The sequence below is a fragment of the Bidens hawaiensis genome, unplaced genomic scaffold (assembly GCF_021521415.1).
Source record: "Bidens hawaiensis isolate Kalapana, Puna unplaced genomic scaffold, B.hawaiensis_p1.1 tig00010854_1, whole genome shotgun sequence".
In the NCBI taxonomy this organism is placed as follows: domain Eukaryota; kingdom Viridiplantae; phylum Streptophyta; class Magnoliopsida; order Asterales; family Asteraceae; genus Bidens; species Bidens hawaiensis.
This window is the reverse complement of record NW_027491837.1, coordinates 466,518-610,696: the sequence shown is the minus strand read 5'-3', so window position 1 is coordinate 610,696 and position 144,179 is coordinate 466,518. Positions and strand designations below refer to the sequence as shown.

Sequence of the window (144,179 nt, the reverse complement as noted above, 5' to 3'; positions counted from 1 at the left end):
CGTGCCATGATCCTTCGTATCTATGACCATTTGCAAAACTATAAACTCCAAAACCATGCATTTTATCGGCAAAATACTCTCCCGCATACGTATCACCATTCCTAAAACAAACATAACAATTAATTAATCTATTGTTCTATACCTGACAAATAAGTAACCGACTCGATGACTGCGCCACATGTCACAATTCTATAAGTCCAAGATTATTTTCCCAATTCTCATATTTCACCTCTTAATCATATCTTATATCAAATTATCGTATTCTAATTCCTAAATCTTTATTTCTAGCTATTTAATTATTTTTCTTTAGTCTACTGGTGTAATACACGGGGATTATAAAAGCCGATAATATCCAACATTAATGAAGCAAAAATTACCTAAAATGATAATGACCAAGACCATGTTTAACACAGCCGATAATATCCAACATTAATGAAGCAAAAATTACCTAAAATGATAATGACCAAGACCATGTTTAACACCCCATTTAAACTCGCCAACATAACGGCTACCATCTTCGCAAGTATGCACTCCACACCCGTGACTTTGACCGTTTGACCACTCACCCGCATAAACATCCCCCGTGTAAAACACATAAACCCCAAACCCATGCCTCAAACCATTCCGATACTGCCCACGGTACCGACTCCCCCGAGCCCACATCTCAATTCCGTACCCGTCATACTTCCCGTCAACCCAATCACCCTCGTACCTCCCACTCATGTAATAATAATACACCCCGCATCCCGAACACTTGCCCTTATGAAACTCGCCCTCGTAAACATCCCCGTTGTTATACGCCTGGACCCAACACCCCGACCCCGTTCGTTTATCGGGTTTAATTCGATTGCCGATCGACCAAAACACGGGCAAGTGTCTTAAACTCAATGAATTGGAAGACGGGTAGAGCTTAATTGGGAATGATCTTGAGAAAAACAATCTGATTGATGGTAATTTAGGTAAAGCAAGGTTTAGTGACAATAATAAAGTGGTCGAAAACGAGAAAGCCGATAAGAAATCGAGGAACAAGGAGCGGGTCGGGTTCGAAACCAGGAAGTAGAAAAAGGGTAGTGAGAGTAATAGGATCAGTCGGAGGTGGGTCCGGCAGCGGTTAAAGAGGGCGGATTTGGCGGCAAAAAGGCGATTGGAGTAATGGGAAATTGGGGGTTTTGTGATTTGAGAGATGAATTGGCGTTTGGGAGTAAATGGGTCGAATTGGATGTCGATTTGATGGTGAAGAGTGGTATTGGGGTTAGGGTTTGGTGATGGTGGGAGAAGTAGATTATTATTATTATGATGATGATGATGATGAGTTGGGTTAGGGTTGAAATCGGAAGAGATGCCGGTGCTATCAGTTCCGATCTGGAGGTCTGATTTCTTCTGATGCATTACAATTTACATTTACATAATAAGTAAAGACATCAGCATCTGTATCAATTGCTGTGAGTTATGAACAAGAAGAAGAAGAAAGATATTACTATTATTATTATTGTTATTATTGTTTGTGGAGTGAAGTGTGGGATTTTTGGTTATTAATGTTTGCAGACAGAAAAGAAAGAGAGGTCAATTTTGAAAGCAGAGACGACCGGCTATTGCTAGTAACCAATCCACTTCACATCCCTTTGCCTTCTATCATTTCGATAACTTTCCAACTCTGTGCATTATGCGTCACGTGGCGTCCATATGTCCACAAAACGCTGAAACAAATCTGAACACCCATAACAGGGGGGTGCCTTCGGCGTTATGAGCTATAACACCCGCCATAACTTGCCACCACGGGTGGTCTAAATGGTTTCATATATTGTTGCTAGAGTCACATTTTGGATATCTACAATTTTTGATACTTAATAAGGCTCGGTGGTATGAAAATATGGAATGGAGCCCCTAAGAGCTTCATTATATATCTATATATCACTTTAGCACCACGTAGACAAGGCTTCAATGCCTTTGTATGACAACAAGGTCCCCACCATATCTCTCTCGAACTCTCCGCTAGAGTATGTTATTACGTTGGCGAGCTTGCCAATGGCACCTAGTCAATGGGGTCGGAGGCGCTATTGGGTATTATTCGGATGTGGTGGAGAGGGGCGCGAGCATGTACCACACAACCTCACAAGATCTGAATTGATATTTGAAATTTTAAATGGTTAATATGATATCTGAATTAATAATAAAATTAAAATATTCTCCTTTAACAACTTTTTATATCAAAAAATGTATTGATTTGTCAAATTATATCTATATTTATTGTTCAACGAGCTAGTAGCTAGCTCCAACTATTGGTTTTGGGTTGACTAATTAGATCGAGGTCTACAACTGTTACCATCAACCATGTCGAAGATTCATAAATGAATTAGGTCAGTCATGACATCCTCTAGATTCAAAAGCACCAATTGAATCGACCTAGCTCTCGGTTCTACTCATTTGCACGGAATTGTATTGTACTCCTTCGTATGAACACATACATTGTTTTCTACAATAGCATATTTTCACTTTAGGAGCAAGGCCATACTAAAGAAATCAAGTGTAATCAAGAAAACATTGAAGAATTAGAAAATTAAACTGAAGTGTATGACATATCTTATGTTCTCTTAAGGAATGTGGAACTACGATGTAGAATTCAGTGCTCGACTATCTCCAAAAAAAAGAAGATAAGATTGTCATGTAAGCAATATCATGACTACTAGTTGTGACGATGATGAAGATAATCAGTCAACATTTATGAGGGTTTACTTTTATACATGAAGTCATTTCATACGATGGTAGATGCATAAGTATTTTGTGAACATATTTAACCAGAAAAATGGAATATGATTTATGTCATCAAATTTTGTTGGACATACCAATGTGGATAATCCCTAAAAAAATTAACCAAATGGACATTTAGATTTTTAAAGCTTTAACAAAAATGTTTAATTTTTAAAGCAAATATTGTGATACTTAATATACAAAATCTAGGTCTACCAAATAAACAATTGAAACAATTTAGATTTTTGTTATTCGTTTGTTTGTGATTTCAACACGAAAATGCTTATCTTATCCATTTGTGTCTTTTTATTGATATTGTTATTTTCGTGGTAAATAAAAACATATAAATAATTGAAGAAACACGGATCTACTCTCCATTAATGGGCCCTAGATCTGATAAGTTCACAGGGTAGGATATGGTTAACTGTCAATACGATATGAACACAACTCCTAAAGTCCAGTGACGTGAATCCTGCAAAACAGAACACCGTGAGCTCGTTACGGAAAGGATGAGGTGGGGGGTCTTCCCGTAACCACCCTCCGGCGTGAGAATAAGTACAGTTCTATTGTGAAGATAGAGTACTTAAGTAAATTGAGAGAGTACAGTGATTGTGAATGACTACCTCATGGTGATTGAGAGGGTATTTATAGCCGAAGGGTTTGGGAAGGATCATTGGGCCAGCTGTTCCTTTGGAAGATGCTCTTATAACCGTCTGGACACGTGTCCTCATATTACTGGTTTAACTCACACGTTGCATGTGCATATATAACAACCTGGACATGTGTCCTCTTGTGATAGGCCTATAAACAACCCTAGCCATGTGCACGGTTATAACAACCTAGACAGGTGTCCTTTAGTAATTGGCCGGTACATCACGTATTACTTGAGAGAGCATCTTGGTAAATCTTCTAGAGTGTTAATACACACTGACAGCTGTCCCGGGATATTACCTTGTAGCTATTTGTGCGAACGGTCTTTCTAACCTGCGGACTACTTCTGAGGGTGCCGGGATGCTTCCGCATGCCTTATGGGAGTGTTTCTTCCGCCCATGGTTATGCGGATGATTCGTATGTCCCGTGGGTGCCTTATGAGGAACTTCCGATTAACCCGCGGGTCTTAAGGGTATTTGGGTCTTTTTGGTACCCTACATCTATAAGTCCCCCAGTCCAGTGTTTCTTCCGTGTGAAGTATTTTATGCGGGTGAAATTCTGGACTTCATGTGGATTTGGGGATTTTTGATTTTGCAAGTTGGTGAGAAATATCTTTTGTTGTGGATAATCATGAAAAAAGGACAAGTTGACCACTCGCAGACGCGTGTGCAGGTGACAGGACATTTTTGACGGCTGTTACTGTACCCGACTGTACAACTTTTTCCCTTTTTCGAATTTCCCGCGTGACTTGGCGATCTGTTGTTGGACGGTTTTTTCTCTTTCTTCTGTCATCGCATTAATTGCGGTGGGTGTAAATAAAGAGAGTTAACTTCTTTTTGAAGTTTTATCGCCTTTGAATCTTGAATACGAACTTGTTTTCTTTTCTTCTATCTTTCAATCTTTCCTGAGACAACCTAATATTCTACCAATCCTTTGCAATGGCGACTGCCCAATCTAAAGTCGATGAAATAGAGGTCTGCTGGGACCAAGAGGAATATCAAAAGATGATTAAGACCTATGGCATTCCATCGGAGTGGGAACCGGAATTCCCGTCTGCCGGTTCGATTGCCAGTTTCCCACCTCCCGAAAAAATGGCTTTGTACGCCGATTATTTTGACCGTAGCAACTTTCGCCTTCCCGTAACAAAGTTTTTTCAACGCTTGGTCAAGGCGTTTGGGATTCATTTATCCCAACTTCATCCACGCTCCGTCATGCGAATTCGCCACTTTGAATTCGTATATATGGCACACGAAATCGTGTCGCGGCTGGACCGGTTCGTTGTGTTTTACAAGATAGCCAACCGAAACGGGTGGTTCACTTGCCACAGCTTGCCTGATAGAGTTATCAGCGGTGTTTCCGAAGAGACTTCCAAGGATTGGAAGAGAAAATTTTTCTGGATCTCTGAGGATCTGGTGCCGGAGACCATGATCCGTCGTGCTCCTAATGATGCTCTTACTGAGATCATCTCGGCTGCTTACGAGAAGCGTGATTGGTTTCACAAGTTGACTGCATCACCAACTCCTATGCGGGCACTTCCCGAGGAGGCCCTTGTATGGGCGGGAATGAGCCGTTTGTGGTCTTCGCCTTTCATGGAGCCTATTTTTATTGAGTTGAATGGCCGTAAGTCTTTATTGCTTTTGTCTTTTTTGTATTTTGAAATTTTATTGGTGACGTTATTGGTTTATCTTCAGATTTTGGATCGATGTTGAATGCCTTGGATGATGACAAGGGTTGTGTGGGTAAGACCATTCGCGATGCAAAGGATACGCCTATCCTTGAAAAAACTACCAGGTACTTCCTCTTTCCGGTCAAAGTGCGTGCCGAACTGGTTGTTACGGAAGCTATCCTTGAAACAGGTGCGTACATCCTGAATCCTCCGCCTCTTAATGCGCTAACTTCCGATGGGATAATCGTTATTTTAAGTGACGATTCTGTCGTCCTTGAGGAAGGAAGCTCAGATGATACTTCTGAAGTTTCACCTGTCTCTCATTTGTTGGCAGAGCTTTACCGGAAAAGATCTCTCCGTGCATCTCAAGCAAGTGACGCAGGTACCAGTGCTACGGATGCCAAGAAAGAACCAAAAACCAAGAAACGTCGGACGCATCGTCCGAGGAAACCACTACCAGCCAACCTTGCGGAGCGTTTGGGGACAGTGAAAGGTAAGTTTTTACTTGTTAACTTTTGTTGTTCACGACAGTGGGATCTGATTTATGACTTTGTTATGCAGATCCGTCCATTGCCGAATGCCCGGTGGCTGGTAAGTTATTGACGTCGGTACTGACTACTAAAAAACAACCGTCTCCTTCTTCGGAGAAGGAAGTGGATAAGTCAGTTACCCCTCATGTTGAGACGGTCGAGGAGGAATCTAATGTTCAATCAAATAACTTTCGGGTCCTTGGATCATTTGTTCCAAAATGTCGACACCACCGGTCCTCAACAAGAGAATCCTGAAGACACTGCGGAAGGCTTTAGGACTAATGAAGCTTTTATGCAACCTCCCCCCCCCCCCCCCAATTTTACACTTCTTCCTCATTCTTTTCGACGGGCGAGGGAGATGATTTTTTGTATGGATCTTCTGCCCATGAGGCTGGGGGAGGTTCATCTCAAGGTGGGCCACAACAGTCAACTTCCTCTCCTGTTCGCCTTGGACCCACAAGTTCTCAATTCTTTGGGAGCGTGCAGTTGGGAGGGGACTATGACTTGTTCGTCCCGCCCTGGGATATCATCAACGGGTCTCGGGTTTCTAATCCCAAGACCTGTATGAGTTTTGTTGAACACTGCATGCCACCAGCTGAGAAAGCACACCAGCTAACTCGTTCCCGCCAAGAACTCCATTCCGATTTAGCTGTTTCCTTGACTAACAGTTTAGCCTGTAGTCAGGAAATCTTACGGGAGTGGCGGACAATGGACGGTAAGCTTGGTGCTGCTTCCGATGAAGTAAAAGCTGCGAAGAAAAAAGCTGAGGAACACCGTAAAGCGGCGAGTGTAGCAAGGTGGAAACAATCTGACGCCGAGTCTGCACTCCAAAAAGAAAAGAAACGGAATGCTGATGCTGCTAAGCGGTGGAAGGAGGCCTGCGAGAGGTCGAATGCCACCCTTGAGGCTTCCCGAGCTGAGACTCAGAAGAAAAAGGACGAGTTAGCGAAGCCACAAGACGAAGTGTCCCAACAAAGCGTCCGGATTCAAGAGCTCGAGGAAGCTTTGAGATTGCAAGGGGAGCAATCCGAAATGAATGGTAAGACTGTCGTTGAAATGAAGTCTGCATACGACTCTCTCTTGCAATCCCACACTGAAGCAGGCGACCGCGCTTTCGCCGAGCTACAGGAACTTCGTAGCAGGGCGGAGCACGCTGAGCGGGAAAGGCAATACTTCCTTGATCATGGCCTTGACTCTGTAAGTTTTCTTGCACACCTTTTATTTCTTTGCATGTTTAATTCCACGGTGCTGACGAAATCTTGTTTACAGGTTATCGGTCATATCAAGAGGAGCACGGAGCTTACCGATTGCTTCGTGAACTTAAAAACTGCTTCGGAAGGCGTTGGCCGGGTGAAGGGATTTAATGAAGGGTTGGCATTTGCCCAATCCAGACAACCTATCGAGAGCCACCCGCTTCATGGCCTTGACGCGAAGCAGGAGTTCGATATGTGGGTTCAAGAGTACGATGGCCTTGTCTTTCCGCTGCAGAATATGCTTCCGGAATTCGCCTTGTCCGAGGATGGCGTGAAGCATCTGCGGGTATATATTGACGATGAATCTGATGACGAGTCTGATGATGACCAGTCTGGTGAAGACAAGGCGGATGATGCGGCCCAGAATGCTCCGGAAGACACGATGCCTTAGAACCCATAGGATAGGTGTAGTCATTAAAACTTGACCTTGTAATTTTCTTTTCATGTTTTTGTAATCACCATTTTGAATATTAATGAAAAGAACTCCCTGGGTTGATAATATCATTGTGAAATATCTTCTCTTTAAATCTTTAACTTGTGAAAGTTGAATGGATAGTACTAATGATGTGGCGGAGAGAAGATTCTAGGCGGGGGCTGACAAGACGTTTGTTTGACAGCCTGTAACCACTTTTTCGAATTTCCCGCCTGACGTGTCAATCATCCCATGGCCCCTATTTTCTCTTTCCTCTGTTAGTCAGACGATCGCATTGATTGCAATGAGTATAAATAGGCTTGATGTCTCCAACCATTCTTATTGCTTACATATTTTTCCCTTCAATCATACCAGAGGATTCTGCTTTCTCGTATCTGTCTTAAATATTTCGACTTCGATGGCTGCTCAGAAAAAGAATCCTCCTTCTATTAATGAGGTCGGATGTGACATTAAAGAGAAAGATTTCGAAGATGTTAAGAACGTGTATGGCTTTCCGTCGGACTGGGAAGCCGAACGTCCGGCAAAAGGAGACATCGCAACAGCACCGCCTCCGAAGAAGATGGAAGTATATCTTGACCACTTTACCACGGGTAACTTCCGGTTGCCCTTGACGAAATTCGTTAGGTACATTCTGAAAAAATACGTGCTTCATTTATCCCAAATTCACCCGTTTGGGATGCTGCGGATTCGGCATTTCGAATTCTGTTGCCAATCTCACAATTACGAGCCATCCGTCAATATGTTTGCCATTTTCTACAAGATGACATATCGTGACGGGTGGTATGGCTTCGCTACTACCGGGAAAGGTTCGATTGGCTTCGAATGGATCCGGAGTATTCATGGATGGAATTCCAAGTTCTTTTGGATTCGGGAAGATGTCATCCCATTTACAATGACTCGACGGAAGCTGGAAGATCCACTTCCTGAGATTCCTATTATTGAATACACGGGTCACAAGTGGTTCGACACTTTGACCCAGACGCCTTCACCTATGCGTCCTATTCATGAAGGTGCCATGGTACATGCGAAGATGAGCCGTTTGTGGCCTTTCCCTCAATTAGAACCGTATTACGAGGGAACAGGTGGACGTAAGTATGTTGGTAATTTGTTCTCAGTATCCTTCTTTGTTCTAATTATATATATATATATATATATATATGTTTTTTTGTGTAAGGGAAGGTTTTGTATTCAACATTCTCTTGGACCGTGAGGAGGGTATGATGGTGCGTCGTGAAATTGAACGAAGGGACGCACCGTTCTTGGGGCGCACTCGAGTTTATTTTCTATTCTATACTACCCTGAGCCCGGAGCCTATAGTTTCTGAGGCGATGTACGCTCAAGGTGAGGAATTGGTCAAAAAGTGTGAAGGTATTTCCCAACCTCGACCTATAACTGCCGCTACTTCAAGCGGAGTGATAGTACTACTTTCATCTAGCGCGGAGTCGTCACTCTGCGAAGGAGGGTTATCGAGTGGTGCTACTAACCCTTCGCATTCGTCTGTAGGTTTAACCCGTAAGCAAGATTTGAAGGCTATCACCAATCCGTCAGCAGGAGAGGAAGGTGATCCTCAATCCGTTGAGGGCGAACCTCAAGTTGCGGAAGCGGGTGCTGCCGGTAAACGGAAAGCACAAGCTTCCGATGCCGTGCCCAAGAAGAAGAAGAAAAAGAATAAGACCAAGGTTGAGGTCCCGGATCTTGGCGCTCGTCTTCGGGAGCTTTCTGCCCGCGACGTTTCGAAAGGTAAGACTTGGCCCCTTATGATTATTCCTCAATCTATCGCTTCTAGGTAACTTGAAGGTTTTTATTTCATGTTTGAAGAATTCTGCTACTACCGAACTCCCGACTCCACCCACTTCACCAATAAACACTGTTCAAAAGCCGATCGATTTATCGAACTCTTCTCCTATTAAGGACAAAGAGGTTGATGAAGCTGATCAGTTCCACACATCTCCACCCCGTCATGAGCATATCTTCGGAGATCAGGGTGGGGTCAGTGTGTTTAAACGCGGGGGGCATGCTTCCTCCTCTCAAGTGGGTGAGGATACTGCTCCGCATCATCCCCGATGGTCGTTACGGCAAAAATCAGTACTGAGCAATGCGGGTGTTTGCCAAGAATATCTCGACGAAAGTCTTCCTCCTGCAGAGAAGGAACGACAACGTCGCCGCATCCGTCAAGAGTTGTTCGACTCCAACTCTTATCATGTGGCGAACGCTGTGTCTACCAACCAGGAACTTCGCTGGGATTGGTTAGCTATGAATGATGAGTTGGAGGAAACCGAGCGGAGTTTGCTTGGTGCCAAGAAAGAAGCTCTTAAGGCATTAACTGATGCCCAAGATAGCCATCGGGCTATGGAAGTGGAGAAAGCCGCACAACTTGCTGCTGAGGAAGCTAAGACTGCTCTCCAGAAACAACTGGATGATCAAGCTGAGCTGATAAAGACCCTTCAAGCTGACTCAGCAGCTAAGGATCAACGCTTATCCGACCTGAACGCCAAGAATCGAGACCAAGCTCTGGAGTGTGCTGGTCGTAAGATGGATCTTATCCGGGCTCAGGCGGATAAAAAATGGCTTTTATCAACAGCGATTCCCAAGGTATCAAGTCTTTTGATCAATACGAGTGATTCGGGCTTATATGTGCTTACTTATGCCTGTGCGGTTTAACAGGTTATTACTGACGTTCGGAATAGTGATGACCTTGGGAATTGTGTCGCGGTGCTCCTTCGTTCCTCCGAGCAAGCTGGTCGCCAAATGGGCTTTGAGGAGGGATATGAGTTTGGCTCAGCATCTCGGCCTCCGGAGGAATATGTGTTAGCCGGTAAGGATACCGCCTCTATCCTTATTGAGAAGACCAAGGAGTTTGATACCCTGAAGTTTTCTCTTTCTGACCATATATCAGAGCTTGCGGACAAGGAAGACGCCATAGATCAATTAAAAGAATTATTGGATCTTGATGAGGATGAAGACGGTGAGGCCGATGACACCGCGGAAGGTGAAAACGTCGCTCTATAAGTATATGTGCCACTATTGTAAATATTTTTTTAGCTTGTAATCCCTTTTGACTGTTTAATAAGAAGTCTTGCTTTCTTCCGGTGCACTTTGTCTTATGTTCCATAATATAAGTGCTTATCCGGAACTTCGGTGTTGTCAATTAAAGATTACAACTTAACAAAATATTATGGGATTAACTGGACACCCTTCATAAGCCGTACTAAAAGAAATTGCATAACTTGCTAATCTATGTGGGCACGTAGACCGAAAAAGCAAATAAAACTGCTATACATAGCATTTCTTTAACTGTGCTGTGTTCCATGTTTGAGGAATTTCAGTCCCATCTAACTTTTCCAACTTGTAGGCGCCCTTTGATAGTACTTGTTTGATTTTATAAGGCCCTTCCCAAGTTGGGGCTAACATGCCCGGGGGTTCCTGTCCGGATGCCTCGTTATTGCGGAAGACAAAATCTCCCGCATCGAATTCGCATTTCTGGACCCGCGAGTTGTAATACTTCTGAAGCTGTCGCTTGTAATTGTGCTCGCGGATCAATGCTAATTCTCTTCTTTCTTCTAGAAAGTCTAGATTCATCCTGTGTTCATGATCGTTGTCATCAATTAACAGAACCCTCGCGGATGGAATCCCAATTTCTGCGGGGATCATGGCTTCAGTGCCGTAGGTCAGGCTAAAGGGTGTCTCCAACTTACTGGAGTTCTTTTGGGTGCGGAAAGCCCAGAGTACATGAGGCAATTCGTCTACCCAACCCGTTCGTTTTGTCCCTAGCCTTGACTTGATCCCTTCTTTGATAGTTCGGTTGGTCCTTTCGACCTGACCATTTGCTTGCAGATGAGCTACAGATGTGAAGGTTTGAATGACTTGAAGTTCTTTCAACCATTCCGGTAGTCCGCTATCAGCAAATTGGGTCCCATTGTCACTTACCAATTCTTGTGGGAGACCGAACCGGCAAATGATGAATTCCCAAAGGAATTTTTTCACGCTTGAAGCCATGATTGATGCAACCGGTTTGGCTTCCACCCACTTGTTGAAATAATCAATGGCCACTATCAAGAACTTGACTCGTCCTGGGGCTTCTGGGAAAGGTACCATGATATCAATAGCCCATTTTTGGAACGGCCAGACAGATGTTACTGGAATCAGTTCGTTTTTTGGACGAAGGGTGTTGGGGGCATGTCGCTGGCATGAATCACACTTTCTGATTTCCTGCACAGCGTCTAAGTGCATGCTGGGCCAATAATACCCTACGTTCATAATCTTCGCAACTGTCATTCTTGGTCTCGCGTGTAGTCCGCAAATGCCTTCGTGAATTTCTCTGATCAAGTAATTTGCATCTTTTGCGTCTACACAACGTAATAACGGACCAAGAAATGACCTCCGGTACAAGATTCCGTCAGTCAACTAGTAATTCAGAGCTTTGTGCTTAATCTTACGAGCCTCAGCCTTTCCTGCTGGAAGCGCTCCGGAAGATAAGTAAGCTATATTGGGTAACATCCAGACTCAACTCACCCAAGCACATATCTTGGCTTTGCCAAAAGGTACTGAGGATTTTGTGGTCTTTAGTGACGCGTCCCATTCGGGTTTGGGATGCGTACTAATGCAACGGAAGACGGTTATCGCTTACGCCTCGCGTCAATTGTAAGTACACGAAAAGAATTACACGACTCACGATCTAGAGTTAGGCGCCATAATCTTTGCACTTAAGATTTGGAGGCACTATCTCTATCGAGTACGATTTACCGTGTACACTGATCATAAGAGTTTGAAACACATCTTTGATCAAAAAGAGCTCAACAGCGCCAACGGCGATGGATGGAGACTCTTAACGACTATGATTGTGAGATTGTGTATCATGAAGGCAAGGCCAACGTCGTGGCTGATGCCTTAAGTCGTAAGGAACATGAAAAACCCAAAAGGGTTCGAGCTTTGCGCCTAGAACTTCAAATTGATCTCTTTGAGCAAATCAAATCCGCGCAAACGCAAGCAATCAATGAAAATCAAATCTCTGATGAAAAACGCAATGGCACCATTGACTCGCTAGTAAAGGATGACGATGGTATCCTAAGACTCGGTAATAGGATTTGGGTACCAGTCGTTGGAGGATTGCGTGAGAAAATCTTGAATGAAGCTCACAAATCGAAATACATGATGCATCCCGGAAGTGATAAGATGTACCACAACCTAAAGGCGAACTATTGGTGGAATGGGATGAAAAGAGATATCGCTTCGCATGTTGCGAAATGTTTGACTTGTTTAAAAGTCAAGGCTGAACACCAAAGGCCTTCGGGATTGCTGCAGCAAGCCGAACTTCCCGTATGGAAATGGGAGTGAATTACTATGGACTTTATTACAAAACTCCCGAAGACGACTCGACAACACAATGCAATATGGGTAATTGTAGATCGTTTGACCAAATCTGCACACTTCATTCCCATTAATGAGTCGTACTCTATGGATAGACTAGCACGTATTTATGTAAACAACATTGTTGCCTTGCATGGAGTACCGTTGTCTATAATATCTGATCGAGACAGTCGTTTTACGTCTCACTTTTGGAAAAGCTTCCAACAAGCTCTCGGTACAAGATTAAACCTTAGCACTGCGTATCATCCACAAACCGATGGGCAAAGTGAAAGGACGATTCAAACGTTGGAAGATATGCTCCGCGCTTGTGTGATCGATTTAGGTGGAAGTTGGGATGACCAGTTGCCCCTAATGGAATTTTCATATAATAATAGTTATCACGCAAGTATACAAACCGCACCGTTCGAGGCGTTGTATGGAAGAAAGTGTAGAACGCTCGTGTGTTGGTCTGAAACCGAAGACAATCAGTTATCTGAACCCGAGATAGTCCAAGAAACTACCGACAAAGTTATTCAAATTCGAGAACGACTTAAGATGGCACGTGATCGCCAAAAGAGTTACGCCGATATCTGTCATAAGCCGTTAGAGTTCAATGTCGGTTATAAAGTGTTATTGAAAGTCTCGCCTTGGAAAGGCGTTGTTCGCTTCGGTAAGAAAGGAAAATTAAGTCCTCGATTCGTTGGACATTTTGACGTACTCGAACGAATCGGCACTGTTGCATACCGATTGCGACTGCCTGAGGAAATGCAAGGGATACATGACGTAATCCATGTTTCGAATCTGCGCAAGTGTTTGACCGATGAATCATTGGCTATGCCATTAAAAGACGTTGAAATAAATAAGAACTTAAAATTTGTAGAACGTCCAATTCAAATTGAAGATTCGAAAACAAAGAAGTTAAAGAAAAGAACTTTGAAAATTGTGAAAGTTAAATGGGACTCGCGTAGAGGGCCCTAATATACTTGGGAACTCGAATCAGAAATGATAAAGAAATACCCCCACTTGTTCGAGTAAAGCAATCTCGAGGACGAGATTTGTTTCAAGGTGGGGAGGATGTAACAACGTGAAAATTTCGAGTTCAAAGTATGAACTTTCCAAAGTCTAGGGAATAAATTTGCCAAATTCCAAAGTTGAGGGTTTAAAAGGAAAATTCTGATTTCCTGACCCATCGCGCTACGCGATGAGTCAGAGGAGAGCCCCATCGTGTATCGCGATGGGGTACCTGACACATATTGACACATGTGCCACGTGGCACACGGTGGCACTGGTTATTGCCACGTGTCACCACGTGGCAACACTGCTGCCACGTGTTGCCACGTGTAGCGGTGCCTGCCACGTGTCAACACGTAGCAGGTCTACACCTCTGCGTCATCAGGCCTATATCGCGATACACGATAGGCCCGCCCAGGGACCTATCACGTAGCGCGATGGGGGTCCAGAAAATGTCTATAAATAGCGGCCATGGGATCTCATTCAATGCATCCCAAAATCAGCTCTCTAACCTCTCACTACTCTCTCTCTAACCCTACCTAGATAAACGTGCCATACCTCGATTAGCGTATCCGAACTCTTGTTGTGTATCGACGTTTCCTCAAAGTTTGTGCCACACTCCACCCTCAATCATCAAGAAGGCGTTGTTGTAATGGCAAAGAGTCCCGAAAGACGTGCCGACGAGTGTTGAAGTTGGTATATCAAAGTTGATCGAGAAAAGTAAAGTGGCGACGGAATGCTGCTCAATTCTCTAGGGTTTTCTATACGCCATTAAGGTTAGGCGTAACAATGAATTCAAATATAATTCCATATTATATTAAAGGCTTAAGCCTTAAGTCGAGGATATACTCGATACCTCGATAAAAGAAAAGAAACGAAAACATAACAAAGAAACGAATGAAGCTATGATTATGAATATTATTGAATACATATATATATATGTGTGTAAGTATATGTGTAAATATTCTTTGTTATGAAATATTATTTAATGAATAAGAGTATTCTTAAATAATAAAAGATTACGTTTCTTGGAGAAGAAGAAACGTCGGGTTTCTATATAAACTAAAAGTTTACAAACATACTTTTAAACTAAAGGTTTTCAAGTAAAATAAGAATTGAACTAAAGGTTCAATCGAGGATTGAGATATAAGACTAAAGGTCTTAATCCGGATCGTGTATCCGACTAATAAGAAGTTATACTCGTACTATAGGTGCGAGATAACAAAGAAGAGGGAAAGACCCTCGGACAGTGTATTGAAGCTGATCCAAAAGAGAAGGCTATACTCGTACTATAGGTGTGAGATAGCAAGGGAAAGACCCTTGGACGGTGAGTGAAGCCGATCCTAAAGAGACAAGGTGAATGCGCCCCCAAACTTTTACTTAATTTAAAATGAGTCAAACATGTTATTTGAAATTGTTTACAAGGAACTATGTGTTCCTAAAACCGTAATAAATAAAGGGTATAAACCTAGCCCTCAGGCTGTTGTATACGTATGTCTGGATCCTTACATAGGTGGTACTATGCGATGTATGGGCATGATCGCACCACCCTTGGTCGTAGGATGCTCTCCTGCAAGGAGTACGACCTTATGTGTATATTTACAGGCACTTAACTAAGTCGAACGCTGCGGTGTTTGCTGAGGTGACCTAGCGTAGAGGCTCATATTAATAATGTGTTATTTGATGTCACACCCTCAAAATCCACTAACGGAGTTTTACCGTCAGAGGGTGTGAACTAACAGGATCGGAATCATTAGTTATAATCAAACCATAAAAACATTTAAGTGAAAATAAGTGCGGAAGCGTAAAAACCATAAATACAAAAGTTGCGTCACGCAGGACGACTTAAAACTCAGTTGATAACAGTTTAAGACAAATTTGCATGATCAATAACGTTCAAAACAATGCATGATCCTATACCGCGCGCCCGCCTCGGCTACCTGAGAATAACATACTAAAAGTGTCAACACGAGGTTGGTGAGTTCACAAGTTTATATAAAATAAAGCGTTTAGCGTTTTGCGTTCAGCGTTTTGCATTTTGCGTTCAGCGTTTTGCGTTACCAGATAGTGTTAAATCAATTATATATCGATAGGTAGCTAGCCTATACAATAAGTATTACTAAATGTTCGACACCGAAGCTGACTGTTTATCATGTGCCTTGCCACCAGGTCTATCCCGACCATGGTAATGTGTTTAGCCAAGATTACACCCACTCGACCTCCAGTCGAGCTTAGCGTTGGGTGGGGTTTGTCAAACCCAGTAGTACTACTCAACAATGACTCGCTATTTTCCAATACTAAACGGTTCGATGTGTGAAGGACTTCAATTGTTTCGTTTGCCACTTAGCCTTTACAAGTGATATAATTTCATAACAAAATCTAAAAGCGTTTCGGAGTATGTTATCTCCCCCAAGTGAAAAGCGTTTAAAAAGTTTAAAAGGGGTAAGTGAAACTCACTGTTTGCGAAGAATTCCCAAAAACAAGTCACCCAAGTGATGCGCGTCGCAGAAAACTCTCACTAGCGTTCTATAACAACAAGGAGATTTTCTAAGAGTCGGAACTATTATCGAGTCTCTAGACTTGGCACATAATACCTATGCACAAAATACGTTTCGTGTTTCGTTTGTGACTCGTGTGTGACTTAACAAGCACATTTGTGATACGTTACGTGTGTGAACAACTATGTACGTGTCAAATGTTAATGGTGTACATATTTAGCAAATATTCCCCGCAAGGACAATTTGATCAAAACATAACAATCATCTAGTAATTATTCCCCGCAAGGGCAATTTGGTCAAAACATAACAATTATCTAGTAACAGCACGTTTCATGTATTTTCACAAAGTTCAGCAACTAGTTTCATCACGACAGAATTCTACTTGAAAGACTACCCTATTCAACAGATCATGGTATCTCAATTAATTCACTAAAAATCGTCACAAAAGCACACATGTGTTAGGTTTCCAGAACATATTTTATTATATTTTTATTCCACATAGATTTCTTACAATGATCAAAACATTACAGCAAACTCACAACAATCAAATTCATGCGTAACAGAATGTTATTTGAAATTCCCGTTAAATGAAAAAATCCAATTAATGCAAGACCAATTGGGTTAGGTTCTTAACTCAATAAGTTAACTTCCAGAAGTGGAACCAACCCATTTGGTCTTGTAGTTCATGAGATATGCTAATTGCAAAACAACTTAACAGCAGGTCTCACAACTCAGATTTGCACATCAGTTTTGTAAAATCATAAAGATTAACTTTTACTCGTCCAAAAATTAGAAACTTGGAATTTATAGAAACTAGACTCAACATAGCACCCTTTGGTATTAATAATCTCGACCAATTCTCATATTCACACCCCGTTACAGTCAATTGAACATCAACAACACAATCTGTCCAGCAACAGTTTGCATCCAAACTCAACATATTAACCATCTATAGACCACAATCCGTTCATATGACATTCTAGACACCATAATCACTATCCATGCACATCAATTACACACCACATACATGATTAGGGTTTTACTTGAACTCAAAATCAAAGAAACAAGCGATTAACATGCAATAACATCAATTCTAGTTATCAAATCAACAATCAATACATAATTAAACATCATCTAATCAGAACAAAGCATATGAGCACCATATATATAATTTTCGAAATCTAGGGTTTAGAATTAAACCTTCAAAAGCACAAAAACAAGCAAGAGGAAGGTGAGAGATGACTAGGAACGAGTGTGGGATGCTTCAATTGTGAAAACCAAGATCAAACAAGGGTGGTATGGTGGTAGTGAAGGGCTGCCGATCGCAAGGAGAGGGAGAGAGAGAGCCGTCGGGTTTAGGGAGAGGGGAAGAGAGGATTAAGGTTTTTGATTAATATTATTTAATAACAAGATGTTACACTTTAGTCCCTCAACTTCTAGTTTGCTAACTTTTTAGTATAATTAACTTAGTTCTTGTTTCTTGTTTAGCATCACACATAATATAATCAAGTAACACATATGTTAACATAAGGTTATCACGTATTTGTTGTTTTGATGTTCGTCATTTGTTCACCAATAGTTTGCGTCAATTCGTTTGCGTTTCGGTGCAATTCCCGAAAGACTACACATGTAGTAGCTGTCAAGCGTCATTTAAAACCTTAGTTTAAATGTAATGAGATGTGCGTTATAGATCCAGTGATCTTAAGTTTGAATTGACGGAGTTTGAGTTAACGGAGTTAACCTGAAATTGACGAGTGTCACATTTGACTTTGTTATTCCTAAGCCACGTTGGGCCGAGGTAGGCGTAGTCTCGAGGGGTAATAAAGTAAAAGAAATATTTTTGCGTCAGCGTGTTCACCAGCATTCGTTGCTGACGTATTTTCTTACATTTTGCAGGTGAACAAAGTTAGAGCTTGGAAATGACGAAGTACTATGATATCTGATGGCTCGGATTCTTTTTGTGAACTTAATATGTTAAATGGTGGTTTGTAATTATAAACAAATAATCTTTTGATAACTTAAACGGGTGTTTATAATCCCGTCTTTTGAATATATATAAATATTACACTTTGATCCTTAAAGATTTATAAGTCTTCCGCAAATTAAACGCAACTCTGATTTATTTACAAACACGATACCAAACTTATGGGTCGCACTCCTAGGCCCTAGAAGGGGGTGTGACACTTCCTCCGAACAATTCCTTCGTTTTCCTTTACCCGAATGTCCTCCTTGAATCACGTGGACATTCAGATCTTTGATTTGTTTTTTAGCCGGACCTTGGTTATCCCTTGCGGGAGGCTTGCTAATCCCTGCTCGTGTGCCATTAACCAAATGTTCGAGTTTACCATTCTTAACAGCTGCTTCAATTTCATTTCTGATGGCCACACACTCACTCGTGTTGTGTCCAACATCGTTATGGTATGAGCAGTGTTTCTTGTTATCAAGGAATGACTTCCTTGGTATTGGTTGAGGCTTCCAGAAAGTCAAATTCTCAGTGGTGAGAATTTCTGAGGGGGTTTTTGATAACTGGGTCCAACTGTTGGTGGAACGAGCTGAAAAATTACGTTTACCTTTGTTGCCGATCAAAGATCGTGCATCAAACGGCTTAGATGCTTCTGCACTTAGCTGGAGTCTTGACCATATTGGTCCCTTAGCCTGTCTGTTTGGCCTCGGAGTTTGAAACTCAATCTTCGGTGATTGTTTTTTACTGCCAGAACTTAAGGTTTTCTCAGTTCTTGCAACCAACTTTGATGCCTTCATGATTTCATTCAATGACTCGGGCATTCCATCTCTTCCCGTTAGAGTACAGATTAAGGCATCACTGTGTACGTTCTTACAAAATGCTCCTCGCAGCATATCTTCGCTCACCCCTCCGATGTTAAGGCTCTCGTTAGTAAAACGAGTAATGAAGTCCTCAATAGACTCATTATTTCGCCTTGTAACATCTAGTATTTCCGATGGGTCACGTGTATGTTTCTTTTGTTGACTAAAATGCTGAGAAAATTTTGCTACAAAGTCTTTCCAACTTGTAATCTTTCCACATGGCAATTTTTCAAACCACTCCCGTGCTGCCCCGGTAAACGTTAGTGCGAACATGTGACACCAATATGGAAGAGTCCAGCCGCTGACTCCTCCAACTGCTTCAAACCTTAACAGGTGATCACTAGGATCAGTCATTCCATTATATGTTCCAACAGATGTTGGAATCTTTGCATTAATCGGGAATGGAGCTGTCGCGATGCTCGGAATGAATTTTGATTTTTCTGCGAAGGACTCCGGGCGATACGGTTTGGAAAAATCGTATTCAGCATTGCTATGATATTCCGCTTGGCGGACAATTGGGCGCGGATAACTAGCCTCTCCGTACGAAGGAAGACGACTATCCCCGCTGTAAAAACAACCATCCGGTCGATAAGATGAGTCGTTACCGTCCAGTTCGTCCTCATAGGATGGTACCCGCATATCTATGCGGGGATGAGGACGCAGCCTTCGGGTTTTGCTCATGTTCCGCTCCGGTGGCAAACTGTATTGGATGTGGCTTCCCCTTATGGGAGGAGAAATAGATCTCCTGAGAGGTTCATCATACGTCAGGGTACGGCCATGGAAACGCTCATTCCGGACCCGACGTTCATACTCTGCTTTTAGACTATCTTGTTGAACATGAAGCCACTCGTCCGGAGACAAAGTTTCTTTGGTCCTGAGGCTTTGACGGTTAGCTCTTCTTGGGTTAGAGTCACCGGAATCTTCTTCCAAACCTAACTCCGACTGAGTTCGGTGGACTTCTCTTGGAACACGCTCTAAATTCCTTAGATTAGAACCCCCCCCCCCCCCGGAGCTGTGACATGCCCCAAGTCGATAATTGGAGTAACCACATTATCAGTGTTTACCGGAGTGACACTTTCTTGTTGAGCAAACAACCCCCGAGCCGTTGAACCGCCCAAGGTAAAACCTCCAGGGTTCATGGCATCGGTTCGTGTGACAGGAGGCGTAATTCGAGCAAACACAGATGTTACTCCTTCACGTGTTTCTAGGTTGAGATCACGTGGAGATTGTGTTTGATTCTCCGTCGGCCCTTTAGGTAACTGAGACATATCGTAAAAAGAACGGGAAAAAATTTCTGTTGTTCTAACAAAAGCACGGATGGCGCCAATGAAGAAACACGGATCTACTCCCCACTAATGGGCCCTAGATCATATGAGTCCACAGGGTAGGATATGTTTAACTGTCAATACGATATGAACACAACTCCTAAAGTCCAGTGACGTGAATCCTGCAAAACAGAACACCATGAGCTCGTTACGGGAAGGATGAGGTGGGGGTCTTCCCGTAACCACCCTCCGGCGTGAGAATAAGTACAGTTATAACGAGAAGATAGAGTACTTAAGTAAATTGAGAGAGTACAGTGATTGTGAATGACTACCTCATGGTGATTGAGAGGGTATTTATAGCCGAAGGGTTTGGGAAGGATCATTGGGCCAGCTGTCCCTTTGGAAGATGCTCTTATAACCGTCTGGAGACGTGTCCTCATATTACTGGTTTAACTCACACGTTGCATGTGCATATATAACAACCTGGACATGTGTCCTCTTGTGATAGGCCTATAAACAACCCTAGCCATGTGCACGGTTATAACAACCTGGACAGGTGTCCTTTAGTAATTGGCTGGTACATCACGTATTACTTGAGAGAGCATATTGGTAAATCTTCTAGAGTGTTATTACACACTGACAACTGTTCCGGGACATTACCTTGTAGCTATTTGTGCGGACGGTCTTTCTGTCATGCGGACAACTTCTAAGGGTGTCGGGATGCTTCCGCATGCCTTATGGGAGTGTTTCTTCCGCCCATGGTTATGCGGATGATTCGTATGTCCCGTGGGTGCCTTATGAGGAACTTTCGATTAACCCGCGGGTATTACTTAAAGGTATTTGGGTCTTTTTGGTACCCTGCCTCTATAATAATGAAAGTGTGGCCGCCGTAGTGTCACTTCAAGGAGTTGGTATGTGCGATCGATCCTCACGTCTCTCAACTCTAAAACTAATAAATATTTTTAGATGTTTTTATATAAACTAAAAATTCCAAAAACAAACTTCACTTTTTAAATCAAAAACCAAAACTAAAATGTTAAACTTCCTTCACGTAGGCCGGCTCCAAGAATCCTCGGAACGTTTTGGGCCTGAAAAAAGTAATAAGAATGCTGGCAAGTGATATGGATTTTTGTGTTTTTTAATGGTTTAAACAATTATTGGCTTTTATGGAACCATCTTTTAAAGAGAGAATAGACAAATAAGATACATAAAATGTATGTTGTGTTGTTTTTAATACTTAACTTGTGAGTTGTGACTTTTGCATGGTTTTTCCAACTAAATTAAGGAAACGTGTTGATGTGCACCAACTGAATGTATAATCTAACGCATATTACTTTAAACATATATAATTTTTTTTAAAACGAAAAAGTTTTGGGACATTCGGAAGGTCGGAGTTAAAGCCGTAACCCCCCCCCCCCCATATTGGGTCCATTTTTTTCACCAAACCCTTATTTAAAACCCCATGACTCACGACATGCTTATTTTCCCAAGCGACACCCTAAATTTCTTTTACCAAAACCTTATTTGGTCCATTATTTATTTTTTTTGCTTACTAATATATGTTTACGATTTAGGGTCGATATCTTCGATGGCAACTGAATTCGCATTAGTTCTTTGCCGTAACAAGCGAGTTTTTTTGTTCACGTATGTTTTTTTAATATGTTAGTTTATTCTATTTGGGCGTTAAGGAAATTATTTTTAGGTTTCGTTTCGGTGTTGACGTGTCGTAACCCAATGCCGACCAAATTTGCATCGGTTCGCCATCGCAACGCGTGAGTTTTGTTTTGTTTTTAAATATGTTATGTTGTATTTGGCCGTTGACGAATTCATTTTTGATTTAGTTCCGGTACCGCATGGATTGTTTACCAACCGACTACACATTATATGTTTTTCTATTATAACATATACGAGTGTCAATGTTCTTTTGTGTGTTTACTTTTTCCGCTTATTTTCGTTACCGTTACGAAGCTAACCGGCTTTAGATGAATCTTAACTAAATAACTAACTTTATTAGGCTACACACCTAAAATACACAAGGTGATGCATAGCTTGCTGTCACTATCTCGAGAAACCTACACACTTGTATGTCACAACACCCACATAGTTTGAGTTAGTATGTAAAGTCAGTTTCTAGTAATGAAATACCAAAAAGTTATATTATAAACTTTATTAGGCTACACACCTAATTAAGTTCATTTATTATCATGTTATTAAGATTTTATAATTCGTCCATCTAAATTTAGTCGATTTTGTAAGTTGTGCATAGTATTTACTTTAAGCATGCCCTAAATTTAATTTATTAGATTTTGGACTTCCGTGTGACATATATTGATTGAATTACATATTGTTGTAATATACGCGTATTGATCGTGTATAATAATTAATAAGTTAGCTATGTTATTAACTCTATCTTATGCGTTTAATTGTGTTTATGGTATATAACTTATTATATAACTTAGGTATTGCGTGTTGCATTTATGATGGTTTAACATTACACAATCATCCCTTCCAATATTTTATAAATGGCATGCATTAGCTAGAGGTGAATTCACAAAGATCGTCTTCAAATTTTACATTCATAAAGTAAAGTATGACATACTTTTAAAAAAAAAATTAACGCTGACACGCTATCAGTACACGTCAAGAATAATTCTAATTTTACGTTTAATATAAGATAAGAAACATGATACAAAGCTTTTTGAAAGAATTGCCAACATTTAAAGTATTTCTTAATCTACATTGGAAACAAAAACAACTTAAAACGCACTTTATGTCAACATCTTAATCCCATTTAACCACTACAAGTTTTATTAAAAGTGACTTTTGGAATACTTTGAAAACCCTCAAACCTAAAATGTAGAAATTCACTAAAACGTAATCTTGCATTCTAACCACTTGCACTTTATAGCTTTAGCAAAATTCCTGTAGTGAACATTCTATATTTAATATTTGTCAACCAACCACTCCACCATCATGGTCGCAATCAACACCTAGGTTTTTTTGTGAGTGATTGATATCATGATATGTTATTATCATTTATTGTAAAAAGTAACAAAGTAATGCCAACTTTCATTTGCTCATTAACTTGTACAAGCACTTTAATGAAGAAGATCCGAAACGAAATTGGCTTAGTGCTTCTTGTATTTCTTTAAATGTAAAAACATACTACTAGGAGTATCATATGGTCCTAGCGATTGATTATACTCATACGTCAAGCATTTGGCCTATAGTATTCCAGGTATGTTTAAGGTGTCCCTCCTTAGACGGTACATTGAAGGTTCAAGTCTCGTCTCGAACAAATTTATAAGGTACATGTGGGTGAGTTAGTCGTTAAAATAAGCTACCTATAATATGTAATAAGATTTAGGGTTTTCAAGTATCTAAAATATATTAAAAATATATAGCGTAGAAAATACGTTAATGAAGGAGACAATACTTCAATTTATAAATTTTGTTGTCTTGAAGATAATAAAAGCACATTCAATACGTATTACTTCGTTTGTGGCCAAGGGTGATTTTGCTAAGATTGAATGTGATCTTTTTTCGAACTGGTTTTTAACATATTCATTGTTTATTTCATTGACGAAATTTCTAGACCCGTCACCAATCATGATAATACAAAGAATGGCATTTATGTATTCTTGATCTGATATTTTAACCAATGATATTACTATACTTCTAATAAATATTGACAAAATCTTAAATAGACCCTGCAGAATATATATTAGTTGTTGTTATAGATTGTTCTATATGTATTTGATTTGGCTTTGGAGTATTTGGTATCTTCGTACACAGTTTCTTATCCTTATTGCAAATTAATCAACTTTCTTAAAGTATCCATTAAGCAATTTAAGTGAGTTATTTCATATCTCAAATGTAATCCAAACTCAATGACAAACAAATCCATGATTAGGAAGATAACATATACATCTTTGGTATCTTCGTACACAGTTTCTTATCCTTATTGCAAATTAATCAACTTTCTTAAAGTATCCATTAAGCAATTTAAGTGAGTTATTTCATATCTCAAATGTAATCCAAACTCAATGACAAACAAATCCATGATTAGGAAGATAAAATATACATGTTTGGGTATAAATTTCATACACTTCGAATAGTTTGGAATTAGTTTAAAAGGCTTTTAGAAAACAAGATGTTATTGAATTGTAATATTGTTAAATGTTGAATTTATCACGATTCATAAGAAGTCTGAAAGTTTGAAACAGCTAAAGACCTTAATGAAATTGCACCCTTAACATAGCATTATCAAATAAAATAAGGGACATGAAATGGACTTACTGGTTTAAAGATCGAATAATGGATATGTCATGATATTAGGTTCGATGAAGTCAACTACATGAACTCAAAATCTTAAATTTTCTAAAGGAACTCAATGTAGACTAGCTGATCTGTCTTTCTAATGTGTAAGCGAGTAAGTGGATAAAAGACTCCAAACTGAAGACTTGAAATCGACAAAATGACTTGCGACGATATAAGAATTTGATTAAATTGACTAACGAAATTCAAAATCTTGAATCGATTAAAGGAAGCCAAAATCTCTTTATTGTTCCCCTAGGTTTGCGAATTATCGACCAAGGTGGCTTGAGCTACTGAGTGAACTGTTTGAGTTAGATGTTATGGTTTTAGCTTGTTAGATGTTTACTTCTTGTTCAAGGTTTTCAATAAACTCTCACTCTTTACTTCTTATTTCTTAGAGTTATTAGGTATATGCAAACTAGTTACCATCATCTTTGATGTTTGTACTTAGAAACATGTATTTTAAATATGTAATTATGTATAGATTAAAGTAAAAAAAAACTACGTGAATAATTCGAATTATGTTGTATTGAATCAAAAATTACAAACTCAAACTGAAATTTGATATTCAAATCCAAATAATTTGTTCGAACATTCAAAACTCAAATTCAGTTTTTGTCACAGCCCCCGAACCCATACCCCGGGAGGGGAGCCGTGAACGCGAGTGGTGGTATCGGTGTTTATTATTTAGCAATGGAAAAATTCATCAGGACCGTAGTTAGGAAAAATTATCAGAGTGTAAAACACCATGATTTTCATTTCATCTGGTTGGGTAAAACCCATTTATATCCTTACAAATATTTTATAGGGATAAATCCTATTTTACAAAAAAATAACATGTTTCTTTATTCTGGTGATAAGCCACTTATTTAAGCTGGAAGGCCCGCGGGCATCATTCCTTTTATCTTTATCATCTCACCTGAAACATGTATTTTAAAAATATTTGATCAGCAGAAAGTACTGGTGAGTACATTCATTTATAATGACACATATACAATTACAGCATTAAGATGTTTTTACGTATGTCTGCTTACAAATTACCGAAATGTGTTGTAAAACACACCTATTTTCCATACCTTTTTATCATCTTTTTATTACTAATTTATATAATAAATCATGTTTTTTCTTTCGTTTTAACTTGATCTTACAATGTTATTATTTTGTGTAGGTGATGAATTTTAAAGAAGAAAAGGTTCGGGTTTTTGAAGACATTGGAGGCCTTTATGATCAAGTTAACAAGAACAAGCTCAAGGCCCGACCCAAGCTCGCTAGAGGAAAGCTTTACATGGTTATTATATATTAAAACACAAAAAATATTAAAACCCTAAGCTACACACCTTGGATCGGCAGTAGAGAGAGAAAAAAGAAAAAAAAATTAAAACTCCTCCAGCCCCTAGTTCCGATCGGCATTATTTGGAAAAGAAAGCAAATATTCTAACTTGTTGGTGTTTTTGGTCAAAGTATACGTAGAGAACAAAACATCAAGAATAAATTAATATACTTTTGTTCTTGGGGTTTAGGAAGAATCGCAACAGCAAGTGAGAAAGAAGAATATATTTTTTTTCAAGTGTTGTGACCAAGGGAAATAGAAGGCTATTCATCAAAGTTTATTGGTTTGATTTTCTATTTTCTTTAATTGTGAATTTAGTACGTTTTTTAACTTATTAACTTTGTGTTATCTATTATTATTATTATTATGAGTAGCTAAACTATTTGCACTACCTAGGTTGAGATGAATATTGATATTGTTTGACGGTTTATTTGGTTTTGATTAGTTACACGACATATTACTATTGAAAGCTTTATTTAATTTTATCTTTGATGTGTTAGTTATTGTTTTTATATAATTTTTGCATGTGATTCTCCTTATTGCCTTGATTGATTGATTTTGTATCGTTTGGTTAGGGTTATTCGGTTAGGTCATAGACTTGGTGTTTTTGATCTGTTTGTGGTTAGCGCTACCATAGGAATCTTGAGTGCGTTTAATTATTAAAATTCAATAGTTTCACCTTCCTTGCGACCGAGAGGTAATAGGGAGTCATTTTGTCTCGCGTCTTTATTCGGTTAGGTTAGAATTGCGCGAGAGCGAGTTTTGGTCTTTTATCCGGTTTAGATTTGCGTGCAAATATGTGTCTTAGATTGGGTTAGATATTGTTACCCCTTTATCCCTAGAATTGCTAGTACCAATTTTAAGCAGGTTTTGTGTCGTTGAGTCCGAGAGGAGATGCGTCATTAGGGTACCTTAGTAATCTTTATCCCGGTATATTTATTCAATCTTCTTAGATTTGTGAGGGTTAGTTGGTGAGACCGAGAGGTAATCTAGTGAACTTTAATGAGCCTTAGTTGATTATTTTAAGATCCTGGTGTCGTGTGATTAGTTAATTCTGTTAGCCGTTGAACCGTCAATAGGATTCTTGCCTAGGTAGTCGTTTCTCCATATTTGTTAAAACCTCGTTAAGTCCCGATAAGTTTTCTTATTAGTTTCGTTAAGTTAAGTTAGTTTAATTAATTAAAATAAAATAAAAAATAATAAAATCAATTACAAATATTATTAGGGTAGGACTTGGATTAGGCTCTATTTTTTGAGCCGTTCACACGTGTCTTCGAGTTCGATATCCGGACTTTCCTCTTCTTTGCTATACGCGACCGGTACACTTGCCGTTTGTGTGAACTAGGATAGGTTGTTTGGTTTTTAAAGCTTAGTTGCGATTCGTGTTTTATTTATATATATTTTTTCGCACATCAGTACTTATCACTCGACCGTATCTATGACTATGGTCATATTACTTATTGGCTAACACTTGTCCAATAAGTAACGTGTAATAGCCCAGTAGGCAAGCCTTGTATATAAACCCCACAATACTAGTAGTAACCATCCCGTAAGTCTACAAAGACTTAATCACTGTAATTTATTTGAAATACTTTTAAAAATTTAAAACAATTTAGACCATCTGCCATGAGTTTTATAGGTTTTAAAATCATCATGACAGTGTCGGAAAAATAGTTGTCTCACATGTAATATCCCAAAATTTCAAAAGTAATATTAATTATATTATTTAATATTGGTGGAAAAGGTTTACACGGGTTAGCGGGGAAATAATAAATAAAGTAGGAGTTAGTATGGGTCGGGCTAGTGTTGGGTAATGGATATGGGTTATGGACTTGGGTTAATAAGGAAGGAAGATGGACCATGGGCTCAAGCCCATGATCCATGATATTTAAGCCTTAAATCACCCTTTAATCCTTTCATTTCACATATTCCATACACCACCAAAACACACACTTAGCTCTCTCTCATATTTCTCTCTCTCTAAACCAAGAGGAAGAGCCGATCCTGACCCGAGGTATGATAGTATGATGTTGTTTGTACTCAAACCCGTTAGATTTATTCACGAAACGACGAGCCGACACCGTTAAACCGTTAAAGTCACGAGATCCGGGTGGAATCGGGTAACAGCGAACCTAAGATGAGCTTAGGGATCACTCTAGCTCAGATCTGGATCGAACGGGACGAAAAACGGTGGTAAACGAGCGAGATCTCGCTCTTCCAGCGAGATCCCGTTATTCCGGCAAAGGCGGCGCCGGAGATTCTGGTACGAGGTTAAGTGGTGTCAGGGAATGTTCTGACCTAACCCCAGTTCATTAGCTGGAGAGTAACGAACTAACTCTGATTCGTTAACGGAGACATAACGAATTAGCGAGTAATTCGTTATGCCCATTCGTTAAGACGAGATAACGAATTGGAAACATTTCGTTAAAGATGGGATAACGAACTAGAGGTAGTTCGTTAAGGGAATGAATGACGAACTAAGCCCAATTCGTTAAGCAATTCGTTAAGGGAGAACTGACGAATGAACCCTAGTTCGTTAAGGGTTCAGTTCGTTATGTTGTTCATTTCGTTAACCAAACCATATGAATGAGGTCCAATTCGTTATGATGACCAGTTCGTTATAAGGTCCACTTCGTTATGAGGACTGGTTTGTTATATAGTCCAATTCGTTAAGGACTGGATAACGAACTAGAAGTTTGGCAGAATGACAGAACAATCCTTGGACTTAGTAGATATGAGATGATTACATAATGGTCCTTGGACTTTGATAATTGATGAAAGATTTAAAGATTAACGAGTAACGATTAACTAACCGGGTAATGATTCAATGAAGTAAAACCGGCTTTGACGCGTAAGACTAATTAAGTAGCAATGAGAATGGCCAGAGTAGTATTTGATATTCAATTATTAAACAGTTAGACGCACACAACTCGAGAAGGAATAACCATTAGCGGAAGAAGTAACCGAGTTCAGGTGAGTTTGTAGCCCCATTTCCTTGTTATGTTTTCGGGGTTGTGTGCATACTCGATGTAGAGTGTGAATACACTTACCTTAAGTGGTAAGTGTATGCTATAATGTTTGATGCGATATATATATATAGATGTTATGAATGTAACACCGCATCCTTTACCCTCTTTAATCTAAGCCTAAATATACTAACTTAGGAAGTATAGGGACCAAAAGTGTAAATTCTGAAAATGTTGTCCCATCGCGGTACGCGATGGGGTAATACTCAACCCATCGCGTAGCGCGACGGGGTTGATGAGTCAACGGACACGTGTTTAACACCGTGTCGGCACGTGGCGCAATATGACAGGCCACGTGTCACAACCGCATAAGGCGGCGCAATATTGCGGCGCCGCGGTACGCGACAGGTCCCAAAGGACCGGGCGTGTACCGCGACGGGGTCCAGAATTGGCTATAAAAGGGGGGTGACGGGCATGAACCCCATTCATCCCAAACACACCTCTCTTTACACACACATATCATTGGAAAGCGTGCCCTGTTGCCGTAACAAGCCGACGTGCTGTTTTCTCGTAATTCGTGCAAGAAACGAAGTTATAATCAAGTAGCAATCACTTAAGCGAGTAGATCAAGATCCTGCCTTTTTCTTATTATCAATCTAAGCATCCGAAGTAAGGTATGAGTTATGTTTAAGTTATTTGAATTATAGCTTAGACTATCAATCGAGGCTATGACCTTTAACCTTGGTCGTATTTTACAAATCATTCACAATCATGTTTTCATAAACGTTACTTCATGATGAAGTAATGTTAAACAAAAGAGATATTTTGACGGGCATGTAGTAACTGGAAGGGGGATATCATTAGTAGTAATTTTCTTGTTTAAGGAAAAGTAATTCGCATAAATCCCAATCAACCGAGGGACCCGTTTACTTACCTGGAGAAACTTACCAACGTGATAGAACCTATTAGGCCAAAGCATGCTATATCAAACGTCCCATAAAACAAGTGTTTTCATTCACAATCAAAGATAAACGATTTCAAGGTTAAGCTTACAATCATAGCTTAACATTATTCAAAACATTCATACAAACCTATTTATGTATAGGTTAAGTATCATTCACAATCAATCAATCAATCAATCAGTCAAGGTTTCCAACACCGACGGTATAGGTGAATACGTTAACCTTTTTAATCAGTCAAAACATATTTATACTCAATGAGATGAACCGGTGTTTGTCTTAACGAGTCAATCAATGTCTACATGAGGTAATGAAATCTCTAAAACGTTATAATACAAAGTAGAGAATAATATCAACTCATACCGAATACGCATGTGCCTGGATCCAACCATAACTGTTAAAGCTCAATCAATCAATCAAAGGCAATGAAGCCGTGAGCTTAAACGGTCATGACCAGTTCTCAGTTTAGGGCCGTTTGGCTTGGGGGAATACCGTTGTGTGTGTAGGGCAGTGGTACATATACCGGAAGTAGAAATGCTTCCGCTGTTGTTGTCAAGAAAACTACATTTGTATTGTAATCGTCATTCAAAATGTTTTATTGAGTCATACGTGTTCACCAGCATATAGCTGATATATTTTTCCAACCCATTGCAGGTAATTAAGCATAAGTAGCGTTAACAAGGATTAAAGTCTTATTGAAGATAGAAGCGCGTACAATATTGCTCCGTTTTTGATATAAAATCCTTGTAATATGAAAATCTTTTGTAAACCAAAACTCGGGTATTTAATTCCCGAGTAAATTTTCAATGTAAATTAATATTATATTCAACCTAAAGTCTTCCGCTAAAATTAACCATAAACTCTGATATATTTACAAAACAGGTACCAACTTGTGGTCACACACCTAGGCCCTAAGCCAGGGTGTGACAATGAATGGATGTCTGTCGATGCGTGAACGATCTTCGGATATTGCACGTGCAGACAGGGAAGGTAACGTTAGTCGGTGCGCGAACGATCTTCGGAAATTGCGCGTACCGTCATTCGGGAATGATCCCCAAGTGGTTATTAGTGTGTGTAAATGTTGTGATGTAACTTGGTTATTATGTAAATGATGTAATGATATAAAGTGTGTTGTAGACAAGTAGCGGTCGAGTGTGTTAGAAGTGGTAAGGGTCTAGTAAGGGTGTTAGTAGCATGACGATAGTACGTGGTAGGGTAAGCCTATACGTGCCTTCGATATTAAAGTGGCAAAGTGGCATAACAGTATTCGTTATTAAAGTGGCATAACGTTATTCATTATTAAAGTGGCTAAGTTGTAGGGGTAAATAAGAGGTTAAGCGGTAAGGTGAACTGGTTAGACAGTGGACTATGTGTATTCGGACACATATATAATACATGTAGTGGTTGTATGATAAGTTGCTTGATTAACTAGAACTCACTCAGCGTAACTGACTTTTAGTATGCACGCAGTGAGCATATTATAGAGTTAGCATGAGGATGGCACATGACATGGATTGAACGACTGACATCTGAAGATGGAAGAAACGATGTTTTAAATATAATGTTTGTGTTATGGTATCAAAGTAAAGATTTTATGTTTTGTAACGAATGCTTTAAGTTGACGTTTCCACGAAAGTTTTAATTAACTCTGATTTGTAGAACTGCGTTTATGAGTAAATCCGACGTTAAAGTAAGGCTACCGGGTTCGGGGCCTTACATCACACAAATGTGAGTGGTACAAAAACTCGAATGTCTTGTGACATCTGCCCCGATCCGACCCGACCCAGGTACCCGTTTCTCTGACCCGATCTCTTTCTTTTATGATTTAATATTTATACTTATATTTTACTTTTAATAATAATAATATACTTTTCCTTCCCGCCTCTTTCTCTCTCTTTCTTTCCGCCGTCCCGCCCTTAAGCCTTGTTTCCCTCTTTTTCTTCTAACTCTTTGCTTGTCCTTTGTTCCTTCCCGCCTAAGGTTGTCTGCGCAGCTCCACGCGCCAGACCCCTTACAAGGAATCCTGCGTGAAGACCACCTGTTTCAGCGATACGCGAGACGAACTCTTCTCGCAGCGCGCTAAGGATTTGTAGTTCTTCTCGCAGCGCGCTAAGTATCGTAGTTCATCCCTCGACGCGCGAAGAATTATAGTTCTTCCCGCGGCGCGCTAGGAATTTTAGTTCCTCCCGCGGCGCGCTAAGAAATGTGATTCTTCCCGCGGCGCGCTTAGAAATGAAGTTCTTTCCGCGACGCGTTAAGGTTGTTTCTGCCTGCCTTCGCGCTCGCGCTCTCTTGACCTTCTGTGTCAGCCTTCGCGCTCGAGCTTTCTCGCGCTGAACCCTTTGAGTTTTCTTCTGTTTAATCTAGCCGTTGCTTTTGTGTTGTCTTATCTTTTGTGCTGTTGACCTAATCTGCTTTATGTCTGAAAAGTTACTTTCGGCGCAGCATGCGCACCAACCCCATTGGTTGGCAGATAAAGTGACTGACATTATCTTTGGAGATCTGCTTTTTCCATGCTTGACCAGTACCTTTATCTGATCCGCCCATGCTTTTTACTGTTAACCTGTCAGCTTTATCTTGCCCCCTGCAGCTGCCATATCTTTTGATATCTTTTGCTTTTGGAATCTTTTGCTTTTTGAGATCTTTTTCCCCTTTTCTAGGGATTGTGTTCCCTAGGGTTTCCCTATAAATAATAATGTTATTTTTCTTAACACTACACACACAAACACTTATTATCTTTCTCTTCCTTTGCTCTCTGCCGATTGTCCTTCTGCCGCCTCCTCTCTTGCCTCCGTTTTCTCTCCTCTGCCCTGATTTTCGGTAATATATTATATATAATAATTTACTTATTAATTATGCTAACTTATAATCAAGACTTAAATCAATTCATTAAAACAATAATCTTATTTATAGGTTAACTTGTGCTTGTTTAAAGTTGGTTCTTGCTTTATCTTGCACCGCATCGTTTATCAAGTGAGTAATCTCGTACCTAATCCCTTTTTGCTTTTAATGTTTTGGGATGTTCATGTGTTCATACAAACTTAGAGTCTTAAACTTGTTTATGAACTTTAGTCGCGCAGTATCCCATGTGTTGAGGACGTAGACTTGGCTGTTTATTTGTATGTGTGGATCATTAACCGTCTTGTCGGTCTATTCCGCAGTTCTCATGGTACCATTAGATGAACACGGGAGAACTATCGTTTATGATTTTCTCTTTTGTTTGCACATGCACAGTTTGTCTTGTTTGTGAGCTCAATTGTGAGCACTGGCAGTCTATGAATCTTAGAGTTGGTCCCGATCAGATTACACCCTTGTTGAAAACCAGACATACACATGTTGCGCGCAGATTTATGGTTATCTATGTATTGTATTAAACTTGATTTCTCACCAACACGCAAGTGTTTGACGTTTATTTTAACACATGTTCAGGTTTGCAGTAGCTATTTTGGAGTTCGAGGACACGTAGGGAGTTTTCTTTATTTTGGACCTAGATTAAAATGTATCAAGACAAGTTATTGTTGTTCGAATATTATGATATATTGATTTATGATGATTTATGTTATCTTGTTAACCTTGCGCGTGCGCGAATGAATGTATTTATTAAATATTGACACCCAATAGTGTCACGAGTAATGAAACAATATGTGGCGCCCCGATGTATAATCCGCCTTTGGTCGGGGTGTTACAGATTGGTATCAGAGCTCGTTGACTTTAGGATAGGTGGTTAGACGTAACGGCCTAGAATACCTAAGAGTCCCTTCTCGCGCATGAGAGAAATCTCATGTTTGCACGCTTATTGTTAATTACTCGTTATTTATGAATATGCTCGCGCTTGCACAGTGTATGATTTTATGTTTTATTCCGCGATATTTCGATTTTTGTTGAATTTCGATTTTTATTGATTTTACTTACATATTCGTTTGTTGGATTTGAAAATCCGAAAAGTCATGGTGATACATGAATAGTTGATTTTCAATTTCCATTTACGATTATGTTCTGAGGTTGGAGACTTGAAAAGTCATGGTGATACATGAATTGTCAACTTCCAATACTCATTTTCTTGTATATTTTATATTGAAGATTGAAAAGTCATGGTGATACATGAATCGTCAATCTCCAATACTCATTTGCTCGTATATTTTAAATTGGGAATTCGGAAAGTCATGGTGATACATGAATTGTCGATTCTTGATTCGAATTTGTTACCTTTATTAAGTCTGCATTTTGGGTCATTTATTTAACTTTAACTTTTGACAGTAACTGACTCCGCGAAACCAAGCTTTTCGAGGTTATACTTTGCGCTAAAACCAAGATATTAACTAAAATTAAAATTTTTATAGAATGCCTCCGCTATCTCGCCGATTTCAGAGAAGAGAAGCCTCGCGCATGCGTAGACAGCAACGTTCCCAGGAAATGGCCGCCGCAATAGCCCAAGCTTTGAGCCAAAACAATACCAACACCTCTGGTTACAACATTAAGTCCTTTAACGCGGGTAACCCTCCAAAGTTCACAGGTCTTGAAGGAGCCACCGTGATGCTCCAGTGGCTTGAGAAAATAGAAAACACTTTCCTCCACACCCAATGCCCCTCAGACAGACGAACCCTGTATGCTTCCAGTGTCCTGGAATCTAGAGCGCTTACATGGTGGAATGGAGTAGCTCATGCGCGTGGCGCAGAAGCTGCTTCTAGCATGACATGGGAGGAATTCAAGGAAATTCTGACGCGAGAATTCTGCCCTCCCAACGAAGTTAAGCGCCTGGAGGAGGAATTTTGGAATCTTAAGCAATACAGCGGTGAAGCGCGCGAGTACGCGACGCGCTTCCACGAGCTAAGCTTACTGGTCCCTCACCTTGTTACCCCTTCCCGCCGAGCCATAGAGAAATTCCTTGGGGGTCTCCCCATGGAAATTCAAGATTCTGTATGGGCCAGAAACCCAGTAACCCTCTCTGACGCCATCGAGTTGGCCGCTGTGCTCAGCGACAACCATGTCAGAGCAAGAACCCTGTTCCTGCGGGGATCTGAAAAGACCAAACTCACCAAAACTGCCCCTGAACCCGCAGAAACCAAACCAGAACCCTCAAACCATAACCAGAAACGTAGGCGCAGACAAGCTTACGCGCTTACCAACCCGCCCATAGTCCAGCAACCCGCCTACCAACCTCTAGTATACGCGCCTAACCCTCTGTCAGCCTACCCAACACCTCCTGTAGTCCACAACTATGCCTTAACCAATCCAGCACTCCCTGCCCCGCCAACTAAGAAACCTTACACAGGAAACCACCCCTTTTGCCCAACCTGTAGACTCCACCACCCACCTCAAGTCCCATGTCGACTTTGTACCCGATGTGGCCGCGCTGGTCACCTTGCAGAAAACTGTAGAGTCCTTCCCGCCAATCCAATTGCGCCAACACCACCAATCTACCCGCAGAACCCACAACCAACCTACCAAAACCCACGACCCAGATCGTGCTTTAACTGCGGTGATCCCAGTCATTTCCGGAACGCGTGCCCGAGACTACAAGTGCAAATCACGCAAGCGAATCCGGTGAACCAGATTTCGAACCAGGCGACGCGTGGACGAGCTTTTAACATAACCGCGCACCAAGCGCAAGCGACTAATGACGTAGTTAATGGTACATTTTTGCTTAACGGATTTTATGCTTCTGTACTTTTTGATACTGGCGCCGATCGAAGTTTTATCTCTCGCGCCCTCGAACAGAAGCTTGCGCGACCGCGCGATGACTTAAAAGAAGATTTTTCAGTTGAATTGGCTAATGGTGAAATTATTTTAATTAACTCAGTGATTAAAGATTGCACGCTTAACCTTAACGAAAACGATTTTCTGATTGACCTCATCCCTATGCCTCTTGGAAGCTTTGATGTTATCATTGGTATGGACTGGCTCTCGAAGAATCGCGCCGAAGTTATTTGCGCCAAGAAGTTGATTCGCATTCCTCGAGAAAATGGTGATCTTCATATCTACGGCGAAAAACCCTCCAGTGGTCTTAAACTTATGTCTTGCGCCGAAGCCCGAAGACTCCTGCGGAAGAAGTGTATTGCATTTCTAGCCCATGTGGTTAAACCTGCTGAAGAAAAGAAGCTTCGCGATATCCCTGTTGTGCGTGATTTCCCTGAAGTTTTTCCTGATGATCTTCCTGGTATCCCTCCCGCTCGTGAAGTCGAGTTTCGTATTGATCTTGTCCCTGGTGCTTCCCCCGTGGCTAAATCTCCTTACCGTCTTGCGCCCGCTGAGATGCAAGAATTGGCAAGCCAACTTCAAGAGTTGACTGCTAAAGGATTCATTCGCCCTAGCTCTTCGCCCTGGGGTGCTCCGGTGTTGTTCGTTAAAAAGAAAGATGGATCGTTTCGCATGTGTATAGATTACCGCGAGTTGAACAAACTCACCATTAAAAACCGGTATCCCTTACCGCGTATTGACGACCTCTTTGATCAACTCCAAGGTGCCTCTTGTTTCTCCAAGATTGATCTCCGCTCTGGCTATCACCAGTTGCGCATCCGCGATGAAGATGTTCCGAAGACTGCTTTTCGAACTCGTTATGGCCATTTTGAATTCTTGGTCATGTCCTTCGGTTTAACCAACGCACCCGCCGTTTTCATGGATCTAATGAATCGGGTGTGTAGGCCTTTCTTGGATAAATTCGTGATTGTGTTTATCGATGATGTTCTGGTGTATTCTAAGACCAAGGCCGAGCATGAGCAACATCTTCGGTTGGTGTTGCAAAAGCTTAGAGCTGAGCAACTCTATGCTAAGCTTTCCAAGTGTGAATTTTGGTCTGATGAAGTACAGTTTCTTGGCCATGTTGTGAACAAGATGGGTATTCATGTCGACCCATCCAAAATTGAAGCAATCAAGAACTGGATTACGCCATCCTCTCCTTCCGAGATCCGTTCCTTTCTGGGCTTAGCTGGTTACTACCGGCGATTCATTTTGAACTTCTCGAAGATCGCTTTGCCTTTAACAGCTCTAACGCACAAAGGTAAACCGTATATTTGTGGCTCGAAGCAAGAAGAAGCCTTTCTGACGCTCAAGCGTTTGTTGTGTGAAGCTCCTGTTCTTGCGCTACCTGAGGGTAATGAAGATTTTGTCGTGTATTGCGATGCATCCAACCAAGGTCTCGGTTGTGTTCTTATGCAACGAGGCAAGGTTATCGCTTACGCATCAAGGCAACTCAAGGTTCATGAAAAGAATTATACAACTCACGATCTCGAACTTGGCGCAGTTGTATTTGCCTTGAAGATCTGGAGACACTACCTTTATGGTACTAAGTGTATCCTTTACACTGACCATAAAAGCCTTCAGCATATCTTTGATCAGAAGGAACTTAACATGAGGCAACGCCGATGGAACGAACTCATCAGCGATTACGATTGTGAGATCCGGTATCATCCTGGTAAGGCTAATGTGGTAGCCGATGCGCTCAGCCGAAAACCCTGCCAGCTTAACTGTATCTTGCCGCGCACGCAGCTTCACTTCGCGCCGATCCAAAGCAACCTTGAATCGCGCATTCGTGACGCGCAGCGCGCATCCATCAGTAATGGTAACCTTCGCGCCGAGTTAGCGTGTGGCGCGGAAGCACATTTTGTGCCTAATCTGAGTGGAATTCTCTGCTATCTCAATCGCATCTGGATTCCCTTTGATGAGAATCTTCGCGCTGATATCCTGAGTGAAGCGCACAAATCTCGGTATTCTATTCATCCTGGCGCTGATAAGATGTACAAGGATTTGCGCATAACTTATTGGTGGCCCGGTATGAAAAAGGATATTGCTGTGTTCGTAGCTAGATGCCTGACTTGTTCTAAGGTAAAAGCTGAACATCAACGCCCATCTGGTTTGCTCGAACAACCAGAAATTCCTACGTGGAAATGGGAATGTGTAGCGATGGACTTTATTACCAAGTTACCTTTGACAGCAAGCAAACATGATAGCATTTGGGTAATAGTGGATCGTTTGACTAAGTCTGCTCACTTTCTGCCCATTCGTGAAAACTACCGTGTTGAGCAACTCGCGCAGCTTTATGTCAAGGAAATTGTCTGCCGCCATGGTACTCCTTTGAGTATCATATCCGATCGCGATGGCCGTTTTATATCTCACTTTTGGAAATCTCTCCAATCTGCGCTAGGAACTCGCTTGGACATGAGTACGGCATATCATCCCCAGACTGACGGTCAGTCTGAGCGAACTATTCAGACTCTTGAGGATATGCTCCGATCTAGTGTTCTTGATTTTGGAGGTAATTGGGATTCGCACCTGCCTTTGATCGAGTTCTCTTATAATAACAGCTATCATTCCAGTATCGGTATGGCCCCATTTGAAGCACTTTACGGTCGTAAGTGCCGCTTCCCGATTTGTTGGAGCGAAGTGGGTGAAACTCAAATCACAGGACCCGAACTTGTTCAAGAGACAACCGATAAAATCGCCAAGATCCGTGATCATCTGCTGACTGCCAGAAGCCGACAGAAGAGTTACGCAGATCGCAGGCGAAAGCCTCTCGAATTTCAAGTTGGTGATCTTGTTCTCCTCAAAGTGTCGCCCTGGAAGGGTGTTGTCCGCTTTGGGAAGAAAGGTAAGCTTGCTCCTCGATATGTTGGACCATTTAAGATTCTCGCGCGTGTAGGAAAAGTTGCCTACAGACTTGACCTGCCGCCCGCGCTCAGCAATGTGCATCCAACGTTCCATGTTTCCAATCTCAAGAAGTGTTTAGCTGACGAGAACCTTCACATTCCACTTGATGAAGTTCAAGTTGATAAAACTATGCATTTCGTGGAGAAGCCTGTTGAGATTATGGATCGCGAGGTTAAGCAAACCAAGCGCAGTCGTATCCCTATCGTGAAAGTTCGCTGGGAGTCCAAGCGCGGAGCCGAGTTTACATGGGAAAGGGAAGATCAAATGAAGATCAAGTACCCGCACCTGTTCTCTGCGCAACCTACTTCGAGATAAATTTCGGGACGAAATTTCTTAAAGTAGGGGAGACTGTGACATCTGCCCCGATCCGACCCGACCCAGGTACCCGTTTCTCTGACCCGATCTCTTTCTTTTATGATTTAATATTTATACTTATATTTTACTTTTAATAATAATAATATACTTTTCCTTCCCGCCTCTTTCTCTCTCTTTCTTTCCGCCGTCCCGCCCTTAAGCCTTGTTTCCCTCTTTTTCTTCTAACTCTTTGCTTGTCCTTTGTTCCTTCCCGCCTAAGGTTGTCTGCGCAGCTCCACGCGCCAGACCCCTTACAAGGAATCCTGCGTGTAGACCACCTGTTTCAGCGATACGCGAGACGAACTCTTCTCGCAGCGCGCTAAGGATTTGTAGTTCTTCTCGCAGCGCGCTAAGTATCGTAGTTCATCCCTCGACGCGCGAAGAATTATAGTTCTTCCCGCGGCGCGCTAGGAATTTTAGTTCCTCCCGCGGCGCGCTAAGAATTGTGATTCTTCCCGCGGCGCGCTTAGAAATGAAGTTCTTTCCGCGACGCGTTAAGGTTGTTTCTGCCTGCCTTCGCGCTCGCGCTCTCTTGACCTTCTGTGTCTGCCTTCGCGCTCGAGCTTTCTCGCGCTGAACCCTTTGAGTTTTCTTCTGTTTAATCTAGCCGTTGCTTTTGTGTTGTCTTATCTTTTGTGCTGTTGACCTAATCTGCTTTATGTCTGAAAAGTTACTTTCGGCGCAGCATGCGCACCAACCCCATTGGTTGGCAGATAAAGTGACTGACATTATCTTTGGAGATCTGCTTTTTCCATGCTTGACCAGTACCTTTATCTGATCCGCCCATGCTTTTTACTGTTAACCTGTCAGCTTTATCTTGCCCCCTGCAGCTGCCATATCTTTTGATATCTTTTGCTTTTGGAATCTTTTGCTTTTTGAGATCTTTTTCCCCTTTTCTAGGGATTGTGTTCCCTAGGGTTTCCCTATAAATAATAATGTTATTTTTCTTAACACTACACACACAAACACTTATTATCTTTCTCTTCCTTTGCTCTCTGCCGATTGTCCTTCTGCCGCCTCCTCTCTTGCCTCCGTTTTCTCTCCTCTGCCCTGATTTTCGGTAATATATTATATATAATAATTTACTTATTAATTATGCTAACTTATAATCAAGACTTAAATCAATTCATTAAAACAATAATCTTATTTATAGGTTAACTTGTGCTTGTTTAAAGTTGGTTCTTGCTTTATCTTGCACCGCATCGTTTATCAAGTGAGTAATCTCGTACCTAATCCCTTTTTGCTTTTAATGTTTTGGGATGTTCATGTGTTCATACAAACTTAGAGTCTTAAACTTGTTTATGAACTTTAGTCGCGCAGTATCCCATGTGTTGAGGACGTAGACTTGGCTGTTTATTTGTATGTGTGGATCATTAACCGTCTTGTCGGTCTATTCCGCAGTTCTCATGGTACCATTAGATGAACACGGGAGAACTATCGTTTATGATTTTCTCTTTTGTTTGCACATGCACAGTTTGTCTTGTTTGTGAGCTCAATTGTGAGCACTGGCAGTCTATGAATCTTAGAGTTGGTCCCGATCAGATTACACCCTTGTTGAAAACCAGACATACACATGTTGCGCGCAGATTTATGGTTATCTATGTATTGTATTAAACTTGATTTCTCACCAACACGCAAGTGTTTGACGTTTACTTTAACACATGTTCAGGTTTGCAGTAGCTGTTTTGGAGTTCGAGGACACGTAGGGAGTTTTCTTTATTTTGGACCTAGATTAAAATGTATCAAGACAAGTTATTGTTGTTCGAATATTATGATATATTGATTTATGATGATTTATGTTATCTTGTTAACCTTGCGCGTGCGCGAATGAATGTATTTATTAAATATTGACACCCAATAGTGTCACGAGTAATGAAACAATATGTGGCGCCCCGATGTATAATCCGCCTTTGGTCGGGGTGTTACATGTCTCACCTTGCAAGTTTACGGTTTATGAGCTTCCTGGTATTAAGCACCTAGGTTAAATACCATATAGTATATCTAAGTTAATATAAACCCATAATTATAACGATAATCACGAGATTAGAAACTTTACACGATGACACAATGTCTTACCTTATTCAGGTAGAGCTTTTGGATTCGTGTATAAAAAGCTTCTTTCGATCGGATAGGATATCGTTACGACCACTCGAGTATTATATCAACATCCTTAAGAAAATTTGAGAGAGAGAAAAATTTGAGCAAGGAATGAAGGCTGATTCTGCCCCCTTTTATAGCTGATTTTCTGACCCGTCACTTATCGCGATGGGTTCAATAAGCGGGCGTCGCGTATCGCGATGGGTTGATGAGTCATCCCCATTTCTGACGCGTGTCAGGTGACGTGACAAGTCTATGTAACTTCCACGTCGCGTATCGTGACGGGTCACTTTGGGAGTTCATCGCGTATCGCGATGGACACGTAAACTTCTGGATAAACTACACGTCATCGCGTAACGTGTTGAGGCTAACTAAACCTGTCGCGTATCACGATGGGTGGATTATTAAAATTTTAATTTTCCACAGAAATACTAAGGCGGCTCGCGGCGATGCGAAGTGCAAAGTGCGCCATCAAAGCGCCACATTGCGCCCATCGCACTTCGCCCGTGCCCGTGCGTGTTCGGTGCTTACGCACCCTCCGCTAGGACCACTTGAGAGTGACCTATCATATAAGAATATTATTATGGAAACTCATTTCCTTATAAAGAGCTTTCATTTCCTTTCAAGTTTCCATGTGAGATCAAATTCCATTACATATTTATACCCATGTGGAAATTCTATATTTTTCCTTCTTTCAATGTGAGATGAACCCATCATTTCATTTATTCAAAGTAAGGTATTTCTATTTTCTTTTTATATTTTCCATTATATGTTTTGAAAAATTTGAAAATGTTACAGTTTTCATCAAATTCAATACCAAACATACCAAGTCATAAAAAGAGGGTGAGTATTTATAAATTTTTAGCACTACAACAGTACCATTCTGTGAGTAACAGAATCTTTGCACTTAATATATATATAATTATAGTTATAATCAACAACATATTAACAAGGGGTAAAAGTACTTAATGCTTACGCCTTGTTCTTGAGTTTTTTAACTAAAGAAAGAAAATGAAAGGAGAGGGAAGAATAAGAAAGAGAAGGGAAGGGAATGAAATTTTTTTTAATTAGGTGTGTTCTTGAGTTGGAAGGAAATTAGAGGAAAGAAAATGATAACTAGGTTAAAAAATAGTTATCCTTAGTAATCATCCCATTTTTTAGAGGATAACTTATTGGGAAAATACATTAATTTTATCCCTCCTAACTCCTTCTGGTCATTTCCTTTCCATCCTAAAAAAAACTTAAGAACACCCATTTTTTAACTATCTTTAGTTTTCCTTTCCTTTTCCTCATTTAAAAAAACTCAAGAACAGGACGTTATTGATTGGTTTCGTCACCTGACATTTTGGAGTTCATTTATAGAAAAAGAGTGAAAGAAAGGAAAGTATTGTCTTCTCTTTTCTTTAGCATCTCCTCTTTCTATTCAATTAGCTTTTCTTCTCATCTTTCTAATTTGAAAAGATATAAATTTTCTTATGTTACTCTTCATTTTCTCTCACCTCCTTTCATTTTCTTATATTTAATAAAACTCGAGAACACCTTTTTTGTTTTTTTTCCTTTTCTTTTACTTCTTTAAATGAAACTCGGGAACATAATCATTTTCTGTTTCATCCCTCATTTTCTTTCCCTTTCCTCCTTTAAGTGAAATTCTGGAACACATTTTAATCATTTTACGTTTCTATCCCCGGGTTTTATTAGAGTTATCATACAATCCAAGAACTTTAGCATTCTTTTTCTTCAACAAATTCACGTTTTTTTTTTTGAAGCTCAATATAGTTATCATATCACTTAAGTTAATAAAGTTATTATTTCTTGTTTTAACACGTATATTGTACATGTATCCTTTTAACATATAACTCTTTTTATTTTTAATTCTTTTTTATTTAACTTTATTTTAACTTGTTATAATAATGAATAAGAAAACAATCCGATGGGGTAACTTACCAAGAAAAGTCAGTTTTGTGGCATGGAGTCAATGTTGAGTATATTACCAAGCTTTGGTGCATTGGCAACGAGAAACATCCATGTGGCCTCGAATGTTTGTACGCTTTGTGGGGATCGAGGTTGAGGAAACGATTGAACTTGTGTTGGGTTCGTGTGGAATCTCACAATCTATGTGGAGCTGTGCTTGCTCAATAGCTTTCGACCTTTCGTGACTCGTCGGAGATCCATAAGTACTCGACGTTTGAGAATGATAAAGCAAGAGTTTCTCATGCAATGTGTTTGATTGCTGGAGAAGTAAAGTTTTGGTCTTCCTTTCATTTGGATTAAGCATGAAAAACGACAAGGTTTACTTGAGACGATTGTTGTCGTTTAAATTGTGAAGCTTGTTTGTGTATCGATCATTTGTTGTGTTTGTGGCGCTGTATGTCGTATTGTTTTTAGTAATTGTGTTGGTGTATCCAACATCTTTACTAGTTTTTCTAATGAAATTTTGTTGACGTTAATAATAATAATAATAATAAACCAAAAAAAAGAAGAAAAACAACAAAAATATCTATGAAAGCAAGAGAAGAAAGAAAAGAAAAGAAGAGAATAGAGATCTCTCTTTCCACCCACCGATACCCATAGACACAAACACAATAATCCAACCCTAATCTAATATAATTTTCTCCGTCGTCTAATAATCTCATCTTCAATTCATCCAATTAATAATCAGGTACAAACAAACATATAAACTTACTTTCCCCAAATTCCTATATTTAATTATATATACATATACATACAGGTGGTGAGTGATTGGATAATAATATGGTGGGAAGAGGTGGAGCTGCATCGTTGGATCGGAAACGAATCAACGACAACACCACGCCTTCGACTTCTACGGCACTCAATAATAATAAGGACAAACACAAAGACAAGCTCTCGTCCTTGCCTTCCACATCCGCAGCCGGTGCCAAATCGTTCGACGTTAACCGTCCCTCGTCCGCTACCATCGACAAAACCAAAGGCTCTGATGGTTTGTTTTTGTTTTTACAAATTGTGTTTTTATGTTTGTTTTTGCTTGTTGATAGTTGTTATTATGTTAAATTATAATAATGTGGCATTGTGTTTGTTAAGGGCAAGGTTTTAATTGGATTCGTGGTGATTCCGTAGACTAGCGTAATGTATATAAAGTTCTTGGAGACGTAGGGTAAAGTTTAGGGAATGGCTTGTTCTACTTGTTTCTTGGCCTGCTTCTAGGTGTTTCGGTAGCCTATATACGTCATATATAGTTTGTAAAAAAACGAGGCAGTTGGTTGGGTCAGGGATTCCATTGGAATGTAGTTTAAGATGTTTTGTTATGAAATAAGCTTAAGCACATGCAATCTGGGATTGGTTTAAAGTTAACATTTTTTCCTTAAAATTTGAGTTTTTATTCACATCCTCGAAGGCACCTAACTGTTAATGTCGCCCTTTGGATGACGACGACAACCACCACTGAATATGTAGAGGTAATTAGGATATACATGACATGGCTAAAACACGTGTTTGTGCACTGGGGAATACAAAGTGGGTCTTTACCAAGAATCCACATTGAGCTTGTTTATTTTTGCAGTAATGTTGGATGAGTTGTCCAAGTTGGTTCAGGAGGAAATCCTGTGGTGCACGCTTTTTGCAGAAGATGTTTCGTTAGTAGCGAAGATTAAATCGAGTCTGAATGACTGAATGAGAGACTAAAGGAGTGGCGAGCAGCCTTGTAGTGTAAATATTTAAAGATAAGTCACTCTAAAACATAGCGCCTTTATCGTACCTTTACTGTAACTTTAGTGGTGTAAAGTGTAAACGAGGAGGACACCTATATTAGTAATGAAGGCCATGTGGTCCCACAGACAACCAACTTCAAATATTTAGGCTTGTCTATACAGAGTGAGAGGGACATAGACCATGATGTAGCCCATAGCGCTTAGGCATGTTGCTTCAAGTTAAGAGCACCCATGGGGGTGTGTATTTGTGTGACAAGAGGTTTTCACAAGCTTGAATGGGAAATTCTATAGGGTTGCAGTTCGAATGACGATGTTATACGAAACTGATTGTTTGGCCTATAAGAAGACACAAGTGCGAAAGACGAAGGTAGTAGAGATGAGGATGCTGAGGTGGACGTTTGGGGGCACAATGATGGACCTGATAAGTAATGCATTTTTCAGGGGAAATTGGGGTGACATGCATCTTGGATAAGATGGAAAGATTGAGATAGTTTTTGGCGTGTGAAGAGGAGACAAATGACAGTCCTTATCGTGAAAACCCTCCGGGGAGGAGCAGTAGAGGCAGACCCACATTGACATGTGTCATTTTGATTAGGCAATATTTGATCGTTCACCTCTCCGAAGACATGATTGGGGATAGCTCATGGAGACGTAGGATAAAGGTTATGGACTTTTAGAAGAGTGTATAGATTTTTGTAGTTTAGCTTTTTCTACACCTTGCTTATTTATATACTTCTATTTGCCTTTTTTTTCTACACTTTCGTTTAAATTTTTTCTACACTTTTGTTTGCCTTAGTCTTATCTCTGCTTTTGCTTTGCCTTAGTTTCGCCTTGACGGATAGATTTTGGAGCGTATAGGAACTCTCTAGGGGTTCATGATACTTTTATAGTTTCTTTGTTCTGTTCTCTCTTAGTGATTACTATTATAGTTTTTGTGCCACCTATATGTTACATCGTTATCGGTAGGATACTGCTACTATTATTAGTACTTATTGTTTTCTTGCGCTTCTGATTCTCCTAGCTACACTTTATGTTATCTGCTTTATCTAGTTTACTATATTTTTGTAATTTACATTTTTTTTTGGAGCCGGGGTTTCAGTGGGAGCGGCCTTTCAATATATCGCAAAGACTTGCACTTGTTTGTTTTGGGGGTGACCGCCTTGCAATATGACACGTGTTTTGTTTTGCAGAGGAATCTGAAACAGACAGCGAGGAATCTGATGTTAGTGGTTCTGATGAGGAGGATACTTCTTGGATCTCATGGTTTTGCAACCTACGTGGAAATAAATTTTTCTGTGAAGTTGACGACGAGTACATTCAAGATGATTTCAATCTATGTGGATTAAGCAGTCAAGTTCCATACTTTGATTATGCACTTGATCTAATTCTGGATGTGGAATCCTCTCATGGTAAGTTATCCACAGTAGCTAACAATATAATTCTTTAATATTTCATATTGTTATTATTTTCTTTGTTTTTCCCTCATGCTAATAATTGCTGACTGTGTATGATATGGAGATATGTTTACTGAAGAGCAGAATGAACTTGTTGAATCAGCAGCGGAGATGTTGTACGGCTTAATACATGTTCGCTACATATTAACCACGAAGGGACTATCTGCAATGGTATAATATGATAACCTGTCTGCACTTTTTATTTTTTTATTTCATGATTAAATAGTTTGATATGTATATATATTTTTGAAATTCTGCAGTTGGAGAAATACAAAAACTATGACTTTGGAAGGTGTCCAAGAGTTTATTGCTGTGGTCAACCGTGCCTTCCTGTTGGTCAAGCCGACATTCCGCGCTCAAGTACCGTGAAAATTTACTGTCCCAAGTGTGAAGACATCTATTACCCTCGGTCCAAATACCAAGGCAGTATCCTTACATTAATATGTCTTTTTCATCACCATTAGGCGTGTAAATGAGCTTAGTCAAGCCTGAGCTTGACTAGGCTCGAGCTTGGCTCGTTTGACTCACGAGAGCTCAAGCTCGGCTTTTTTTTATTCACGATGCTTGTGCTCGGCTCGTTTGACTAACAAGAGCTCGAGCTCGGCTTGTTTCGATCTTTTTTTTTCTTAAAGCTTGAGCTCGGTTTGTTTATTATTTGTTACTTTATTTATTAACATTTTTAGTAACTTTTTTTAATATAATTTTTATACATAACATAATTGATATTATATTAGTTATATTTATCATAATTTTAAATATAATACTTATTTTTGTATAAATATATATTTAATATATTAAATAAAAGGAGTTTAAATAATAGGCTCGTTTAGGCTTGCGAGTCAGATCGAGTTTGATAAGTGAAGCTTGGACTCGGGTTTGTTTATTTTTGGCTCGATTTGAACTTTTAACGAGCCAATTTTGAGTAGCTCACGGAGCCAACTTGCCTTGTTCACACCTCTGATTAATGCCTGTAAACGAACCGAACGAACATGAACAAGGGCATGCTCGTGTTCGTTCATTTTACTACAAAGAACATAAAACACTTAATCAAACACATATTTTGTGTAGTATATATAAAAAACGAACATGTTCGTGTTCGTTTGTCTAAAATCTAAACGAACAGTCAGGAACATAAACGAACAGAACTGAACAAAGATAAACAAACATAAATGAACACATGCAAACATAAACAAACATAAATAAAGACACTTAAATGAACACAAATAACAAATTATGTAGATTGGGTTGTTAATGGGAGTAAAAGATTGGGATGTGTTAAATTATGTAGATTGAGGAGAGATAAATTAATTTTATAATGTGATATTGGGATTGTGAGATTGTGAATGGGTATAGCCTTATGTAGATGACTCTTCCAAATAATATTTGATTATTTTCATTTAATATGTAAACGAACATAAACAAACGGACATAAACGAACGAACGGAGCATGTGTTCATGTTCGTTCGTTTAATTAAACGAACACAAATTTTTTGTTCATGTTCGTTTATTTATTAAATAAACGAACGAAAACGAACTTCCCGCCGAACGGTTTACGAACAGTTCATCGAATGTTTGGTTCGTTTACAGGCCTAACTGATTATTATTATCATGATTAAAACGGCTATCATAATAGTTATCACGTGATTAAATTTTATATTTATACATATTGTATAACTTATTTTAGAGTAAGTTGAAGCACATAACTTCAAAGTTATTAAAATAAGTATTCATGCAGGTTCTAAACTTATAATCTTATGTGATATTTTTGTTCTTTGTTAGCTTGGTTTGGACTTTGGACATGTTAATAAGAACTTGAGCTCTAATTTAACGTGTGACAACAGTTACTGTCTTTTTTGTTACTCTATTTTCTATGCTAATAAATAGTTTAATGTGAACGTGACTGTTATTTTCCTTCACCTGCTATAGATATTGATGGTGCTTATTTTGGCACCACTTTCCCTCACTTGTTCTTGATGACTTATGGCCACTTGAAGCCACAAAAAGCGACACAAAACTACGTACCGAGAGTATTTGGCTTCAAGCTCCATAAACCGTGACTGTGGGTCCCGACTGCCAGACCCCATTGCCTGATCTTTGATTCTTCATGTGGTTCCATCAAGCAAGCAAGGTTAGTTAAAAGTTAAAACAAAGATTTGTCTTTAAAGGTGGAACTTTAATTGTTTGGCAAAACAGGGGATGCTTTATGGCCTGTCTATTTTTGAACAAAAAACTTGTGTTGGAAAAGTACTTAAGAACATGTTAACATGGTAGAGTTGCAAGTCAACTTTTCTTGTTCTCTCTATCTCTCTTTTTTTTTAATTTTATAATTGTTTTGGAAATTTATATGGAAAATCATTTGGTCTTGTAGTTGTCTTTGTTACTGACATATTAACTTTGGATGTGTTATTCAAAAGACATGTTCATTGTCAATCATGATGTTTTGCGGTTCGAAACATGGGGGCTAATTTTGTAACTAGAAGATTTTTTTTCTCGGTTTTGATTATGTTTTATATGTAGTTCGTTCACAACTGCAAAAAAAAATATGTTTTTTTTTTTAATTTTGAGTTGTGGATTTACATATTATATATGTTTTTTTGATGTGGGATTATCACTTCTTGATGATATGTTGTTTGTGTTATTGGTTTCTGGTTTCAATAAATAGTTGATGTTGTTGGCCTTTTGTTTGATTTCTGGTTAAGATTGGGGATGGGACAGAACTCGCATTTTTCTTTAGTTATAAAGTCAACGCGTCAATAGTTAAAGAACTAAACATGGTAAACTCTTGTTGAATTTGGACTTTTTGCCTCACATTGTGTATGTTTGACTTTGGTTTGTATTGATTTTGATTCTTTAGATTGGTTCATTTTTATTTTTGCTAATGTTGACCTCTAGTATGGATTTTAGCTAGGATCCACATGCATCTAAGAAAGAACACTCAAAATAGTATTCTTTAATTCAACAGACATGTTTAGCTAGCGAAGGCACTTGAAAACAGAAGCTTAAGAAATGGTCTTTTGGTGAATACATACCAATTATAATAATTATTACAACTTTTATAGATTGTATCGATAACCGTTAAGAATTACAAGTTTGTTTTGGAAAATAAGAAATGAAGAACAGTTAAAGACAAACTAATTAGCAAACAAACATAGGGTAAATAGATTATTTTGAATTATTCATAGTATTTTCTTAGCATAGCAGAGATCTTTACTACAATCCTTCTCTTTAATACGATAGAGATTACCAACTCGGGTGTTGAAAAGAACGATACATGAAGAGTTTTTAACACCTATGCTCTTTTTATTTATATGGTAGATGCTTAATGAGCTAAAGATCACTTAGACGCGATTTAGAACTCTACGGTTCTAGTGTGCAAGAGAGTGGTTCATATGTGGAATGTATATGCTTGCTCAAATAGTGAGATAAAACAACTTTTAAAATGTTTTGGACCCTTTAGATGGCAGACGCAACAAAAACCATCTAAACTTAGATACTACTGGAATATATTATAATTTAGGGTTTATTAGAATGTTGATTTACCTTTGGCCAATCCCGCGAAGGTATAGAGAGGCTGGTTTTTCTTTTATGAGTTCAATGTTGAACCCCTAGCTATAACAAGATAATTAGAGAGAATAAGTAGGTTTTGATATCATCGGTGTAGCGCGAGCACGTGTTGAGGGGTCTGATGCTACCAAATCTATAAAACCTCATTGATATATATATATATATATATATATATATATATATGTTTAACTTAGCAACATAGTGCTGTGCTTTCACAAGGTTTGACTATGTGATAAGTACTAAACACACACATCAACTGAAGGTCTATAGAATTTTGGCAACCAAAGAGAGCAAGGGTAGATTATTAAAGGCAAAGCTAAGGAATATGTCAAAACAAATCAGTCACTCATTTAATGCATTCAACTAATATTAGGTAACATCTCTAATTCTCTAAATGCATTTATGTCTAGCCTTTATTTCGGTACCTTTGCATTATCAGAATTCAGAGCTCTGCATTATCATGTGCTTATAGATTGCGTAACAAGCTATGTCAGGTTTATTCAAAAACAACTTTTTACATTTAGTGCTCGACATTAATTGATAAAAAATGCGTAGAAGATGGTAATGCTAGTCCCATACACGTTTTTGGTTACTCATTAACCTCATTAACCATTGGGCTCGTAGGTATCGAGTGTACTCATAATTTTTTAATGTGTTACAAGTTACTTGTCGGGATGCCCATTGTTTGAAATCTAATATTGTGCTCGCCTAAACATGAATTGAAGTATCAAATACTTAACACCACTTCTAACAATTATGTAATAACTCGAACATACATAATATTATACTCGTTCTCAATCCCAAATGATTTAGAATTTTGTTTTTCTCACGTGTTCGGGTTCTGTTACCTACCTTCATGAAGTGTAGAAATCCCACAAATGATTGGCTATAGAATTGTTGCTAGCTACCGAGTATCCATGCGCTACTCTAAGTTTAGATCAAACGGGTAGCTTGTTTTCACCAATGTAGATGGCTAAATCACCTTCCTCTTGCCTGGGATCGAAATATCGCAACAGAAAGGGAGAAAGAAAGATGTTTGAGCCTTGAATTCGAATTTTTGTTTCTCTTACTTATTGAATAATTAAAGTGGTTAAAGATTTTTAGAGATCTCATGTGGTATTTGCTTGGAACACTTCTCATATATTTAATCCCCTTAACTTTCCCATCAAGTATTTCTTTATTTAGATTATCACTCTAGGATTATTTCTTTCCACTATTTTTTGATTTGGAACGATAACTTTCTTATGTGTATATACTGTCGTTTAGGAAAATAAAATAAAATATATACGTACATATTAACCTGTTTAATCCCCTTAGACTGTCCTCTATGGTGAGGGGCTTCGAAGCCCCTCCCCAATGCCACGTCAGCGCCACGTGGGCACTGGGGGCTTCAAAGCCCTATCCCAAAGATGTCCCTCTATGGTGCGGGGGCTTCGAAGCCCCTTAATTTTTTTTTTATAAATTTATATAAATATAAATAACTCCAAATTCCCACCCTTCACTTCACCCCAACCTCAAAAATTCCGACGGCCACCTCCACATCCTTGCAAACTCACACTCTCTCTTGAAGCTTTCTCTCCCTAAAACCCTCTCTCACTTCCTACCCCTCGCTGGCCGCCTCACCACCGACTCCGACAGCCACCTCCACATCCTTTGCGATGACTCCGGCGTCGAATTCCGTCACGCCACCGCCACCCAATACCACGTTGACCAGATCTTGTTGGACTCCACCTAATTTGAAGGGAGGGGGGCCACCAAATTTCTTCATCCGCGCCGGCCATTGCAAAGACCGGATTGATGGCGCCCATGTCCCAACCACGCCCCACGGCGGTGTTCCGCGCCCATCGGCGCCCGCCAGCTCAGCCCTTGGAGCCCCATAGTGACCAGTCTTAGAGCATTCCCAATGGGTTCTCCACATCCATCTTCATTTCTAAATTTAAAAAAAAAACATCCAAATAATCATTCCAGCCCATTCTCTATCTCCAAACTCTATATCTATATTATAGTGAAATGATATAAGAAGCCTCCAAATTTAGAGTGTTTCACAATACTTCATTTCCATCTACCCTTCTATAAATTTATATTAGAAATCATTTTATATTGAAAATAATAATAAGACAAATGAATATAGAGATGGTAATGGAGAATGGGTTGGAGAATGTTATTAGAAAATGATGTATAAATTAAAAAATTGTGTTTTTTAGTTAAATTAATGAGATTCGTAAACAACAAAGCTGGAAACTTTAATTGGGAGAGAAAAACTTGAAATCTCTTTCTATAAAGTGGTGGTTTTGGAAAATTTTCCCAAAATTTAATCATTCAAAAAAGATTATATCAAAATTTATGATATATAACACTTTGAATTTCGATTTTCAAAATCTAGAACCACAACAAATTTTAGCATAACCCTAAAAAACCACACACGGGATGTTTTTTACCGGTATTTAATCGCCTATTAACTAATATTACCAACCTACATATTAAATGATTCAATATCATTTAGATGTAAGAATACTCCTTACCATCTGGATATCCAACAAATGGATAGAGTCAATGAATCATTAGGTCTTAGATCATCTAATTTTGCATTTGCAATAACGTAAACTAACCATCTCATTTTTAGAAAGCGAAACACCATACCACTATACATTTAGATCATGAGTAATCTTAACCATCAGGTTAAATTAAATCGAAACTGGCTCACACCCGTCAACACAAGATGGGGTCACAGGCTTTAAAAACTAAGGCGGAGTGTGACCGTTATCTCAGTGCACATAGCCTTATTATTAATGTCACTAGAAATAAATGTGTTTTAGAAAAAAATAAAATATCATTTTCTATTCACGTAGTTGGAAAAGGATCATGTGAAAGGATCAAGATAATAATGAATGCGAAATATTAAGTCAAATAAGTGTTGGACAACAAGTCAAACCCACTATTGCTCCATAAATAAGGGCCAGTTTTTGGGAAAACCCACAACCCATATTAAGTATCATATATCATAAATATTATATATATCCATTTCATACGTGACATAAATTCTGCCGATGCCGGAGATAGACGGAGGAGCTGCGGCGGTGATGGCTGAAGACCACCATGCAGTAACCCTGAATACAGAAGAAGATCAAACTGATGATCTAACTTGCTGTTTTCCAACTGTTCCTTTTCTTCAAAAGGTTTTTATATTATATACTCTTATTATGTTGTGTTCTTAAGTATTAACTTTTTTTTAGCAGTAAAAGTTTTTTTTCCACCTTTTCATGTCTCGGTTGAATGAGACTAGAACTCACAGTCATTTGATTACAAGTTACATACTTTGTCATTAAGCTAAGCTAGTGATTGTATTATAAAGCATAACTTAATGAGGGAAATGAAAGAAACTGAGAGGATACAGAAAAATCGTTCTTCAGCGTTTCAAAGTTCTTTTAAAGAAATAAATGAAATAAATGAAGAGAAAATGATAAGGAATGGAAATTGATGTTTGCTTTTAGCCTTCTAAATCATAGAGATTTGAAGAAAATGCTTACGAAAACATAAAAATTTTATTTTTATTATTTTTTGTTTTCTTTTATTTCATTTCCTTCAAACTCGAAAACAGTGGTTAATGTTAATTAGATTTTTTACTTCTTCTCTCATATTTTTTTCTCTTTCTTAATATTATTTCTCTTTTTTTCGTTCATTTATTAAGTTACTTTAAATCCTTCTTTTCTATTTTTTTTCTCAATTATATTATAATAAAGGTAAAGCCATACTTGATCCTTTTAAGTTTTGAGTCTCCTGAATCATGTGAATATGACTTTTTTTAAAAAGGGACATGCTTTGTTTTTGCTTTTGTTTATTGTTTTATTTTAATAAAAATAATAGTTGGTTTATGGATCTATTGTTTTTTAAAACTTGACTTGTTTGGTATAACATCGTAATCAAGAAAGTAACTTTCATAAATTACAAACAACTATGGTACAAATGTACAATTTTGTTATAAATCACTTTAATGGACGGAACTAGAAGTGGACCAACATGTTTTAAACTTTTTAACCTTTGAAGTTTGAACCAGTAAAATTTTTTAGGAGATGGATGTCGTTGCTTTCTTAAGGTTTGATCATAGATTTTCACCATAAAATAGCTTAAATGAAATTTAAACGAAATTTTGTTGATCGAAAATTTCTCAATCTCTTTTCTCTTTATCTAATATTATTTTAAGTCATCAGGTGTTTGTTATATCATGAAATAATAATTATTATTGCATTATAATTTTAGTTGGCAAAGTTTTGGAAACCAAATTTATTTTTATTCATTTAAATATTGATAATTTTTAATTAAGTAATAGGATTGCGTACGTAGGTTCTTTTTATCTATTCTTAAATTCCTTATTTTTCATTTAAAATTCGTTAAATTTCGTTGTCTTATCAAAAAGCACATATTATTTTATTTATTATTATTAATCTATTATATAATATTATATATTGTCATATTCTTATTTGGGTTGGCAGTCGTCCACACCTAAATTCGTCAATAATCTGATTAACCACATCACCAAACCATCTAACCAATTTCTAAACTGAAAAAAAATAATTAAATTAGACTAATCATAATGTATAAAATTTTTAATAATGCAAATTAAAATTGACAAAGTTTGGTGATCAACTTATATGGTGGACAGTTGATAGCGGAGGTTCTGGGAACATATTTTGTAATATTCTCTGGGTGCGCCACGGTGGTGGTGAATGCCGACAAGGATAAGGTGATCGGTCTTCCCGGAATATCCATCGTGTGGGGGCTGGTTGTGATGGTCATGGTGTACTCCGTCGAACATATCTCCGGTGCACATTTCAACCCTGCTGTCACCATTGCTTTTGCCTCTTGCAATAGGTTCCCTATCAAACAGGTAAATCTTTGTCGTTTGACAATAAATTTGAAAAAAAAGGTTGTTTTGTTGCTTATTAAAAGTAAAGTAAAAGTATACATGTAACTATGTGTTAAATTATTCTTACCATAATGATATAGCATACATAGAAAAATAATTGGTTATAATATATTAAACATCGATCAATTACATTCTTCAATTAAAAAATAAAGGTAACAGAAAAAATTAAATAACATTAGCAGATTTTGTCAGAAATTGGATCTCCATTACCATATTTTCAACTTTGAAAGCTATATTATTAAAAAGAATTACATTTCTATTTTCTAGTTTATTCGTGAGGCACATTTCCAGGCAACACTCAACAAACATACCAATTTTTAATAAAGATACCACCGGCATACATTTAGAAATGAAAGTATAAGATTGGAAAAGATGAGAGAAGAAAAGAAAGTACATGCATGTAATGCATTCTCAAGTTTAACGAAAAATGAAAGAAATTGGAAGAAAAGAAATGGTTAATTACATTCTTTAGTTTAAATGAAAGGAAATGAAAAGAAAAAAATGCATAGTTTTACAAATATAGCATTTTTAAAATAATTATTAGATGTAGATTGAAGGGTAAAGTGGTAATTTTAAACATTTATCATTTCCTTTCTTTCCAAATCATGCCAAATTGGCAAGAAAACTTTGAGACTTAAAACACCCAAGTTTTCCTATCATTTTCTATCATTTATTTTATTAAAAAACTCAAGAATGAAGATTCAAACTAAAATCTTATCATTTCATTTCTTATCCCATGGAAAAAAAACTCAAGAATACAGTTTAATTAAAAACTCGAGAACTGATTTCGTAATTAAAGATATATTTTAGTTTTTCTCTAATATATTGTATTGTTTTTGTATATCTGAGTTTATTTGAGCAACAAAACAACTAAGTTTATATGAATAAAAAAAAAGTTACTTGAGATACAACTCCTTTTTAAATAAAACTTATCAGAATGCGTGTAAAAAAAACTAAACCAAATTGTATATGTGGGTTTATATTAAATATTTTGAAGTATTAAAGAGAAACCAAATTTTATATAAAAGTGATACTAGACAAATAAAAAAGATAAATGCTTATTTTTTAATTTAATTGAGGAATCTTATCCGAGCAAATAAGTGCCCGATCATTCAAACTGATGCGACACGTGACACATTGAAAGTTATATTAGTTTTATTTGAACATGTACACCTATTTTAATGAAGGTACCAGCATACGTGGCAGCTCAAGTCCTCGGGTCAACTCTTGCTAGCGGTACTCTCCGGTTAATTTTTAACGGCCATCAAGATCATTTCGCGGGAACTCTTCCCGCGGGTTCTGATCTCCAGTCTTTGGTTTTAGAGTTCGTTATCACATTCTATCTCATGTTTGTCATATCCGGCGTCGCGACCGATAACCGAGCAGTTAGTACGTTATTAGTTATAGAATACATTTTAAAATTTTAAAAATTTATGTAAAAGTTATTAAGTTAAATCATATGAATGTATGCAGATAAGAGAACTAGCCGGACTTGCGGTCAGAGCAACGGTTCTACTTAATGTCATGTTTGCAGGGTATGATTTCATCAGTTACATCCTTTCATATTCAAATGTTATAAGTTTAAGGGTGTTTATTGTTCGGTGTTAAGGTAAAATTAAAATCACGAGTCAGATCGTTAGTAAGAGTTTTGATTATTTTAAAACAAATTAAAACCGTTGGAAAGTATAATCGTACCAAATCAAAATATTACTAATTAAGTTTCGGATACTTATGGTTGCGGGTGACAGGGCAATATCAGGGGCGTTAATGAACCCGGCAAGGACATTGGGGCCAGCTATTGTGTCGAGGGAATACAGGGGCATATGGGTCTACATGTTGGGTCCAACCGCCGGTGCCATTTCCGGAGCATGGGTCTACAATATCATAAGGTTCACCAACAAGCCTTTGCGTGAAATTACCAAGAGTGCATCTTTCCTTCGGTATGCTAGCACTCGTAACGGGTCTAAACGATGATAGATACTAGCATGCGCGTGTTTGTGCTTGTACAAATATTATTGATGAGATGCCCTTTAAGAGTGGAATTGTTGTTATAAGAATATTAATGTCTTAACTTGTAATGGTTGACCTAAAATATGAATTGAGATTCATTGTGTAGATTAAATGTTTTCGGAAGTCTAAACATGTTGGAATGCAACTGTTTAGTACACACGCTCACTTATTCAGTACATAAATACATGCATATCCAAGTTACTATAATGAGTTATATTGTTACTATTACTAAGTTTTCACTTTTCATTAAAGATGACAAGTTTTTCTTTAACGTGTAGAATTTGATAAAATTTCACCACTTGAGAAGTTAAAGAACATTCAACTCTTTAAACTTTTGATGGTCATATATCACATTTGTAATAGCCACTTGGGTACAAGCATTGACAAAAGGCCATCCACGCCTGCAATCGTGGACAGCGCTAGTGGCCCAACCCGCCACCAATTCTAGGCGAAACCCACAGCCAGGATGCCCACTATAGTAAAACCCCGGGCTTAGAGCACTACTCCTTGTATACCTTTGTCGATCCTATCTTGGTAACTGGTAATATTAAAATAACGGAGAGAGGCGCAATTGAAAAAGGAATGTACAAAAAGATGAAACGGGCACCCCCAACCCACCATATGTTAGACCTACAGTCGAATAATCGTCTCCTTATGTAGTACCCATACTAATCACTTATCATTGACATTTACAATGAATCTTGATATTCTTATCGCGTCGCAGACCTTAATACGCTAAGACAACCGTATACACTAAAATCCACTCACAAAGGTGATATACAACACAGTCTTTCCGTAGCTTTTCTTTCAGTTTATTATCATGAAAAAAAAAATTACATAAGAACAAATAAACCAAAAATGTTTGCTTATATGGAAGTTAGTCCAGAGGCATACAATTCATAATATTCTCAGATTTCTAAGCAGCGAGAGATACAGGATCAAATTTATTAAACCAAATTATTTTAGTTTGTTTAAACAAGTATTAGAGTAATACAAAACCGTTTGTTCGGATTCTCATTTGTTCAAGGATGAGTCCTCAGCACTGAATGTTTCATGAGAACAATGATCGACTTTTGTTGCGTTCCAAACGAGCCTCCCTCTGTAACACCAAAAAAGTTAACCAATATATTATTATTCACGGCTAAAACTTCAATCAATTGTATTCTCAAACGGTAAAAGATAGATTATGAAAGAAGTTGTGATAAATAGAGCTAACCTCTTTTTTCTTGCATTCTTTGTAGACATCAAAATATTCTTGGCATTTACTTTTATCAGAGCTAAACTCTTCCAAACCTGAAAACAAGTTCAAAAGTCTAAGTCGTTTGGTCGTTTAAAGATTACATTCATTATTCAGCAATTCCTCCTTTCTGCACTTATACATTCTTACAGAACTAAAAGTTCACACAACTCAGAAAATTCTAATACTTGCTTTTAGGTGTGTAAACGAGCCGAGCCCAAGCTTGAGCTCGGCTTGTTTCAAGCTCTTTTTCTAAAGCTAGGTCTCGCCTTGTTTATTATTTATTAATTAACTTGTATAGATGTATAGATTTTATCTATTTTTATATACTTTGAGAAAACCTCAACAAGCCTAAGCTCGGCTTGAGCTCAGGCTCGGACTCATGTGCAGTACCTTAAACGAGCCAAGACTTGTCTCAAGCTTGACCCTGCAGTGTAAATTTTATACATAGAAGTCCAAAAGAGTTAAAACTTAAAAATACACACGTCTCGACGAGCCTAAACTATCTCCCATACATATCTAAAGTTCGGGCTCCATAACTAAACAAACTTTATTTGAGGCATGGTCGTTTGCTTTTCTGAATCCAAAAACAGAAAATTGTTGCAATATATTCCTAACTAATACTGAATTTGTCTAATAAATGTTCATATTAATATACAATAAAGAAAATGAAGTTAAAAGGTGAATAACTGATTATCATCATGATTAACTAACTCAATAAACCAGATAAAATCACCATAAATTCTAACGATAATTCAATTAATCCCTAATACTAGTTACACTAAACAGCTTCTACGATTCGAATATGAATAAACCCTAACCCTAAGCCTAAATCTACAATAAAACAAACATAGGTTAAAAAATTAAAATCAAAATTAGTGATATTAATAGAAACATGTTACATTTAAGAGAAGCAGTGTACTGAGAATAACACTGAGAATCAGAGATTCGAGCTGCGTTCGGATATGGCGGCAATTGATCTTTCACACCCATCTAGTTATTACTTTCTGTACAATTGATCTTTCACACCCTCTGCTTGAGTTCTTTCTAGAGTACCAGTCAAAGCCTTAATTCTCTAAAGCTTGGCCCAATGGGCCTTTCTATCAATGACTCCCGGTCCGTAAGGTGGGCAAACCGGTTCCAGACTTCCAGGTTTGGTCAATAACCAAGTCAGGCATGAACCGATAATGCTGAGTATGGTTTCTTTGAGAAACTGAAACCCGCAGATAGGGTATACTGAGTCTAGTTTCGGGTCGAGTTCAGAACCGAGTTTTATGCCCACTTTTACCAGTCCGGGCTTGGCTTGGCTAGAAGTTAAATCCAACTAACAATTTAATGGCTTGGTTAGGTAGGTTTCAAACCGAGCTATTTTGAACGAGATTTTCTCAAGCTCGTTTCAAAATAGATCAAGGCACGAACTTTTTGGATACTCTTGCGTGAATGTAGTAAATAATATAGAATAAAAAAATGTGATACTTTGTTTTAAATGAGTGCCATATTACAATTTTATCATCACTAATTATATAAAGGGTAAGATATTGTGTAGTCTAAATGGCATATGTGTTAGGTAAAAGGCACGTGTGTCGTTGATAATAACTTTCATGATGAATATTTTGTGTGGCTATAAATCAAAGATGGATGAACAATGATGCTACTAAAAGGAATTTTAGTTTTTAATATATATATATATATAGGGAGAAAATTATGAGAGAACTCCATTTTATGGAGAGAACTAATAATGAAGTATTTTTAATTTAATTAACAAAAATTCTTTTATTTTTTTTTTCTTTCATCCTTCTTATATGTTGTTATTCTTCACCATAAAAAAAATAAAAATAAAAAAAATTAACGAGTAATGCATATATGCAATACACCGAATTTTTTATAATGCATATGTGCAATAGTGTGCATTTTGATATTTGAAATAGTGTTGAATGACACATATATACTTGTTTGTATTGTTTATTTGCAATAGTGTTATATTATATACAAGATTATAAAAAAATTGATATAGTTCATATGTGCATTAGTGTTGCATTACATATATGCGATAATGTGTTTTGCATATAATTATTAGTGTCGTATTTGCATATATTCAATAGCGTGTATCGGATAATGCAATTGTGTTGTATTATATGCAATAAAACACTATTGTATATATGTTATAGGCATTAGTGCACATATGCACTACAATACTACACCGACAAGTTTTTTTTTTTTTTTTTTAGTATCAATATTATCATATTAGAATGATGAAAGAAAAAAAAATCACAAAATAATTTTTTTTAAAATAGTTAAAAATAATTCTTTACTAGTTCTCTCTTTAAGGGGAGTTCTCTCTAGATCTCACCCATATATATATATATATAGGGAAAGGATCATGAGAGAACTCCATTTTATGGAGATAACTAGAGAAATAATAATGAAGTATTTTTAATTTAATTATAAAAATTATTTTTAAATTTTTTTTTTCTTTCATTTTTCTTATATGTTGTTATTCTTCACCACAAAAATAATATAAAAATAAAAAAATAATAAAAAAAATTAACGAGTAATGCATATATGCAATACACCGACTTTTTTAATAATGCATATGTGCAATAGTGTGTATTTTGATATTTGAAATAGTGTTGAATAGCATATATATAGTTGTTTGTATTGTTTATTTGCAATAGTGTTATATTATATACAAAAATTAAAAAAAAATCGACATAGTGCATATGTGCATTAGTGTTGTATTACATATATGCGATAATGTGTTTTGCATATAATTATTAGTGTCGTATTTGCATATATTCAATAGTGTATCATCTTATTAGAAGGAGGAAAGAAAAAAATCACAAAATATTTTTTTAAAAATATTTAAAAATAATTCTTTAGTAGTTCTCTAGTTCTCTCTAGATCCCACCCCTATATATATAGGATCAGGATCATGAGGGAACCTTTTTGAAATCGAGAACTATGAGAACCATTTTAGACAACAAAAAACCCAAAAATAAAAAAAAATCATAAAATAAAAAAAACACAAAAATCAAAAAAGTATAAAAACCAAAATTCTTATTTTATCATCCCGGTTTCATAAAAAAAACTTGGTTTAGCTAAATTATATACACATATGTATAATATATACATATATGTATATTTACATATTTTATTTGTACACATGTATATAATTTAAGATAAATGATACTGTACATATGTGTATTAATACGTAACCAAATTTTATATAAAATTATACATATGTGTATAATATGACTTTTTTTATTTTTTTTTATTTTTTTATGAAACCGGAATGAAATATAAGAATTTTGGTTTTTTTACTTTTTTAAAATTTTTATTATTTTTTGTTTTATGATTTTTTTAAATATTTTTTAAAGGTGTTTTTAGTGGTTCAAAATGGTTCTCAAAGTTCTCAATTTGCAAAGGGTTCTCTTAGGATCCTTACCATATATATATATATATATGTATATATATATATATATACATATATGATCAGGATCATGAGAGAACTTTTTTGAAATTGAGAACTATGAGAACCATTTTGGACCACAAAAAACCCAAAAATAAAAAAAATCATAAAATAAAAAAAACACAAAAATCAAAAAAGTATAAAAACCAAAATTCTTATTTTATCATCCCGGTTTCATAAAAAAAACTCGGTTTAGCTAAATTATATACACATATGTATAATATATACATATGTGTATATTTACATGTTTTTTTTGTACACATGTGTATAATTTAAGATAAATGATACTGTACATATGTGTATATTACGTAACTAAAGATTATATAAAATTATACATATGTGTATAATACGACGTTTTTTTTTTATTTTTTTTGTATTTTTTTTATTTTTTTAATGAAACCGGAATGAAATATAAGAATTTTGGTTTTTTTTTTTGCTTTTTAAAAATTTTTGTTATTTTTTGTTTTATGATTTTTTTAAATGTGTTTTTAGTGGTCCAAAATGGTTCTCAAAGTTCTCAATTTGTAAAGGGTTCTCTTAGGATTCTTACCATATATATATATATATATAAATGAAATTAACGTGTTAAACGTAAGAATCAAGTAGAGTAATTATGTAATTACATTATAGCGTAATTACATAATTACTCTATTTGATTTTTTCACGTTTAGCACGTTAATTTCATTTGTATTTGATCCAAACCCTATATATATACATATATATGATTATGTTCATTTTAGAAGTGTTTCTTAGTGCGAGAAGAGATTTTAACCAATCACATTATTTCTTTTTAATTTTTGATTATTTAAATAAAAGGATATATTAGTAAAATATGATTAACTCATTTTTTTGGCAACTAATAGTAATTAAATTAAATGTAAGTTACAATTTATTGTTTATATATTCATATATTTATTTAATCTTTAATTCCACTTTTCCTGATTAATCAATATGTTATACTTAATATATTGCTGCAAAGTTGAACATTATCGATTGAATTTGAAGTTATTAGTTTGATTAAATAATTTCAATATTGCTACTACATTAACCTAGCGATTTTGTATTCTCATTTTGTTTTTGCATTTTTACACAAATTAAACCTAAGAATAAAATTGATTTTGCCTCCATCACCCAAATCAAGATCCAAATATTTGTATGTACGTGATCATTAATAAAAAAAATACACGTGGGATTTTGCTTGTCCCGCATATAAACAAAAAAAATTACACTATATCACTAAAAAAACGATCCCATACTACACAACATACAGACCCGGTTCTTGGGCAGTGTAGCCCGTGCACTGGCACGAGGCCCAAATGCTTAAAGGGCCCAAAGATTTTTGTAACTTATATAATATATAATGCCCAATCCAATTTGATTAAATAAATAGGAAGAGACCTGCAGAGGGTTATTATTAGATTATAACACTTAGTTAAATTGGACCTGGATGCAAAGATATTAATATATTATAACACGGCTCATGTCCAATTAATATAAATAGACCAGGGTTTTTTTTATTTTTTTTAGAGGTGTTATTGAAAAAAAAAACTCAAACGATGGAATCCCAAAACCCCAGGCACCTTGTACATGATTTTTCAAAAAAATATTTACAAACTTGACAATGGTTTTATAAAGCTAAATCAAAATGTAATCTTGGTTTCATAACATCAATAACTGAAAGTTTAAATATGTTTGTTTTTGTCTAGAAATCACGCATCCTGTTCTCAAATACAAATACATCTTCAGTGCCAGAAAACGTAAAAAGTAGCTAGAGGGAAAAACAAAAGCAAAGGCTGACAAAGGGTCACGTATATAAAAGTTTTTTGACAAAATGGCAAAAGACGTCCTTTATGTTTGCACGGTTTTTCAATTGACATCCTTTGCCAAACTTAATAACAGAAAGCATCCTTTATATTTAAAAACTATATCATGTCATGTCCTTTGACCGTAACCCAGTTAACTTTTTTCGTTAAGTCATGTCATGTGCAAGGCACATGAGGGTAATTTTGTAAATTCACATATTTGTTTATTAACTAAAACTAAAAAAAATAATATTAATATAATATACCCCCCCCCCTCTCTCTTTCTCCCTTCTTCAATCTCAATCAACTCCTCTAAACCACCACCACCACCACCAACCAAACAACCACCATTGTGGAATCAGAGCCACGTGCTCGTTTTAAAAAAGTGGGATTAGTAACCAAAAATTAAATGAGTTTTAAAATAGATCATAAAGAAACCGATTGTGAAACATCAAACAATCAAGAAATAACCGAAGTAATAAACTTTAGAGAAAATGAAAACGGTTTTGCTTTAGATTATATGATTAATTTTAATCAACTAGAAAAAATTAACAAGCTTAAATTCAAGCTTGACACAAAAAACGGTTTTTAATCAACCTAAGCACTTACAGAGTTTAGTCTCAAGAGCTTTCTCTAGAAAAAATAAGATTTGCTGCTTCAATACTGAAGAACTTTCAGTAGATATAAAAGATACTTCAGGAGTATATCTATCTCTTCTAACTAAAGGAGAAATAGCAAAAAGACTTTTGACTATGAAACCTGAGTTAAGAAGAACCATGAACATGGTGCATATAGGAGCAATAAAAATTCTTCTAAAGGCACAATTTAGAGATGGAATTAATTTTCCTATAAAAATGGCTCTTGTTGATAATAGAATTGTTAACAGACAAGATGCTCTTTTATGAGCAGTACAAGGAAATTTAGCATATGGAAAATTTATGTTTACTATCTATCCTAAATTTGCCTTACATCGAGATTCAAAAGATTTCGATAAAACATTAAGTTTCATACATCAATGTGAAAGAATCGACCTTATGGAACCAGGTAATAAAGTATTTACGATTAATTATTTAATCCCGTATGCTTTAACAAATAGTACTCATTCAATTGAGTATAAAGAGAAAGAGAATATAACAATCGAATATATATTCTCAGAAATTGAAACTGTCGAAGGAAGTAAATTTTCTGAACCTTCACAGTTACAAGAAGATTGGGCAATTAATATTGCTCGCAATAAACAACCTCTAGTGTCCTGAATTAGACAGTTTTACTGGAAACCCTTTAAAAATAAGAGAACCTAGTTTTACTGAATCACAATTAATAAGATCTATGTCTGAAAAGGTTGACAGATATGGTGAAATTCTTAAGGAAATAGCTGGGAAATGACTTCATCACAGCCAATCCTTAAAAATTTAGAGCTTCTGAATGAAGAAATTATTCAAGAAGAAGCTTCAATACAAATTTTTCTTATAAGAGTAGAGGAAGTTAGAGTAGATATTATGACAAGTCATAAAACAAAAACTCTAAAAATAAAAGCTTTAAAAGAAGAAATTTTTTCTATTAGAAAGAGAATTGACAATCTCAAGGCTAGAAAAGCAATAATTTCCATAGCATGAGTCTAATAAAAATCGAAGAATTGATTAAAGATTTAATCAAAAGGGTAGAAGAATTAACTACCAATAAAGGTTTAGAAGCCATAGCGGCAAAAATTATTAAAGATGTCTCAGTCAAAATTGATAAAATTAAAGAAGAACAAACGCCAAAGCTCGAAAAACATAAAGAAAATACTTCTGAAGAGAAAAAGAGATTTCAAAAGTACTCTTTTCCCAACTTTAATGTTGGAAATCCATCATTAGGAAGTTCTAAAAGTCCAAATGCTTTGGAATGGCCTTTCGGATCTACCTCAAAAGACTAATAAAGTCAGATGAGAAATCCTATTCAAAAGATAAATCCATGAATTAGAATGAATTATTCTAATCTCCAAAATATCTTTCAAAAAATAAATGAGCTTCAAAATGACTTGAGCATCGACCCATGTGATAAGCTTAGAAAACTAGATCTTTTGATGCAACAAAAACGAAATTTCGAAAAAGAAATACAAGATCTTCAAAATAATAAAACTATTTTGTCTTGTGAATAAATGAGTTCTATCACACAAAGATTAGAACAAATTTTTGACGAACAGCTGGAAAATTATTCAGCAGAACAAATACAGGAACTCGTTCAACTCATGACCTTAAGTGATCAAGAGTGCGAAAAGAAATTTTCTGAAAATAAAGAATTAAAAGAAAAATATTTTCCATAAAATAAAGAAAAAATCTTTGCTATAAAAGAACCCGAAACTGAAGAAGAAGTTCCAAAACATAGGATGAATCAATCCAGCGCTGCTAGTAGTAGTAACCACAAGCAATCCTACAGGAAAGAGAACACAAAATCTGAATTCTCTATGCCCTATCATAAGGGGATACCAAATTCCGATAAAAATAATGGTAGTTCAACTGAAATTGGTACTATAAAAATAGATTGTATTTTTGATTTTAATCAAATAAAAGAAACAATCGACAAATGGAACACTGAAATTAGTCTAATTATCCAGTCTAATCCAGAAGAATTTTCCAATGCTAAGGCCTTATTGTTATTAATAGAACACAAGTCTGCAGGAATAGTCCAAGATTTTATTAAAGGAACAACTTGGAATGAAGATTTACATGGGGATGATCTCTTTGATCAAATTATTAATGCCATGTATATGATGTTCTTAGGTCTTGATTTCCTTACAAATAAAGATCATGAGAACCAAAAATTGCTTGAAAAAGCAAGACAAATATTAACCCAATCACAACTTTGTGATATATGTCTTTTAGATGACTTTACTTGTCTTTATGAACAAAACTTATATAAGCTAAGCACAGGTGAATATCATTCTTGGATAGAAGTTTAGCTAATGAAAATTCCTATTGTTGGCGAAAAAGCCAAAGAACGATGGAATAAAGAAAAGAACGACTTAACAAAGCACTCTCTAGGTTTTGCTACAAGAATTGTTAAAGAAGAAATTGATGTTTACTGCGACTTTTCCAACAAGCAAAAACAGTTAAAAAGATTTAACAAAAATTGTTGCCATAAAATTACTGATACACCTCAATTATCTTTTGGTTGTGATGAGAAGAAAAACAAATATTTCAAAAAGAAATATAAAAGAAAATACAAAACTAAAAGAAGGTTTTGGAAACCCAAGAAAAGAAAATTCATCCATGGAAAATACTTTTCAAAAGAAAAACCTAAGGTTTATCCCCAAGAAAAAAAGAAATGCCGTTGCTGGATATGCTCGGAAGAGGGGCATTATGCCAACGAATGTCCTAATAGGCAAAAGTTTCCAGAAAAGGTAAAATTCATTTCTGAAGCAGAAATTGAAGGATACTATCCTTCAGAAAATATTTTTGATGACTATATGCAGGTATATTCAATTGAAATAATGTATGATTCATCGTCAGACAGTGGCAATAGCTCTAACAGTCCGAGATGAATAAAAATAAAACTTTTAAAGAAGGGAAGAAGACAAAAACCCCAGATAATAAAAACTTTACTTATTTTCTTAAAACAAAAATTTCTGGAGATAATAAACAAGGCCGTCTTGTCAGATGGCAAATGTGGTTCTCTAGACATTCTTTCGACATTAAGCATCTCGAGGGAACCAAGAACGTGCTGGCTGACAGCCTGACACGAGACTTTCAATAATCGTGAAAACTATTCACGGCTTTTTTCACCTATTTAAGGAGCTAAAAACCCCTCAAAAGAGGCAAACCAATTCTTTTCCACAAAAAGAAAAACTCATGGAAGAATTAAAGGCATTGCGCCTCAAAGAAAAAATTCTTCTTATAGAATTAAAATCTATTCAAGAAAAAATAGCACTCTATGACGAAAGTCTAGAAACAACTGCTAATTCAGAGCAGGAATCCGAAAGGAGACAATCTGAATCTATTCCCTTTCAAACGGCAAAGGGTAAAGAAAAAACAAGTCCGTTTACTCCTGTTGCTTTGGAAAAAAGCAAAAGAAAAGTTAATGAAGAACTAAGATCTTCATCTAGTCCAGAAGCAAACGGCTCTGGTAAAGACAAATCAAATCCGTTGATGGCTGACAGTTTGCTAAAAACTGAAGAGATCTCACTAAGACCAAGTTACTCTCAAATTACACAGAGACCAGAAAATCCCAAAACAAGGTTCTGTGTTATCTTTGACGGTGAGCATAGAGGGATATACGAAGACTGGTCAACAGTCAAAAGCTACGTGGATGGAAGCAGCTATCCATTCAAAAAGTTTGGGACGTTAGCACAAGCCCAACATGAAGCCACCCGCTATTCAGCAAATCTTGGAAAGAGGGAAATACCTTTGAAGGTAACAATTTTTCCTGAACCTTTAAAACCAGGAAAACAAGAAAAAAACCGTGTATTAGTGAGTAATATCCTTGTAATTTTTCCTGAACCTTTTAAGTTTAGGCATCACATTCTCACCTATCTTTCTTTTCTCTCTACTTGTAATATCAATCATGTGTATTAGTGAGTAATATCCTTGCTAAAGGAGAGTAATATGTAAGTATCAAGAAGTTCTTCCCCTAGGAAGAACAGTTGTGAAATAAATATATCAGTTCTTATTATCCATCAAGGTCATCTTTAAGAATTTTGCAAAACCTAGAGCCCTGGAGCCATAAGAGTACCGTTGAGGCAGGAGGCCGTAGGGAACAAATTGGTTGGGTTGGTCACTTGAAAAATTCAACTTAAAAGGTTCACTTAGCTGGATAAGAAGAATAGGTAAGATTTATTTTATGACTGTTAAATTACTTCAAAAGTATTTATTATAATCTCTCCTTAAGCATTTTTACAAAAAACTGATTTCTCAAAACAAAACTCGATTAATTTTTATCGAAACTAAATGATTTCTAATTGGAAACTTAGTAAACAAATAAAGACTTCATGTCTTTCAGACATAGGCACATGTCTTATGCATAAAATGAAACTAATAAACGAGAAGTTGTTGAACAACTTTCATAAAATTGGAGACATATGCATGTCTTTCACAAAAATGAAATCAATAAACGAGAAGTTGTTGAACAACTTTCATAAAATTGGAAGCATATACATGTCTTTCACAAATAATGAACTCCATAATCAAGAAATTATTAAATGAGACATTTATACATGTGTTTGTTACATAACTTTCTTACACAAGTTGAGTTTAAAACCCATTTTCAAAAAATGGTTTACCGACAATTATAAATTGCTTAACGACATAAAATCTTTCCGCATTTTGGTATCAGAGCTTTGAAGTAATTTAACAGTCATAAAATAAATCTTACCTCTTCTTCTTATCCAACATATTTGTTTATTAACTAAAACTAAAAGAAATAATATATATATATATAATATACCCCCCCTCTCTTTCTCCCTTCTTCAATCTCAATCAACTCCTCTAAACCACCACCACCACCACCAACCAAACAACCACCATCACCAACCAAACAACCACCACCGCCTGCCCTCGCCATCACCACCCGCCTTTACTACTGCCTAAAATAAACAACACCTGCAGAGTTCTACCACCGCCATCGGCCACCAGTAACAATCCCTAATTTCTTCCGGCGACTAGTAACAGACCCACCACCTGCCTTCACTACTGCCTAATATAAACACCACAGCCGAGTTCCGCCACCACCATCGGACACCAGTAACAAACCCGAATTTATTCCGGCCACTAGTAACAGGCCCACCGGTGGCGACGTGACGGGAAAGAGGAAGAACAGTAACAGACATTCGTGGATTAAATCGATGATTTGTGAATTTAATCGTCTATATCTTCATCTTCTATTTATATGAAATCGTGAGATGCAATTTGGGGTAAATCAGAAATTAGGGGTTTGTTGTTTTAAGGTTTGTTAGATAGGGGGGAAAGAGAGAGCGGTGGTGGTCACAACAGTCGGCTATGACGACGGTCGGTGGTGATTGATGGCCGCCGGATTTGAGCCATCAACGAGAGTTTGGGTGGGTTGGGTGGAGGTGGTGCTCGGAAGTGATTGGGGTTGATTGATAGAAGTTAATGCATAGAAATATCTGATATATGGCGGTGGCGATGGTCGGCGGTGGTTGTGGAACCCGTTGGGTGTCTTGAAGGTAGAGAGAAAGTGCAGGTTTTGAGGTATAGTTTAGAGAGAGAGAGAGAGAGAGAGAGAGAGAGAGAGATCTTAAAAGAGAGAAATATGGTTTATATATTTCTATAAATATATTTATTTTTTAGTTTTAATAATTCAATAAGTTTAATTTACAATTTTAGCCTCATGTGCCTTGCACATGACCTGACTTAATGAAAAAAGTTAACTGGGTTAGGGCCAAAGGACGTGACATGATAGAGTTTTCAAATATAAAGAATGTTTTCTGTCATTAAGTTTGCCAAAAGACGTCCATTGAAAAACCGTGCAAACATAAAGGACGTCTTTTGCCATTTTGTCAAGTTTTTTTTTATCAAAACTATCCCAAAGCATTCGTATTGTGGTTTTTTGATATATAACTGACGAGTTTTTATTATAAGGAGGTCAAAATTTTATCTCGCACGGGGCCTAAATTTTATTTGTCATTCTCGAAGACGGCCCTGACAACATATGAAACTTGTATGTACGTGATACACTTTGTGAATGTACATATGTATGTAGGCTCGTATGGGACATCCACACGTGGGATGTAGGTGCGTACATATGTGTGTATGTACGTACGTAGGCATGTAGGGACATACGTATGTAGGCACATAGGTTCGCTTGCACGTAGGGACATAGAGCGTACAGACATCTGTGCGTACGTAGGCATGCATGTACGTCTGCACGTAGGTATGTACCAACCTACGTATGCATGTGTACGTATATATGTATGTGTGTATGTACGTACGTACCTACACTACATAGTGATACAAGATATTTTTACTAGCTTCATCACCATTAGCTCTTGCAAATAACAATATAGTCAATATCCACCATGTTAGATTAAACATTTGTAAATCTTGAAAATGAGTACATCAATAAATGATTTTCAAAAGATAGACTTAATTGTGGCTTTAATTAAGGGATTTAAATGACTAGAGCTTCAAGTTTCTATTTAATGATGGTACACCAAAATCACTGATATACCCTTTTGGTATTAAAGTTCAATAAAATGGTGAAACAAAAATTACAAAAATGTCATTTTGAGTAATGACCATTGATAAAACAAATCAATGGATGAGATCCACTTCTCGCTCTAGTATCACTTCTCGCAAGATCCATCCCCTATATATATATATATATATATATATATATATATATATATATATATATATATATATAGGGGATGGATCTTGCGAGAAGTAATCTTTTGATGAGAAGTGCGAGAAGTAGATCACAACCATTGATGACAAAGATCAATGGTGGATGTTACAAGATGGCATATTGGTAAATAAGATGAACTTGTAACCAGATTTTAATTAATAGAGGGGGCAAAGTAGTAAAATGAGTGTAGCTATTAAAAAATTGGTTTTAATAACCCTTGTTTCACTCTGTAACCTATACGCACTAAACGAGCCGCAAATTTTTTCCACCCAATTTCAACCGATTCAGTCCCTTCAATTCAATTATGCCTACACATAAATCGATGCACACAATAATCTCATATATCAGAGTATCTTTAAGCATCAAATTGGACATTAATCTTGCCACAAAATCCTCTGCGAGATCAAAAACGTGATACACAATTGATAGAATCAAAGGTTTTGATTCCAATCGGGATAGTATAAGAAGCAACCTGCGATAATCAGCTTTTTGCCCTTGTTCTTGAATTCGATTTGGGGGTTTATCGGTTGCTATTTTGGTCAAAAATATTCATTATCGAAGGTATGTTCATCAGTTGTTGGTGTAGTTGTGTTGTTGTTGTTTCGATTATGTTAGATGTAGCGTATGCGATTGATGATGATGTATACTCTGTTATCAAAATATGGTTGCTGATGATGTATTCTTTGTTAACATAAAATTAGGGTTTTCTATATGATTGGTTACATGTAAGCTCTGTCAGCTGTACTTATAGTAGCAGTGAATCTGAATAAAATGAAGATGTTTACATCCACATTTGCGGGTAGAAATAGTTGTTGTCATCATTTAAAGCGTCGGTTTAGCTGTTTGTGTATATGAGGTATTAGGTGTTGTGGTGATTGGGTGCACAGGTTCACTATGTGTGTTGTGTATGTAATTTGTTTGTTGTGCAGGTTCACTGTGTTTATTGTGTATGTATTTTGTTTGCTGTGAAGTGGAACTGGGTTGGCTGTGTAGGTTCGCTATGGTTATTGTGTATGTACTTTGTTTGTTGTGTAGTTGAACTAGGTTGGCTGTGTAGGTTAAGTTGATTAGTGGTGTTGTTGAACTTGGTTGTTGTGTAGGAGAAACTAGAATAATTTTGGTACAATTAATTAATTGATAATGTTGTGAAGGGAACTTGGTTAGTTGTGTAGGAAGATCGATTTAGGATTTTGTGTAGGGGAACTGGTTCAGATGTGTAGGTTAATTTGGCCAGTAGTGTTGTTGAACTTGGTTTGTTATGTACTAGAAGCTATAATAGTTTTGATTGCTGATGTTGTGAAAGGGAACTTGGTTAGTTGTGTAGATAGATCTATTTGTTGTGTGTAGGAGGTTATGGTTTGTGTAATGTGTAACTTTTTTGTTTTTTTTTGTGTGTGTATGATGTTGTGGTTTTTTTGTTCTATGGTACTATGATGTGTAGGGAACGTTGATGTTGTGCAGTGATGTAAAAGTTTTCTATTGTTTTGTATATGCTTTGTTGCATAAGAACCATTGTAGTTATGTCGTATGCGTAGGAGACTGTGTTAGATGTGTATGGTTGTGTGGTGTAGGCTGACTGTGTTACGTTTGTGGTGTACGTTGGTTGTGTTATGTTTATGATGTATATTGATTGTGTTATGTTTATGGTTTGTGGTGTAGGTTAACTGTATTGAAGTACACAGCCAAAGATAATTTTGTATAGTCAAGTATTTTTACGATTAGGCGTATGGAGAACTGCATGGGAAAGCAAGTTGCGATTGTGGGATTGGAGAGGAGACATCAAAGCAACTAAAAATACTTCCCGCTTTAAAGACAAAATATGTGGCCAAGATTTCGCTATTTGCTATAAACAGGAAGATATCCGACATTATGGTGTTATATGTTCGGAATGACAAATTGGATTATTAAGGTTAAAATGAAGACGATATGACTATATGTTTTTGTGGGTTTTGAGTTTGTTTTCTTAGATGAATGAACACCTTTGCTTATTTCATTAGCTACATACAGTCATGTTGTGAGTCTATGACTTTTTTTTTAATTTGAGATTACTTTGAAGTATTAATGTAACGGGTTTGAAATTCTTTGTGAAATTTGCATTTGATAATCTGTTATGATTAAGTATTTAAATAGCACACCTAATTTATTTACCCGATTGTTGAAATAAATTTTGATGATTATGCAAAACAGGATATGTTCAACAAACTCCACCGTAATATCACAAGTGAACTAGAACCTCATGTATTTAGGTTTATTTGTTGACAAAGACATTAGGAATAGATTGATTATTTTCTTGAAAATTGAATAACAATTATTATATTATATTAATAGTTAAATAAAAAATCAAAAAAAATAAAATAGTAACTTAGCCTAAATTATTGTTGTTTCCAATTACAGAAAATATTAAATGTACTAGAATACCCTTATTATTTAAAATAAATCATAAACAAAAGAAAACTTATGATTGGTCCAATTGATTTCTCTCACTTCTCATACTAAAAATACTTCTGAAATAAATCAATACCTATATATATATATATACACACTTGATTATATTTTTTCTTAAATAAATTAGTGTATTCTTTCATCATGAACAAAAAAAATAGTTCCTATAGGCTATAACATAAAAAAATAAGATTGATTTGTAACATGATTGCATGATTATTTATACGATTGATTTTAACTTATCTTCAAAAAAATGGAATATAACTTTGTATTACAGATGGAGCAATCGTCACTCTGACATCTCGAAAGTGGATTGGTACAATATCACGTGATCTATATTCGCTTACGTACCAAGCATGCTTTATACCCAGCTACATGATGGCACCCCATTGGACAATCCGTAATCAATAGCAACTCAGTCCTAACAAATTTATATCACCAGGGTCTCTTTCTATTGGGTTGGTTTCAACAGAAAATACAAAGAAAAGTAAGTTGGTCCAGTCAAACAATCATCTTTCAATCATCAAGAGCTACATATACACTATGTGTGAGGATTTATGAACAAAAGAGCGCATTCATTACAAAACAACTTTAAAACGAGAATTACATAAGCACTTGCATGTAGCATTGGCAAACTATATCGAGACAAAAGGAGTGGAGTTTTGTATCACAATTAAATCACTACAGGTGTTTTACAATTCTTGCATTCTAGGACCAAAACTGTGTTTTAATAACCGTCTATAAACTCAACAAGTATTTCATATGTTTAATTATGTTATAAACACATGAATAAGAAATTATGAGATGAATACCAATTACCAAAGTTGACAATCTTTATCAACCAAAACCTGCCTATGAATACTGAATCTATTCTCCTCTCTATCCTTGGATGTTGACCGTTTATTGCCGTTATTCTTTAGTTTCTATAAAAACTTAAACACACCAATTATAGCTTCATAAATAGCTTCTAAGAGGGAAAGGAAGACGATGAATAACGTCATTTATCCTACTGCAATAATCCTCGTAACTGCATGCTGAATAAATCGGCTAGAGCACAACGGACGTCCATCTGTAAAGAGCAAATGTTAAGTAGATAACATATAATGGTCCCCTATTCGCCATTGATGGACCATATCAAAACCGGACTTACAGAAAAGCACAAGAGTTTACCTGCTCACAGCATACGAGCTTGGTGATCAACGGGTAGAACCTTCCGAGGTGTCTCCTGAATATCTGGCTGTCCATTGAGTTTACCTGCTCACAGCATACGAGCTTGGTGATCAACGGGTAGAACCTTCCGAGGTGTCTCCTGAATATCTGGCTGTCCATTGAGTACATACCCTTGAGTACCTAGAATCCATACACACGTCAACATAAATCACACACCAAAAAATAAAACTTATCGATTTATTTATTATTTTTTTACCATGAGAACCCATCAAAGAAAACCAAGTAAAGCGCAGATGCTAGGCAGGTGGCCTTCAAGAGGTTATAAATAAGCTGGAAAATGGATTTGTGGTTTTACTACAACTGACTAATCGGGGTGGTTATAAATAAGCTGTAAACGAGCCAGGGTGGGCTCGGCCTTGTATTAAAATGTTGAGCTTGACTAGGCTCGTCAAAAGATCGAGCCTGATCGTGGCTCATCGAACCGCTTTGTTTATTTTTAAGTTTAAATTTTTTATTATATCTCACACACATTGATATATATGTAAACTAAAAGTAATATTTTGGTGAATGAAGAATACATAAACTACACAATTCATAATTTATATATATATATATTAAATTTTGGGTTACAAATATAGATTTGGGCTTTAATTTACACGAGCCAACTAACAATCAAGCCATGAGCCGGTTCGCCTCATTACTAACCGAATTGGCTCGGCATGACTCGTTTACAAACGAGCCGATTTCAAGCAGCTACAAGGTTTTTCAACAGCCCTAGTTATGAATGATTAAAATCCAAGATGTAGGAAATCAATACCTTTACAACAATGGGAGACCGAAGCTCAAGAACTTGATGAATCTCCATACTAGTACTATCTCCAATACTCGTTTGGAAATCCGATGCTTCTTTGAGTACCTGACAGCAAAAAGCTGCAAGCTTTTCTTCAGCATTAGTTTTAACTCTATCATTATCTTCATCATCAGTTTTAAGCTCCCCATTTTGGTTTAAACCAACTCCAGAAGTCGTCTTGTGTAACGCCTCTAAGTAAATGCAGGTCCCGGTAAACTCCTGGCGAAGAAGATTAATTGGCGGCCTGAATGAAGATAAACTAGTTTAAGTCAGAATGATAAGATCAATTGTCTGAACCTGTCCCATGAATATAGCAATGCTTGACTCTAGTTTAACAAAAGTGTTTTTATCATTAGTCAAATGTTTAACATATCCTTCCAATATCATATATCATTGTTTAATACTGCATAAAGACGACAATGAGTTAAATCAAAACATTTTTCAAAGTGTATAAATGCATACAGCCCCGTAATTTTCATTACAAAAAGAAAAGCCAGACATAATTTCATATATATCCCTACAAAACATATCATATGTATTCAAACCAAAATCTAAATATCATATATGCCACTACAAAACTTGACAAATATCATATATATCCCTATAAAACTTACCAAATATCATACAAAAATGAATATATATGATATTTTGATTATTTTAGATGGAATGGATACATATGAAATTTAGAGTTAGGTTTGGATATATACGATATATGGCAAGTTTGTAAGGATGTATATGAAATTATCCCAAAGAGTTATATTAATATTTAATACTATAGTATTTTCAGTCGTATTTAAACATAATTATCCAAGTAACCAACCTTTCAGGAGTAACATGTTGCATTCATAACCTGAGGTTAGTGTACGAGTTATATGACGATGCAAACTCCAACATCGAGAACAAAATTTCCAAAATGGTAATTTTTTGGTAACCTTTCAATCTACTCCAGTATTTTTTCTGCACATTTAACAAACAACTTAAAATTGGATTAATGAAGCCTAATTTCCTACCCGACCTGGCGCAATCATTTGAGCTTTGGCATACTCGAGTAAGGTCCATACCTGGATGATATCAAGGGCACCTAATAATAGCAACTGAGTTATGCATTTGCTCCTTATTGTTCCCATATATGCACTCTCTACTGCATCTTCAGATTCATTCTCCTCATCAGGAGACTACATTACATAAAGAGGAAAATGAGTAAACTCTAGAGTCAACAAAAGTCAAAAGTATGTTTCTTTGACTTTTAAAGTCAAACTGAACATGGTACCTTAGATGGGGTAATGGGTATTAAGGCATCTAAAAGTCACGTTCTTAGGTTTAGAAGTGAAACTTCTAACAAGAACATTGTTCCTCATATTTTTCTTAAGTCTTTGACCAATTGTTTGACTTCTTTGCAAACTTGGCGTAGGAGAAGATTTATCAGAATTTTCAGATGGAGTTTGACCTGCAAAAAATTATAAGTCAAATTATTTTCTTTAAAATTTCATTATTTTAATAAATTTGACGAATCATAACCTTCGGGTTCTTGTGGATCCGTTGCTGGCTCGTCTTCTTGTTTGTCCTTCGCCACCATCAATAAATTTTGACCTGCCAAATAGACCTCATTAGATACGGCCAATAAGATTTTGACATTATATCGTCGCTAAAAACGTTTAATGCGATTATGAAACTTACCAGGCGACCGAACCGACGGACTATTGTCTTCTTGAACTTTTAAACCATCACTCATAACTGATTGATTCTTGGTGCTTTCATGACTCAATGCATTAAGTAGCTCAAGTGGTTGAGTGGTGTAAGAAGCATCCCTGAAATACAAATGTGTCGAACTGTCAATATTGTTACAATATTGTAAATTCAAAAAAGATCTTAAAAATGGAATTATAAGCACCTTATGCTCTTTAACAAGGTATCCCAGTCAGAAACAATGAATTGGTTTCCTCCAATTTCTATAAGATGAACCAATGCACCGAGTGATATTGAGACCACTGACTGGTCCGTCTTTTTTGCACAATCTACCAGTAAATTTAACAGTGGAGATAACATGAAACAAACCTCCTGCAGGAGATCTTTTACAGATTATTATCTCATAAACTTATAATGAATAATCAAGATCATTTGTAATAAAAGGTCATTAACAATATGTGTTAATCAGATAAGCAACTGTTTGACCGTTCAGCGAAAGTTCATTTGTGTTTGTACATTTAATAAACAAACAGCCATGATCAAAACATTTTGTTTATTTAGTTACATGATCAACATGTTTATGTCTCGTTTGTTCATTTTTGTTAGTGAACTGTCATTTACACCCATTCATTTAAATTCCTTTGTTTACTTTCATTTATGTTTGTTAGTTTACGTTTATTAAAGTTCGTTTGTTAATATATTCATTAATTTTTTTTCGCCCATTACAAATTAGTATAGTTTTAAATTTTAATAACTTTTTAGGCCCAACACATTGTTATTGACATTACTTTTATCAGTTTTAGCTCAGTTATTTTCGCTCCTTTATGTTCATACTGTTCGAACACGAACATGTTCAATTTATTAACGAATGAAAACGAACAAGAAAACCCCATTCGCTTAATTGTTTGAATTTAATCATCTGTTCCATTAAAGTTAAATGAACGAGCACGGATATGCTCCGTTTGTGTCCGTTCGGTTGGTTTACAAGCCTAGCAAAATCTGTTTTATCCAAATACAAAAATTAATTTCAACTCGGTTTATAGAATAACCAGTGGCAAAACACAAGTTCACACACTTGCATAGTGTCGAATGAAAATAACAGTACCTTGTAAAATGTGTTAAAAAGGTTGCATAACAACTGCAGTGAATGAACAGTAGTTTCACGGATCCACCCGTCTTTAGAAGCTGTAGTGTTTTCTTTTCCCGCATGCCTCACATGATCAAAAATAGGAAACAAAACACGGTGAAATATACTCTCCCAAAAAGTGGGCGAAAAATGGCTTCCTCTTTCATTCAACAAATCAAACAAAACCTCAAGTGCACACTTGCTGATCTCAGCACGCGGGTCAGATGTCAGATCAGATAAACCAGCCAGCATTGGAAACCAATAATGCTCGGTAACATCGTATGTTGTATCTACATTGGTGTAAATCGGTTTTAAACTACCACCAGGTATTAAACCCTAACAAAGACAAAATGTGATTACACTCAGTTTTGATATTAAAAAAAAGGTAACTAATTTTGAAACGGTGATGAATAATAATATAGATAAAACCTCTGCAAGTCGATCCTCACATATGCGGAGAAGTGCGATAGCTTTTAAACTGATGCGCGGAGAGCTTTTACTGTTGGCAAAACTTATTAGGCAGTTGACACAGTCCATAAAACAGTCTCCAACAACTTGATCAAAGTGCTCTAGTATAACTGTCAAATTCAGTTAGTTTGACACAGCACACCAAAATAAATAATTGTATGTTTCTAGGGGTAACCGCATAAGGAGTAATACTTTCTAAATTGGGTAACCGGCTTTGTTTGCACCCTAAAACCCCCATAAAATCTATTAGACAAGTTATTGATATTTATGTATATGATTTATATTAGAGGGTATTAGAGTGTATTTATGTAATCTATTTATATCTTGTAATCTCTTATGCATAATTACATAATACAATCCAATAAAATCTTTGCCCTGCTTGCGGTGCGCGCATATAATGTATATATGTGTGAACCCTCGGGTGGGCAAAAGTAAAATTGCACTAATTTTGACGTTATTTTACTAATTTTGTGAAAATAACGTTAAAAGTGATGGAAGGTTAATCAGGCATCATGTGGTGGCGTTGATAGCCGAAAGACAAGGGTACATGCACCAATCAGCCGGCGTCCCGATGATTGAGTGCTATGTGCCTTATGTAATATGTCCAAGGCTTGATGCAAAACTACTATCGAGCCGGGGGTCTCACCGGAAGCAGCCTCTCTATCCCCATGGGGTAGAGGTAAGGCTGTCTACATCTTACCATTCTCAGACCCTACCATAGCTTTGCTATTGGTGGGATATACTGAGTACGATGATGATGATGATGAATACAATACAATCTTCGCTGTTTATTTTGGTATCAAGAGCCAAAAGGGTCACAAACCCTAATTTTTTTATTTCTGCCGTCAAACACCCCAGCCAACCACCCTCTGCTGCCATGGCACTTCTTGCATCCTTCACCCAAGCAGAAAAACAGAGTCACAACTCACACAAGTTCGGTTTTACACTCTCTACAACCAATTATGGCTACTGGAAAACATTAATCCAGCCATTCCTTGTTACCAACAACCTTTTTCCCTATGTTGATGGCACCATTCCTTGCCCAGACCCGTTCATCACCATTCCTTCTACTGATAAAGACCAGCCGCCAGTCAGCCAACATAACCCAAATCATGCAACGTGGGTGTCTAATGATGCTCATGTTCGCATGTTAATCCCATCTACCATTTCTGAGAGTGCCTTCCAGCATGTTCAAGGTGATACATCCAAAGAATTATGGGCTGCTCTTGAACGTGCCTTTGCACCTCACACCATATCTCGAGAATACACCCTCAAATCACAGCTTCTTCGTCTGAAGATGGAAGCTGATGAGACCAGCGCTGCCTATCTCCTTCGTGCACGTGAGTATGCTGATGCCCTAGCCAATATTGGCGAACCATACAAGGAAAAATATCTCGTTATGCTGGTTGTAACTGGCCTTCGTGACGAATACGATGGCTTCAAATCACAGATTGTGGGTCGACAATTTCCCACTGCTTTTTCAGATTTACATGCCCTCCTCTCTGATCATGAATTATGAATACATGATCAGGAAGACTCCAGCAGCCCTTGTGCAAGCCTTTACAGCCGCAACACCACCGGCTAGCTCTTCTTCAGTCACGGCTCCTTCATTGCCTCCTGACACGGTTCATGCTCTTCAACAGGTTATGTCACAACTTGGCCTTCTTAAGCCACAATCTTCGGTTTCACAGCCCGCTTTTCCACATCATCAGACAAACTATGCCTCTCTGGGCCGTGGTCGCAGTTCGTACAATCACAGTTTCAACAACTCTAATGGTGGTAATAGAAATCAGTTTTCTTGGGCATCTACTCAAAACATGGTTTTTGGTACTTGTAACAGGTGCGGAATTGGACATATTCCATCCCAGTGTCCTAACAGGGATCCGAGTACTATGAGGTCTACTCCACCTTCAGCAAACTTTGCTGACTACCGTTCACAGGCAACAACTAATTGGCTTCCAGACACTGGTTGCAGCGAACACTCTGCTATGGATCAACACAGCCTTGATCACTCAGATCCATACTATGGTAAGGATTCTCTTTATGTTGGTAATGGTGAAAGTCTCCCTATTTTACACATTGGTTCAACCAAAATTTACTCCCCACACAAAACCTTTACCCTTTCAAACATCCTCCATGTCCCTCAATTAAAACGAAATCTCCTTTCTGTCCAACAATTTTGCTTTGATAATAATGTGTATTTTGAATTTCACTCCACTTTTTTTGCTGTGAAGGACACGCTTACGCGGAAAACCCTCCTCACGGGTCCAAGTGACAACGGGCTTTACTCTCTTCGGCTTCCACTTTCACGTCATGTTCACCGTGTTGCTTTTTCTGCTGTTCGTGCATCTTCTGACACATGGCATCGAAGACTTGGACATCCACATCCAGATCTTTTGAAGTCTATGTTATTTCAATTTTCTCTTCCTGTTAGCAATAAAAGTTTGAGTGCCTCTTGTAATTCTTGTCACATGGGGAAATCCTCGAAATTACATTTATTAATTTCATCGTTTACTAGTACTAATGTTTTGGATTTAATATTTTGTGATGTTTGGGGCCCTGCACCCGTTAAATCCTTTAATGGGGATTCCTATTTCTATTATGTGTTGATCATTTTACCCGTTACATGTGGATCTTTCCATTAAAACACAAGTCTGATGTATGTGCTATCTTTAAAACTTTTCATGCTATGGTTGAAAGACAATTCAACACTAAACTTAAATCTATTCAAACAGATTGGGGAGGGGAATTTCGATCTCTTTCTCCCTTTCTCTCTTCCTTGGGCATTATTCATCGTCTCTCATGCCCTCACACCAGTGAACAAAATGGTTTTGTTGAGAGACGCCACCGACATGTGGTGGAAACGGGTCTTACTCTTTTTGCCCAGTCAGGTGCTCATAAAAGGTTCTGGAACTTTGCCTTTGATACAGCTGTCTACTTGATTAACAGGATGCTTTCTCGTGTTGCTTCCAAAATCTCTCCTTTTGAACACATCTTTAAACGCAAACCTGACTATTCCTTTTTAAAAGTTTTCGGTTGCCAGTGTTATCCTCATCTTCATCCTTACAATCCTCACAAAATGGACTTTCGTTCCATACCTTGTCTCTTTCTTGGTTACAGTCCATCCCATCATGGTTATCGTTGCCTTGATCTCAAAACACATCGCCTATACATTGCACGCCATGTTCGGTTTCATAAACAATATTCCCCTTTTCTTCATTCTTCTTCTCCTCAGTCTACTCAGTCCTAATCTACACAGTCCCAACCTGATCCTTACTTCTCCTCCTTTCCACTCTCTTGTTGCTCTCCGACACAACCTGCAACAGAACCTGTTTCTACCCAACCAAATCTGCCCGTTTCTGACCGACAACCCAGCCCACAACCAGCTCACCCAGACCTACCAAACCTGCCCGCTACTGACCCAGAACCATCCCTACCACAACAGCCCGTCTCTGACCCATAAACCAGCCCCGAAACTGCCCACCCTGATGCACAATCATCCCCGAATGTTACCAGCCCACAATCGACCCACTCACATACTACCGCCTCTATTGAAACACAACCGAACCAATCTGTTCCAAATCACCCAACCTCATCGACATCTATCCCACCTAATACCTCCACCAGACCAGCACATCTTCGCCAAAATCCTCCTAAAACTAAACGTTATGATCCCTCGGCTTTTCACACCACCACTGAACCAATTGTCACTGAACCCACGACTTTCACTATTGCTAACAAGGATCCTCAATGGCAACAAGCCATGTCTGAGGAATACAGGGCTTTGATGAAAAATGGCATGTGGACTTTGGTTCCACCTATCTCAAATGTTAATGTGGTTGATTGCAAATGGGTGTACAAACTAAAACGGGACCAACATGGGGCTATTAAACGGTACAAGGCACGCTTAGCTGCAAAAGGGTTCAATCAACAAGCCGGTGTTGATTATCATGAAACCTTCAGTCCCGTTGTTAAACCAACCACCATCCGGGTTGTTCTTTCTTTGGCAGTTACCCGTGGGTGGCCTCTTCGTCAGTTAGATGTACAAAATGCATTTTTACACGGTGATTTAAAGGAGACTGTTTATTTGAGACAACCACCTGGATTTGTGGATCCAGCTAGACCTGACCATTTATGCCTTCTACACAAGTCTTTATATGGCTTGAAACAGTCCCCTAGAGCATGGTTTCAACGTTTATCTAAAGCTTTGCATCTTTTGGGTTTCAAAGGGTCCACTACCGACCCTTCACTTTTTATCTACTCTTCTGCAGGCATTATTCTTTACATGTTAGTTTATGTTGATGATATAATCCTAACCGGCAACAATGATGCAGCCATTAGTCATGTTGTTCATAGCTTGAGTTCCACTTTTGCTCTTCAAGACATGGGTGCACTGTCTTATTTCTTGGGAATTGAAGTTAAATCTGTTGGTTCGGACCTCATTCTTTCTCAAAGGAAATACATCTTGGAAATCTTAAAAAAGGCTGGTCTCTTACAATCCAAACCGGTTACCTCCCCATGCTCCACTACGGCTCATCTTTCACTTGGTGACAGTCCGGTTTTTGAAAATCCAGTTCGTTACCGGCAGGTTGTAGATGCTCTTCAGTATCTCACTTTAACTCGGCCTGACATTGCCTTTGCTGTGAACAAAGTTTGTCAATATATGCATTCCCCGACAGAAAATCAATGGTGTGTTGTTAAGCGTATTCTTCGATATATACATGGCACTTTGAATCATGGTCTCCTCATCAAACGGTCGTCTGGCTCTACTTTGCATGCTTATACTGATGTGTATTATCAGTCTTTTACAGCATAGGCTGGCTGCCCTGATGATCGTCGATCCACGGGGGGATATGCTATTTATCTTGGTTCCAATATTGTATCTTGGTCAGCTCGGAAACAAAAGACTGTCTCTCGATCATCGACTGAATCCGAATATAAAGCCTTAGCCGACACAGTCGCTGAACTTACATGGCTTGATTCGCTTATGCGTGAACTACGAGTGCCAATGAAATCTGCTCCGATCTTATGGTGCGACAATCTGGGGGCTACATACCTATCTGCAAATCCTATTTTTCATGCCCGTACGAAACATGTTGAAGTTGATTTTCACTTTGTTCGAGAAAAGGTTGCTCACGGTCGACTCTTTGTTCAGTTTATTTCTACACGTGATCAGATTGCAGACATCTTTACAAATCCGTTGCCAACTGAAAGATTTGTGACTCTACGGGACAAGCTACAGCTTGTTTCCCACGCTTTCCCACGCTTAGCATGAGGGGGGGATATTAGACAAGTTATTGATATTTATGTATATGATTTATATTAGAGGGTATTAGAGTGTATTTATGTAATCTATTTATATCTTGTAATCTCTTATGCATAATTACATAATACAATACAATCTTCGTTGTTTATTTAAATCCCAAAAAGTTTCTATAAAAGGTTGTCAAAAGGTATTGACATGCTATCTGTCATGTCAACATTTTATTTACGGGTGGTGCTATTGACACACCACCCCCAAAATGCACATCAACATGAATGTCACGAGATTATATGGCCCGTACGACTTTTGCAAACCACAGACCTATCACATCATACGGGTTGTATACAACAAACGCTTATATCATATGGCTTGTATGGCTTCTGAGTGAAGTTATACGGCCTGTATGAACATTTTTTTCATGTCATATGGGCCATATAAGGTCATACAGCCATACGATTTGGCAAAAGTTATACCGACCCGTAGGATATGGCAAAAAAGTTATACGTCCCGTATGAATCTTAACACTTACACACCACTCTCACAACGGTCATTTTTAGTTAAGTTATACGAGCCTGTATAACACCTTATACAAGCATGTATGAACTGTGAACATCTATGACATATCATACGGGTATATAGGGTCATACAACCCGTATGATTTGACTAAAAAGTCATGCATGCCTATATGAACATTGATGCCATCTCATATGGACCATTTAGGTTCATACGGCTTGTATGATTTGGCGAAAAAGACATATGGACAGTATATCAGTGGCATGTGTATGGCTCTGTTCTTATTTATTTCTGATTTTCATTATTAAAAGATATGATGGAAGTAAAGCAATGAATAAAAAACCTTGCTCTACATTCTCAAAAGCACTTTCAACAATTGATTCCAACTCATCACTGGCAGCAGCTGTGAACACCATGAAGACACTTCGCCAACCAGATCTAATCCCAACCTTTGATTTTATCATCTGTATCCAATCCACATGTTGGTTATAAAGCAAACATAGTATAAAAAATGTTTAAAAACAATAGCCCAGTGCACAGACAGGTAAGCATACCTGAACAATGCAATCAACAATCAGTTTCCTAATTCTTTCACTCCGACTATGCCGCATTAAAATAACAAATGGTTTCAGGGTATCATTCTGGAATGTGAAACTGGCGAGTTCTGCACGCTCCATGTATTTTATGCCTAGTTGTTTTAAAGAATCTATGGCATACATTGCAACTTTCTCATCATAATGACTCCCAGCAACAATAAAATGATTAGAAAGGACAGACCATATTCTAGCCCATACCTGAAAATATAAATGCTTTCACTAAGTTGAAAACCAATGAAACATCCAAATTGTTGTGTATGGAAACTGATTTTTTGGATTACACATCGGGTAAAATGAAGTTAGAGTGATAGTTTTCAAGTAATGCTTTCTTAAAATTATTACTTGAAAACTTTTATTTTAGTTCACTCATAGTTTCTATAAATAGAAGCATATTCATAAGATAAGTGACGGATTATTACCATGTGTATACGAGCCATATTATAGTAACTGATATCCACAAGTTTTTGCAAGCTATAAACTCGGGCTGGGATATGCTTCAATTCTTCAGCTGATACATTACAAAGAGCAGCAAAAAATTCTACCACTGATTCACTCGGGAGTTTAACGCTGTTCAAGAAAACTTGCTCGGATGGTTTTCCAGCCAATTCTTTGAGTGACTGAACAACAGCATCTTTAGAGATTTGGTTACCTCCATGCATTACAGTTGCAGTCATAGCTGGAATAGATGTAGTATAATCTAGCCTAGATATGCACTCCAAAACAGCATTCCAAGAATCTTGGAGCGTGTCGGGCTCTGAGTCACATAGATCTAGTAGAGTCCGTAAGGCTTCAACATTTTTACTATGCATATCTCTTGGTGCATGTAAGAAGGTAAATCTGCAAGAGCCAGTCAATAGTTTGAACCAAACAATGAAAGACGGTTGAGTTTATTTAGTCAAATTAATCTTATATGGTGTGACAAGAAACGAGGATTCAAAAGCGGGCCCCTTTAACTGATTTGAGAAGAATAGAGATCTTCTAGTCCTATTTAATGTTTTCAAAACCGGACCGGATAGCAAATCAGTCGCTAGACCGGGTTTAAGAACCGGATGACGTCCTAAATAATATAAAAACATAAAACTATATATACACATCTAATACAAAACAAAATATGAAAATGCTTGATGTTTTGGTGTGAATTTGCAATTTTAATAAAACACTAAGATTTAAATAAATAAGATATGTAGTCCCAAGGAATAAATGGCTCGTAAAATGAGATTTTGTATCCAAAGAGTCCAAGGTTCAAACCTTCCCTCTAGGCAAACATATTAGATGACCATCGCTGCTCAAAAAAGAAAGAAAAAAGAAAAAAACAAGAGATTTGGAAAAGAAAATTTGAATTATACCGGTAGTAAAGGTGACAATTTCAACTCATTTCAGGAATGGGTCAATTTGGGTTGTGTTTTATCTCATAAGGTACATACTGGTCAACCGTATTAGACTAGTTATATAAATATCATATCTAGAAGGTATCAAGTGTAATATTATTCTCTATATATAGAGCAACTATGTAACCCTATTATACACATAATCAATATATATACATTTTACATTCTGTGGTGTATACACCTATATCATTGTATATTGATTGTGTGTAAAATAAGGTTACATTGTCTATTGTATACACCTATATCATTGTATATCACTTGGATACCTTCTAGATATTATAATTATAAAACTATATAACTAGTCTAATAAACCCGAGCTGGCCCATTTCAAGCAAATCTTGTTTGACCTGTTACCCAATCTGCCCTGCTTGCGCAAGATGCAAAGTATATATTTACCTGACCAATGACGTCAAAAAAGCATATCGCATAGTATCCATTCTAAGAACATGCGTGATGTAAATTCCCGCTTTAAAACCTTCCATACAAAGAATCACTCGAGCCTTGTTTTCCCTTTCCTCCATCATGACAGAAAATGTAGCAAGCAAGGGCCACCCTACAGCTTCAACCATCGGTCTAATAATCTCAATTCGTTGAGAAGTATAAAATGTTCCTCTTTTTGCTCCTTGTTTCTTAAAAATTTCATGTGTTTGTTTAATAATAGCTTCACTCTCAGACTGGGTGTCAGATTGACTCCTCAGTTTTGGGAGAGCCAAATTAAGAATACCAACAATGCCCCCTTTTTCTTCGGTTTCTGCTTTTTGCCAACTGCTTTTTCCCATATTAATTGTCTCGTTCTTCATTTTTATCTCTTCTTTAACAATGGAATCATATATTTCCTCCAAAAGTGGTCTTGCTGCACATTCTTCTCTTCTTTAACAATGGAATCATATATATACCCACAGCCTCATTCAAAACCGTACCCACGGCCTCCTCCAAAGCCGTACCCACGGCCTCCGCCTCTACCATCCCCACGGCCTTCTCCAAAACCGTACCCACGGCCTCCGCCTTTACCATTCCCACCGCCTCCGCCGAAACCATCTGGAGGACCGGGAGCATCATGTTCCCTTCTTACAGCCAAATCAAAGGCTACTCGATAGATTTCATCATCTACCAACTCAACCCACTTATATTTGATTTCTTTTTCCTGGGTCAGTTTCAAAATAAGGTTTGCTGCATGCAAACATATAACAAATGTTTTACAACTTAACCAAAAGGTTAAAGTTGCATGAGGCCCTATAGTTCTATCATCAATTTCAAACAGCTCGATAAATTCACGAATGTAACAAGCATCGGAATTACGTGTTGGAGGTTCCATCACAGAAATAGTGAATGCAATGGCGGATGTCAAATGACATCTTCCATTTCAAATGAAGGATGTCCATCAAAATATTAAAACTATACATGTTGGTGTTTTTAATAAAAAATCTGTTTAATATTTATTTTTGTATTTTTTTAAATAATGATATTTATAAACTAATAAAAAATAAAAAGAAAAGGCGTATTTTAAAAACGTTATTTGTTAATACACTTTTTATTTATTAAATAACGTTATTTAAAAAAAGCATTATTATATTAGAAAATAAGTAAATAATAAAAAGAAAAATTACTGGTGTGGTCAAATAGTCAGAATACACTATTCACATCCGCCATTTGAAATGGCGGATGTCAAGATGACATCTTCCATTTTAAATGGCGGATGTCCATCAAAATACAATGTTACGTATAGGGGTAGCCTAATTTGAAAATTGTGACATGACATTCAAACTGGCGGATCACCAAAACTGACATCCGCAATTTCAAATGGCGGAACACCTGGTAGGCGTCCACTTCACCAGACAAGATCTGGCAGGGCCTACGTGTTTGTTGACATCCGCCATTTCAAATGACAGATCTCCTATTTTCCTAATAAAACTTTTCTCTTTCTTAAAAACCATTTTTTCCTTTAACATTTTTCTATTTCAAAAATTTTTTCCAAAATTTATAGCTTTTCTATAAATGGAATTGTTAGACATAAATAGTCCCTCAAGTTATGCCTAAAGCACATGAATCGTCTATAGTGTAACATAACTTTTTTTTTTTCAAAAATTGTGTTTTTACAAAAATTGTGTTCAAAATTGGGTTGCTTTTCGGGGTGTTTCACTTTTGGGGTGATCATGGTAACCACGGTTTGTGTTTTTGTGTTAGTTTATCAGAGATGTGTTAGACCAAAGTTAGAGAAATAATCAAACCATAGTTTCAAACCATGGTTTGACATACGTAAAAGCATGCAAACCGTGGTTTCAACATTGGGATGGCAATACAAAACAAAGAACATAATCCGCTAATGTTTTAGCGGTATAGTAATCAAGCCATGGTGCAAATCCACGGTTTGTATATATATAATTTTGAATTTCATGATTCGGTATCATGTGATTAATGCTAGTTATTTTTGGATCCGTGTTTCTTTAACAGACCTTTTCGGTATTTTACTTCACAGCCATTAATGGTACATAGCTTTTCAATGAGATTTTATCTCAAAACTTTTTGTAGATAGATTTCACTTCTGTTTTTCAGTGAGATATAATCTTCATACTTTATGAAGAATGAAGTGCAATAATGCATACTCTGAAAATGAACTACAATTGAAAACATAAACACTTCAAATCAACCTTATAAATGCATAATAAACATAACTCACAAACTAGTTCAATTTAAAACTATTATATTTTCTCCTTTCGAAAAAAACTATTATATATTCTCTAAGTTTTATTTTCACTCATTCATAATATCTTCATTCAATTCTTTTATATATTCTAAGAATTCACTAGGGTAGTAATATTTCTTACGAGAATGGAGTTCGAAAGCTCAGAGAACACATGTAATTGAACATTATTGATACACATACACAAACGAGACGAAGGCTCATAAAACACGTGTAAATAATGTGCAAAGCACTCATATTAAAAACATGTACAATACAGACATTACTTGGACTATGATGAACAACTTGAAAATGTGAGTGAAATCGATTTTGATATTAATATATATTATTTAATTATTCGTATTAGTTTTTATTTTTATAAATTATTGTTGATATATTATGATTGTTAATTTATTAAAATATATCTTTTGTTTTTTTAACGACAAATTTCAATCATTTTGAAGACTTGAACTCGAAGTCTTCCAAAATCTAGATGAACCCCCCCCCCCCCCCCCCCTCTATCTCTAATAAGGTAATAAAAAAAATTGTATATAATAAATAAAAATAGCAACCCTAGACAAAGCTAGAGAGCCGAAAACCCAGGTGTACATTTACATGTTAGCCTGAGGGTTTGTAACAAACTATATAATATTAAGTAGTAACACAAAAGATTCACTTATTTCCGGTTCAAGATTTTAGTTTCAGTCTTGTTATATTTATCACCCATATAAAAGAAAGATTTCAATTACAGAACAACGCATGCTCATTAATTTAGAATTTCAAATGGTTTTACATATATTCCACATATAGAACAAAATCCATAATTATGTGCAATGGTACTTTACTTTTTAAGAGTAAACATTATCTAAGTGATTATGTTTGATCTATTCAAAAGAACCTAAGAGTAACATAAGTTTCAGTAAACATGTCGGCAAACCGGACCTACAAATCTTAACCCTACTTGCAAACAATGGCGAAGCTTGGGCTTAGTCACAGTGGTGACCTAAGTCACAAACTCAATACCTCATGGTGACCGTGCCCAATACCTATAAAAATTTTCAGACAAAATCGCATAAATTTACCCTAATAAGCGAAACAACGACAATGAGCGGGGCCACCCTCGTCCCCATTATACTTCGCATTGCTTGCAAACGTAATCAACGCTATGAAATAATAACGCAAATGTATCTCGAACCAAAGTCGTAAACGTAAACTTCTATGATTTAAAACTTAAATTAAGCGTTTGGTTCATTAATGAGGTGTATCATTTTATTGAGCTTGTTTATAAACTTATCAGTTTCATATAGATGTTATCAAGCCTAATAAATCAAATTAAGAAATAAAAAAGATCACACAATTGAAACCTTTCTTCGCACTGACACAATATGTAACTAACTTACTTTAAATAGCATCTTCAACACTTTATACCTTTTTTATTTTTATTTTTTTTAATAATTAGCTTGCGTGTCATGCTACCAAAGTATCTGCATCCGAATCTGACAACCGGGCCAAAGTACCCAGACCCGAACCGACACATCCAATGTCCAAATATCCGTTCAAACAAACTAAACCAACCCTATACTATACATCTAGGGTTTCAGTTTCACCGTGCAACACACGTTCAAAACCTATCAATTAATTAATTCTCCGATCAAATTCCAATTGGATAACGATGCCTCCGAAATCGGCAAGGAGACGAGGCGGACGAACCAGAGGAGCCGCGAAGGGAGCCGCCGTACAGCCTGATCCGGAGACCGTACCGCCGCCGGAGGAATCCGTCGTTCCGGCGAAAGAGGAGGATCCGGTGGAGGTTAAGGAGGAGACGGTGGCGGTTGAGGCGGTGAAGGTTGATGAAGAGAAAGTGGAAGAGGTTGAGGCGAAACCAGTGGTTGATGATGATGGAATAGATCGATCAAAGAGTAAGTTATTATTATTATTACTATATTATTTTTTATTTAGTTAGGTTTTGCTGTTATAATTTGAATATCTGGTTAGGTTATACTTGATTACATATGATTTAAGATTAATTATAGGTGAAGTTGAAGATAATTTGGTTTGGTGGATGATTTGTTGAGCTGAATTAATGAAATTTAAATAAATTACATGAATTTGATTCGCTGTTAGGGTATGCAACTACTCTTTTAACACTTTTTAGAGTAATAGAAAAGAATTAAGGCTTTGATTTTGAATATCGATTCTTAATTGCTGTTGTATGGGCGATATATATGCGAAAAGTACTTCTATAAGGCGTCGGTCAGACCTAACTGCCTTGAGTGTTGGCAGGCGCACAGGCGTAGTGAATCTGGATAAAACCGGCTGCAACCGGAAAAAAAACGGTCTGAACTGTTTTGAAACGGCTAAAACTGGTCTGAAACATTTAAAAGTGGCCTGGAACCAGTCTAAACTAGCTTAATGCAAGCCTAAATGACGTGCTCTTGCTTTTTAAGCGCCTCGTGTTTAGACGGCAGGCTCATTATTTGTGCCTTCAGTGCACTTTGAGCCTTGGTTACTTAGCAGAGTACAGACATGGACATGAAAACATGACATGAAGCTCTTTTCTTTGTTTTTATGGAATGGAAGTAGCGATGTAATAGATAGGGAGATAACTAGCTGCAAAAAGTGTATTTGTTAAAGATTTACGTGCTTTCAACACACTAAATGCGTGAAAAAGAGCCTTTTCTTATAAGAATATTGATGCTGTTGTTGTGAAGAAACATTTCGACATGGCATGATGCCGTGTACATCGATCTGACATTGAATTTGGTAGTAGATTTTTCTGAAGAGAAAAGAATATAAGATAATATTACATTCATCAGATACAAATTAAGAGAAGTCCATGAGTGGACTTGTTTGTTCATTGCCCATGCCTTTCCGGCACTAACTTTAAGAGACTTCATATGGAAAGATAAAGTATCCACCACATCAAATCTCTTCTTTAGTGAGACTATAAAATATGAAAGTTGACTGACATTTAATTCTATATAGCATTTGCTATCTCCAAGGGGGTGCCTTTTTAAGGAATGCAATGCTTATGAGCATTAATGTGTATCTTGAACAATCACTATAATTCTTCTCATGTTTGGACTGTTAGTATAAGATTGGAAGAAACACCCCATATCATTTATAATAACATTAAGTAGGACCACCATATGGTTAAAATCACTAATCAAAGGAGAAGAACGCAATGGAGCTTTCTTACCAAGGTGGATCAGTTTTTGTATCTATATTTACCTGTTTTCATGGTATATCTTACAACTATCAAGTATTACCTGTTCAAATTTGAAGTATCAAGCACGGGAGCTGCTTCACGCTGCTTATTACATTGTTTTAAGCTAACAGCATATATATTTAAGTTGCTAATAAAGGGACCTCTCTATTCGTGGACTAGCTTCTTTATGTTGGAATGTTGATCAAGATTCCACTAAGCCAAATGTAAGTATTCTCATTGCCTTTATGCATGACAGGAGAAGACTCCAGTGTTGTGAAAGATTCTGTTGAGGAATATGAAAAAGGTGAACGGTTGGATTCGGAGGATAATGATCCAGAAGAATCCGAACCCGAAGAATATGCTGGTGAGGATGGAGATGTTGGTGAGGAGGAAGTTCATGAAGACGACGTTGGTGATGAGGAAGATGGTGATGATATACATGAGGGAGAAATGGAAGTGGAAGATCATACTGCTGTAATGGAGCCAGAAGATGAAGCACATGACCATGAACCTGAACCTGAGCCTGAGCATGAGCATGAACTGGCTGCTGATGAGCATGCTGACATGGCGGATGAACAAGAACATCATGATGTTTTCAAAGAAAGACGCAAACGGAAAGAGTTTGAAATCGTTGTTGGTGGATTGGATAAAGATGCAACTGAAAGTGATCTTAGGAGAGTGTTTAGTGCAGTTGGCGAAATTTCGGAAGTTAGGCTTATGATGAATGCTCAAACAAAGAAGAACAAAGGGTCTGCCTTCATTCGTTTCGCCACTGTTGAACAAGCAAAACGAGCTTGTGTAGAACTAAAAAACCCTGTGGTATTTACTCTTTTTTCCCACATAGTTATAGGTATTTAGGGAAAATTCTGATTTTGATAACATATTGAAGTCAAATAACGTCTTTCGTACCACCAAATTCAGGTTAATGGGAAAGAATGCGGTGTTACACCAAGTCAAGACAGTGATACTTTATTTTTGGGTAACATATGCAAGACATGGACCAAGGAAGCTGTAAGTAGACTTGGTGTCTTGTGTAATGTTAGTTAAACTGTTAAAAGTTAATTGACAGCTATCTCTCACTGATATTAAATGTGAATCCAGTTAAAAGAAAAGTTGAAGAAGTATGGAGTTGATACTGTGGATGATTTGACATTGGTTGAAGACAACCAAAGTGAAGGATTTAGTCGGGGCTTTGCATTTTTGGAATTTTCTTCACGATCAGATGCCATGGATGCGTATAAGCGTCTGCAAAAGAGAAACGTGACATTTGGTGTTGATAGACCCACTAAGGTTTCTTTTGCAGATTCTTTTATTGACCCTGGTGATGAGGTCATGGCCCAGGTAAACTGTTAGGTTGTATACACACACGTTTACATATACGTATACATATATGTATCTCTGAATCACTTAGTTTGAAAAATGATAGATCATATTTGTAGTAATACAAGTTTTGTATCTGTGTTTAACACATTATATATATATTTGTGAAGTTCTGAAGTGGATTGAAAATGTGATTGTGGGGTGGGCCCAATGCATTACGACCCACACTTTAATATCATTTGTTTTGATTTCAACTTGTTTGATTTGTTAACCGATTTAGACTTGATATTTTTCCAGGTTAAGACGGTTTTTATAGATGGCCTGCCTGCTTCCTGGGATGAGGTTCGGGTGCGGGATCTTCTAAAAAAATACGGGTCGGTGGAAAAAATTGAGCTGGCCCGTAACATGCCCTCTGCCAGAAGAAAGGATTACGGGTTCATCACATTTGGAACACATGATGCAGCTTTAACATGTGCTAAAAGTATTAATAATCAAGATCTCGGAGAAGGAGATAACAAGGTTAATTTTGACACTCTAATATATTCATTTAATTATTAACTGATACCTATTATTTTCTCATTTATAATTCTTATGACTTATGAATATCAGGCTAAAGTCAGGGCCCGATTGTCACGACCACTTCAAAGAAGCAAAGCAAAACACGTCTCCCGTGGTGACTTTCGACCCACTCGTCCTTCTTCTAGCTCTTACAGGGGCTCGTGGGCCCGACCTGTACCGCGTAGTCTACCTCCACGCAGTATAAGAAGTACTAGAGGACGTTTACCGCCTGTTGTGGACCGTGGTTTTAAAAGGCCTGCTGGATTAATATCCAGACGGCCTGTTGCACCCTTGCCACCAAGGGGAAGGCGTGCTCGGCCCGTGGCTCCTTTACCGAGGGCTTACGATAGAAGGCCACCTGGTATGCTTTATTAAATACTAATAATTTATGTGTAGATCCTTTTTTTAGATGTAAAATTATTATATTATGCATGTTTTTATACAGTTCCTTCACACCCAAAGAGTAGCTTGAAGCGGGAATACAGTCGACGTGAGGAGCTGCCGACAAGAAGCAGGGCGGTTGTCGACTATGGCCCGCCACCTAGATCCGCCCCAGAGAGACACACATCTTACAGAGACAGTTATCACCCGACACGTGTACCACCCCCCGCCTATGCTGATATTCCACGAGGGCCCTCTCATTCTTCATCAAGAAGAGCCGCCTACGCAGATTCTGGCAATTACCGTGAAATCCGCCCTCGTGATTATGAAAGACCTCCTCCGAGCTATCGTGAAACCCGCCCTCGTGATTATGAACCTCCAGTCTCTGGTTCAAAACGTTCATATGCTGCACTGGTTAGTTAGTTACAGCCGATATAATAATGATACACGTATCAACATTGTATATCACAATTCACAACAATTAATTGATTTTTTCTTAAAAATGTTTGAAGGACGATGTTCCACCTCGCTATGCGGATGCTGAAGTACGCCCATCGCGTGTGCGGTTGGACTATGAAATGGGCGGTCGATCTTCACAGTATAAAGATCCATACAGCGAGAGGTTTAATTTTATTTTTGTATATTAGTTATATCTGTCTTGAAACATCATTTAAGTTGGAATTATGTTATCTAATGATTTGCATGATATTAATTTGTCAGAATTGAAAGATCAAACATAGGAGGAGGAGGATATGGTGGTAGCAGGAGTTCATTGTCTAGTCAGGATTCCCACGGTCTTTATATCAGCAGCAGCCGTCAGGGCATGTCTTATGGTGGAGGTGTGCCATTTAAGGTTGTTTTAGGAACCTTTTTATTAATCCACTCATGTTTTTCTGACTGTGCAGGCTCTTACAGTGGCGGTGAGGGTGGCGGCGGTATGTACTCATCAAGCTATGGCGGTGGTGACTACATTTCTCGTGGCAGTGATGTATGTGCCTAAGTCTTTATTTTCTAATATATTTTGAATTAAATTAGTAAGAATGAGTTAGGATTTGACATTTGGGTATGTGCAGGTTGGTGGAAGCTCTTACTCATCACCTATGTATTCTGGTCGTAGCATGGGCGGCAGCGGTGGTTACATGGGCGGTGGCGGAGGAGGATCTGGATCCTACTATTGAGGTGCACACCATTGTTAATTTGATGCTGCTGAATGCATTATGATGATGATGATGTGATGTTTACACATGATGTGATTTTAGTGTGTTTTTTATTGACGTTGGGTGGGGGTACTATGCTTAGGCAAAGTACATTTTTAGATTATTAATGGTTTAACTTTTAAGTGTATCAAACTTGATATAAGTTGTTTTCAATTTGAATGGTTTTTATTTATTGTTATTATCATTAACTGTGTATATCTTCAAGAGAAGGTTTTTTTATGTACTCTAGAGAACGCTGACAATAAATAATGAGATATCTTCTAAGTATTGAAGATAAAAAGAATATAATTAGTAATATCTGATCTCCATGACAGCTAATAATGTTGACTGCCTAGCGCCTTAGCCTTCTATTTGTTTTGATTTTTGATCTTATCTTTCTACTCATAACACTTCACATTGAAGATCTTATATTTTTATTATACGTTAAATTAAATATGTTGTAGAATATAAGTAGTTTTTATTTTATTTATTTAAGTTTTAGATTTGTATGTTAGATATCATGAAATAATAAAATGAAAATTTAATAATTTAAATAACGAAGATTTAAAATTATAAAATTGTATTTTGAGATAAGATGTAATTAAATTTTCTTGTGACTTATTAGAATAAATTGATCACAAAAGCTTTTGTATAGTCTTAAGATTTTAAATTGGAAAAATTCCCAAATTAAGCGTTTATGAAAATGTTTTTCAGGTTTTATGTGCCATTTGCAAAAAAAATCCCAAAATAGATATTATAATCTAGCCGTGACGATTAGTTTGTATAACCAATTAAAACTTGACACATGTCTTTAAATTAACAATTACAAGCAGATTTACTAACCATTTACTCGTCACTTGTAATCAACTCTCACGAGTAATTTATAAGTTCCTCGCGACGAGTAGATTGTAAGGTTAAACTAGTCGCGGCGAGTTAACTACTAATAAACTACTCGTGTAGGGAATGTAAATCAGGTAAAGTAGTCGTCGCGACTAAAGAACGTATGAATTACCCGTGGGCGTTGATTACGAGGCATAAGACTTATTTAGTCGTGAGGAGTAAATGATTAGTGAATCTGTTCGTTACGGTTAATTTAAGGGCACATGGCAAGTTTTAACTGGTTCTACAAGCTACCCTTGTGTAATTATAAACTACTCGTCATGACTAGTTTATAAAACCTATTTTAAGAATTTCTTGTAAATGACAACAAAAACCTGAAAAACGTTTTCATAAGGGTCAGGCTAAATGTACCCCCCTGGTTGCTTGTCATACCCCCCAATGGAAAAACCAACTTTAATATTACCCCTTTAAATTATATAATTACCAAATTAGCACAAAAACAAGGATTTCATATTTTTTTTACAAGTTGCATTTTTTTTTTTTATGTTTTCGAGTTTCGGGTTTAGGGTTTAGGGTTTAGATTTTCGGGTTTGGGTTTAGGGTTCGGGTTTAGGGTTTAGGTTTTCGGGTTTAGGGTTTAGGGTCCGGGTTTAGGGTTTAAAGTTTAGGGTCCGGGTTTAGGTTTTCGGGTTTAGGGTTTAGGGTTTTAGGTTTTCGAGTTTCGGCTTTATTTTGTAAAAGATAAAAAGGTAAAATAAGGATATTATAAATATATATACTATTAAAATTAAAAAAAATATTATAAATATTTACAATATTAATACTAAAGAAATAAATTAATAGTAATACTTGATAGTTTTTAATTTGATATATGTAGTGAAGATTATTAAGTGAAAAATATGCTGTAAGGACTAATATATATATAAATAATGTTAAAGGGTAATAGTAATTTATCTAATAAGTTAAGAGGGGTGTATATTTAGTAAAAATGGTGTAAGGGGGGTGTGTTTAGCAGCACCCTTTCATAAACGCTAATTTCGAGAATTTTCCCTTTTAAATTAGTATAGTTTTTAATTTTATAAATTGATCACATAGTTTGTGTGTTTTAAAGTTTACCCATAAAGGTTCTTTTAGAAATTTAAAAGTTAGTATAGTTTTCATTTTCTATAAATTAACCCTACAGTTTTTGCACTTTAAACTTTAAAGTCTAGCCATAAAGTTTTATTTTTCTATTTTCGATTTAAAAAAAAACTAATTATTTAGGTTTTAATTATTATTATTATTATTATTATTATTATTATTATTATTATTATTATTATGCAAGTTGGATTAAAATAATCCAACCTTTTATAAATTGACCAATAATAATCTCACACCAGTTATTTTCCTCTAGTAGTCACACATTTTTCATATTTTATTGTTTATAGTCCCCCGTTAAAAATAGGTAACGACGTTAGTTTAATGCTGACATGGCTTGATTTGTTGGCATGTGACGTGGCTTTTTTTATTTTCTTTTTTTCCTTTAACTATATAATGTGGATTTCATCACCCCATTTAACTCAGATGATCAGTTGAGGCCCTAATTTCACCATACATACATATAAAATTAGGCAAAGGCAATGAGATGAGGCGAGGGTCGCCCGTCAGTTCGATAGAAACATAAATCGATCCGTCGTTTTTGTATTTTTTGTTTAACTTTTAGTCATGTATTTTCTTTAAGAACCTTAATTGGGTTGGCCTTATTGACTTGTTCTATGAATAAGTTTGGGCTTTTTTTTATAATCTATATATGTATTATTGGTCCGTTTAAAATGATAGTAATTTTTATAGTTTTTTAAAAGCTTTATTTATAAAAGAAATATTCATTACTATAATCTTTTTTAACTAAATTTATAACAATCAATGGGTTCGAATATATATTTTGGAAAAGATACCGGGTTCGTTTGCCGAAAAAGCATGAGTTCGCTTGTTAATTTGATATCCGCCACTGGTCGCAAGCCGCTGGGATGAGAGCCAGCTAGTCCGTCCAAGGAAGGGTTCAAACTGAGGGTATGGATCATGCATGTGGGTTCCATGTAGTCACTAGGGTGTGTAAGGTAGATACCAAAAACAAAACGCCATGCTAGGATTAATAATCCTGTTGCGAACACTAAAATTCTTAAGAGTGACTAATTAAGAATTCATCAATACTTCAAGTAGTCATTGTGTCACCATATAGTATAACAAATTGCTAAACAATCAATTTACAATCCGAGTATGAATTTTAGTTGCTTGAAATATATGACAACTCAAAAGTTAAATCGACTTATCAACACAAATTGCATATTTGTTAATGGATAATACATACTTTGCTTTATTGTATTGTTAGAAGCATTTTGCCACGAAACCTCAAACACAATGTTTGATTCGACAAAATTGCATCAAGGATACAAAACAAACATCAATCTGTAAGGGCAACAAGTTTTGATATTGACGTTGTATGAGGCAACTGCACAAGAGTTTAGAACACGCACGTTTGGTTCGTAAAACTTAGCTTGTAGCTAAAGATAATGAAAAGAAAAATAAAAGAGTGAAAAATATGGAAACGACGATAAATAGCAAGTATTATAAAGGGAAAATCACAAAACGTAAGATAAAAATACGAATAAAAGGTAAAAATCAGAGAACATACCAACTCTGAGTGTAAGTCACAATGTAATGTTAATAAACTAACTCATAGAATGTTTCCGTAATAATAATAATAATAATAATAATAATAATAATAATAATAATAATAATAATAAAAAAAAGATATATGTTGATCAAATGGTTGCTTCATGTTCGAATTAATTATACTAGACAACCAACTTGTGGGATGTGGCCTAGTGATAGAATACCTAGGTTTTTGGGTGCATATTTAAGTTTAACTTTTGTTATTTTTGATGAATTATGGTAATAGAAGATTTGAGTTAGGCTTTGTGATGGTATTAGTTCGACTCCACAGTTTACCCAGGTTTTTGTCTCACCGTGTGTGACGTCAAATAGTTCTGCTCTTGTTGAGGTACACGACTGGCGGTCGACGACATGGTTCACCAGGCGAACGTCCAGCAAAACTTTGAAGCTAGCATGAGCCCGGTTAAGACAAAATAGTCTAGCTAGAGTAAACTAATAGGGCTCTTGAAATTTAAGAACCACGCTTACCTAACACACAAGAAAACCGTTCTACAAAATTATACTTAGAACATCCACAACAACAAACATTTACAAACCGCTACATCAACTCCACATCAGATTTCAAACTTTTCACAAAAACCTAACTTTCTTTCACAACAACAAACCTTCACAAACCTTATTAAATATATTAAAATTATATATGTATATATAATATGTATATGAGTATATGAGAGAAATTGACATTGGGACCTAGCCAGGGCCAGCCTTGAGGAATGGCGGGGTAGTCGACGCCCACAGGCCCAACATCCCGTCAGGCCCGAATTTTTTTTAAAATTTATATGTATTTTTATTTAAAAAAATGTGTTTAATCAATGTTTCAACACAATTACATAACCACTAGCTTGGTTTAGTGGTAAAGATGTATGACATATATCCAAAAGGTTGTGGGTTATAGTCTTATTTGAGACAATTTTAAACTTATTTTTATACAAAAGTTTTTTACATAACTCAAATCATAATCAAGTAAGCCCATTTAAACTTGAATTGTTTAAACCCAACAAAATGTTTCTTTACTTAAGCCCAAAAAAATTTCGTCTTTGGCCCAAATTTTTTCCGCCTTCTCGGAGCCGGCCCTGGACCCACCATAGAAGTTTGAATTAAGTTTGGTTATGAAAACTTCAACTCACAAACTTTGCTCTACAATGGATGAAGTCACCATCTAGTTTGCTTGGTGCCACATCATCCAAACCTTGGAGAATTCACCTTGTTGTAGGTGCTCTTAGACAAGGTGAAAAGTCAAGCATAAGTCTTTGGGGCTGATAAAGGGACCCTTTTTAATAACATCATTACATCACGATGGCTCGTTAATGCTTGGTAGTTGGCAGCTCTGGAAACGAAATACTGTTGAAAGTTAGGGCTGACAATTTATACACGAGACACGAATACACGACACATACCTACACGACTTTAACAGGTAACAGGTAAGCCCTTACCTTTGCTCGTGTGTTTCATAATTTTTTTTTCATAATTAACTTTCACAGATCGTTTAACGAGGTAATTGTTTAGTGTTTTTGGATCACGATCAAGTAATGATGAAAAGCCCTAAGGCTAATTTGATTAACATTAATAGTCTGAGTCAATTGTAATTGTAGGGTTCATAATCAAACTGGGTGGAATCTACTTCTGTATATATTTAATGGGTTCTGGTTTATGTTGCACGTCGTTGGTAGCCCAGCTAGTTAACACCTTTAGTTATGGAATGGTAGGACGCGGGTTCGAACCCCTGCCATTCCGTTTTTGTTTATATTTTTGGTTATTTTTTATATTTTTTCTTTTAAAATCATTTAATAAGTATAATAATAATATTAATGATTAAACAAAACTATTTTATTAAAACCGACCATATAATACTTGTTTTCTCACGTTTTTACTCCATGTATATATGTATGTATATGTAAACATAGGGTGGGGTTAGAATAAGAAGTGAGTTATTTGTAAGAAGTGTGAGAAGTAATATTGGGCGTTGGATGTGATCATCTGATGGTGTATATTGTTATTGTGTTTTCTGTTCAGTGTGTTTTATTTTGTTAGTTCGGTGTGTTTTTTGTTTGGTGTGTTTTATTTTTTAAGGGTAAAAACCACTTTTTACACTTCTTAGGATAGTTTTACTTCTTATTTTAACCTTACTCTGTAAACATATATGTATATATACATATATGTAATAACATGAAAACTAATATTCATATTTTAATACACACACACACACATATATATATAAAACAAGAAAACTATATAAAACTAACAATATTTATAAAGGATATATTTTACTTATATATACGATTAACAAACTAATAATTTGTCATATTATGTCTCTATATATAATGTTTAATTAAATATGATTAAAAAAATATAATATTAGCTTAATTATAATTATCGAGCCCTTATAGTTGATCTAGTTCATTAACTTAGTGTAACATCCTGCTTTTGAAAAGGATTAATAAAATAAATTTCGTTTTTTTATAGTGTGTCGTTTATCAGTTTAAATAAATAAACTATAAGTTGATGGGCTTGGACTTTAAAAGAGGGAATAAGAAATGGAATGGGCCTTAGGTCCATGGGCTTAAGGGAGTATAAATACCCCTTAAACCCTAAACCTTTCCATTTTTATCCATCTCTACACCATCAAAAACACACATACACTATCCTATAACACGAGCCAAGATTCGAAGGGGGAAACCCGAACCCGTTGGTGCTTGATTGTCGTGACGAACCAAACCAATATCAAGACTAGATCGTGTTCGTAGATTGACTCGTTTAGGGTACGTTTATATCGAGAACTTGTACGTTTAGGTCCGGATTACATCTAGAAATCTTAGATCTATGTACATATGGTAAAAACGAATCCAACGAAGCAAACCTTACTGAAATAGGTTAATATTTGATGGGTTAATTGATTGATAAACGAGTTGTAGGTGTTTATGTATAAATCGCACCCTCTAAACGTGAATGTTAGACTGATTTGATGATTAGGGTTTGTTAGCGCTGAGTAAACGAGCTCAATGAGACCAAGTTCATGTTATTTCATCAACATTTGGGGTTTAAACGTGAATCTGGTTCGTGTTGACTGTTTATTGTTCTTGACGATTTTGACTTTGACCCTTGAGTCAAAGTCTGGATAAGAACTGGGATGATTCGTTATGACTGATCAATTCGTTACGTGGTCATAACGAATGGGACTCATTCGTGTGATTTGATAACGATTGGGCCTTTAATTCATTATCTACCCATTCGTTATATTAAGATAACGAATCAGGTCACGTCAAGATAACGGATTAGGCTAACGTACTAGGATCACGAATCAGATAACGAATCAGGTGATTCGTCACTTGCCAATTCGTTATGATCCAGATAACGAATCAGGTGATTCGTTACTCACCATTAGCAATGTTAAGATAACGAACCGGGGTAACGAACCAGATCATGAAAGACAACGAATTAGGCTAAATTCGTTTTAGCGAAGGGGTTAGCAAATTGAATAATAATTTAAAATTCTAATGAAAAATGTGTTAAGACAGTTAATAAAAATAAAATTTTTGGCTTGGACCCCAGCTCGACCCTAGCCAGGGGTTCTGCCCCTTGGACCCCGCTAGGGGTTGCCGCCCCTAGAACCCTGCTGCCAGGGGCGCTGCCCCCGGACCCCCGTTCGTTTAGGGTTATAATTAAACTAGATGGCACGATATGAGTAGTGATAGTTAAATTGATACGTGTAATTGTTATACAGTTAGTCGTGCACAACTCGAGAAGGGAATAACCATTAACGGGGAGCGTAAACGAGTTCAGGTGAGTTTCTGCCCCATTTCATTTTTATGTTTTCGGGGCTGTGTGCTTACTCGATGTGATAGTTAATACACTTGTAAGGCCCCGTTACCGGTAACCCTACTTTCGTGTTGGATTTACTCATAAACACAGTTCTAAATATCAGAGTTAATTAAAAACTTTACGCGGAATATAAAACTTTCATAAAACATTACATATCAATTCATAATCATGTCTTTAAACATTCCTCTTGTCTTTCAAAATCAAAACGTAACTTATAAAACATATCGGATCTTCGGATGCCAGGCTTTAGTCTTCTGCCATGTGTCCTCCACTCAAGCCAGCTGTCTCATCCTACTCACCTGCGTGCATACTAAAAGTCAGCTACGCTGAGTGAGTTCTAGTTAATCATACACTACCATACAATACCTTGTTACATACATACGTACTTAACCTCATAACTTTCTTTCATACACACATAAGTACTCATACCTTCATTCTTACTTACATACTTTCTTTCTTACTTACATACTTTCTTTCTTACTTACATACTTTCTTTACATTCATAATCATACGTTTTAAAGAGCCTTTCGCCCTATAACCTCACAGATATTATAAGGGTCTGGTCCCTAACATCACAGATATTATAAGGGTCTGGTCCCTAACATCACAGATATTATAAGGGTCTGGTCCCTAACATCACAGATATTATAAGGGTCTGGTCCCTATCATCACAGATATTATGAGGGTCTGGTCCCTAACATCACAGATATTATTAGGGTCTGGTCCCTAACATCACAGATATTATTAGGGTCTGGTCCCATGTTTTCGAATATTAGTAGGGTTCGATTCCCTCTTCGTTACCATACAACCATACATCATACCTCGAGTATTATTAGGGCTCAGTACCCCTTTCGTAACCATACAACCATACAACCGTCATTTCCTTCTTTTATTAACTTTCTTACGTTCATACACATAAACATACATATCATACTTGCCATATTTATAACGTTACAACCTGACAGTACGTGCAATATCCGAAGATCGTTCACGAACCATCAAGCAATCATTCATACATGTCACATATATCACCTATGGCATACACTTATCACTTTGGATAAATGTATTAACAACACATCAAGTATGCACACAGCCCCGAAAACATAACAAGGAATGGGGCTAGAAACTCACCTGGATCCTGTTACGCTCGCCGTTGATTGTAATTCCTTTCTTTAACTGGGCTCGGCTAACTGTATAATATTTACACATATCAATTACTACTACTACTATTACCACTACTCATTTTCGATAACCGCCTTAACACATTTTCCATTAGGTTTTTAATTTATTTCATAAACGAACTTCACTTCAGGCGAATCTTGGAAACAACTTGGTTCTGGCTTGATTCGATCGAATAGGGACATATTCGATCGAATCTGAGACACATTCGATCGAACTAGACACACACTCGATCGAACCAGTTGGGAAAACTCGTTCGGCTTGGTTCTGGCTTGATTCGGTCGAATAGGGACATATTCGATCGAATCTGAGGCACACTCGATCGAACTAGACACACACTCGATCGAACCAGTTGGGAAAACTCGTTCGGTCGGACATGGCACTTGTTCGATCGAATAGGAACTCGTTCGGTCGGATATGAAGCTCATTCGGTCGAATAAGATGGAGACCGTTCGGTTGCTTCCCTATTCGATCGAATGGACTGATTCGGTTGACTCATTCGATCGAATAAGTCTGATTCGACGCCTTCAAGCTGGGCGACGGAGAAACCTACGGGTTTTCCAGATTTTCCAGATTTTTGACCCAAAATCGAAGTTTTTGACATGGAAATGTTCGGGATTGAAAGGGCTATCAATTCCTAGTGATTTTAAACACAAAGACCTGCATTTTGACACCAAAACAAGACGGTTTTTGACCCGAAAACTCAAGTTACGAAAATGGGAGTTTTTGCTCGATTTGAGGCCGAAAATGGTTATGAAAACGGATGATTTTCGAGAGGGACTTACCAAAAACGATTAGGAACAAGATTGTGGACTCGGATTTGTGATTTGAGAACTTTCTCTCTCTAGTTTCTCTCTCTAGAATTGAGAGTGTTTGGGTGTGGGAGTGGAAGGAAGTTAGTGAAATGGTATTTTGGGCTCGGGATGGGTATTTATATCTCTCGAGCCCACGGACCCAAGGCCCATTCTCATTTAACCCATCTTACGTAATCTAAGCCCATGACCCGTTCCTTTCTCGACATTAAATAACTAAAACGTGAAATTACTAAACATAACTTTCTTTTATTTATCATATAAAAATTTTAGGATGTTACAAGTCTTCCTCCCTTAAAGAGGTTTCGTCCCCGAAACCTAACTATTACATAAACAAACTAGGGTAAAACTTGCGCATCTCATCCTCGACTTCCCAAGTAGCATCTGATCCCTTGCGGTGTTTCCATATCACTTTGACCAAGGGTATAATCTTGTGACGAAGCTGCTTCTCCTTGCGATCAACGATCTTTATCGGTTGCTCGATGTAGTTCAATTGTTCATCAACCTCGATGTCCATTAAGGGCACGTGAGACGTGTCATCAGCTAGACACTTCCTCAGATGAGAAACATGGAAGGTTGAATGAATTCCTTCTAACTCATCGGGTAAATCCAGTTTGTAAGCTACTTCACCCACACGTTTTACAATCTTGAACGGTCCAATGTACCTCGGACTCAACTTTCCTCTTTTCCTAAAACGGATAATCCCCTTCCAAGGCGAGACCTTAAGCATCACATAGTCGCCAACGTTAAACTCAATTGGTCGTCGCCGCTTATCCGCATAAGACTTTTGTCTGTCTTGAGCGGCTTTCATTCTTGCTTTGATCTGATCGAACTTTGAAGACGTTTCTTGAACCACTTCTATACTTCCCATTTCCTTCTGACCAATCTCACCCCAACACACCGGGGTTCTACATCGTCTACCGTACAGCATCTCAAACGGTGGCATACCAATACTCGAATGGTAACTGTTGTTATAGGAGAACTCTGCCAGATGCAGATGATCATCCCAACTTCCACCAAAATCTAAAACGCAAGCACGTAGCATATCCTCAAGGGTTTGGATCGTCCTTTCAGACTGTCCATCGGTTTGAGGATGATACGCCGTACTGATGTTTAACCTCGTCCCCATAGCTTCATGAAATTTCTTCCAGAACCTCGAAGTAAACCGTGTATCCCTATCAGACACGATCGATAACGGTACTCCATGCTTGGTTACAATTTCTTTAATGAACAAGCTTGCTAACGTTTCTGACGAGATGGCCTCTCGTATGGGCAGAAAGTGAGCACTCTTGGTCAAACGGTCCACAATCACCCAGATGGTATCATGTTGCTTAGCTGTACGAGGTAGCTTAGTTATGAAATCCATGGTGATGTGTTCCCATTTCCACTCAGGTATCTCTAGCGGTTGCATCTTCCCACAAGGCTTTTGGTGTTCGGCTTTGACTTGTAAGCAAGTTAAGCACTTACCAACATAATCCACTACATCGCTCTTCAATCCTGGCCACCAGTAATCTCTTTTCAAGTCTTGGTACATCTTTGTAGCTCCTGGATGGATTGAGTACCTTGACTTATGAGCTTCATCTAAGATTCGACTTCTAAGATCACCATGGCGTGGGATCCACATACGGTCGAACCTAGTCTTAACTCCATGAGTGTTTTCCATCAACTCATCTTGCTGGCCATAAATCCTTTCCTTCTTTACTAACCCTTCATCTATTAACACTTCTGACTGCACCTTGATGATTTCTTCAAAAAGACTCGGGTTCATGATCAACTTGTATGACTTCACTGTCGCAAGGACTTCCTCATTCTTCCGACTTAACGCATCAGCGACCACGTTAGCTTTACCGGGGTAATACTTAATCTCACAGTCGTAATCCTTTATCAATTCTAACCATCTTCTCTGCCTCATGTTCAGTTCTTTCTGCTCGAAGAAGTACTTTAAACTCTTATGATCGGTATAGATAGTACACTTAGTGCCGTACAGATAATGCCTCCATATCTTAAGAGCATGCACTACAGCAGCTAACTCCAAATCATGCGTCGGATAAGTACTCTCATGGACCTTCAACTGTCTAGACGCGTAGGCTATCACCTTCCCTCGTTGCATCAACACGCAACCTAACCCCTGATGCGAGGCATCAGCACAAACAACAAAATCCTCATCACCATCGGGTAAAGTAAGGATTGGAGCTTGCGTGAGTCTTCTCTTTAACTCTTCAAAGGCTTCTTCTTGAAATTTTCCCCAACTGAATACTATCGACTTTCGGGTCATACCGGTCAGCGGTGCGACTATCTTGGAGAAACCTTCGATGAATCTCCTATAGTAGCCAGCTAACCCTAGGAAGCTTCGTATATCAGTCGGATTCTGCGGGGTCTTCCAATTCGTTATCGCTTCAATCTTAGCTGGGTCCACGGTAATCCCCTCCGGATTAACCACATGACCTAAAAATTGCACTTCTCTTAACCAGAACGCGCACTTCGAAAACTTGGCGTACAACCTTTCTTTCTTCAGAACTTCCAATACCTCTCTCAGATGCTCGGCATGGTCAGACTCACTCTTTGAATAAATCAATATGTCATCGATGAAGACGATAACCGACTTATCCAACATCGGTCGACACACCCTATTCATCATGTCCATAAATGCTGCAGGAGCATTTGTTAGACCGAATGACATTACAAGGAACTCGTAGTGTCCATACCGCGTTCGGAACGCTGTTTTAGGGATGTCTACCTCTTTCACCTTCAGCTGATGGTAGCCTGATCTGAGATCTATTCGTGAGAACCAACTCGAACCTTGCAGTTGGTCAAACAGATCGTCAATCCTAGGCAAGGGGTATCTATTCTTTACCGTAAGCTTATTCAACTCACGATAGTCTATGCACATTCTCATACTTCCATCCTTTTTCTTCACAAACAAAACCGGTGCGCCCCATGGAGAAACACTCGGTCTGATAAAACCCTTGTCGAGGAGTTCTTGCAGTTGGGACATTAATTCCTTCATCTCGGACGGTGCTAGACGGTAAGGCGCTTTCGCGACGGGCTGGGCTCCTGGTATTAAATCTATCTGAAATTCTATTTCCCGCTCCGGTGGCAGCCCCGGAAGATCCTCAGGGAATACTTCTGGGTAGTCGCGCACAATAGGAACATCCTTCATTTCTTTCGTCTCGGCCGTAGCGTTGACAACATACGCCAGGTAGGCACCGCACCCTCGCCTTAACAAACCCTCGGCTTTTATCATCGAAATGACATTAAGTCCATAACTCTCCTTATCACCATAAACCGTCACCGCACTACCATCCAATGACTTTAACCTTATCATCTTACTTTTACATACTATCTGAGCCTCAAACTCAGACAACCAATCCATACCCAAGACTACATCGAACCCTCCTAAGGCCATAACATACAAAGTAACAGGGAACTCATGTCCCTCTAACTCTATCTTACAATTCTTCACCATTTTTGTTATTTTCACCGAAGTGTCACTTGCGGTTTCTACTACAAAAGTTTCAGACACTCGGCAGCCTTTCATTTTAGCTAGTTTACTAAACGTCGTAGCTACAAAACTTCTATTCGCACCAGAATCAAATAATACAGAAGCGGAAACATCGTTCACTAGAAACGTACCTGTGACGACATCCGGAATCTGCCTGGCTTGTTCCTGGGTCAGCATGTAGGCTCTAGTTCTGGGCCTAGCTTGATCGGCATCCTTCTTTCCACTACCTCCAGCTACACCTTCAGTGCACTCCCTTGACATATGGCCTGTCTTGCCACATTTGTAACATGCTGGCTTCGCACTGCACTCATTGGCATAATGCCCTACCTTCCCACACTTATAACAGGCATTCGACCCCATTCTGCATTCTCCACCATGAGCCTTTCCACATTTGAGACAAACATTAGAACTTTTACCCCACTTGCACTCACCACCATGCCTCTTTCCGCAGGTCTTACACGATCTCTTCTCCCACACTTTCTGTTTCTTATCCCTGGAGTTCCATAAATGAGTACCGGGTCGTTTAGCAGGAGTGACCCCTTTCTTCTCTTTCTCTTCGTCCCTTTCCACCCTATCATCCGCGGCCACGTCAGCATAGACCATTTCCGCGAGTCCAACAGCCGAATCAAAAGTAGCAGGTTGAATCGCCCTGACTAACATGCGGACCTTTTGTGGCAACCCCCTCACATAACACTTGATTCTCTTGACCTCAGTGTCAACCATGTCAGGCACCAACCTAGATAGTCGGTTGAACTCCGTGGTATACTCACGATGCGTCATCATACCGGCTTTTAAATTCTGGAACTTCATCTCCGTTCTTTCAACCTCGGCATCTGCACAGAACTTCTTCATTACCAACTCTTTCAAATCTTCCCACTTCATCCCTTTGATCTCTTCACGGGTCTTCCTCTGCTCCACACTCTCCCACCAAAACATAGCCTCATCTATGAATGACTGAGTAGCATAGCCCACAGCTTGGTCGGGACGGCATTCGCTAATGCGGATAACCTTGTCCATAGCGGTTATCCACTGGAGAGTAGCGATTGCGTCTCCTAAACCAGTCAGCTTAGGCGGGTCACAACCTTTGAAGGACTTATAGCTGCACCCACCTTGTCCTCCTCTCCTATCATCGACTTTCACAGACTTATCCCCACTCGAGGCCCCTCTTTCACCTTCCCCATCCCTTCTACCATCACCACCCGCTCCTTCAGCAGTTCGTTCACGGCTCCCAGCAGATCCTTCGGGATTCAGGTTCTTCACAGCAGCAACTACAGCCTGAACAATGGCTGCTTGAACTGCAGGGCTAAGTTGAACTTCCTCGTTGTTGTTCTGGTCTCCTCCAGCTGCGCTTCCTTCATCTTCGGTGTGGGAAGCTTCTTCTACCGAGGGTTGCCGGACAAGACGAGGCCTGCCACGACGCCCAGTGCGACCCCCAGTTTCAATAAATTCTCCAGCTCCAGCCATCAGTATCCTATATGAGAAAACACAAACATCATCACTCAAGGAACTATTTAGTACAAGGATAGTAAGGCTAACAGGTAATAACAGTGGCCAGTTGTGATTAGCTGATCACGTTACTTTCCGTGTCCTATACACTTCCCTTTATGAGTCTATTTGTGCTGGTTCTACTTAAGCAGTTTGTCAAATCAAACAATCAATTATTCCTATCCCTGACGTTCACATATCTTTCCTTTCTCATTAATATATATCATTTAATCATACACCTTACCTTCACTGATCTTGCTTGAGCGACACATGGCATTCTTGGACTGGCATCTTCTTTCCTTTCTTACTTAAATCTCATACTCTGTTCGAGTCTAAGCATGTAGGATGCTTAAATCTCTCGAACTTTGCTCTGATACCAACTTGTAAGGCCCCGTTACCGGTAACCCTACTTTCGTGTTGGATTTACTCATAAACACAGTTCTAAATATCAGAGTTAATTAAAAACTTTACGCGGAATATAAAACTTTCATAAAACATTACATATCAATTCATAATCATGTCTTTAAACATTCCTCTTGTCTTTCAAAATCAAAACGTAACTTATAAAACATATCGGATCTTCGGATGCCAGGCTTTAGTCTTCTGCCATGTGTCCTCCACTCAAGCCATCTGTCTCATCCTACTCACCTGCGTGCATACTAAAAGTCAGCTACGCTGAATGAGTTCTAGTTAATCATACACTACCATACAATACCTTGTTACATACATACGTACTTAACCTCATAACTTTCTTTCATACACACATAAGTACTCATACCTTCATTCTTACTTACATACTTTCTTTCTTACTTACATACTTTCTTTCTTACTTACATACTTTCTTTACATTCATAATCATACGTTTTAAAGAGCCTTTCGCCCTATAACCTCACAGATATTATAAGGGTCTGGTCCCTAACATCACAGATATTATAAGGGTCTGGTCCCTAACATCACAGATATTATAAGGGTCTGGTCCCTAACATCACAGATATTATAAGGGTCTGGTCCCTATCATCACAGATATTATGAGGGTCTGGTCCCTAACATCACAGATATTATTAGGGTCTGGTCCCTAACATCACAGATATTATTAGGGTCTGGTCCCATGTTTTCGAATATTAGTAGGGTTCGATTCCCTCTTCGTTACCATACAACCATACATCATACCTCGAGTATTATTAGGGCTCGGTACCCCTTTCGTAACCATACAACCATACAACCGTCATTTCCTTCTTTTATTAACTTTCTTACGTTCATACACATAAACATACATATCATACTTGCCATATTTATAACGTTACAACCTGACAGTACGTGCAATATCCGAAGATCGTTCACGAACCATCAAGCAATCATTCATACATGTCACATATATCACCTATGGCATACACTTATCACTTTGGATAAATGTATTAACAACACATCAAGTATGCACACAGCCCCGAAAACATAACAAGGAATGGGGCTAGAAACTCACCTGGATCCTGTTACGCTCGCCGTTGATTGTAATTCCTTTCTTTAACTGGGCTCGGCTAACTGTATAATATTTACACATATCAATTACTACTACTACTATTACCACTACTCATTTTCGATAACCGCCTTAACACATTTTCCATTAGGTTTTTAATTTATTTCATAAACGAACTTCACTTCAGGCGAATCTTGGAAACAACTTGGTTCTGGCTTGATTCGATCGAATAGGGACATATTCGATCGAATCTGAGACACATTCGATCGAACTAGACACACACTCGATCGAACCAGTTGGGAAAACTCGTTCGGCTTGGTTCTGGCTTGATTCGGTCGAATAGGGACATATTCGATCGAATCTGAGGCACACTCGATCGAACTAGACACACACTCGATCGAACCAGTTGGGAAAACTCGTTCGGTCGGACATGGCACTTGTTCGATCGAATAGGAACTCGTTCGGTCGGATATGAAGCTCATTCGGTCGAATAAGATGGAGACCGTTCGGTTGCTTCCCTATTCGATCGAATGGACTGATTCGGTTGACTCATTCGATCGAATAAGTCTGATTCGACGCCTTCAAGCTGGGCGACGGAGAAACCTACGGGTTTTCCAGATTTTCCAGATTTTTGACCCAAAATCGAAGTTTTTGACATGGAAATGTTCGGGATTGAAAGGGCTATCAATTCCTAGTGATTTTAAACACAAAGACCTGCATTTTGACACCAAAACAAGACGGTTTTTGACCCGAAAACTCAAGTTACGAAAATGGGAGTTTTTGCTCGATTTGAGGCCGAAAATGGTTATGAAAACGGATGATTTTCGAGAGGGACTTACCAAAAACGATTAGGAACAAGATTGTGGACTCGGATTTGTGATTTGAGAACTTTCTCTCTCTAGTTTCTCTCTCTAGAATTGAGAGTGTTTGGGTGTGGGAGTGGAAGGAAGTTAGTGAAATGGTATTTTGGGCTCGGGATGGGTATTTATATCTCTCGAGCCCACGGACCCAAGGCCCATTCTCATTTAACCCATCTTACGTAATCTAAGCCCATGACCCGTTCCTTTCTCGACATTAAATAACTAAAACGTGAAATTACTAAACATAACTTTCTTTTATTTATCATATAAAAATTTTAGGATGTTACAACACTTACCCTAAAATGGTAAGTGTATGCCATGTATGATTTATATGTTAATTATGTATATCTTGAATGTGAATGAAAGCTTGTGGGTACGTGAACGATCTTCGGATATTGCACGTATTGGCAAGGAAGGTATGTATATAGCAGACGAATGTGTATGATAGATATATGTACAACATATGAATATGTATGAATGGTTAAAGTATGTATATGTATGTTACGGGTATGTAAAGACATAATGGACGAAGATGAAGAAGTAAAGGATCAGACCCTAATAATATCTGAGATAGAGAAGAAAGGGATTAGATCCTAATAATATCTGAGATAGAGAAGTAAAGAGGGATCAGACCCTACTAATATCTGAGATATACAAGAAAGGGATCAGACCCAAATAATATCTGAGATAAAAAAAGAAGGGATCAGACCCTAATAATATCTGAGATAGAAAGAACAACAATTATATAGTATGAAAGTAATAAAGTATGAACGTATGTATGAAATTATGTAATGAAAGTAAATTAGTAAAGTAATTATTATGCGTCTTCGGATGCATAATTGAAGGTAAGTGTATGTATTGTATGATATGTGATTAACTAGAACTCACTAAGCGTAGCTGACTTTTAGTATGCACACAGGTGAGTAGGATGAGACAGCTGACTTGAGCGGGGACACATGGTGGAAGAATAAGAGTCTGGCATCTGAAGAAGCAAGTTGTTTTATGTTTAATGTTTTAATGTTGAAAGACAATAATGTTTTAAGACAAGTTAATTGTTATTGTAATGTTATGAAAGTTTTATATTCTGCGTAAAGTTTTAATTAACTCTGATATTTAGAACCGTGTTTATGAGTAAATCCAACGCCAAAGTAGGGCACCGGTAACGGGGCCTTACACTTAGCGTATGCGTATTTCCCTTTTTTCCTTTATAGGCTTTATCGTCAACACGTGTTATCCGCGAATCATCACTCTTAATATTCTGTTCCACCTTTGCTCGTCTATTGAGGTGAGTACCACATTCCCCTATTTTACTTGTTTTCAACATTTTGGGGACATATGCGTCAACATATTATTTCTTATTTATATACTCAAACTGCAACTATTGTCTTATGTGTTAACAATTTTATATCATACTTGTTACGTGCTTACATGCTTATTGTGAATCGCATTTGGAGATGTCCAACATAATCTCCGAATAGTATGATCATACGACCGTCGTAATAGCTTCGTGCTTTTCGACATCTCAATTATTTTTGCTCATTGGTTAAATTGCTTATCTCATTTGACTTGTTGCAATGCTTATTTTTCTATTATGTGTACATTAAAACTGGTGTGTTGCTCACTCAACCTTGTGTTGACAAATCTACTTTATTTTTAACGCATATGCAGGTTATCGTGTGAAGTAAAGTTAGTTCAAGTTTTGGAAGAACACTTAAGAATAAAAATAGAGAAATTAAACAAGACTTATGTTTTTATGATTTATGTTCGTTTGGTGAACTATTTGTCTTTTTGGGTATTGTATTGAAAACTTTGTCTTAATCGAATTTTAATAAATAAATACTGAAATTTCCAATATTGCATGATAGTACCTTGAGAGCTGTGGGCAATCAGTTCACGCCCACATGCAAGGGTTTTATTGCTAATTGGTCTTTCAATTTTGGGAAATCAGATGAACAAGTTGTTTCCCCTCTTTCTTTGTTCCTGATGTAGAACAACTCATATGCACGTGTATGTTTTTCTCAAACTTTATATTTTATAAAGTCTATTTTGCTTTTGCACATAATCAGCCCCTATACTTTGGTTAGTTATTTAAAAGGTTGCTTTTAACCCCTTTTACAAGCCTTACACTTTCTAATTAACTAGGTTAAATTTCATCGTTATCATCATTTTTTTTGCCATATTACACATAACACGAGTAAACGCTTATGTTTTATAGCGTATAATATTTTGGAGTGTTACAACTTTGAGGCAATTTTCATCCCCAAATTGTGAATATATAAACATAAGTGTTTCATCCTTGTAAATATATAAACATATAAAAGAAAGGATAATGTTGATATGTAATAAGTAAATTTAAAGATTAGTTTATCCTCATGAATTATATTAATTTCTCGCCTCAATTAAGAGTATTATTCGATTGAAGTATTTAGAGAACCACCAAAATAACTTTTAATCTAAAAGTTATCATACGACTCTCTGAATAATCCAAGTTGCAATTCCAGAATCACCAATTTTTTCCGTCGAATCCGACAAAATTTCAACACTGTCTGACTGAATTTTTGGACATCTAAAACCGCGCAACGTGCCAACGTATTAATGGATCTGATGGAATTCGTTAAAGAACCATCGGATTCAATGGAATTCATCATCTTCAACCTCTCAACCCCTAAACCTCCATAACCAACCCCTATCTCCATCTTTCTTATTTCTCCACAAAATCAAGCAAATCAGTAGTGCAAATCGTTAAGTTTTTCAAGGAGAACAAAACCATGGTATTCAATTTCACTCCCGAACTTAAAATTAAAACCCCACCGAATTGGAAAATCTATGGTTTGTTGAATAAATTAAGCAGTTGGATCCGACGGAAGTATGAACTGAACCATCAGATCCAACTGTTTATTATTACGTCGATTTGTTTCATTAATTCGTCGGACAAAAGGTAAACCACCGGATCGGACGCAATAGTATAATTCGTAGCATGTCTTGATAGGGTCATTAATCCTTTGGATCAGGGACGATATCCGTCAGATCCGACGTAATTTTTAAACTAGTTTGGGGATTTTGGTACGTGTTAAACTATGTCTAAAAATTCTTAATCTAAGTATGCTAGTTTGAGGATTTTCTCTAATATATATTATGACATTCAGAAAAATGAAAATAACCTGTCCTACCTCCACCAGATTCACACCCTTATGGCTTAACTATGCAGATTGTAAATATAATATTAAATAACATTGCGGCTGAAGTTTTTCATGGTCATAGAAAATATTAAATACAAAAGTCTTACGGAACTGAACAATTGTTTAGACTGTTGGCGACCCGTTACTATCATGATATTATAAAGTTATAATGCATTTATAAACCCAAACATGCGAATAAATTGCAGCTTGAAAAGCCTATCTTAGATATGGGCTTCAAAGGTGGGCCATGAAGGGAGGATACATTAGTTCAGTGGGAGAAGCCCATAAAAGCCTAACAAGGAGAACGGATAAAGTCAAGCCAAGGTCCCATCACTGTTGGGTTGCTGGCCCCGGCCCCCTCCGTTTTTTCGCTCGGTGGTATAGATTTATCTTTTTTCGGCCGAAAGTGTTTATTAATAGTGTAAATTTACCCGTTTCTGACAGATATTTTGAGCCCGACCTCTCCGTTTTTATGTTCGGTAGTCTATATATATCCTTTTTTGGCCGAAAATTTTTATACATAGTGTAAATTTACCCGTTTCCGACCGAAATTTTGAGCTCGCCCCTCCCCCCCTCTAGTTTATGAGTGTTTGTATACATATTGAGTCTGGCCCTCTCGACATGTATGTCCAAGCTTATTTTGTTGAATCTGGTGAATGTCCAAGCTTAACTGTTGCCTGACCTAGGTGAAAGGCTCAAGGAGAGTTTATTCCCTGGACTCGGTAAAGACACGGCAGGCAATAGCATGAAAGGGAAGACCCTGCGAGGAAGCAAAAGAACCAGAGGAAGATAGCCATTCACCAAAGATTTTAATATTATATACAGTGTAAATAAATTCCTTCTCCCTCCTATAAAGAAAAGGAAAGATGGACTTGTAGAGGCAGAACATAACCTCAATAAACATACTCATAAATTACATAGTTGAGCAACCATTCTCTCTAAGACCGTCCGCTATGGGACGGCGAGGAAGACGACGATGGGGCGCGAAACACCGTAGAGGGGCGCCAAAGGATCAAGGGCGCAGTGGTGCCCATCGTTTGAACGGCCGGCGGCTTTGGGAGTGGAGGTGGGCCCCCCTCTCTCACACACATACATACATATGTGTATATATATATAAATAGGCGCCTTTGTGGTATTAAACCATAGCGGGGCATTATTGGTTGGGGCTTTGAAACCCCCCGTGCTTACGTGGCGCTGACGTGATAGTGGGAATGGGCTTCGAAGCCTCTCACCATAGAGGATGGTCTAAGTACACTTGAACTCCTAAAATCAGCGAGGGTTCCAACACAACTCAAGTTGACAGATTCTGTGAGTATTTCAATATATGATCTAACATCATCAGATCTATTGACGTACTTTTTGGGAATTGGGTATGCCATTAATATATACGTACATAATAAATATCCAACTTAAAATAATAACTAATCGTACGTGATTGATAATTTAATCGCCTAGATATATTACTAACATAGCCTCTTATAAATTTATAAAACACATGTAAAAATTGAACATAACAGAATTCACGTACACCTATATATTTCTAGTAGATTATAAACCGGTAGTGCTTTATTTCATCATACGTGTAATAGTATTGATGAATTATATTCACGTCTTCGGGACCGATATTCATCGTGCACACATTTTCTTTATAAAATTAGGTACGGCACGAATAAGATACGGTGCTAATAAACACACCACGAGTACTGCGTACGCAAAGTAAGTGGTTATACCCGCTAGTTGTACAACAACGGCTCCAAAGGCGAAACACATGGACAAGTATGCTAGTCGTATGTCACGGAGTTGTTCCTTGGACTCACGTGCGGCTCTTAGACTCCGTCTCAGATCAGCCTTGAACACCAAAACGCAGCAAACGATTCTAAGACTTGAAAAGGGAACACAAGATTGTTTGAGAATGCATAAGGGAACTTAGATGATTGAAGAGTGCTTTGAAAACAAGTGCTTTGTATTGCTTGAATTCTGGATGATTTACAAATGGCTGGATATATCTATTTATACTACCCCCCCTCATGTTCTAGGAGTTTCTTTCTAGATCCTTCTAATAATAAAATATTACATAAATATCCTAGATATTTACAAGGACTATTCTAGTAACTTTCTACCAGATTTTTCCATGGAGATTTCTAGGGTTTTCCTTAGAAAATATCTTGGATATTTTCTAGAAAATATCTTGGATATTTTCTAAGTCTTCAAGCTCTTGAATCTGCTGGAATTCTCCGGAAAAACGAACCAACCTGATCAGAAATTAGGCGGGTCGTGACATTCTCCCCCACCTAAACTCGCGACGTCCTCGTCGTGCCAGCTTCATGGTACTCCTTGATCTTGTCTCGGAACTGCCATAACGTATCCTCGGCTTCCCAACTTGCTTCGGTGTCTGGCAAGTTCTTCCACTTGACTAAGTATTCTTTGTGCTTTGGCACACCCCTTCGACTAACAGTTCGATCGGACTGAATCTCAGAAACCTCCCGATCGAATGATGTTACCACAGCGGTTGGTGCCCGCTTAGACACACCACGATTTGGGTCTTCCAAGTCTTCATGATAAGGCTTGAGGAAACTTACGTGGAAGACATAATGGATCTTCAACTTTGATGGTAGTTGAAGTTTATAGGAAACTTTACCAACTCGGGCAACCACCGGAAATGGGCCTTCGTACCTTCGAACAAGTCCTTTGTGGACCTTTCTTAAGGACTTGAATTGGTTCGGTACAAGTTTCACCATAACTTGGTCTCCAACTTGAAACTCCACATGCCTTCGTTTATCATCGGCCCATTTCTTCATCTTCTTAGCTGCTTTGTTGAGAGAAGCACGGGCTAAATTAGCTTGCTCGTGCCATTACTTCAGACTTTTGTAAGCAGCTGGACTGGTTCCTTCATATGATGCCGCTAAGGCATTTGGGGTGAGTGGCTGGCGTCCCGTGACCAGCTCTAAAGGACTTTTTCCCGTAGCTTCACTCCTCTGCATATTATAAGAAAACTGTGCAATATCAAGGAGCTTTGCCCAATCCTTTTGTTTTGCACTTACATAGTGTCGGAGATATAACTCCAACAAGGCATTAACCCTTTCGGTTTGCCCATCCGTTTGGGGGTGGAAGCTGGTTGAGAAGTTTAAGTCAGTCCCCATAATCTTGAACAACTCACACCAGAACTTCCCAGTGAATCGCGGGTCTCGATCACTAACGATGACGTGCGGAATCCCCCAATACTTAACTACATGCTTGAAAAACAGCCTTGCCGTTTCACATGTAGTTACATCGGCAGGTGCAGGGATGAAGGTTCCATATTTTGAGAACCTATCAACCACCACAATAATACTCCCGGAGCCTTCAGACTTGGGCAGGCAAGTTATGAAGTCCATGAAAATGCTTTCCCATGGCCCCTTTGGAATGGGTAAAGGCTCCAATAATCCTCCAGGTTGACGTTGTTCGATCTTGTCTTGTTGGCAGACTAGGCAAGTTCAAACATATGCCTCAACATCATCCTTTAAACGTGGCCAATAGAATGTACCTTCAATGAGTGCCACCGTTCTTTTTATTCCAGGATGACCAACCCATAACGAATCATGACACTCCTTCATGATTTTGCGCCTAAGATCGCCCCATCTTGGCACAAACAACCGGTTTCCCTTGGTGAATAACAACTCGCCTTTCACCCAAAAACGAGTTGTTTTGCCCTCCTTGGCTAAAGTGAAGAGATGCTTTGCAAACGAATCTTCCTTTACCCCTTCCTTGATTTGGTCTAGGAGATCAAATGTGGGTCTAGTGATGGCAGCAAGTTCAGCTTTTCGACTTAGTGCATCGGCTACCACATTTGCTTTTCCCGGCTTATACTCCAAGACATAGTCAAACTCTGCAAGGAAGTCTTTCCATCTAGCTTGTTTGGGACTTAACTTCTTTTGCGTTTGGAAGTAGCTAGTGGCAACGTTATCAGTTTTGATAACGAACCTGGACCCGAGAAGATAATACCTCCAAGTACGCAAGCAGTGTACTACGGCTGTCATCTCCTTTTCTTGAACCGTGTACTTCCTTTCGGTGTCATTTAGCTTCCGGCTCTCGTACGCAATCGGATGTCCTTCTTGCTTAAGGACCCCTCCAATTGCAAAATCCGATGCGTCGGTGTGTACCTCAAAAGGCTTTGTTATATCGGGGAGGGCCAAGACAGGCTCCGACATGACCGCCTCCTTTAGCTCCTTGAAAGCTGCTTGGCATCGCTCGTCCCATACCCACGGCTTGTTTTTCTTGAGCAGATCCGTCAACGGAGCAGCCTTCACGGAATACCCCATGTTGAAGCGACGATAATAGTTAACCAACCCAAGGAATGAGCGTAACTCCGGAACCTTGGTTGGTGCCTCCCATTCTTGGATAGCTTTAATCTTCGCTTCATCCATCATGAGTTTACCTTCTTTGATCCGATGGCCCGAGAACTCCACCTCTTCTTGGGCGAACGAGCATTTCTCCAACTTAACATATAGCTCGTTCTCTCGTAGTACTTGGAACACTTGCCGCAAGTGTGCCACATGGTCCTCCATAGTGCGACTATATACTACGATGTCGTCCAAGTATACCACCACAAACTTATCCAAGAATGGATGGAAGAGCTTGTTCATCAAGGTACAAAACGTGCTGGAGCATTTGTAAGGCCAAACGGCATCACGAGATATTCGTACGAACCATACCTTGTGATGCAAGTTGTCTTGGCCTCGTCCCCCTCGGCGATTCTTACTTGTAGTAGCCCCGACCGTAAATCCAGCTTTGAAAAGTACTTAGCATTGCCAAGTTGATCAAACAAGTCAGCAATTAACGGTATCGGGTACTTGTTTTTCACCGTTATTTTGTTAAGTGCCCGGTAGTCAATACACATGCGCAGTGTTCCATCCTTCTTCTTTTGAAATAGAACCGGGGCACCATATGAGGCTTTGGAGGGACGTATGTACCCGGCATCCAGCAGCTCCTTTAGTTGTCTACGTAACTCCTCCAACTCGGATGGTGGCATTCGGTAAGGTGCTTTGGACGGGGGCTTTGCACCTTGTTCCAATTCGATCTCATGATCGACCTCTCGACGTGGGGGAAGTTTCTTGGGTAGCTCCGCGGGCATAACATCCTTAAACTCCTCCAAGACTTCTTTGATCTCGGTTGGCACGGCAACCGGTTTGTCTTCTTGATCCACCTCATTTGCTACAACCAAGTAGCATAACTCCTTTTGTTGCATCCTTTCCTGAATTGTATGGCTGAAATGGTCTTCGGCCCTTCCTTCGACCCACGCTCCGTATTCACCATACAAGTCTTCCCCTCGCAAGGGATGCAAATAGAGTTGGCGGATGGCAAGAGAATGACCCTTACTTGATCAAAGAACTCCATGCCAAGCACCACCTTGAAATCGTCCATTTCAACAATGGTGAAGTTGATCTGCCCAGCCTAATATCCAATATGAACGTGGACGTTTTTGCGTTGGTGTTAACAGTCTTGATGGCACCATTCCCTTAAACTATGTTGACTCCCAGCCGCTTATGTCACACCCCCATACTAAGCCTAGGCGTGTGACTCGATAGTTGGTACCACATTTGTAAATAAATCAGAGTTACGGTTAATTAGCCGAAGACTTATAAAATATAAGGATCAAAGTTATAAAATATTTACATTACAAAAGATGGAAACAAGTTCCATTTGTGTTTACTTGTTTTAAGTTTACAAAACCACCATTTTAGTTATTAACATTTAACAAAAATTATCCGAGCCATCGGATTCTTGAGCCTTCGTCCCTTAGCTCTAATCTTGGTTACCTGCAAAAATGTTATAAAAATACGTCAACAACGAATGCTGGTGAATATGCTGACGCGAAATTGTTTTCTTTTACTTTGCTACCCCTCAAGGGTTACGCGTGCCTCGGCCCATCTTGGCTTAGGAATAACAAAGTTAAAACAATATCATTATAAACTCGAGTCTCTACCTAGGTCACCCCAGCAAGACACCGCAGCGTCCCGACGTACTTAGGTACCATAAATATACACAAGGTCATTCTTACTCGAACATACTTTGGTTCGGCCCATCGTGGCTGGAGGTCGTGACCAGGCGTAACTTGGATTGTTGGAAGTGAGTGATCCATCAATGGATGTTGATATCTCATTAGGGTTGTCGGGATGCTCTTCTTCGGGTTCGGTTTCTTCCATAGGATCCTCCTCTTCTTCCTCCATAGGCTCTTCCTCCTCTTCCATATACTGAGCGGGTTCGTTGATTATCGCAGGCATCTTGAAACTCTCGTAAGGCATAGTCACCCTCATTCTTGGTTTACGGGATGATCCTTCGCCATTGTTGGGTTGTGAGTTGACTTCATGAGCGGTAGAGCTTCCAGTATGCCACCTTCTCTGGTCAGAGTGGCACTGCATCCAATCGGAGGATGGGAATTTGGGTTCTTCCTTTATGGGTCGGTTTGAAAGGAAGGTATAGGATGGGTGTGCATTTGGAAAATATCCGGTTGGGTAGTATTGTGGGGGGGAATGCCGGGGAGTTCGTCGGGAAAGACATCGGCAAAATCGGAAACTACAGGAACGTCTTTGATTTCCTTGGGTTTAGGTTCTTCGGTGACGTAGGCCATGAATGCTAAGCATCCTTGATTTAAACATTTTTTAGCCTTTATCATATAGATTAGGCTAACTTGGTCAGCGTCCTTATCCCCTTCGATTCGTATGGTACGTTTGTCCGGGGATTGGAGTTCAATGGTCTTGCTATTGCAAAGGATACGGGCATGGTTGTCGGATAACCAATCCAAACCCAACACAACATCAAAACCAGCAAGAGTCATAGGTAGCAATTGGATGGGTAAAATGTAACCGGCTAATAAGATTTTTCCGTTTTCTAAAGCTTCGGAGATTTTAACAATTTCACCACTAGCGGTCTCGACGCTTAGAGTTTTATTAAGTTTGATTAAAGGTTCGTTTAATAGACTACAAAACTTATAATCTATAAAACTTAAATTGGCTCCTGAATCAAACAAGACTCTAGCATAGGCATTGTTAACAAGGAACGTACCGGTAATGGTTTCCGGTGTGTCGGCCGCTTTCTTGGTATCCAGGACGAAAACTCTTGCATTGCCCTTCTTGGGCTCACTCTTCTGACCGCTACCAACCGCACCACCAGTCACGGGCTTATTCTTGGGGCACTCGAAGCTAAGGTGTCCCATCTCCTTGCAGTTGTAGCAAGTCATCTTCTTCTTCCAGCAATCGGTCGTGGCGTGGCCAAATTTGTGACATGACTCACAAGGACGGGGAGTTAGATGGAATCGACCCCTATGGTATTTCTTGCAAGTTTTGCATTGTGGGATGCCGGAGTTGAAGCCCGACCTTCGTTGGTCGACTCCCTTACCCTTGAAACGGGTATTTCCATCCTTCCTCGTATCTTGCGTCGACACGACCTTCTTATCTTCTTCTTTATTGCGGATCATTCCGCCCATTAAGTATCCGGCCAATTCCATCGCGGAGTCGGCAGTTTGAGGTAAGTGCGACCTCACCATGTCACGAATTTCCCGCGGTAGCCCCCATATATAGCGTGTAACTTTGCTGGATTCCGGAGTAACCAGCTGGGGCACCTAGCGGCAGTACTCGTGGAATTTGGTATTATACTCACGAAGGTTCGTTCCGACGACCTTGTGAGCTAGGAACTTGGTTTGGATTTGGTCCGTTTCATGCATCGGACAGAATTTTGACATTAACAGTTGCTTAAACTCGCTCCATGATAACCCATACATTGCCTCCCTTCCTCTACTCATGATTAGCGTGTTCCACCACTCTAGCACTTCGCCTTTGAACATCAGGGCGGAGTATTGAATTTTCTCCTCTTCTGAACACTTGCTCGTGATTACAATCGTTTCCATCTCTTCAAGCCAAGTAACAGTCGCGATGGCTCCTTTATCGCCGTGGAATTCTTTCGGCCTATAATACTTGAAGTCCTTGAACGTACACCCACCAATCTTAAGCCTCTTAAATTCTTGACAAACGCCTCCATCGGCGTTTGATTCATGTACACTCTCATCTACGTGCGAGGGTCTAGAACGGGGTTTGGAAACAGATTTTCGGGACGGATTAACCGAGTGAGAGTGAGAATGTTTCGTTTGACGAGATTGGGACCTAGCCATGGATCCTTCCCTAACAGCGTCTTTAATCATCTTTTGAATTCGATCCATAAATTTTTCGGGAATTGGATCTTCTTGTTCTTTTTCAGGTCCTTTTCCTTTTTCTTTTTGTTTTTCAGATTCCTTTCGGGAAACCTCAATGTTATTACTTCGTTGAGACATATTATCTTTTTCTATTTATTATTTTATATCTGAAATTTAACAAATGTTCTTTATTACACACACATTTTATTTCATCATTTGTATATACCATGCATGGTATATACAAGGATTATTACAACACACTTATATATATACATTCATATCCGATGTATATATATATTTATTTTCTTATCCATACAACACATTACAAGCAAACTACATTACACACACATTCTTCCTACGCCATTTCCACCATCGTCTCAGTCCTTCAGAAACTTCTTGGCAACCCTCGTCAGTTTGTTGCATTTGTGAAGAAGCTTCTCTCCTATCTTCTTCTTCTTTTTCCATTCCTCAGCCATCTTCTTCTTCCAGTCATCAGTCTCGTGCAATGCGCGATCAAGGTGTTCCTCGTACGATTGTGGAATGACGTCGGGGTATCCGTATTGTGGCGGTGGGTCACGGTAACCCAGCGTCACCATCTCGAAGTGGTTTCTCGGTTCAGGATACGGGACGTAAGTCTGATCAGATGCAAGATAGAGGTATGTCTTGGCGGCTTGATTTTGCTCACGAATCTCACCAGCTTGTTCTTGAATTAAAGGAATCCTTCCTTGAAATGGTGGGAAGCTTGATGAAGCTTGGTTCCTTAACTGCTCAAGATACTGCACATACGGATCGACAGAACCGTAACTTGGATTGTTGGAAGTGAGTGATCCATCAATGGATGTTGATATCTCATTAGGGTTGTCGGGATGCTCTTCTTCGGGTTCGGTTTCTTCCATAGGATCCTCCTCTTCTTCCTCCATAGGCGTTTCTTCCTCTTCCATATACTGAGCGGGTTCGTTGATTATCGCAGGCATCTTGAAACTCTCGTAAGGCATAGTCACCCTCATTCTTGGTTTACGGGATGATCCTTCGCCATTGTTGGGTTGTGAGTTGACTTCATGAGCGGTAGAGCTTCCAGTATGCCACCTTCTCTGGTCAGAGTGGCACTGCATCCAATCGGAGGATGGGAATTTGGGTTCTTCCTTTATGGGTCGGTTTGAAAGGAAGGTATAGGATGGGTGTGCATTTGGAAAATATCCGGTTGGGTAGTACTGTGGTACTTGTGGTGGTTGGTAGGTGGGAATTTCCTAGTGGTATGCTGGTTGATTCATAGGCATTGAGGGTGGATGATAGCTCGAGTGTCTTGAGGGTTCGATTCTTGGTGGTGGCAGACTATCGGGTAGTTTGATTGGGCATTGTTCAGTTCCGGGGAAGTACACCGGTTTGGGACGTTTAATATATTGGTCTCGGCGAAAGAAAGACTCAAAGTAATCTTCATCCATGACGTCTTTTGGGAATTTGTAATATTTCCTTGCTCTTCTTGCTCATGATCATAATACTCCATTAACTTCTCATACGACATCTTTAATGGGTGGTTTAGAATATAAAGAGGGAAAGAAAGGGTTACCGGCCAATCTTATCCCTATTCAAATAAAAAAGTAAAATATTTTCCTACGCTTGGATCGAAGCTTGGGTATTGCTTTATGATACCCAATTCGCTAAGATCGATGGCTCTGATACCAACCTGTCACACCCCCATACTAGGCCTAGGCGTGTGACTCGATAGTTGGTACCACATTTGTAAATAAATCAAAGTTACGGTTAATTAGCGGAAGACTTATAAAATATAAGGATCAAAGTTATAAAATATTTACATTACAAAAGATGGAAACAAGTTCCATTTGTGTTTACTTGTTTTAAGTTTACAAAACCACCATTTTAGTTATATTAACATTTAACAAAAATTATCCGAGCCATCGGATTCTTGGGCCTTCGTCCCTTAGCTCAAATCTTGGTTACCTGCAAAAATGTTATAAAAATACGTCAGCAACGAATGCTGGTGAATATGCTGACGCGAAAATATTTTATTTTACTTTGCTACCCCTCGAGGGTTACGCGTGCCTTGGCCCATCTTGGCTTAGGAATAACAAAGTTAAAACAATATCATTATAAACTCGAGTCTCTACCTAGGTCACCCCAGCAAGACACCGCAGCGTCCCGACGTACTTAGGTACCATAAATATACACAAGGTCATTCTCACTCGAACATACTTTGGTTCGGCCTATCGTGGCTGGAGGTCGTGACCAGGCGTAGTGCGATGTGCCCACCGCATTTTACCACATATGTAAGGATCCAGACAAACGTATACTGCAGCCTGAGGGATAGGCTTTTACTCTTATTAATAATGTTTTTAGAGACATTTAGTCTCATGTAAAGGTTTACACATAACACGTTTATTTATTTGAAAACAAGTTTGTAAAAGTGGGGCGTATTCACCTTTGATCGGGACCGGTTTCCAACACCGTCCTTGTGTAATCTTTCTTGCTATCTCGCACCTATAGTACGAGTATAACTTTTATTAGTCGGATATACAATCCGGCTTAAGACCTTTAGTCTTATTATCTCGATGAACCTTTAGTTCATTTCTTTTACTTTAAAACCTTGTAAGGCCCCGTTACCGGTAGCCCTACTTTCGTGTTGGATTTACTCATAAACTCAGTTCTAAATATCAGATTTAATTAAAACATTCGCAGAACATTAAAAACATTCAAACCATTACATTCCATAACCATAATTCTTGTCTTATCGAGCATTCATAGTCATTTAAAAACGAAACATAGTCTTTTAAAATAAAACATCATAGCAAAATCTTCAGATGCCAGCTTCGTCCAACTCTGCCAAGTGTCCTCCTCAAGCTACCTGCCTCATTCTACTCACCTGCGTGCATACTAAAAGTCAGCTATGCTGAGTGAGTTCTAGTTAATCACATAATCATACAACACCTTCTTACATTTCATACTTAACCTCTTAACTTTCTTTCGTACACACATAAGTGCATATACTTTCATTCTTACCTTCATACTTTCTTTACATACATAATCATACGTTTTAAAGAGCCTTTCCCCCTATAACCTCACAGATATTATAAGGGTCTAGTCCCTAACATCACAGATATTATAAGGGTCTGGTCCCTAACATCACAGATATTATTAGGGTCTGGTCCCTAACATCACAGATATTATTAGGGTCTGGTCCCTAACATCACAGATATTATTAGGGTCTGGTCCCTCTTCGTTACCATACAACCATGCCTTTCCTTCATTTGTTAACTTTATCGCATTCGTACATATAAGCAAATACATTATACTTACCTTATACGTAACACTACAACCTGACAGTACGTGCAATATCTGAAGATCGTTCACGTACTAACAAGCAATCATTCATACATTTCACATCATTCATGTAAGGCATACTCTTATCACTTAGGATAAGTGTATTAACAAACATATCGAGTATGCACACAACCCCGAAAACACAACACAGAAGTGGGGCTAGAAACTCACCTCAATGCGGTTGCGTTCATCGTTTACAGTTATTCCCTTCTTGAGCTGTGCACGACTAACTGTATAATAATTACAGTATTAAGTACCGCTCTAGTAATCTCATTGCTACTTAATTAGTCTTACACGTCTAAGCTGGTTTACTTCATTAAATCATTACCTGGTTAGTTAATCGTTACTCATTTACCTTTAAAGGTATCTTTCATAAATTGCCAAACTCCAAGGGCTGTTATGTAATTATAAAATTCTTTTCTAAGTCTAGGGACCATTCTGTCTTTATATTAAGGGTCTAGTCCCTAACATCACAGATATTATAAGGGTCTGGTCCCTAACATCACAGATATTATTAGGGTCTGGTCCCTAACATCACAGATATTATTAGGGTCTGGTCCCTAACATCACAGATATTATTAGGGTCTGGTCCCTAACATCACAGATATCATTAGGGTCTGGTCCCTCTTCGTTACCATACAACCATGCCTTTCCTTCATTTGTTAACTTTATCGCATTCGTACATATAAGCAAATACATTATACTTACCTTATACGTAACACTACAACCTGACAGTACGTGCAATATCCGAAGATCGTTCACGTACTAACAAGCAATCATTCATACATTTCACATCATTCATGTAAGGCATACACTTATCACTTAGGATAAGTGTATTAACAAACATATCGAGTATGCACACAGCCCCGAAAACACAACACAGAAGTGGGGCTAGAAACTCACCTCAATGCGGTTGCGTTCATCGTTTACGGTTATTCCCTTCTTGAGCTGTGCACGACTAACTGTATAATAATTACAGTATTAAGTACCGCTCTAGTAATCTCATTGCTACTTAATTAGTCTTACACGTCTAAGCTGGTTTACTTCATTAAATCATTACCGGGTTAGTTAATCGTTACTCATTTACCTTTAAATGCATCTTTCATAAATTGCCAAACTCCAAGGGCTGTTATGTAATTATATAATTCTTTTCTAAGTCTAGGGACCATTCTGTCTTTATATTAAACTCCTAGTTCGTTACTTTTCCTTTAACGAATTGGGTAGAGAATCACCCTCTGATTCGCTAAGCTCCCATAACGAACTAGCTAATGAATCACACTCTGATTCGCTAAGCTCTCATAACGAACTAGCTAACGAATCACCCTCTGATTCGCTAAGCTCCCATAACGAACTAGCTAACGAATCACCCTCTGATTCGCTAAGCTCCCATAACGAACTAGCTAACGAATCACCCTCTGATTCGCTAAGCTCCCATAACGAACTAGCTAACGAATCACCATCTGATTCGCTAAGCTCCCATAACGAATTAGCTAACGAATCACCCTCTGATTCGCTAAGCTCCCATAACGAACTAGCTAAAGAATCACCCCCTAGTTCTCTAAGTTTCCTTAGCGAACTAGCTAACGAAATACCCTCTAGTTCTCTAAGTTTCCTTAGCGAACTAGCTAACGAATCACCCTCTAGTTCTCTAAGTTTCCTTAGCGAACTAGCTAAAGAATCACCCTCTAGTTCTCTAAGTTTCCTTAGCGAACTAGGGTTAGGTCAGGGAACATTCCCTGACACCTTTATCTTTTCCGGCGCCACCTTTCCGGCGCCGTCATCGCCGGAAAACCGCGTTTTCGCCAGAAAAACGAGATCTCACTCGTTCTTCCACCGTTTTCATCGTTTTTCGTTCCGTTTGATCCAGATTTGAGCTAGGGTGATCCCTAAACTCATCTTAGGTCCGGTTTATACCCGATTCCACCCGAATCTTGTGTTTTAAACGGTTTAACGGTGTCGGCTCGTCGTTACGCGACTATAACTAACGGTTTAGGCTCGTACAATATTAAACTATCATTACCTCGGGTCGGTGCTCGGTTTACTTCTTGATTTCGGCTAGAGATAAGGAAGAACTACAGAGAAATCTTAAGTGTGTGTTTTGGGTGGTGTATGGAATATGTGTGAATGAGGATTAAATGGATATTAAGGGTTTATATATTTATGGATCATGGGCTTAAGCCCATGGTCTTTCCTTCTTTCTTTCCTAACCCAAGTCCATAACCCATATTCATTTACCCAACACTAGCCCAACTCGTATTCTATTTATCTAAACCGATAACGACCCACTATGAAATAACGAAATTTATTTTTATTATAATAACCGAAAGTAGGATGTTACTAACCTTTAGTTTTAAAAACAATATTTATAAACCTTTAGTTTATTATAAAAACCCGACGTTTCTTCTTTTCTAAGAAACGTATTCTTTTTCTTTTATCATATAAGAACATCTTTATTACTTATATAATAATCATAACAAAGAATCATATATATATAATCACATACATACATACATACATATATGTATACCTCTACTTTTATATTTCTTTTCCTTTCTTTTCTTTTCTTTGTTATATATTTTCTTTTCATAAGCATCGAGTATAATTCCGACTTAGGGCATTAAGCCTTTATAATATTTTATTATTATTTTAGTCGGGTAGTGAGCCTTACCTTTTCTCGGCTTAATACTTCCTAGATACTCTAGAAGCACTTCTATGCCGCTTAGCCTTTCCAACACTCGCCTTGATCGTTACTTCACTTCGGCACGCAAATTAAGACACCCAATCTTCTCGGCACGCACTTCGAGGTGATCGTCGGGTTGTAAGAACGACACCACCTTCTTGCTCGGAACGTCGTCGGGGAGTGGTACGAGTATCGAGGTATGGCACGTTTATCGAGGAATCGGGGCACAGTTTTCGAGGTGGATCGTTGGCACGAAATTCGAGGTGTAGAGAGATGTTTAGAGAGAGATATAAGCAGATTTTGGTGTGAATTGTGAAGACCCCGGACCTGTTATTTATAGGAAAAATCTTGGATCCTATCGCGATACGCGATAGGCTCCTAGTCACCCATCGCGTAGCGCGATGTAGCTACGCACAGTCACAACGTAGGTCTGCCACGTGTTGCTACGTGGCAGACGGTGTGCCACGTGTTAACACGTGGCGGACGATGTGCCACGTGTTTCCACATGTCGGGACACATGGCGAGAGGTGTGCCACGTGTGGGCGCGTGGCAGTCTTGTGCCAGAGGTGTCAGGACACGTCATCGCGATACGCGATCACGCAGGTTCAACCAGGGATCGCGTATCGCTGTTGACCCTTCCAGAAGGTTTGACCAAGCCCCTTCGCGATACGCGATGGCTTGTCCCTTGTCCCCATCGCGTAGCGCGATAGGGCAAGAAAACAGATTTTTCATTTTTAACTTTGGAGTTTGAATTTGGCATAATTAGTCCCTTAACTTTGGAGAGTTGTCATTTTTGGCCAAAAATTCCCGTGATGTTACATCTTAGCCTCTTCAACGGCCATGAAATTGTGAGTGGCACCCGTGTCAACCATGGCACGGACCTCACTTCTTTTTATCTTCGCATGAACAAATTGTAGCCCTTCGTTCGGCGTGGATCGGCACTCGACTTGTGCCTTGATCGCATTAAGCACTTGCATCGACCCCATGCAAGCATCATTGTCTTTGTTACAGCATTCTTCCTGGGCGATCATGGCATGTAAGCTGGCCTTCTTTGGACATTACCTAGCTCGATGTCCAAGCCCGTCACAAATAAAGCAACGATCATCCGTCTTCATGGGCTTCTTATCGCGAGCTTTCCACTGCGACGTAGCCTTATAGTCGTTGGGCTGATGTGGCTTTGCTCCTCCACCTTTCTCGTGGCTCGGCTTACGATCCTTGGGCTTCTTATTCTCCGTATCCTTTCGAGGGTAGTCGTTGAGTCCTTCAGCTATAGCGATGGCTGAAGAAAGTGTCACACCCCGACCAAAGGCGACGGAACATGCCGTGGTGTAACGATTGCCCAGAAGCGCATGACACTATTTAAAACGACAATATTTAACAAACTCATTTCATTTCACAACATCGAAAATGTCACATAACCAAATATTCATAAGTCAAATACAACAAAATATCAGAAAATATAGCAAGTCAAATATTGTTCATTTTTTTTGCTAATATCCTAACGGTATTTGTGACGTTTTCTTCACCGAACTCTATAATCAACGTAGATGCAAACCTGTAACATTTCATAAGATAAAGTTTGTCAACACAAAGGTTGGTGAGCAATTCATAAGTTTGAACAATAGATATATAGTTTAAAAAGCCACAAAACTAGTATACAAAATCGTAAATAATAGCTATAAACTTGGATAAATAGTTATCGCTAACAAGTTAGCGACACCCAACTATAAGGGGTTGCCAAATAGTTTAGGATTTTATAGTTATCGTTAATTGCATTACGTTAACGACACCTTGCCATGAGGGGTTGCCAAATGGTCTAGGATTTATAGTTCCACCATCCAAAAGCGGTAAACACATAGGCAAATAAGCATAAAACACCAAATCGAGAAATTATTCAAGTAAAGTATACAAAAATATTTGTGGTTTAAGACACAAGTATAAAACATTTAGTTTAGATAAGATGAAATGTCACCCCCAAAATAAAAGATAGAAAACGGGGTATGAAGTTACTCACGTTCAAGTAATAAACTTGAAAGATTGATTATATGGAGATTTGCTGGAACGACGAGTTTAACGATTGATTATATGGCCAACCGGCTAACGTGATGGCTTCCTCAAGGTTCGCGGGTTTGCTACTCATGACTGAGTTCCGGATTTTCATCAGTAAACCCCAATATATTTGTCAATTTCACGTTCGGTTGGGGTGACCAAGTGAGGTACAAGAACGCTTAGCTCGTGGAAATGGAGCGAGTAAGCGGCGTTATCACCACCTTCTTGTTTTAGGTCCCAAAATTCTACCTCAAGCTTTTGGAGCTCATGTTTAGGACAGAATTTCTTCTTCATCAGCGCCTTGAGCTCGTCCCATGGAAGAGCCATGGCCACATCCGTACCTTGGAGGTGCATGACACTACCCCACCATGTTAGGGCGGTTCCCCTAAACATGCTTGAAGCAAAGTTTGTCTTTTTCGCTTTGGGGAATTCGCTGTGTAAAAACACATTCTCCACATATTCGAACCATTGCAACAAAGTAGTCGCACAGTTGGTTCCATAGAATTCGGACGAGTTGGCACTAGTAAATTGTTTAAGCAGGTAGGATGCGGGTTTGGGTTCAATAGGTGCAACAACGGGTGCGGGTAGTGTGGCTTGGATTTGGGTTATAAGTTCGGGAATCACAGCAGCCATTTGTTTGGCGACGAGAGTGGCCATGCGTCGGGTGGAGTTCTTGCGCGGTTGGCGTCTTAGCGGAGGCATGCTAAAAATTATAAATAAAATGGGATAAGTTTTGGGTAAAAGAAATGAATATGAAGGTGTAATAAAAATAAAATAGGATGAAGTTTGATTTATTGATTGTGAATCCTAGAGTTAGTAACGAGAAGATGTTAGTGTTAGATAAAATATAAAACTTTGTTTATAAATAACAAAACCGAAAACAATAGTAAACGGTTTTTGAGAATTTGAAGCTTAAAAATTTGAGATTTTGAGATTTATAGAGTTGGAAAAATCGTGCATGAACCATCATGACTTTCCAACACTAAAAAGTTTTATAAAACAACAAATTGGAGTCTAAACATGTGTACGAACCACCGAAACTTATTCATGTTTTCGACTCAAATAACGATAATAACACAATAAATCGAGATACAACGTCATGTCAAAATATTAGTCCACAAAATCACCATAGTTCTATTGTTTTAACACCGAAAATTAGGATGGCGACCGGAACGATCGCATTCGACTACTTAAAGTATTGACATTTATAACACGGTATGGCCTAGAAAACGAGCATTATAACTCAACCATCCCAGGTAAGTAAATCACCTTCGATTCTTGGAATCTTTTTGTCAAATGGTCATTTTATAATGTCTCGTTTCCTATGATGGCTACAAACCCGAAATAAACGCAACCTTTAAGGTATTTGAAACAACGGGATCCAAGTTAATCTTGTAATCCATAAAACACAATGAAAATCTACTTTTTGCATTTTAAGGTAAGGATACCTTGGAAAATACAATGAAAGTGTGTGTATGTGAACATTTAAGATATTAGTGAATTTTAAACAAGTTTATAAATAAATAACATGCGATATGAACAATCAATTATAGAGTAAACACGTATAAGCACACGTATAGGACCCTAAGCATAACAATTCTAGGCCGTTACGTCTAACCACCTATCTTAATTAACCTGGCTTTGATACCAAAGTGTCACACCCCGACCAAAGGCGACGGAACATGCCGGGGTGCAACGATTGCCCATAAGCGCATGACACTATTTAAAACGACAATATTTAACAAACTCATTTCATTTCACAACATCGAAAATGTCACATAACCAAATATTAATAAGTCAAATACAACAAAATATCAGAAAATATAGCAAGTCAAATATTGTTCATTTTTTTTGCTAATATCCTAACTTTATTTGTGACGTTTTCTTCACCGAACTCCATAATCAACCTAGATGCAAACCTGTAACATTTCATAAAATAAAGTTTGTCAACACAAAGGTTGGTGAGCAATTCATAAGTTTGAACAATAGATATATAGTATTAAAAGCCACAAAACTAGTATACAAAATCGTAATAATAGCTATAAACTTGGATAAATAGTTATCGCTAACAAGTTAGCGACACCCAACTATAAGGGGTTGCCAAATAGTTTAGGATTTTATAGTTATCGTTAATTGCATTACGTTAACGACACCTTTCCATGAGGGGTTGCCAAATGGTCTAGGATTTATAGTTCCACCATCCAAAAGCGGTAAACACATAGGCAAATAAGCATAGAACACCAAATCGAGCAATTATTCAAGTAAAGTATACAACAATATTTGTGGTTTAAGACACAAGTATAAAACATTTAGTTTAGATAAGATGAAATGTCACCCCCAAAATAAAAGATAGAAAACGGGGTATGAAGTTACTCACGTTCAAGTAATAAACTTGAAAGATTGATTATATGGAGATTTGCTGGAACGACGAGTTTAACGTATGAAGCCTAAATAAAAGAAAGTCTTGGATTTAGAAAGGCTGTCTTGAAGATCTTTAAATAAAATAATTGTTGCAAAAAGTAATCAATTAAAGTTTAAGGTTTAAAATGTAACTATTTAAGAATTTATAATAATAACCCTTTTAAAAATGTAAGTTTGCTCAAAACCGGGTTAAAGTATCCAACCTTAATATTTACTTAACCAATGTTAAGTAGTAAGGTGGGGAAAATGCTAAAATGCAAGTTCCATTAGGCTAAAGATACTAAAACGGGTCTTTAACGAGTGTTCGGGTTGTTGGTTCGGGTCTTGAGAATGGTCAAACCCAAAGTCAACTTTCCAAAATATTAATTGTTATGAGATAACTCACAAAAACTTTATAAGGCTTAACCAAGTATGTAGATCTATTGTTTAGAACTAACAACGTACGTTAAGCGAGTGTTTGGTTTTGTCGGTTCAAACTTTGTTATGAGATCAAGTTGGATCCAACATTTCCAAGTACTTAAGAAAATAATAAAAATCAGTTTGTAAACTATTTTTAAAGAAATATACAAGTCTTGATAGCTAAAAAAACACACTTGTGTGTCTTAAGCGAGTAAAAATCGGATCGGTTCGGTTTCCATCTCACAACAAGTTCATAGATGGATTCCACATACCCATATATCATAGATCTTGTATAATAATGTACAAATGAAAATATTTAAGTTCTACAACTAAAAAGTCAACAACAAGCATTTTTAACAAAAGTTCGGTTTGGTTCGGTTTCCATCTCACAATGAGTTCATCGATGGTCTCCACATACCCAAGACTTGTAAATGTGACCAACAAACTAAAACGAGCAGAAGTTAGGCATAAATAATATGTATAAATAAGTTATGTGTGTGTATATATATATCAAGAACTCGAAGTCCTCCATGAAGCCTTGCCTTATGACGTTCGAAACTTAACCAACCGGAGTCGGTGAACTAACTAACAAAGGTAACAAGGGGTGTGTATTATATATATGTTGTACCAGCATATTCAAGAGTTAGTAATGTTAGATGAACATGTTAGAATTAAAGATAAAACTCAGTTTGACTTTTAGAAGTCAAACATTCAAGAACACAATGAAAATAACCTTAAGATCTTTGAATTTGAGAGAGAAATTTGGAGTTGTAGCAGAGATTAATGGATGGAAAGGGTGGTGTATATATAGGGTAAGTTGAAATGGTCAAGCATAAAGGGTCTTGCATGAAAATGGGGTGTTTTGGTCACATGTATGCATAAAACTAACCAAAAAAACATGCAGCTGCAGACCTGCCTTCGCGCCCCGCGACCACCCCTTCGCGCCCCGCCAAGGGGTTATTTCCTGATTTTTTTCAAAAATGGCAGTTTTGGTCCCTGTAGTTCGTTTTAAGTGATTTTTAAGCGTTTTAAAGACAAAATTGAATGTTTTCAAGACCCAACAAGTGTAAAACAATATCGTAACATAAAATTTATCATTTTGATTATTTCCAAATTGTCGGTTTACAAAACGGGTCGGTTTACATAATAAAAGTTTACAAAACGAATACTATTCGGACCCGAAATTGACGAATGTCACAGAAAGATCTTGGACACCCCTTCGTTTCAGCTCCACTCTAGCCCAAGCTTGTAGGCCAGCGAGAAAGTTGAAGAGTCGGTCTTTCTCTGTAAGGTTCGGTATCTCAAGGATTATTCAAGTATACTCATTGATGTAGTCCTTGAGAGAACCGGAGTGTCTTATGTTCCGGAGACGAAGCCTCGCTTCATCTTCAGCATTCTCCGGATAAAATTGCTTCTTGACCTCTCGAACAAAATCAGCCCAAGTATTCATAAGACACGTACCTTCATCGATTTCCACCGTTTTACGTCTCCACCACAAAGCTGCGGTGTCCTTCAAGTAGGCCGAAGCCGTGTTGATCTTCACTTGATCATCTACGATACCGATCCCCTTAAAGTATTGCCCCATCTCCCACAAGAAGTTCTCTACAGCCTTTGCTTCTCGTTTGCCCATGAATGGAGATGGTTTAGGAATGTCTACCTTTGGCCCCAAGGCTAAGACATTTCCTCCAGCAGCAGCATTCACCATAGCATTGGTGCAATTATTAATCTTGGTTTCCAACCCAAGAATGGTTCGATGAACGTCCACCGATTGTCTATCCATGTCTTGACGCATCTGAATGATAGCATCCTTTATCATCAGCTGCATCTCTTTCCTCATGGCATCGAAAGTAGCCTTCATGTCCACGCGAAGGTTACTTAGATCGGTCTCCAACGCTTCCACTCGTTGGACAGCGTCATCGAACTTAGCCTCCAGCCCGGATGCTGAATTCTCCAACTCAGCCACCCGTTTGTCTAAGGACTTATCCTTAGACGAACCACGACTCTTCTTGCCTCCATGGTGCGAAGTCTCGTATCGCCCACGTTCTCCTTCACCAGCAACAATTCCCAAGCCAACACCTCTTCCCGAATCAGCCATTTTCCCAATAGAATCGACGTGCTCTGATACCACTTGTCACATAGTTGTTCCTTGGACTCACGTGCGGCTCTTAGACTCCTTCTAAGATCAGCCTTGAACACCAAAACGCAGCAACGATTCTAAGACTTGAAAAGGGAACACAAGATTGTTTGAGAATGCTTAAGGGAACTTAGATGATTCAAGAGTGCTTTGAAAACAAGTGCTTTGTACTGCTTGAATTCTGGATGATTTACAAATGGCTGGATACATCTATTTATACTACTCCCCCTCATGTTCTAGGAGTTTCTTTCTAGGTCCTTCTAATAATAAAATATTACATAAATATCCTAAATATTTACAAGGACTATTCTAGTAACTTTCTACCAGATTTTTCCATGGAGATTTCTAGGGTTTTCCTTAGAAAATATCTTGGATATTTTCTAAGTCTTCAAGCTCTTGAATCTGCTGGAATTCTCCGGAAAAACGAACCAACCTGATCAGAAATTAGGCGGGTCGTGACACGTAGCTCTCTTTGAAATGGGAAAGAATGTGTTAGCATTTCGATGATAGTGAAGGAAAGATGAAAAAGCTAGCGCGTTTGCAAAAGCAACCACGAGTTGCGTGTAACGAGGCCATTTTTCAAAAACATCCGGAGGGTTCATCACTGCTTGATAGCTGGCCGCGGCAACGAGTGCCGCAACCACCAGAATGGAGTTGCGGACTTGGTCTGGAGAATCTCTTTCTTTGTCAAATGTGAAGTAAGAAAATGGCCAGTCTTTTGAAGATTTGTTTGGATTAATTGGTTGCCTTCCTTCCATTTCCATTTTTAGCTTAATGGGCTGTGGAAACTATATCGAATTGGTTGGTTTATGTGGGTAAACCGGGTACAAGTTTGGATATAAATACAATCCTTTTTTGCTATTTTTTGTGGTCGTTAGATTTCTGAGAAAAAAATGATGTATTAATTATATGTAATGGGTGACTTGTATTTGGCTTGATATGTCTGTAGTCAAACCTTTAATCTTAATACAAAGGTCTTTGTAGATTGAGGTTGAGAGTTCATGCTTTATGATAAATATTGATCTGGATTTATAAGCATGCATCTTAAACTAATATTATGATTTTGCTATATTTTTTTTAATGTTAACTGTCTTTTAAAAGAAGTTTGTTTATATAATTTGTTAGGGTCTAAAAGCTTTTTATTAAACTCGTATAGGACACTTGGTAGCGGCTCTGGCCAAGTTTTATATTTGTTATTATTATTGTTATCCGATATATTATTTATTTTTAAGTTTGTTTGATAGCAGTTATTAATTTTCTTTCTAGATTATATATACCTTTTATTTTATTAATTGCTTCCATTTATTATAGGATTAACATACAAATGACATTCTCACTTGTAATGTGGTTAAAGTGTGAATATTGTAGCATTTAGTCCTTAAAAATAGGTTAAATACAAACACATTTAACGTGTTAAATATACAAATGGTTATAGTAATTATACATAATTAGAGTAATTATTATTATAATTTCATTTTATATAATACAATCACTCAAAGTAAGTTAATTTTATTTGTACATGATCTCAATCTCCCCGCTTTATTATTACATTGCTAAGAGGGGAGATCCGATATAAATAGACCTTAAGTCTTTAGCGTAGGAAGCGTACAAATAACTAAAATAATTATTAGTTTTTTAGCTAGAGTAATTATTGTTTTGCTACAATAAAATGAAGTAGCATAATAATAATAATAATTACTTTAGTGTTAATATAAAACGCTCGTCACGCTAAAAGCGCTTCTTTAACCTAACTCAGTTCTTAATCATAGCCTTTATACAAATTATCTAACTTTAAGAATAAAAAAATATTATTTATCAATATCACATCGTTTTCTCTTTGGAATTCGTTCAGAAACGTAAGAAACAAGTATAACGTATATTTACAACCTCGTGAAAAAGATAAGTAAGAATAAAATTAATAAACGTGTAATGTTTCGGTCACCGGTTTGACGGTTATACAAATATCTGTCAACTAGACTGAAAAAAATATATGGTCGTAAATTAAAAGAATGTTTCGGAAGAAAATTAAGTTTAGGAAAAATATAAGGGAAGACTAATCAAATACTAATAATTTCCACGACACCTCATAAATGGTTTTAATTGAATTTATCAAATTTTGATATATAGTTGGATGTTATCAAATTCTTCTACGTAATGTATAAATTTTTTGTACTGTTATTTGTATGAAATGAGGTAGGGTGATAACTGTGTCCGGTTTTGAGTTGAGGTTTTAAGTTGATGAACCTAAACATTAATCATATATTATCCATATTGAAGACATTAACTTTAAGGTTTGGGTTTAAATACATACTCTTCTAAAAATAGTTGCAGGAATGGTATGAAATGAACTCTGACTGAATTAAAACTAGTTATAATCGAATCGTCTACGGTACTAGATTTTAGGTTTTCGCTTTTCGATTTATAACTTTTGGAGTTTATAAATTTTGTTCATATTGTTGTGTATTTTTATTTATCATTTATTTTTTTTTCGTCACTGTGTACTTTTTTCTTGACATTGTGTTCTATTACTAAGCATTATGTTATATTTGCTCGGCATTGTGTTAGATTTTGAAATCCATTATATCTTTGTAGCCTTCTTAGATGTAAGGGGCCGTATAGGATAACTTAACCCTAACTTTAATACAACTACACTTTAAATTGTATAGTCTATAAGAACAAAACTTTGACCAGTTATATAAAAAAATAAAATAAAATAAAAACAAAACTTTGACCAGAAAAGTGTTGTCATAAGCAGGAAGGATAACAAGACTAGATGAATGGACTTATGGACCGTATATAATTCTGTTATTGTGACTAGTGAGATTGGAAGCCAAAGGTGTTATGTCAAGGAATTGTACAGGTGTTGATTAGTTGTGTTTCTGAGTTTAATAAGAAAAGAAACGATTATTAAGGCTGATAAAAGAAAACGAGAATGAAATAGAGATATTTAAAAGATTATTAAGGCTGAAAAAAGAAAACGAGAATGAAATAGAGATATTTAATTTTTACTTAATTATCGTGCTTCAGGGTTAAAAGGAAATAAAAATAAAAGTAAGAATTCTATAAGTTATTTTCCTTTCAATTCTTCTTAATTTGATCGAAGGATCAGAAATGAAGGTGATAAATATAAGTTTTCCTTTCATTTCAATTCCCTCCATAATTTTCTTTAAAATAAAATTGTGAAACACGATTCCTCCTAACATCCTTTTAAATTCATTTTTTCTTTTTGTTAAAGGAGACTCGGAAAGTCTTGAGTTCAAATCTTGCAAAAGACAGAAATTTGTCGTTTAAAAAAAAAAGAAAATAGACTCAAGAGTCAAGAACACAAAGGTTCATAAAAGGAGTAGATAGGACAAATAACACGTTAGATTAATTAGTTAGTGTTGTAAAAATTGCGTACCTGGAGGATGAATTTGATCAATGATGCAAACCTGTAATCATGATTTCAATCTTAGTTTCTTGAACAATTGCCTGGATTAATCTCTGAATCATGAATCACTTTCAGATAAACCTATTTGCAGGTTACACGCAATGATTTATCGGATAAGATATAAGACAGAGATTTTCTGTACATGGAATTGAATTTTTGATGATTCTATGTGATGATGAAGAACCAGAGAGAAGTAACCGTCTTCTCTGTTCTGTATGTTTGATCGATATAATCATGTTATCCAGGGAATGAAAATATTGATTAATATATTAATCCAAATCTAATTCCCTCATGAGCCCAAATAAATTAATTAAAAGCCCATTTAACATTACACTTAAGCCCAAGTATAAAACCCAATAACAAAGTCTGAATATCATTATTGTTAAACAAGCTCGCACTCCCGCGTCACCTAACTCATTTAATCTCTAACGTTATTTCCTCGATCGATAAGTTAATTCAATAACACTAAAATATCCAACAATCCTCCCCTATTTTAGTGATATCCATGATTAGCTTAACCATCGTCATAGAAACGCAAATATATGCATAAATGAAAATGTCCTACGGATTGAATTTTTATCTTAGTAAATTACATGATCAAAATATTCGAATATCGGGGTGTCCTATGGATTGAACCCTTGCTATCCATTTGAATACTTCAAGGTAAAATACACATACGTTTATAAATCCAAATTCCACTCGACACAATATTTTACTAGCCTGTGTCCTAATCCTTCAAAGAATATATCAAAGCTCAAGTCCAAAGCTTCTTGAAGCGGCTAAACTTCATATTCTTATAGGTAGTTCATTATTCTCGCACCCGCACTGCAATTTATCAATGAACTATTAAGAAGCTATACTTCAACCTTCTTTATCTTGCGGTCCGAACACAAACATTGGGATGTTTATTATATTGTGTTCCAATATCTCTATGACAAGCTTTCCGCATTGAATTCAGCATCTAACGTTGTATTAGATGGGAATTGGGTGTCTTGACATAGAATATTAAAGTATGGACTCTGAACCCATCCCCATGACTGATATGTTCACGAGATCTCTTCCTAACCTTTTAGTTAGATCATCAACCAAATTATACTCATATTTTACAAACCAACTGACATCACACATTGCATTGTATAATATATAACCGTCTAGACTTTCCATTATACATCTGACTATAACCCATAGCCAGCACTATCCCACCTGATAGATTTGGGTGATATCGGTTTGACCACAATAGAATTTCATAAACTCAGTTTCTTAGCCATTCAACTACTTTTATTGGTTATTGCAAATTCTAGAAACTCGCATTCCATTGTTAAGTGTTGCGAATTCATTCCTTACTTACCTAAGAAATAAAATATTCTCCAAAAGAGAATACACATCCATAGTTAAGCAGTTTGTTTACTGCTTGTCAATGCACCAGGATCACTAGTATTCCATTGTTTACTGCTTGAAATAGAATCACCTTGATTAGACAAAACTTGATATTAGGATCTATAGGAGTTCTAACCGAAGAATAATCAAACTGATTGAATTTCTTCAATACTTTCTCAATGTAATGAAATCGTATCATGGTTCTACCATTGTTACTCCCTTTTATTAGTATACCTAGGATAACATCAACCTCCCCCAGATCCTTTATATCAAAACTAGAATATAATAATTCCTGTCTTATTAATCACTCAAACCCGAGTTAGATATCAAGGAATTGACAATTTCTTTTAAGAATGTATTTTCCTTTCATTCTAAAACAATTCACATGATCTAACATGGCATGTCACAAGATATAAAGATAATCCAGCATGTTTAAAATGATGATGACATACAAACAGATTCAATAGCAAACGGGACATTTATATTAACTTTAAACATTCAATTACACAAATATCCAAATCCAAAAGATTTCATGTCGAGATAAGATCAACTTATCCAACTTAATAACCTGTTTAAACCCAAAATTATTTAAAACAACCCAGACAATAGGTTCTTTTTCATCTCCAAAACATACAACACACAATCCAAAACAAATGTTTTTCACAAGTAAATACAAGTCTACCTTTTACATTGCCCATCCTAAGTACAGATCCATCTTCAACCGGTTCAAATTCTTCAAACCATTTCAGATCCTTGCATACTTGACTCATATAACCCGAGTCTACACACCATGCAAGCATGTCATCCTATACATAATGGAATTCATAAATAAACGCCACATAATTCTTAACAGAATCATATTTATAAACCATTGAACTTGTAAGTCCAATAACAAACCCGAAGATCGAGTTTCGTTTATTTCACACCCCAAAGGGTTTTACAACTTGTATACTTCTAATGAGTTAATTATTACCCGGGCCCTGGCCCATTTACCATATGTGTGTACCATCTGGACAAATATTTTAATAATATTTTATTTCATTCAAACTATAAAATAAATTTTGTTTCTTTGAATCAAATTCAATTTTGTGTTTTACAAAATTAACATGTCCCGAATAAATTATTGAATCAATTACAAAACTCAAAAGTTTTGTCAAATTTAAAGTATAGCTAATAAACGTACCTTGTGAAGGGAGAAGTGGATTTCACTTTACTCAACAACATACTTTTGCCAATAGTTTGATCAACTTGTGTATGGCTTCAACATCTTTAGAATCCTTCTCAAAACCAGAAGTGGTAATACTAAATCTTGATAATCACTACTATCCAGAACTTCCAGAGAGAGAGAATCACATAATGATTTTTTTATTTTTTTTTAAATAACTTTTTCTAACTACATACATGCTCTCTCACTCTATGCATGATCTAAGCTATATTAGCCCATATCTTGTATAGTTGTTGTATACAAAAGTCAACAAACCAAATCCATTTCCTTGTCTAGACATATTATGCACTTGTCCTGTTTTTTCTTTGACTAAAAATAATTATAAGTGTCATGTATATACGTTAATTCATTATACATATATGTATAATTAATACGTAGATATAAGTGGACAAAGATAATTAATGGTTCCACCAAATTCTTTTATTCCCTTTGGTTTTACATATATTTCTGATTATGTTGCATATAATTCTTTATCAATTTGTGAATCACTTTCAGATAAACCTATTTGCGGGTTATACGCAATGATTTATCGGATAAGACATAAGACAGAGATTTTCTGTACATGGAATTGAATTTTTGATGATTCTATGTGATGATGAAGAACCAGAGAGAAGTAACCGTCTTCTCTGTTCAGTATGTTTGATCGATATAATCATGTTATCCACGGAATGAAAATATTGATTAATATATTAATCCAAATCTAATTCCCTCATGAGCCCAAATAAATTAATTAAAAGCCCATTTAACATTAAGTATAAAACCGAATAACAAAGTCTGAATATCATTATTGTTAAACAAGCCCGCACTCCCGCGTCACCTAACTCATTTAATCTCTAACGTTATTTCCTCGATCGACAAGTTAATTCAATAACACTAAAATATCCAACAGTTAGTACATCGATTGTTACAAGTTCTTGATTTTACAAATCAATATAACCGATTAATAATATGATAGCTAATGTTTGATTGGGATTTATCCTTCTTCTCTGACGTTTCTCTTCTTCTAAAAAACCACAGCAATGGTATCATATCAAGGCATTATTTCCGCCTTCTTCTAAATCAACCATAACAGTGGTATCATGCCATTATCCACAGTTACTTGTAGACGATCTGATTACCGTCGGCGACTCACACGACTCACAACAGTGATCATCAAGCATGCAAGCAATTAACAAGCAACAATAAGATGTAAGAATGTCTATATTTTATTGCCTTTATAAAAGGATACAACTCCTTTAAAAAAAGATGTCGAAGAGTTAATTAGGGGGATAACAAAGGAAATACAATAAAATCTAATGAACTAAATATTACAATTGATTGATTACAAAATACATGGCAATAATATCAAAGATATATTATTGCCTAATAGTGCCTCGCAGTTTTAGTAGTAGGCTTTAGTGAAGATGTGGTGAAGGTATAAATTGTATCGAAACGGGTAAAGAGTTTATTTGATAGGCCTTTAATGAAGATATCCGTATATCGACAATCAGTGAAGACATGTAAACCTTGATGGTTCCAAGTTGGGTTTTTTCTCGAACGAAGTGGATATCAAGCTTGACATGTTTTGTTCGTTGACGTTGCACCATATTTTAAGTTAATTACATATGCTTTTACAATATATTTAACTTCGTGAGCTAGATATATGTAACTTCAGGAATCATATATTCTTTTACAAAGTTGTGATCTTTCTTACATTTGTTAATTTATAAATAAAATTGGACGTTACCACCTGAAATATTTAGGATGTAACTTTTAATGGTTTGTTTGTTTTATAAACTTGTATCTTCTTTTTGTTAACTTTGCGCGTAGTAGTTTTGAGTTTTTAAGTTAAAACAATTTTCATTTTTTTAGTGAATCGAATCAAATCTATTCGAACTCAA

The 144,179-nt window shown here is 37.6% G+C and overlaps 6 protein-coding genes and 1 pseudogene across 8 annotated transcripts in view; 3 read left to right on the top strand and 4 right to left on the bottom strand.

The window, feature by feature from the left end:
- The window catches only part of LOC143536605 (uncharacterized), a 1,986-nt gene extending 572 nt beyond the window's left edge, over window positions 1–1,414 (bottom strand). The window contains exons 1-2 of the mRNA XM_077030554.1: window positions 449–1,414; window positions 1–101 (exon numbers count right to left, since the gene is read on the bottom strand). The exon at window positions 1–101 is cut by the window's left edge and continues 161 nt beyond it. Coding sequence (XP_076886669.1) covers window positions 1–101; window positions 449–1,389 — 1,042 coding nt within the window. The 5' untranslated portion in view covers window positions 1,390–1,414. The remainder of the gene's footprint in view (window positions 102–448) is intronic.
- Window positions 1,415–43,433: 42,019 nt separating this feature from the next.
- On the top strand, window positions 43,434–48,309 carry LOC143536629 (casein kinase II subunit beta-1-like). Its single transcript, XM_077030572.1, has 6 exons — window positions 43,434–43,549; window positions 43,619–43,849; window positions 45,767–45,985; window positions 46,095–46,201; window positions 46,291–46,456; window positions 47,957–48,309. The coding sequence occupies exons 2-6, from the start codon at window positions 43,642–43,644 to the stop codon at window positions 48,085–48,087; spliced, it is 831 nt and encodes a 276-aa protein (XP_076886687.1). The 5' UTR covers window positions 43,434–43,549; window positions 43,619–43,641; the 3' UTR covers window positions 48,088–48,309.
- A 4,273-nt stretch (window positions 48,310–52,582) lies between these two features.
- On the top strand, window positions 52,583–56,510 carry LOC143536628 (aquaporin NIP1-1-like). The gene is made up of 5 exons (XM_077030571.1): window positions 52,583–52,770; window positions 54,255–54,479; window positions 55,706–55,903; window positions 55,992–56,053; window positions 56,267–56,510. Exons 1-5 carry the CDS (start codon window positions 52,642–52,644, stop codon window positions 56,490–56,492), a joined length of 840 nt encoding a protein of 279 aa, XP_076886686.1. The 5' UTR covers window positions 52,583–52,641; the 3' UTR covers window positions 56,493–56,510.
- A 951-nt stretch (window positions 56,511–57,461) lies between these two features.
- On the bottom strand, window positions 57,462–58,780 carry LOC143536603 (cytochrome c oxidase-assembly factor COX23, mitochondrial). The gene is made up of 3 exons (XM_077030553.1): window positions 58,668–58,780; window positions 57,745–57,821; window positions 57,462–57,627 (listed from the first exon to the last, which is right to left on the bottom strand). Exons 1-3 carry the CDS (start codon window positions 58,756–58,758, stop codon window positions 57,580–57,582), a joined length of 216 nt encoding a protein of 71 aa, XP_076886668.1. The 5' UTR covers window positions 58,759–58,780; the 3' UTR covers window positions 57,462–57,579.
- Window positions 58,781–73,742: 14,962 nt separating this feature from the next.
- On the bottom strand, window positions 73,743–86,735 carry LOC143536627 (brefeldin A-inhibited guanine nucleotide-exchange protein 5-like; annotated as a pseudogene). The gene is made up of 15 exons (XR_013135916.1): window positions 86,276–86,735; window positions 84,911–85,328; window positions 84,450–84,689; window positions 84,239–84,359; window positions 78,081–78,229; window positions 77,631–77,987; window positions 76,731–76,897; window positions 76,517–76,647; window positions 76,358–76,429; window positions 76,110–76,286; window positions 75,901–76,014; window positions 75,660–75,796; window positions 74,807–75,083; window positions 74,074–74,169; window positions 73,743–73,888 (listed from the first exon to the last, which is right to left on the bottom strand). The product of XR_013135916.1 is annotated as a brefeldin A-inhibited guanine nucleotide-exchange protein 5-like (transcript).
- A 3,342-nt stretch (window positions 86,736–90,077) lies between these two features.
- LOC143536626 (uncharacterized) lies at window positions 90,078–95,349 on the top strand. 2 transcript variants are annotated; one of them, XM_077030570.1, is made up of 11 exons: window positions 90,078–90,478; window positions 92,024–92,586; window positions 92,689–92,778; window positions 92,869–93,108; window positions 93,385–93,606; window positions 93,697–94,006; window positions 94,091–94,440; window positions 94,539–94,648; window positions 94,747–94,882; window positions 94,952–95,014; window positions 95,100–95,349. In XM_077030570.1, the coding sequence occupies exons 1-11, from the start codon at window positions 90,232–90,234 to the stop codon at window positions 95,202–95,204; spliced, it is 2,436 nt and encodes an 811-aa protein (XP_076886685.1). In that variant the 5' UTR covers window positions 90,078–90,231; the 3' UTR covers window positions 95,205–95,349. The 2 variants fall into 2 exon arrangements, with proteins under 2 accessions (XP_076886685.1, XP_076886683.1); XM_077030568.1 differs by having other exon boundaries at window positions 90,079–90,478; window positions 94,747–94,865; window positions 94,932–95,014; window positions 95,100–95,348.
- Window positions 95,350–117,375: 22,026 nt separating this feature from the next.
- On the bottom strand, window positions 117,376–117,882 carry LOC143536618 (uncharacterized). Its single transcript, XM_077030563.1, has one exon. The coding sequence runs from the start codon at window positions 117,880–117,882 to the stop codon at window positions 117,376–117,378; it is 507 nt and encodes a 168-aa protein (XP_076886678.1).
- Between the last annotated feature and the right edge of the window lie 26,297 nt (window positions 117,883–144,179).

What these genes read in the sequence shown, in the direction of transcription:
- LOC143536618 (XM_077030563.1), bottom strand. Translation starts at nt 117,882, where the DNA reads ATGAAGAAATGGGCCGATGATAAACGAAGGCATGTGGAGTTTCAAGTT.
- LOC143536603 (XM_077030553.1), bottom strand. Translation starts at nt 58,758, where the DNA reads ATGGGTGTGAAAGATCAATTGCCGCCATATCCGAACGCAGCTCGAATC. An exon ending in GTACACTGCTTCTCTTAAAT is followed by an intron (nt 57,822 to 58,667) that starts GTAACATGTTTC and finishes ACTTGTTTTCAG; the next exon opens with GTTTGGAAGAGTTTAGCTCT. An exon ending in AAGAATGCAAGAAAAAAGAG is followed by an intron (nt 57,628 to 57,744) that starts GTTAGCTCTATT and finishes TTGGTGTTACAG; the next exon opens with AGGGAGGCTCGTTTGGAACG.
- LOC143536629 (XM_077030572.1), top strand. Translation starts at nt 43,642, where the DNA reads ATGGTGGGAAGAGGTGGAGCTGCATCGTTGGATCGGAAACGAATCAAC. An exon ending in CGAAGGGACTATCTGCAATG is followed by an intron (nt 46,202 to 46,290) that starts GTATAATATGAT and finishes GAAATTCTGCAG; the next exon opens with TTGGAGAAATACAAAAACTA. An exon ending in TCGGTCCAAATACCAAGGCA is followed by an intron (nt 46,457 to 47,956) that starts GTATCCTTACAT and finishes CACCTGCTATAG; the next exon opens with ATATTGATGGTGCTTATTTT.
- LOC143536628 (XM_077030571.1), top strand. Translation starts at nt 52,642, where the DNA reads ATGCCGGAGATAGACGGAGGAGCTGCGGCGGTGATGGCTGAAGACCAC. An exon ending in ATAGGTTCCCTATCAAACAG is followed by an intron (nt 54,480 to 55,705) that starts GTAAATCTTTGT and finishes ATTTTAATGAAG; the next exon opens with GTACCAGCATACGTGGCAGC. An exon ending in CTTAATGTCATGTTTGCAGG is followed by an intron (nt 56,054 to 56,266) that starts GTATGATTTCAT and finishes TGCGGGTGACAG; the next exon opens with GGCAATATCAGGGGCGTTAA.
- LOC143536626 (XM_077030568.1), top strand. Translation starts at nt 90,232, where the DNA reads ATGCCTCCGAAATCGGCAAGGAGACGAGGCGGACGAACCAGAGGAGCC. An exon ending in TGGAATAGATCGATCAAAGA is followed by an intron (nt 90,479 to 92,023) that starts GTAAGTTATTAT and finishes TATGCATGACAG; the next exon opens with GAGAAGACTCCAGTGTTGTG. An exon ending in TAGAACTAAAAAACCCTGTG is followed by an intron (nt 92,587 to 92,688) that starts GTATTTACTCTT and finishes CACCAAATTCAG; the next exon opens with GTTAATGGGAAAGAATGCGG.